This window comes from Oncorhynchus clarkii, chromosome 5, assembly GCF_045791955.1.
Source record: "Oncorhynchus clarkii lewisi isolate Uvic-CL-2024 chromosome 5, UVic_Ocla_1.0, whole genome shotgun sequence".
In the NCBI taxonomy this organism is placed as follows: domain Eukaryota; kingdom Metazoa; phylum Chordata; class Actinopteri; order Salmoniformes; family Salmonidae; genus Oncorhynchus; species Oncorhynchus clarkii.
In genome coordinates this window covers 52,422,570-52,566,748 of record NC_092151.1, presented here as the reverse complement: position 1 = coordinate 52,566,748, position 144,179 = coordinate 52,422,570, and positions in this window count along the sequence as shown.

Sequence of the window (144,179 nt, the reverse complement as noted above, 5' to 3'; positions counted from 1 at the left end):
ACACACACACTCTCTCACTGATATTGCCTATATCTTCCATCCATCATCGTCTCCCCGGCAAAGAGGATGCACTCTCCTTGCCAGTAGTTATTAAGATCCAGCGATAGGGCCAGGGTGATGGATGGGTCTCTGGCATAACGCTACTGGGCCCCGGGATTCCAGATGCCATTTTCTGCCCACGTTTTCAGCACTTTTCATGGATGACGAGATAAATGATAAATAAGCGGGGCCACTCCACCCTCCTATTACTGCTGATCCAGAACCAGCGGAGAGGAAGGACAAGGGGGGAGGACTGGAGATAACCTTGAATAACAGCTGACCCGGGACAGCCCTCTGAAGCCTAACATCCAGCCAGCCAACGATGCTCTTCTTTGGTTTGCAATGTCTACTGTTAGACAGTTTCACGTATGAATGAGATTTTGAAATGAGTCTGGCCCATAACATCTAGGGTGGTATGTTCTTGCGGTGAATTGGGATAGATCCCCATTCTGTGTTCAATGTGTGGCCCAGTACGGATAGCAGTGTGAAAAATCTGCCTGTGCGCCCTTGAGCAAGGCACTTGACCCTAATTGCTCCTGTAAGAGAGTCTACTGAACTAGGGTTTCTTCCCAAACTTGGTCCAACCATGACCTTGAAAAGGTAGAGCTGGCCAACATGTCCCTCTCTTCCTCCCCGTCCCACACGTCTATTGCAGTGAGAGGATAAAAACAAAATGGTAGCTTAATAGAATAAAAACAAGATGGCAGCTTAAATATAGCCCACAAGAAAGCTATACCACAAAAAAAACACATTGTAGCGCTTTCCCATTCCCCTCACTCTATTTGAACAGACCCACTGGGCACAAACTGGTTGAACCTATGTTGTTTCCACGTCACGTCAATGAAATTACGTTGAACCAACGTGGAATAGAGGTTGAATCGACGTCTGTGCCCAGTGGGGAGGTTCATTTGGCTTCTGCTAATGATGATGAGGGTGAGAGCAGTGTTGAAATGGCAAGTTTGTCGCCATGCGTGCCCCTTAGTTTTGATCAAATACCCCCTTCACAGCACTTTTCCCCCCACCGGCTGCTCCGCAGTCAACGACTAATCACTCATGTTGCAGAAATGGGAAAATAATACGAGAAGGGGGCTTTACTTTAGGTTTTCTACCAACCTGTCGTCTGTACAGCCTCCGAGCATGTATTACTGCTCTACAGCAGGCCCCCCTGCTGATCCCAAATCAGCTCTGCGCCATCGACGCCACGTCCACGCCAATGTCTAATCACAAGCCCCCCGGTGACAAATGCTGTTTGCCTGACTAGATTTGATACTACAGAATTTGACTGTCGGGGCCCCCAAAACATCTGCTGCTCCTTAATCTGCTGGTTAGCTGGGCTTGCTGCTAAAGCTCCCAGTGAAGGATTGAGGCTATGTCCCAATTACCTCTCCTTCCTCCCAGAAGTGTACACTCATTCACTACTCCCCACAAATGTTAAAGAATTGGATTGGTGTAGGGATGAGCTAGAGGAAGTTTCTAATGCAAGTCATTTTCTTTGAAGTCCATGAAGGGAGGTGAATAAGTGCACACTTCGGGGGAAAGAAGATCTTTTTGGGACGCACCCTTCCAGCCTTCCTCCTTTGCACATTCAAGAGACATCCAGTCTGCCGCTCTGCACAGACTGACAGGTAAGAGGAACACAAATTAAATGGTGTTCCGCATGAAAGTATCAGACAAGTGACATTTATTGCATTTGTTACAGACGCCTGACTTTGAAAACGTCCCTTCGCTATCTCGCGTCTCAGAAGCGCTTACACAAGAGCTCGCGCTCAATTTCTTCAAACAACATGCTCTCTCACTTCTACCCCACCAAAAGCATCCATTTTTCTCTCCCTCTCTGTTATGTACACACCCTCTCACACACGCACACACACTAAAGCTGGGACGATAAACCGAAAATGATCGACACCAACCAAACTGACAGTTTATCGTGGACATTTTGTTGTTATTGTTCATTACAATAAATAACCTATAGTGCCCTGCGAGAGAAATGTGAAGTTTGAAATGATATGTTTGCTAATATGGGTGATTAGTAATGGGCCAATTGATAGCTACAGCATTCAAAGTAATAGTGGTAGGGATTTTAAGGTTAATTATAAAAAGAACATTAATGTTATGAGTGACCATTCAATTGATCGTTATTGTGATAATTCAGTCAATGTATCGTGATATGGATTTATGTCCATATTGCCCAGCTCTAACACACACACACACACACACACATATATTTTTTATCTTGCAGTCTTGTTTGATAGAGATACCCACACAGTTTCCATGGAAACTCAACAAGAATATTCTTTCTTCTTTTTTCTCCCCCCCTATCTCTCCTCTGTGTCTTTGATGATGGGCATAGCCAGTCTGAGAGGCAGAGTAAGCGAGGTGTGCACTTCTGATCACTAAAGCAATGTTTTACTTTGCAAGTATAAAACGCAGTATAAGCAACATGCACGGCCAACATGAGCATGCCAAGTGGTCTGACAAGGCATACTGAAATAAATTCAGCATCCACAGCTGAACATCCCATCCACTGGTGTTCTAAAATACACTTGATGGCTTGGCTCATGTCTCACCACTGTCATGACTTTGACTACAATTTAGACTAATCACCAGTGGAATTACTCTGAGTGTGTTACATGCGTTTGCCAATATAGCACTATGTGCGCTATTGGTATGAGCAGCGTGACTTGTTGCGTGTGTCTGTATGTGTGTATGTGTCAAATAAAATAAAATTGTATTTGTCACATGCGCTGGAAACAACAGTGTAGACCTTACCGTGAAATGCTTACTCACAAGCCTAGGTAGGCTATTTTCACGTCCGGATGAAACGTGTGCCCAAAGTAAACTTCCTGCTACTCAGGCCCAGAAGCTAGGATATGCATATTATTAGTAGATTTGGATAGAAAACACTCAGAAGTTTCTAAAACTGTTTGAATGATGTCTGTGAGTATAACAGAACTTATTTGGCAGGCGAAACCCCGAGGACAAACCAACCAGGAATTCGTTTTTTGAGGTCACTTTCTTTTCAATGAGTTTTCTATGGGGATCTAGATTTCTAAGGCACTTGCTTGCAGTTTCTATCGCTTCCACTAGATGTCAACAGTCTTTAGAAATTGGTTGTTGTTTTTCCTTTGAGAAATGAAGAAGTAGGGCTGTTCAGAATGAGGGTGGAGTGTAGTGTACTGTTGTGGTTGGGGCGCACGACCTGAAAGCTCGCTCCACTTTGTTTTTATCCGCTATTGAACGCAGTTTATCCCGTCTTAAATTTTATCGATTATTTACGTTAAAAAATACCTAAAGTTGTTTGAAATGTTTGGACAAAGATTACAGGTAACTTATTAGATATTTTGTAGTCATGTTGCGCGAGTTGGAACCGGTGTTTTTCTGGATCAAACGCTCCAAATAAATGGACATTTTGGAGATATAACGATGGAATTAATCGAACAAAAGGACCATTTGTGATATTTATGGGACATATTGGAGTGCCAACAAAAGATGTTCTTCAAAGGCAAGGCATGAATTATATAGTTATTTCTGCGTTTTGATTGTCTGTGTTTGTTCGATGGGGTGCTGTCCTCAGATAATAGCATGGTTTGCTTTCGCCATAAAGTATTTTTGAAATCTGACATGGTGGCTGGATTAACAAGAAGTAAAGCTTTAATTTCACCGAAGCCATTTCACCGAATGTTGTCAAATCGATCCCGTTAATGGGATTTCATCCCTAAGATTAAGAAAATATTGACTAAATAAAAGAAAGTTTAAAAAAATTATTAAATAAAAAAGGAACACAAGAAAATTGCATAACAATAACGAGGCTATATACCGGTACCGAGTCAATGTGCGGGGGTACAGGTTAGTTGAGGTCATTTGTAAAGTTACTATGCATAGTTAATAAACAGCGAGTAGCAGCAGTGTAAAAACAACAGGGGTGTCAATGTAAATAGTCCCGGTGGCCATTTGATTTACTGTTCAGCGGTTTTATGGTTCGGGGTTAGAAGCTGTTAAGTAGAGGGAGTAGAGGAAACAATCTATGACTTGGGTGACTGCAGTCTGACAATTTTTTGGGCTTTCCTCTGAGACTGCCTAGTATATAGGTGGTGGTAGGTAGCCTAGTGGTTAGAGCGTTGGGCCAGTAACCAAAAGGTTGCTAGTGCTGACAAGGTAAAAATCTGTCGTTCTACCCCTGAACAAGGCAATTAATCCACAGTTCCTAGGCCGTCATTGTAAATAAGAATCTGTTCTTAACTGACTTGCCTAGTTAAATAAAGGTTAAATAAAAAATGTGTCCTGCATCTCAAGAAGTTTGGCCCCAGTGATGTACTGGACTGTTCGCACTACACTCTGTAGTGCCTTACAGTCAGATGCCGAGCAGTTGCCATACCAGGCGGTGATGCAACCAGTCAGATGCTCTCTATGGTGCAGGTGTAGAACTTTTTGAGGATCTGGGGACCCATCTTTTCAGTCTCCCGAGGGGGAAAAGGTGTTGTCGTGCCCTCTTCACAACTGTCTTAGTGTGTTTGGATCATGATAGTTTGTTGGTGATGTGGACATCATGGAACTTGAAACTCTCGACCCGCTCCACTTCAGCCCCGTTGATGTTAATGGTGGCCTGTTCGGCCCTCCTTTTCCTATAGTTCACGATCAGCTCCTTTGTCTTGCTCACATTGATCAGGCCTACCACTGTGTCATCAGCAAATTTAATGATGGTGTTGGAGTCGTGCTTGGCCAAGCAGTCATCAAATCAAATGTATTTTATCAAGTAAAATTAAATCAGTCATGGGTGAACAGGGAGTACAGGAGGGGACTAAGCATGCAACTCTGAGGGGCACCAGTATTGAGGATCAGCATGGCAGATGTGTTGTTGCCTACCCTTACCACCTGGGGGGTGGTCGTCAGGAAATCCAGGATCCAGTTGCAGAGGGAGGTTTTTAGTCCCAGGGTTCTTAGCTTGGTGATGAGCTTTGTGGGTACGATGGTGTTGAACACTGAGCTGTAGTCAATGAACAGCATTCTCACATTGGTGTTCCTTTTTGTCTCCTCCAGCCTTAGCTGCCAGTCTCCACAGCGTTATATCAACCCATAGCATATCGGACTGCTACTCTCTACCACCTCACCGGATTACTGCCTCTCTGGATCATTACACCGGATCATCACAGCTAGCTAGTGGAAAACGAGTGGCTACTGTTAGCTAACACCTCTGTCCCGAATCAAGCACCAGTCAGCCTTGAGCTAGCCTCGAGCTAGGCCCATATACCAGCTAATTCTAGGGCTACAATACCTACAATACCTCTTTTTTACAATTAGCCCGAACCCTTTATTGTCGACACGGAGCCCCGCTGATCCATCACGACTGGTCTAACGACGTAATCGCCTGATGTGGTCTCAACAGGCTATTCCGTTACGATGTCGCGGAAGAACAATCTGCTAGCCCCGGCCCGCTAGCTTTCTGAACAGCGTGTCTCCCGCTCGCCTAGCGTAGTAGTGACTACCGAACGGCTCCCTGACTCACCTATTGCTGCTCAGTGGACCCTATGATCACTCGGCAACACAGCTGATGCCTTCTGGACTCTTTCAATAACACGGTACCTCATTTTGTTTATCTGTCGGTCCCAGCCTCAAACTCAGATCCTGTACGTACCTAACTGAACCATTCATTGCCATTTACCCGTTGTTGTCTTAGCACTCCCGATCAACACCTGTGATTGCTTTACGCCTCTCTCTAATGTCAATATGCATTTGTCTACTGCTGTCTTGGCTAGTTATTATTGTTTTCTTTCACTGTAGAGCCCTCAGTCCCACTCAACATGCCTTAGATAGCTATTTTGTCCCTCCCCCCACACATGCGGAGACCTCAACTGGCTTAACTGGTGCCTCCAGAATCGAAACCTCTCTCATTGTCACTCAACGCCTAGGTTTACCTCCACTGTACTCACATCCAACCATCTATTCTACCACACCCAGAAATCTGCTCCTTTTATTCTCTGTTCCCAACGCACTAGACGACCAGTTCTTATAGCCTTTAGCCGTACTCTTATCCTACTCCTCCTCTGTTCCTCTGGTGATGTAGAGATTAATCCAGGACCTGTAGCCCCCAGTTCCACACCTATTCCCCAGGCACTTTCATTTGTTGACTTCTGTAACCGTAAAAGCCTTGGTTTCATGCATGTTAACATCAGAAGCCTCCTCACAAGTTTGTTTTATTCACTGCTTTAGCACACTCCGCCAACCTTGGTGTCTGAATCCCGGCTTAAGAAGGCCACCAAAAATTCGGACATTTCCATCCCCAACTACAACATTTTCCAACAAGATAGAATTGCCAAAGGGGGCAGAGTTGCAATCTACTGCAGAGATAGCCTGCAGAGGTCTGTCATGCTATCCAGGTCTGTGCCCAAACAGTTCGTGCTTCTACTTTTAAAAATCCACCTTTCCAGAAATAAGTCTCTCACTGTTGCCGCTTGTAATAGACCCCCCTCATTTCCCAGCTGTGCCCCTGACACCATATGTGATTTGATTGCCCCCCATTCATCTTCAGAGTTCATACTGTTAGGTGACCTAAACTGGGACATGGTAAACACCCTGGCCGTCCTACAGTCTAAGCTAGATGCCCTCAATCTCACACAAATTATCAAGGAACCTACCAGGTACAACCCTAAAACCGTAAACACGGGCAACCTCATACATATCATCCTGACCAACCTGTCCTCTAAATACACCTCTGCTGTATTCAACCAGGATCTCAGCGATCACTGCCTCATTGCCTGTTTCCGTAATGGGTCCGCGGTCAAACGACCACCCCTCATCACTGTCAAACACTCCCTAAAAAAAATCAGCGAGCAGGCCTTTCTAATCAACCTGGCCCGGGTATCCTGAAAGGATATTGACCTCATCCAGTTAGTAGAAGATGCCTGGTTATTCTTTAAAAGTGCTTTCCTCACCATCTTAAATAAATATGCCCCATTAAAATTTTTTAAACTAAGAACAGATATAGCCCTTGGTTCCCGCAAGACTTGACTGCCCTTGACCAGCACAAAAACATCCTGTGGCGTACTGCGTTAACATTAAGTAGCCCTTACGATATGCAACTTTTCAGGGAAGTTAGGAACCAATATACAGTACACATTCATTTAGAAAAGCAAAGGCTAGCTTTTTCAAACAGAAATTTGCATCCTGTAGCACAAATTCCCAAAAGTTTTCCATGGAGAATAAGAGCACCTCCTCCCAGCTTCCCACTGCACTGAGGCTAGGGAACACTGTCGCCACCGATAAATCTACGATAATCGGGAATTTCAATAAGCATTTTCCTACGGCTGGCCATGCTTTCCACCTGGATACCCCGTCCAACAGGTCTGCACCCCCCCCAGCAACTTGCCCAAGCCCCCCAGCTTCTCCTTCACCCAAATCCATATGGTTGATGTTCTGAAAGAGCTGCAAAATCTGGACCCTACAAATCAGCTGGGCTAGACAAACTGGACCCTCTCTTTCTAAAATGATCTGCCGCAACCCATATTACCTATTGCCAGCCTGTTCAACCTCTCTTTCATATTGTCTGAGATCCCCAAAGATTGGAAAGCTGCCGCGATCATCCCCCTCTTCAAAGGGGGAGACACTCTAGACCCAAACTGTTACAGACCTACAGTATATCTATCCTGCCCCCGAAAGTCTTCGAAAGCCAAGTTAACAAACAGATCACTGACCATTTCGAATCCCACCGTACCTTCTCCGCTATGCAATGTGGTTTCCGAGCTGGTCATGGGTGCACCTCGGCCACGCTCAAGGTCCTAAACGATATCATAACCGCCATCGATAAAAGACAGTACTGTGCAGCCATCTTCATTGACCTGTCCAAGTCTTTCAACTGTCAATCACCTCATTCTTAATGGCAGACTCAAAAGCCTTGGTTTCTCAAATGACTGCCTCGGCTGGTTCACCAACTACTTCTCAGATAAAGTTTAGTGTGTCAAATCAGAGGGCCTGTTGTCCGGATCTCTGGCAGTCTCTATGGGGGTGCCACAGGGTTCAATTCTCAGGCCGACTCTTTTCTCTGTATATATCAATGACGTCGCTCTTGCTGCTGCTGATTTTCCGATCCACCTCTACGCAGACGACACCATTCTGTATACATCTGGCCCATCTTTGGGCCAGATGTATACAAGTAAAACTAAATGCATGCTCTTCAACCGATCGCTGCCCGCACCCGCCCGACTATCATCACTACTCTGAACTGTTCTGACTTAGAATATGTGGACAACTACAAATACCTAGGTGTCTGGTTAGACTGTAAACTCTCCTTCCAGACTCACATTAAGCATCTCCAATCTGAAATGAATCTGAAATCAGTGGTATACCTTGTCTGTGTGAGGGAGAGAGAGTGTGAGGGAGAGAGAGACTGAGGCTTAAAGGTAACATTATCATGGTGTGTGATGGTCGTGGTATTGTTATGTTACAAGGTCACTTGCAGCAGTGCCAGTGACCTCCTTGTCCTTGCTGAATCTGTTGCCTGCAGCCTGTGGATGGCTATGAATAAAGGGGGGCTGGTACATGTGTCATTAAAAGATTGCATCTGACCTCGTATCTGAGAAATAACTTCTCACATGCACAGACAAACGGTTACACAGACACACAGTTACACAGACACACAGTTACACAGGCACACACACAGACACAAAGTTACACAGACACATGCACAGACACACAGTTACACAGAAATATACACAGACATACAGTTACACAAACACACGCACACAGTTACACAGGCACACGCACAGACACACGGTTACACAGACACACAGATACACAGACAAACAATAAGACACACAGGTACACAGACACACAGTTACACAGACACAAGCACAGACACAACATTACACAGACACATGCACAGACACACAGTTACACAAACACACGCATACAGTTACACAGACACACGCAGACACACAGTTACACAGACACATGCAGAGACACACCGTTACACAAACACACAGTTAAACATAAATATGCATAGACACACAGTTACACAGACACACGCACAGACACACAAACACACGCTCAGACACACAGTTACACATAGACACGCACAGACACACAGTTACACAGACACACGCTCAGACACAGTTACACAGACACACGCACAGACACACAGTTACACAGACACACAGTTACACAGACACACAGTTACATAGCCACCAACACAGACACCCGCACAGACACATAGTTACACAGACGCACTCACAGACACACAGTTACACGGACACACGCTCAGACACACAGTTACACATAGACACGCACTGACACACAGTTACACAGACACATGCACAGACACACAGTTACACAGACACACACTCAGACACAGTTGCTCAGACACAGTTACACAGACATATGTACAGACACACAGTTACACAGGCGCACGCACAGACACACATTCACACATACACACAGTTACCCAGACACACGGTTACACAAACACACGCATAGACACACAGTTACACTCACAGACACATGCACAGACACACAATGACACAGATACATGGTTACACAGACACACGGACGGTTAAACAGGCACAGGCACAACCCATGTTTACACAGACACACCACAGACAAATAGTTACACAGACAGACACAGACACAAAGTTACAGACACACAAACAGGCACACAGTTACACAAACACATCGTCAGACACACAGTTACACATAGACATGCACAGACACAAAGTTACACAGACACATGCACAGGCACACAGTTACACAGACACACGCACAGGCACACAGTTACACAGACACACGCACAGGCACACAGACACACGCACAGGCACTCAGTTACACAGGCACAGACACACAGTTACACAGACACATGCACAGACACACAGTTACACAGACACACGCTCAGACACACAGTTACACAGACACAAACACACAGTTACACAGACACCTGCATAGACACACAGTCACACAAACACCCACACAGACACACATTTACACAGACACACAGTTACACAGACACTCAGTTACACAGACACACGCAGAGACACAGTTCCACAGACGCACGCACAGACACACAGTTAGACGCACGCACAGACACACAGTTACACAGACACATTGTTACACAGAGACACAGTTACACAGACACAGAGTTACACAGACATACAGTTACACAGAAATTCACACAGACACATAGTTACAGACACAGTTACACAGACACCCACACAAACGCACGCACAGACACACAGTTACACAGACACACGTACAGACACATGGTTACACAGACACAAGCACAGACAAAGAGTTACACAGACATATGCACAGACAAATAGTTACACAGACACACACACACAGACACACAGTTACACAGACACATTGTTACACAAAGACACAGTTAGACAGACACACAGTTACACAGAAATACACACAGACACACAGTTACACAGACACACACACAGACACCGACACACAGGCACACGCACAGACACATGGTTACACAGACACACGCACAGTCACACAGTTACACGGAGACACAGTTACACAGAAACACACACAGACACACAGTTACACAGAAACACGTTCAGACACACAGTTACACAGGCACACGCACAGACACATGGTTACACAGACACAAGCACAGACACACAGTTACACAGACACACACTCAGACACACATTTACACAGACACACGCAGACACAGAGTTACACAGACACACACTCAGACACACAGTTACACAGAAACACGTACAGACACACAGTTACACAGAAATACGCACAGTTACATGGTTACACAGACACAAGCACATACACACAGTTACACAGACACACAGTTACACAGAAATACGCACAGTTACACAAACACTTGCACAGACACACAGTTACACAGACACACACCAGACACACAGTTACACAGACACATTGTTACACAGAGACACCGACACACAGTTACACAGAAATACGCACAGACACAAAGTTACACAGACACACACACAGACACACAGTCACACAGACACACACAGTTACACAGAGACACAGTCACACAGAAACACGTTCAGACACACAGTTACACAGGCACACACACACAGACACATGGTTACACAGACACAAGCACATACACACAGTTTCACACACACACAGTTACACAGAGACACAGTTACACAGGCACACAGTTACACAGAAATACTCACAGACACAGTTACACAGACATTAGGTTACATAGACACACGCACAGACACACAGTTACACAGACACACGTACAGACACACATTCACACTCACAGACATCCGGTTAGACTGACGCACGCTCAGACACAGTTACACAGACACACGCACAGTGACACAGACACATGCACAGACACACGGTTACACAGCCACACACACGTACGTTTAAACAGGCACACGCACAGACAAATATTTACACAGACACACTCAGACACAACGTTACAGACACACGCATAGACACACAGTGACACAGACACATGCTCAGACACACAGTTACACATAGACACGCACAGACACACAGTTACACAGACACATGCACAGACACACAGTTACACAGACGCACAGTTACACAGACACACGCTCAGACACAGTTGCTCAGACACAGTTACACAGACACACGCACAGACACACCGTTACACAGACACGCGCACAGACACCCAGTTGCACGCACAGACACACAGTTACACAGCCACACAATCAGACACACAGATACATGGTGGCTATATGTTGCATAACGCTGTCCGTTACACCTCAGCATCCTTCAGCAGTATGCATTTACCATTCCCTTTGGGAATAGCAGATCCTTCACTCTGTTCTGGCCAGACCACCCCCTGCATCGTTAGTCTTTGGTACATCCCACCTTTAGTGAGCTTACCCTCCAGGAAGACCAGGGGTGAAGCTTCACAGCCCTCTGAAAAGCACAAAGGACTTTGAAGCGACGGGATTTCTGTCCATTAGCAATGCACTCCCACGTCACCTTGAAAGGCGACCTCAAGGTTGACCACCATAACGGTTGGCTGTTGTTTTTGTCCTTGGATCGGCTGGATGTCCGTTGAATACTATCGGCTGTATTGTCAGACATGTTTCTTTGCTCACTTAATCCTAACCTAATCCCCCATGACATGGATAGCTCCCAATCTTCCAGTCGAGGCAACCCCAATAGCGGAATCACAATCAGCCTCCCAAGGCTTTGATCATGTTTAATCGAAGCATGCAGTGTTTAGTCAGAGTGATGGCACCACGAAGATAGCCACCCAGCAGCAGTAATGCTTCAACCCTTGTCTCTATAGCCGACACTTCCTCCTCCTGATTCTCATGTCTCTATAGCCGACACTTCCTCCTCCTGATCCTCATGTCTCTATAGCCAACACTTCCTCCTCCTGATCGTCATGTCTCTATAGCCGACACTTCCTCCTCCTGATCGTCATGTCTCTATAGCCGACACTTCCTCCTCCTGATCCTCATGTCTCTATAGCCGACACTTCCTCCTCCTGATCCTCATGTCTCTATAGCCGACACTTCCTCCTCCTGATCCTCATGTCTCTATAGCCGACACTTCCTCCTCCTGATCCTCATGTCTCTATAGCCGACACTTCCTCCTCCTGATCCTCATGTCTCTATAGCCGACACTTCCTCCTCCTGATCGTCATGTCTCTATAGCCGACACTTCCTCCTCCTGATCGTCATGTCTCTATAGCCGACACTTCCTCCTCCTAATCCTCATGTCTCTATAGCCGACACTTCCTCCTCCTGATCCTCATGTCTCTATAGCCGACACTTCCTCCTCCTGATCCTCATGTCTCTATAGCCGACACTTCCTCCTCCTGATCGTCATGTCTCTATAGCCGACACTTCCTCCTCCTGATCGTCATGTCTCTATAGCCGACACTTCCTCCTCCTGATCGTCATGTCTCTATAGCCGACACTTCCTCCTCCTGATCGTCATGTCTCTATAGCCGACACTTCCTCCTCCTGATCCTCACGTCTCTATAGCCGACACTTCCTCCTCCTGATCCTCACGTCTCTATAGCTGACACTTCCTCCTCCTGATCATCATGCCTCTATAGCCGACACTTCCTCCTCCTAGTGGGCAGCTGATGTTTTTCTCTCTCCTTTTTTTTTTTTTTGCAAAGGGGAAACAGCTGCTATTTCATCTTACCTGTGGGTATAGACACACTAGGGATCTCATGGAGATATATGGATGTCATCCAGTATACAGTAGATCTGACTACTGAAACACAACAGAGCTTTTATTTTGAGCTGTTGATGAAAGTAGACATGGCCTACGTGAAGGCCAATTCGCGCTAATTTTGATATAGACGGTAGTCGACTTTCTCACCTGGGTCCTTTTCACATGTTCTCAACGTGCTTCACTTTGGGTGCTCAGAGAAAGGTGTGGCCTTTTCACGTGTCCTCAACGTGCTTCACTTTGGGTGCTTAGAGAAAGATGTGGCCTTTTCACGTGTCCTCAACGTGCTTCACTTTGGGTGCTCAGAGAAAGGTGTGGCCTTTTCACGTGTCCTCAACGTTCTTCACTTTGGGTGCTTAGAGAAAGGTGTGGCCTTTTCACGTGTCCTCAACGTGCTTCACTTTGGGTGCTCAGAGAAAGGTGTGGCCTTTTCACGTGTCCTCAACGTTCTTCACTTTGGGTGCTTAGAGAAAGGTGTGGCCTTTTCACGTGTCCTCAACGTGCTTCACTTTGGGTGCTCAGAGAAAGGTGTGGCCTTTTCAGTCGCCGTGACTGAGCTCCTTATTTTATTGGAGAAAATAAAATAGTTGAACTGTTTTTTTCTTCTTCTTCTTCCTATTGATTTCCAGTAACCAGCTAGGAAACAGTCACCACGGTGCTGTCTCGGGGAGCTTGGCATGGTTTCGCTATAGTCGTGGCGCCAAAAAGGTTATCCTCCTTATTGTGCCAAACAAGTCATTTGACTTTTGTAGAAGCAGGTGTTACGGTTTTCTTCTGGTGAAAGAGAGGAGGACCAAAATGCAGCGTGGTTATCTTTATACATCTTTAATGAAAGAACAATATACAAAAAACAAGAACCGTGAAAAACCGAAACAGCCCTATCTGGTGCAACAAACACAGAGACAGGAACAATCACCCACCAAATACCCAAAGAACATGGCTGCCTAAATATGGTTCCCAATCAGAGACAACGATAAACACCTGCCTCTGATTGAGAACCACTCTAGGCAACCATAGACTTTCCTAGACAACTCTACTAAACACAACCCCATAAATCTAATAAACCCCTAGACAAGACAAGACACATAAATCACCCATGTCACACCCTGGCCTGACCAAAATAATAAAGAAAACACAAAATACTAAGGCCTGGGTGTGACACCAGATAAATGATGCTTTTCCTTGCTGATGTTTATGAAACTTGCATTCAACTCAACCTTGCTTTTAAAACACAAGTTTTATCTCACAACCTCGTTTGTTTATAAAACATTTATCTGCATTCATAAACATCTCATCCATATTTTCACTTAGTCATGACAAACCATTTATTTGGTCTCCTAATGGGATGTGTTTCCGTCTGGAAACGATCCAGAACACTCGGGCTTGTTTAGAATGGCTATAAAACAAAACACAGGGCCTCACCGCTGATTCAATCGTCATTCATTTGGTTTCAGACTAAATTGCTTTGAGAGTATTAATTTGTTGCCCAACGGGACCAGGTCCAGATCAGGTATTATCTCCGCTGTGCGTGGATGTATTTTGGGAATGGTTTTCTCTCAGTTCAGTGGCCTGCAAATGCATTGCATTCAAACAGACTGGGGAAACTTGAGTTTAACCCGGGTATTTTCAAGGCATGCCGATTCTCCGGTAAAACCATTTCCTGTCATTCCTGTTGCCTCCGTTTATTATTTGCTCGCAGAACATTGCGTTGAGTAGACGAGTGTAATTTTCACTGTTGGCCCTTCCGCTACTCGTTACTGTATTTGGATCTACATTCAATTCCATGTGTGGATACAATGTGAAGACAAGAGGTTACACTCGCACACGCACACACACACACCACCTTGTAGGCTGTGAGAAAGCAACTGAGGTACATAGAGAGACAGATGGGGGGGGGAAAGAAAACACCAAAACAATACACACCCGAGGGGGGGGGGGGGGGTGAGCAGAAGGCGCCTATGCATGTTGTGATCTGTCACGCACTCTCTAAACTGTACAAGTCGGGTGTGCTTAGTGAGTGATGTGCATGCGTTTTAGCAAGGTTAGCAACACAGGGCGGGGAGGATGAATGGCCTCTGCTTTCAGGCGGTCAGCACTGGGACTCAACAGACCGGTAGGCGAGAGAGCGAGAGGGAGAGAGGGCCTGTACTACCGTCAGACTCAGTAACCATAGCACGAATCAAGAAAACAGCACGTGTCCTATATTTACTGAAAATAGCATGACCCTCCACCACCTCCAAATCAGGATTTACCACAACTCTCTCTGTGTGGAGAGGATAAAAAAAAAATATATATATTGTTCACCATTTATCTAAAAGGCATGCGATGCAGTGATTTTGGTAACTGAATGGGTAAATACTGAATTTGAATCGTCTCGAAGTAGTGAATACGTTTTTTTCTTTCATTTTGTCTAAAGTTACAGCCTTCAACATTGGAATAATGTGGAAACAAAAGTAATGGACTGTATTAATGTGCACAGTGTCCCACAGCTCTTCAAGAGCCACGGTATTACCTATGAAAACAATGGACCTTTAACTCTAATTAAAAGCATTTCCAAGTCCTTGCACCTTGGTTAATTGGTAAAAAGTTCTCTATGAGTTTGGAATGAACTCTAAATTAACCTCTGATTCTGATGGGAGAACACCACAGCACCAGTGCCAGTGTGCCAGCTAAAGAAGAATCCACCCTCACCAAAGAGCCCTTTGTCCTCTCATGGTTAGAATTTCAAACTGAGAAAATGAGCATGATGGCAGATTATCTTGCTTCATTGAAATAAGTTGAGGAAGAACCATCAAACTGTGTTATGGAATTACCCTGACAGGGTTTTGCTTGTGTGGTAAACGTTTTCAACGGGATGCCATGTAGGCGAAACATAAACCGACAATGGCGTTGGTTGAACAGAAAGACAAAAGCGGGAGAAAGCCACAGAATCCACACCCACACGACCAATCCTTCTCACTCCGGAGGAAGTCAAGAATCAATCTGAGGAACAAATGAGGCGTTTACGGACACCTGCCGCGGGAGACCCGGGAAAGTCTTTCAAACCTCTAGCGAGTGTTGCAGCGGCAGACTAGGTGTTTTTGTCACACTTCTCACCCATCTCATTTCCCCCCTCCAATTAGACTTCCTCAGCAAGGTTTCTGTTGCACATTAGGTTGAAAGAGGGTATGTCAAGTTCAAAGGACCTCGTTGTGTCAGCCGAGTTATAGGCTTTATCTCCGACAGCCCTGCTAGAGCGAGGCATTGTGGTGCCGTGACGAGTTGCCTCGCCATTGAACTAGTGGTGCAGATTCATATTATTCCCCTCAACCTACTTTGGAGCTTTTGACGAGTGTGTGTCTGTCTTCTTCCCTTTGCAAGAGACTCCCAAGCTTCACTCTTGCTCTCTTTCTCTCACCAAGTCTACAAACGAACAAACATACAGGCGGGTTTGTGAAGTAGCTCTATCTTTTGACTCGGATGGGTTGTCACAATGTTCTTGATGGATTAGTGACCTGCTAAACATGGTCACCTCTGCTTGAGTGGATAATCTGTGATAGATAAGTCGTGTCAGAGCGCTTGCCCATTTCAAAAGCTTGGGATATGCAATATATAGAGATCTATTTTCACATTGTGTTCCCCTTTGATCTTTGATGTCAAGTGGGACGACGATCCACTTTGGGATGTCTGGCTGTGATCTGATTTCAGTGGGACATCACAGCTCCACCGTTTAAGAGTACCCATCACCGTGACAACGGATGAGATGGGTTTTAGGCCTCTGGTCCGATCTGTTCTTGATGATTGAAAATAAGAGAGGACAGTTATCCCCCAACGCAAGTAAGAGGAGGTGGTGATCTCAGAGAATGGCATAGCGGAGCTACTGTAACTCTTGCTTCCATCCCTACGTCTGGGGTGAATTAACAAACATGAACTGATTCAGTCAAAGCTTTAAATATTCCCCATGTCAACCTTGAAAAAAGGCTGTGATCATAAGTGTAGGGTTCGGTTGTCATAGATAGACAATTACCTGATGTTACATTTGACATCAATTATGGAGATCTTTTATGACCACTCCATTAACAAGACAAGAGACAATGAATGAACCAGTGTTTGATCTACATGCCATATCTTGAGTGACATTCCAAGTCCTCAGACAAATGAAGCAAAGCACCAAGCGATCATCCATCCTTCTCGAACAAACAAGTTCTCTGCCTGCGCCTAATCAAAGGCTGCCACTCTCACGCGTGCCAACGTGGGTAGAGGGTGGGTGCTTCAGGGGGAGAACAAAAGCAGATGCCTAGCGTGAGAGAGGGCGTAGGTGTCTCTGTGTAAGTGGGTTCATCGCCTGTGGTGTGAAATATTGTTTTCATTAAAGAGCAGGCAGCAGTTCCCGATGAAAACCCCAAACATGCACAGCAGTGTGTCTCTGGAGAGGAGCCTCAGCCTCCTGATTCACAGAAAGCCTCCCTTTAATTTCTTGCACAAGCTCTCCGGTTGTAGTGAACAATCTATCTGAGGAACAAATGAGGCGTTTACGGACACCTGCCGCAGACACCGGGGAAAGTCTTTCAAACCTCAAGCAAGTGTTATAGTGGCAGACTAGGTCTTGTTGTCACAGTTCTCACCCAGTCTCATTTCCCCCCTACAATTAGACTTTCTCAGCAAGGTTTCTGTTGCATATTAGGTTGAATGAAGACATGCCAAGTTCAAAGGACCTCGTTGTGTCAGTCGAGTTATAGGCTTTATCTCCGAGTTATAGGCTTTATCTCCGACAGCCCTGCTAGAGCGAGGCATTGTGGTGCCGTGACGAGTTGCCTCGCCATTGAACTAGTGGTGCAGATTCATATTATTCCCCTCAACCTAATTTGGAGCTTTTGACGAGTGTGTGTCTGTCTTCTTCCCTTTGCAAGATACTCCCAAGCTTCTCTGTCTCGCTCTCTCTCGCTCTCACTTTCTCTCTCTCCCTCTCTCTCTCATTCTCTCTCTCTAAGTCTGAAAAATAACAAACATACAGGCGGGTTTGTGAAGTAGCTCTGTTTTGGCTTCGGATGGGTTGTCACAATGTTCTTGATGGATTAGTGACCTGCTAAACATGCTCACCTCTGCTTGAGTGGATAATCTGTGCTAGATAAGTCGTGTCAGAGCGCTTGCACATTGCAATAGCTTGGGATATGCAATATATAGAGAGATACTTTCACATTGTGTTCCCCTTTGATCTTTGATGTCATCTACACAAGTGGGACGACGATCCACTTTGGGATGTCTGGCTGTGATCTGATTTCAGTGGGACATCACAGCTCCACCGTTTAAGAGTACCCATCACCGTGACAACAGATGAGATGGGTTTTAGGCCTCTGGTCCGATCTGTTCTTGATGATTGAAAATAAGAGAGGACAGTTATCCCCCAACGCAAGTAAGAGGAGGTGGTGATCTCAGAGAATGGCATAGCGGAGCTACTGTAACTCTTGCTTCCATCCCTACGTCTGGGGTGAATTAACAAACATGAACTGATTCAGTCAAAGCTTCAAATATTCCCCATGTCAACCTTGAAAAAAGGCTGTGATCATAAGTGTACGGTTCGGTTGTCATAGATAGACAATTACCTGATGTTACATTTGACATCAATTATGGAGATATTTTATGACCACTCCATTAACAAGACAAGAGACAATGAATGAACCAGTGTTTGATCTACATGCCATATCTTGAGTGACATTCCAAGTCCTCAGACAAATGAAGCAAAGCACCAAGCGATCATCCATCCTTCTCGAACAAACAAGTTCTCTGCCTGCGCCTAATCAAAGGCTGCCACTCTCACGCGTGCCAACGTGGGTGGAGGATGGGTGCTTCGGGAGACAAAAAAAAAAGCAGACGCCTAGCATGTGAGAAGGAGTATGAGTGTCTGTGTGAGCGGTTTCATCGCTTTTGGTGTGAAATATAGTTTTCATTAAAGAGCAGGCAGTGGTTCTCGATGAAAACCCCAAACAGCACAGCAGTGTGTCTCTGGAGAGGAGCCTCAGCCTCCCTGCTTCACAGAAAGCCTCCCTTTCAATTCCTGCACACGCTCAGACCTACTGCCACTTTTTCATGTCCAATCCCGCTGAATGGATTTCTGCTCCTTTATTCTTCCTTTTCTGCCTCGATTCGGGTGAAGGTTGGCGGTTCTTGTTGTCTATTTTTAGGGCCGACTCCCATTGCCTTTTTGCTGCAACTCTTTCGCTGTCTCCGGATTTGACTCAGTGCTTTTTTTCGTTAGCTGGCAATCCTCGGGGAGTGGAATGACGGTGGTTTAAGAGTTTGGCAAAGTTTTGGGAACCGTTCGAGAACTACAGATGAGCATGTTTTAGTGAAGTTAAAAATGAACAGCAACCCTGTGCTGGGAAAATATCCCACCAGGGTGTCTGTCTCAGACACCGGCAATGGTGTCATACATGCTGAGTATAATAATGTTACAGTGCACCATGTGGTTTGAAAAACATGAATAGTTTCCAACACACACCCAAGTGGTACCTCCCTGTAAGAAATGAATACAGAATGATATAGGGTAGGCTATTCTTTACCCAGCGTCCCATGCTGCATCCCACTGCTGGCTTGCTTCTGAATCTAAGCAGGGTTGGTTCTGGATGGGAGACCAGATTCTGCTGGAAGTGGTGTTGGAGGGCCAGTAGGAGACACCCTTTCCTCTGGTAAAAAATAAAAATAAAAATGTCCCCAGGGCAGGCATTGGGGACATTGCCAGGTGTAGGGTGCTGTCTTTTGGATGGGATGTTAAACGGGTGTCCTGACTCTCTGTGGTCAATAAAGATCCCATGGCAGTTATTGTAAGAGAGTGGTGTTAACCCCGGTATCCTGGCTAAATTCCCAGCTGTCCCTCATACCATCACGGTCACCTAATCATCCCCAGCTTACAATTGGCTCATTCATCCCTCATCCTCTCCCCTGTAACTATTCCCCAGGTCGTTGCTGTACATGAGAATGTGTTCTCAGTCAACTTACCTGGTAAAATAAGGGTTAAATAAACATTTAACAAATGATCCTTTAAGGTCAGAGAAAAACATGCTTTGTTCATCACTGATTATGAACAAATAAAAAAACGTAATAATACAAACACAATAAAAACACATCATTTTTTGTCAAACACTTGCATTGGTAAAAACCCACCAGAAGACACGCCCAATTACTCATTATTTAGCTTTCCAGTCTAGCTGTACAATGGTCGTCTATGAAGTGCAGTGAGCTTACAACCGGGGGTCTACAGCTAGCCGAACTTGCGCCTCTTCGAAGTCCTTTGTCGCTCTACTGGGAAGACCACCCCAGTTCCTCCTCACTATGAACGTTTCAGTTCCTCTGTGTGTCAGGGGGTCTTCCGTTGGGGAACAGATGCAGTGTGCTCACTGAGAGCCTGCCTGATAAGAGAAGAGAGAGAGAGAGCAACTCTTTCCTCTCTGCGACAACTTCATTAATCACTACACCGATCGATCGCCACACAGGAAACACGTTGGGGCCAAACAACTTTGCCAGCCTGCTAGTCTCATCCTCATTTATGGATTTATGGATTTTCCTTGCTCCGTCTCTCACTGTTATTGGTGTTTTTTTTTTTTTTTTTATCCCGTGCCATCTGGAAATGTGTTTTTCCTCTCTGGATGTGGAAATAAAGTTGTCCACCTCTGTACTTACTTCACTGGTGTCTTTTAAACAGTAGTACATCTATGTAGCTAGGGGTTGTAGATCTGGAAACACATAGTTAAAGCTCATAAGTGCATTTTAAAAGGGATTTTATCCCATCCGTTTGAATGGGTTAACGTAAACCATTTGACATATTTTTCACAAATGTAGCATCATGTCACAGGTGGGACTTGAATCTCACCTACCAAGTGTTACGATGTAGCTGATTGGTTGAATGAAAGACGTGTGGTATTTTAACCAAATGTGTTTGTTCCGTCGTGACGGCTGGCCGGCCACCCACTTACTGCAAAAACCAACAACCGGGGAGAACTTCCTTCTTTTAGCTTTGTTTCATGTGGGGTGAAATGTGGACTTTGCCTCTAAAAATTTCAAGGCCAACCTCTCAACAAAACCTGATGATGTACACAACGACAATGGGATTAACGAAATGTCTGGCGTTGTCCACACGTTGCCAAATGTTCTTTCCTGCATCTTTCCTGCATATTCCACACGTCAGGAAATCTCATTGTTAGCAACGTTCCGTGTGGTAGCAACCTTTTATTATGGCCTTGTAGGATGTTTTCACAGTGCACAATGTTATTCCTGTGAATTTTAGTACATCATCTAACTGTGTGTTGTAAGGACAAAATATGTACTATACTCAGTCTACTCACCAAAACACTGTCACTCTGCCTCATTCCTTTGCTTACATCTTCCTCCTCCCTTGTGGGTTGTGCTGGGATGTCTCTGTTCAGACAAATGCTTATGGTCCTGGAGCAGCTCAATGAGGCATGGAAAAGCCCTGATTAATTGAAGAGTAAGAAAAGACGGGTGGAGATGATGACATCGACGTCAAGCCAAGAGGTAAAATAATGGGGCAATGCACTGGGTGAATTATGTATCAATCCAATATTAAAACTGACAGCTATGGGATGATTTGTGATTCACACTATACATGTGCAATATTGTTTACGCGGTTAATCTATTCTCATATAGTGGAGATCAACCTTGTGTATCGTGGGTATTTGTTTGAGCTCAGCTGAAGGGTCCAGGCCGGATATTTGACCTGCTTCTAAACGACTTGAGCTGCAGCAGAGCAATGCGGTGTACAATGCAGTGGACGTTTTCAGAACACGTTCACGCAATTTGATCAAGAGAGGTCTGCGTGTGGTTTAGACGACCAATTTCATGTTTTATTTCATTGGCGGCCATTCTGCCTCTTTATGCCCCTCCTTAATGACACTTAATCCAACCCCCTCTCCCTCTGTGTTATTAAAAATAATCATTGAAGTCATCTTAACAAGTTGTTAGGTATTACTTCCCAAAGCCACTGGGATGTATCAAAAGAAGATTGGAAATCTTCCCTCTTCAAAGTGACAAACTCTTGACTAGATGCGTTCCCTGATCACACGCCTGGAGATGACCCAAGCTCATGTTTGCTCCCTGAGTGGATGCCTGGCACTGTGGCTGACATCAGAGGGTCGCTCCCCCGCTTCCCCTAAAGGATGAGCGATTGGACTTTGATTAGTATCCTCCAATCTCAGGCTTTTTAAATGCACGCCATCTCATGAGGTGTATATCTGCTTTCAGTATTTTAACTTGTCCACCCACCCGCTGCTCCTCTGCATCTCTGACGCACTTGAGACCTGGTAACCTGCAGAGGCTCTGGCTGCATTCCCTTTACCTGTGTCTACTTTGTTCTTTCCTCATTAGCCGCTCATCTAGAGGATTCCGAGGCTTTGTTGTATCTACTGCCGTCACTGGCAACCTTTTCCCTTCCCTTCTGTGTACCTGTACTTCAGCACGGCCTTACACAACGTTTCTGGGCATTGTTATGAGCCGAAGCTGATCCGAATTCCTCGCAGCTTGTTTGACAAACGTAACAGAGATGACCCCTGTGACTCTACCGGCCTCGCTTGAGACCATCAGGTGGAGGAGCCAAGCGAGAGGAGAGAGTGGCCAAAGAGAGAGAGGGAAGACCGAACACGCAGGACGGAGAGGAGGGGAGAGCAAAGAGCAGGAGCTTGACAGCAGGAGCATTTCAGATGGTTTCTTTATCGTTTTACATGGCTCCTGAAGGACTCACAGGAGCATCTGTTCCCGCACTCGGGCCCACTGCGGTCACCCAGAATGCACCCAGCGCACTTCTGACTCCCTATGATGAGGCAAGGCCACAAATGAGGAACGATGTGGGTCAGGCAGATGCTTTTCTTTGTTAAAAAAAACCCCCATCACACACTAAATGTCCCAGTTCTACAAATCCTCTGACTCACTCATTGTGTAGATTGAATCCGAATTCAATTCACGCGTCAAATTACCATTATCCATCACACAATTTGGATGCATGTCCTTTCAGTGTATGTAGCGTTACATAACTACTCATTCACAAGTGTCTGATTTGTTGAAAATAAAAAGCACTAAAGCCTTGGGAAATAGACAGTACTATACATGGATTGTATTATGTCTCGGCCTTGAAGATCCCTGTACGTACGATCAGCATCTAAAAGATGGTAGTATACCAAGTCTTTAGAACTTCCTTCAAAATATTGTTTTTAGGGAGGACTGACAGCCAGGCAGATATCTGATATACTTGGATTATTGGATGTAGATTTTCTTTTAATTTGATACTTGCGTTAGATATTGTGCATTCGGGATGTATTCAGACCCCTCGACTTTTTCCATGTTTTGTTACCTTACAGCCTTATTCTAAAATGTGTTCAATTGTTTTATTTTCCCTAAACAATCTACACACAATACCCCATAATGATGAATCAAAAACAGGTTTTGGGATTTTTTTGCAAATGTATTAAAAAAAACAACAACTGACATATCACATTTAAATATGTATTTATACCCTTTACTCTACTTTGTTGAATCACCTTTGGCAGCGATTACAGCCTCGAGTCTTCTTGGGTATGACACTACAAGCTTGGCACATCTGTATGTGGGTAGTTTCTCCCATTCTTCTCTGCAGATCCTCTCAAGCTCTGTCAGGTTGGATGTAGAGCGTTGCTGCACAACTGTTTTCAGGTCTCTCCAGAGATGTTCGATTGGGTTCAAGTCTGGGCTCTGGCTGGGCCACTCAAAGACATTCAGAGACTTGTCCCGAAGCCACTACTGCATGGTCTTGGGTGTGTGCTTAGGGTCGTTGTCCTTTTGGAGGGTGAACTTTCGCCCCAGTCTGAGGTCCTGAGCGCTCTGGAACAGGTTTTCATCAAGGATCTCTCTGTACATTGCTCCGATCATAATTCCATTGATCCTGACTAGTCTCCCAGTCCCTGCCGCTGAAAAACATCCCCACAGCATGATGCTGCCACCACCATGCTTCACCGTAGGGAACTTTTTTCAAATCATGTCCAATCAATTGAATTTACGATAGGTGGACTCCAATCAAGTTATAGAAACAGTTTGCACTTGAGCTACATTTTGAGTCTCATAGCAAAGGGTCTGAATACTTATGCAAATAACGTATTTCTGTTTTCTGTAATACATTTGCAAAAATGTCTAAAAACCTGTTTTCACTTTGTCATTATGGGGTATTGTGTGTAGATTAATGAGGTAAAAAAAGGGGTCTGAATACTTTCCAAATGTGCTGTATGTCAATCTTGAGACATTGTTTTTATTTACTATTGACTAGCTGACTATATCTTATGAAAGGTCACGTAATTAGCATAGCCAAGGTTTGGGGGATGCTGTCAGGGGGTTGGGGGATGCTGTCAGGGGGGGGGGGTTTACCCACATCTCTTTTAAGGCATATGATTAAGTGCAATCAATCAGTTATTTTTTAATCCTTATGAAATTGTAGGAGATATATAGGTCCCCAACTTATGTTTCACACTGAGCAAAGGATACAGCAAACATGCACTCTGTGTTCAAGTGCACTTCCAGCTGGGTGAGTTTTCCCAGCGGTAGAGTCTGGTACGGAGGAAAGGGAGCCACAGGGCCCCGGTAGGGGTCTACATCTGGAATCGCAGGCTGGATGCAGAGACCTGGTGTTGGGCTGCTGGGGTGTAATTTAACAGCCGGGGCACAGGGGTGGCTGAGGCAAGATGATTGAGGTACCCGCCTGCTGTGAACCGCTTAGAAATAAACCTCACCTCACCCAAACACACACACACACATGCATATGGCCGACACACTATGATGCAGAAACACACAGTAAGTTTCAGGTTTTATTTATCACATTCACAAGTACGGTGAAGCCCTTCCCAACGGTGCAGTATTCAATATCAAAAATAAGAAGTCACAGTTTCCATTTTACGGTGATGCTCCTGTCCTTTTCCCCCTACCAATTCAAAGTAACGAGATTACTTCCATGATTTGCTGACTATTGTTGCTGCCATCTCACTAGCTCGCTAGCTAGCTACCAGCTACCCGCCACAACGTTTGTGGAGAAACAGGAAGAACGCGAACCAGATTTTTTTGTGTCTTTATGATTTGTACCAACGAAGAAAAAGGCAAATAATACCGTCAAAGTACAGACTCTCTTATTTGAAAAGTAACTAAGTATCTGGTTACTTAAATTGAAAAACTAACGCGTCAAGTTACTCATTACAACAAAAATGTAACCTGCGGAGGGAGGCCTACGACTTTGAAACGCGTTACACCCAACACTGGTTGCAATTAATGTTCTGCACATCAGGATGGGAAAGATAACCGGGTGTCGTATGTAGAGTAACATATTAGGTTTGTCATGCCCAATATTTGGATGCCATCGTCTGATCTTGCGCCAACTTGTGTTCAGTCCTGGTTAAAATGGTTGCTTAGCCCGAGTTCACGCTGTGGGTAATAGGGATAGAGGGATGACATGCACGTGGAGAGGTGAAAGGGGTAAAAGTGATGCACTCACAGAGCTGTGCATGTAAAGGGGCTCATTTCACCGCTCATGATAAAGTCCCATAGATTCCACCCGCCTTCTCTTAATCAGGAGCTCATGAGAATGGAAATGTATGCTATAGCTGAGGCACTCGGTGGTTCATCTTCAGACCACCGTAATGCCAGTACCAATCTGTCAGCTGCTATATGTACCCCTTTGATGTTATAGCAGCCCACATGGTTTAATCAAGATTTTTTTCCCGGGTCAGAATTCAGTAGTAACATCGGTCTATAGTTAATATCTTGAAACATGTACATTACTCATTTCATCTCCTTTCCTTTCCAAAACGTAGGCATGGTGAAAGCAGAAAAGATGGAGTAGCGGAGGGGGATAACTAAGAGGCGGTGGTGGAGCATGTGATGGAGAAGCCGGGCTGGCGGGGATAGAGAGCTTCACAGCTTGAGTGTTCCCGTGGTGTAATCGCGTCAGTGTTCTGAGCACACCTGCCAGTGTGATCCATGTCTACCGGCCCTGTGGAGGCATGTAGAGCCGAGCGCTAATCTAGTAGGCTTGCTGCGCCTAACACACATCCTCCACACCTCTCCCTCGCTTTCTACTCATGCAATTACAGCTGCTTTGCTTTGTGTGCTAAGAGGATGCCTGCGAAGTCTGGAAGTAGGCCCCATGCATACTGCGCACACAACAGATGTCTTGCCCAAAGTAGTGTCTGTGTAACGATCTTCGTCTTCATCGGATGAGGAGGAGGAAGGATCGGACCAAAACGCCGCGTGGTAAGTGTCCATGATTATTTATTTTCTTAGAACACGAAAATACAAAAAGTGAATCTAAGAACTGAAAATCGAGACAGTCCTGAAAGGTGAAAACGCAAAACAGGAAACAATTACCCACAAACACCAGGTGGGGAAAAGGCTACCTAAGTATGGTTCTCAATCAGAGACAAGATAGACAGCTGCCTCTGATTGGGAACCATACCAGGCCAAACGCATAGAAAAGAAAACATAGAAAAACAACATAGAATGCACACCCCAACTCACGCCCCGACCAAAGCCAAATAGAGACATAAAAAAGGAACTAAGGTCAGGGCGTGACAGTCTGATGTATGGTATTGCATACATAATGGTAAATTATCAAAAAATATGCAGAAATTATATAGCATTTGAACATTCCCAATTCATGTACAATTGTTTCAAAGCATTGGGAGCCTTCAGAAGTTGCACAATTTAGCGAGCTATTTTCCAACAAATGTCAGTTAAATCTCCCACCTTTCCAACTGCGCTAACATTTCAAACCACAGCACTGACTTTGTAGTTGTTATGCCATTAATAGTTTGCATGTCCTGCTAGCAGAGTGGTCAAATTAAGACAGCACATCTGTATGGCTCACATTAAAAAAAAAAATGGTACACTTGCAGTGTATTTGAGTCTTAAAAAAGGCTATTAAAGTTGGTCATATCCCCTTTAAAATCTCAGACTTGATTTGTCCTAGCAAATAATTGATCAACCCCAACCAAAAATGTCCATGAATTATAATCCACCTAATAATTCACATTTCCTGTTGCTGTTGTTTTCCAAAAGGTGCAGTTTTATATCTTAAAATCGGTGCAAATTATTACCATCTCCAACACATTACCTATGAATATGGTTCTGGAGATGATCTGTGACTGTTGCTTGTTGTCGATACCGCCCTCCTGAGAGCTCTATTGATTTGCCTTGCCTGTGTATATCCCTAGCAACCAACTGTTGTTCAAGGCGCCTGTTACCAAGCCCCTGCTCGCTCAAGCTTTGCTGCATCGTCCTTCTCTGTTTATGGGTTTACCTCCAAATAGGGGTCAGCTGTTGCCACATTTACCTTGTATTTAGGTAGCCAAACGGCCATTTGTTTACCATTTGCTTGTCCGTCTTTGATTTGTGGTTTGGTTGAAGACATTCCACTAGAAAAGCTGTTTTATATCATGCAGTACATACAATTATGTGCTGCACCAGGGAATCTTAGTCATCATTGGCTGTTGCTTTAATCCAACAGCCATCTGGTGGCTTTCATATGGGCTTGATGGTTATTGCTTTGGATTGTGCACACATCCAGATCAACTAGTGCCTGATATGCACACACACACACACACACACACACACACACAAATTGATACAAATTGATATGAGCAACGTTGCATAAAGCGATAGACGCCTATACTCTTCCTCTCATTTCCATTTTCTTCATCAACGCATAATCTGGCGGCCATAATGAATCATTTCCCGGTTCTACTTTGCCAGAGTGCTCTCTGTGTTGTACAACCGGTGATTACATAATATGGCTTTGTAAGCATAATGAACCTTCTGAGATTCAGTTCACATCATGCGGAACCCTCCTCCATATTGTGGATGCAAATAAAATAGAATTCTCTCAACAAAACAAAACCCGACATTGTTGTACATATTTCAAACATTTGATTACAGGAAGGTAGTTCATTGGAAGCGTACCCATATCAATCTGGACGGCTGCCAGAGGATGCCCACTTTGAAGGTACCATGCTTTGATGTAGATGTGGCCCGTCTGACTCATGGACTGCTGGATGCAAGCTGTCACAGAGAGCTCCTGACTGAGAGAGACTCATGCAGCCTCCCTCCCTCAACCCTCTTTTCTCTCTTTCACCAGGCCTGACATACAGACATGAGTGAGGACTTGCGCCGAGCCACAGAACACAGAGAAGGGCCATTGACTCTAAAATGACGTCACTTGTTATTGATGAAATGAGGTTGATGGGAGAGATGAGGCCCGCTACGAGTGAGAGTGGGATTAGTAGCTGATGCATAGTAAGCCTATTCAAATATATATCCTATATGGCAAATAACGTCCTTTGTGCACCATTTGATCGAGCTCAGACTCTATTACGATGAAAACCTAATTTGTCAAATTGTCAGTACAGTACTACCAAAAAACATAGCGATTTAGTACAAGGTATAGACTCGGATTCACTTCATACTCTGTCGCCGTGGGTGACGCATGACTGAGATTATTGACGGGTGACATATTATTTAATCAACGATGAATTAATTAGCTTCCAATTGGCTCATTCATTCCCCATCCTCTCCCCTGTAAATATTTCCCAGGTCGTTTCTGTAAATGAGAATGTGTTCTCAGTGAATTTACCTGGTAAAAAAAAGATTTCAAAAAAAGCTAATTGAGCAGTGACTACTACAATGTCACCCCATGGGGCCTGTCCCCAGTCGTCACTACACTAGCCCTCCACAAAGGCAGAAATAGCCTCTTGTAGCATCCCTGACTAGGGAAGACACATAGGTGGAGCCCCCAGAAGTAATAACCTCGGTAGCCTTTTGTGCATTCAGCAGGGCGAGTTCATTTGCCGTGAAATGTATATCCCTTTTCTCCTGGGTCCCAAAGCTTTCCCCATGGCCCTCTGGGTATTCTTCTCGCCATTGGCGGCAGCCACCATCCCTGACGGCCACATGTTTTATTGCCCACTAAAGCATTTGATATTGATTGATTTATTTATTTGATACGGTAAGCCCTTATGAACGATGGTGCACTCCAGGCCACCACAACACAATCTGGGGCATTAAATGTATTACAGGCATTTGTTATCCACCTTCTTAAGTGGATCCGACAGAACACACTGACAAAATACTCATCCCTCTGAGTAGAGCTCCCACAAGACAAAACACGCATGTCCCGTCCTCCATTACTGTCTAAAAGGGCAGAATAACATACATTTAGCTTAGTTACAGTTTTAACCATATTTTGCCACTACAACTATCACCACCTCTTACATTATCTTTGGGACTGTCAATCCACTAATGAATGTTTTGGGTGGTTACCCAATACAGTTTGGGATACTTCATTTCAGTCTATAGATGATTGTGATCAACCGAACAAACATCATTGGGGTAGGTACCCGTGATAAAAAAATATGTATGTTTGCCTGTGGTTCTCCTCTCATGTCACGACCTCCGGTTAAAAGTGGCAGGTTCTACTGTTGCTCTCGTGTGCTAAATGAATTTCAGGTCTAGTGAAAGAAGAAAGGGGTTTGTCAGACACAAACTCTATTAAAGGTTTAGAAGGCGTGTTTCCTTTGGAAACTTGCCAATTGAACACAGTTCCTCGCTCTCTTGCACTCCCTTTCTCACTCACACACACACACACTGCTGCAACAAAAGAGAAAAATGGGAAGCTCCTAGCGATTTTCTGTGTAACCAGCCCACACCAGTCACAGTCTATTTAAAAATCACGTTTATTCATTTTGCCCTAGAGTAGAGGGGGAAAAACAGCTGATTAAATTCTCATTTCACCTTATCATAATTTAGCTGAGCCTATTACGATGTCAATCATTTCAACTCAACATTGCATAGTGGGGAGAGAGTACTGTAAGTGTGAGGGAGAAGGGATTAGATCCAACTGAGGGACCACACAGCTCTCAAATGGGCCATAGGCATATTCATCCACTTGTCATTTTTCTGTAGAGAAAGGTTTGCCAATTATTATCCAAGTGAACATGAGTCCTTATAGGTACTGGAGAAAAAAACCCACATGTTCATAATCTATTTTAGCATCTGATTCCGTCAGAACTATTTGAATTGGACCTTTCGTTGGATCAAAGCAAGGCCTAGTTATTACAGATGATGAAATTGAGTCATTAGTTTGGTGAATATCTTTATAAGCTAGGACATTGTATCATCCTGATTAAACTCTTTAATTATTCAAGTTTGAATAAGTCTTAAAGGCCCACTGCATTAGATAGATTTCCTGTGTTCTATACATATTTCCACACCATGAGGTTGGAGTAATACTGTGAAATTATGAAAAGAATGATAATGCCCTTTTAGTGCAAGAACTGTTTGAAAAGACTGTCTGAAATTTCAGCCTGTTTTGGTGGGATGGAGATTTGGCCTGCCTGGTAAACAAAACCAAATCAAATCACATTTTATTGGTCACATACACATGGGTAGCAGATGCTAATGCGAGTGTAGCGAAATGCTTGTGCTTCTAGTTCAGACGATGCAGTAATATCTAACAAGTAATCTAGCAAATTCACAACCTACCTTATACACACAAATACACACAAATGTAAAAGGATGAATAGAACATGTACATATAAATATAGGGATGAGCGATGGCGTGCGGCACAGGCAAGATGCAGTAGATGGTATAGAGTACAACATATTTGATGAGCAATGTAGGATATGTAAACATTATTAAAGTGGCATTATTTAAAGTGACTAGTGATACCTTTATTAAGTCCAGTTATTTAAGTGGCCAGAGATTTGGGTCTGTATGTTGGCAGCAGCCTCTCTATGTTAGTGATGGCTGTTTAACAGTCTGATGGCCTTGAGATAGAAGCTGTTTTTCAGTCTCTCGGTCTCAGCTTTGATGCAAGTGTACTAACCTCGCCTTCTGGATGATAGCGGGTTGAACAGGCAGTGGCTCGGGTGGCTGATGTCCTTGATGATCTTTTTGACCTTCCTGTGACATCGGGTGGTGTCGGTGTCCTGGAGGGCAGGTAGTTTGCCCCCGGTGATGCGTTGTGCAGACCGCACTACCATCTGGAGAGCCTTGCGAGTTGAGGGCGGTGCAATTGCCGTACCAGGTGATCATACAGTCCGACAGGATGCTCTCGATTGTGCACCTGTAAAAGTTTGTGAGTGCTTTAGATTTTTACATTGTTTTACATTTCTTCAGCCTCCTGAGGTTGAAGAGGCGCTGTCGCGCCTTCTTCACCATGCTGTCTATGTGGGTGTACGATTTCAGTTTGTCCGCGATGTGTACGCCGAGGAACTTACAACTTTCCACCTTCTCCACTACTTTCCCGTCGATGTGGATGGGGGGGGGGGGCAGACTGGGATAGGGATTGGTTGAATATGTCCGTAAACACACCAGCCAGCTGGTCTGTGCATGCTCTGAGGACGCGGCTAGGGATGCCGTCTGGGCCCACAGCCTTGCGAGGGTTTACACGTTTAAACGTTTTACTCACGTTGGCCATGGAGAAGGAGAGCCCACAGGCTTTGGAAGTGGGCCGTGTCAGTGACTCTGTATTGTCCTAAAAGCGAGCAAAGAAGTTGTTAAATTTTTCTGTGAGCAAGATGTTGATGCCTGAGACGGGGTTGGTTTTCTTTTTGTAATCTGTGATTGACTGTAGACCCTGCGAGATACGTCTCGTGTTTGAGCCGTTGAATTGTGACTCTACTTTGTCTCTATACTGACGCTTTGCTTGTTTGATTGCCTTGTGGAGGGAATAACTGCACTGTTTGTATTCGGTCATGTTTCCAGTCGCCTTGCGGTGGTTCGCACTTTCAGTTTTGCACGAATGCTCCCATTAATCCGTTTCTGGTTAGAGAAGGTTTTAATAGTCACCACGGGTACGAATTCTCCGATACACCGCTCACCGAGTCAGCGTATACATCAATGTTGTTGTCTGAGACTATTCTGAACATATCCCAGTCCACGTGATCAAAGCAATCTTAAAGCATGGAATCCGATTGGTCAGACCAGCGTTGTACTGACCTGAGCATGGGCATTTCCTGTTTTGGTGTCTGTCTATAGGCTGGGAGCAGCAAAATGGATTCATGGTCAGATTTGTAGAAGGCAGAGCGCGGGAGGGCTTTGTATGCGTTGTGAAAGTTTGAGTAGCAATGATCCAGTATTCTGCCAGCTCGCATTCGATATGCTGATATATTTTTAGGGAGTATTGATCTTAGGTTAGCTTTGTTAAACAAAGGTTTTGCCACCAAGTACTAAGTCATGTTTTGCAGAGGGGTCAAATACTTATTTACCTCATTAAAATGCAAATCAATTTATAACATTTTTGACATGCGTTTTTCTGGATTTTTATTGTTATTCTGTCTCTCACTGTTCAAATAAACCTACCATTAAAATTATAGACCGATCATGTCTTTGTCAGTGGGCAAACGTATGAAATCAGCAGGGGATCAAATACTTTTTTCCCCTCACTGTACACTCCCGCCCTTCTTCTTACCAGAGAGATGTTTGTTTCTGCCAACTCTGACAACGTATCCCGAGTGAGCCATGTATCCATGAAACAGAGAATGTTACAATCTCTGATGTCTCTCTGGAAGGCAAATCGTGCCCTAATTACGTCCACCTTGTTATCTAGAGATTGGACATTGGAGAGTAATATGCTCGGAAGCGGTGGATGGTGTGCTCTGAATCTGACCAGTAGGCCGATCCGTCTGCCTCTCCTGCTGTGACCGCGTTGTTTTGTGTCGGCCTCTGGGTTAAGATCCCATGTGCAGGGCGGAGGTCCGAACAAAGGATCTGCTTCGGGAAAGACGTATTCCTGGTCGTAATGATGGTACGTTGTCATCGCTTTTGTACCCAATAGTTCTTCCCGGCTGTATGTAAAAACATTTGAGATTTTATGGGCTAACAATGTAAGGAATCGTACATAAAACAAATAACTGCATAGTTTTCTAAGGACCTGAAGAGAGGCGACCATCTTTGTCGGCACTATCATCTCATCGCCATGAGATAAGTTGGTTAATGGACCAATAAGAAAGAGAGTTCCAAACCGCTCTGCCAATATCAGCTAGTTTTCCGTTATACCTACCCCACACAGACCACTCCCAAACTGTCCTAGCAAACGTCTTGCCTGAGAAATTGCTCTTTGCTAAGATTCCATTGGTTTCTTTTTGACCATTTTAATTGAAAACAATCACAGTAAGGTGCTTCATTGTTTCCCAGAAATAATTTGATATTAAGTTAAAAACGACTGCATTGGACCTTTAATGTATTTTTTTCAGTCTGACTGAAAAGCAGCACTGCCATTTCCTTATTTTCAACAAACTGGGAATATTGTTAGGCCTATCCCACTGGGCACAAACTGGTAAAAGCAACGTCATTTGTCAATGTATTGTGACGTGGAATCTACTTGGAAAATAAAATGGATTTGGAAAAAAAAGAACAAACTGTCATTTTGAGAGGGAAATTTCAACCATGGTGATAAAGCAATTTTCAACATTGACAAAACTTGTATAAATGTTAAATGTGAACCTTTGAAGCAACGTCAGATCTTCAAAGTAATATCCACTGTAGGATTAAACAATAGACTGGGCTGCACCACCTACTGGAAAGTTTATCTATCTACAGCTACCCTTTGGTTAGGGTTTTAACCAAGCCCAGTCCTGCTTAGCTTTGATATTTGTCAGTGACTGTTATCAGAGTGCTATCGTGAGTATGATTGCTCAGAAATGTTCACTTAATAAGGATCAGAGCCTTTTTTGCCATTTTTGCCTAAAATGACATACACAAATCTAACTGCCTGTAGCTCAGAACAAATTCTTATTTACATTGACGGCCTAGGAACAGTGGGTCAACTGCCTTGTTCAGGGGCAGAATGACAGATGTTTATCTTGTCAGCTCAGGGATTTGATCTAGCAACCTTTCAGTTACTGGCCCAAAACTCCAACCACAAGGCTACCTGCTGTCCCAATTCATATGCTTGATACCATTTGAAAGGAAACACTTTGACATTTGTGAAAATGTAAAAGGAATGTAGGAGAATATAACACATTAGATCTGGTAAAAGATAATACAAAGAAAAAAACCATACGCTTTTTTGTATTGTTTTGTACCATCATCTTTGAAATGCTAGAGAAAGGCCATAATGTATTATTCCAGCCGGGGCGCAATTTAGATTTTGGCCACTAGATGGCAGGTAGTATATGTGCAAAGTTTAAGACTGATTGTCACGTCCTGACCTTAGTTCCTTTTTTATGTCTCTGTTTTAGTTTGGCCAGGGCGTGAGTTGGGGTGGGCATTTGATGTTTTTGTTCTATGTTTTGTATTTCTTCTTTTGGCCTGGTATGGTTCCCAATCAGAGGCAGCTGTCAATCGTTGTCTCTGATTGAGAACCATACTTAGGTAGCCTGTGTTCCCACTATGAGGTGTGGGTAGTTGTTTTCTGTTTTCTGTATGTCACCTTACAGAACTGTTTTGTTTCTTCCTTTCACTTTGTTATTTTGTTTTTGTGTGTTCAGTCTAATAACTTACCACGCTGCATATTGGTCCGATCCTTCCTACTCCTCCTCAGACGATGAAGAGATTTGTTATACTGATCAAATTAACCATTGCATTTCTGTTCAAAATGTTGTATCAAGACTGCCCAAATGTGCCTAATTGGTTAATTAATAACTTTTCAAGTTCAAAACTGTGCACTCTCCTCAAACAACAGCAAAGTATTCTTTCACTGTAATAGCTACTCTAAATTGGACAGTGCAGTTAGATTAACAAGAAAGTCCTGGGAAATGTTCTTCCTCATGCTAATCACATTAGCCTACAGTACCCACCAATCCTGTAGAGGTTAATAGATTCACTGTTACTGTGAAAGTTATTCTAAAGGATAGACCAAATGTAACCAAAACTTTGTCAATCATCAATGATGCTATTTAGATGACCAACAGAGTTAAATAATAATCACAGTGGTTGTAGAGGGAACAACAGCACCTCAGGAGTAAATGTCAGTTGGCTTTTCATAGCGGAGCATTAGGAGGTCAATATAGCAGGTGTGGTAGAGAAAAGAGGGAGGGAGAGAGAGAGAAGGTGGACAGGTCAGGGTTCCATTGCCACAAGCAGAACAGTTCAACTGGATCAGCAGCACAACCAGGTGGACTACGGACAGCCGGGAGTCATCAGGCCAGATAGTCCCGAGGCATGGTGTCCTATGCCTCAGGGCCGAGAGAGAGAGAGTGAGAAAGATGGGAGAATTAGAGGGAGCATACTTACGTTCACACAGGACACCAGATAAGACAGGAGAATTTCACCAGATAGGACAGCCCCCTGGCACTTAGCCTCCAGTATCTATTCTGCAATAGTCTGAGACGGGGGGGGGGGGGGGGACACGAGGCCCTCCAGTGCCTTGCTGTTCACCTTCGCACCCCTGGGCCAGACTACACTCAATCATAGGACCTACTGAAGAGATGAGTCTTCAGTAAAGACTCAGTGTTCAAAACTGAGTCTGTGTATCTCACGTAGATAGACAGACCATTCCATAAAAAATAAGCTCCATAGGAGAAAGACCTGCCTCCAGCTGTTTGCTTAGAAATTCGAGGGACATTAAGGAGGCCTGCATCTTGTGACCGTAGCATATGTGTAGGTACATATGGCAGGACCAAATTGGAGAGATAGGTAGGAAATCCATGTAATGCTTTGTAGGTAAACCTTGAAATCAGCCCTAGCCTTAAGAGGAAGCCAGCACTGGAGTAATATGATCACATTTTTGGGTTCTAGTCAAGATTCTAGCAGCCGTATTTAGCACTAATTGAAGTTTATTCAGTGGTTTATCCTGGTAGCCGGTGAGTAGAGCATTGCAGTAGTCTAATCTAAACAAAAGCATGGATTAGCTTTTCTGCATCATTTTTGGACAAACAGTTTCTGATTTCTGCAATGCTACGAAGATGGAAAAAAGCTAGGTAGTTGTTTGCGCTAAATTATAGGTGGGCTACGTACAGGTGCAGTAATCTGTGAGCTGCTCTGACAGCTGGTGCTTAAAGCTAGTGAGGGAGATAAGTGTTTCCAGTTTCAGAGATTTTTGTAGTTTGTTCCAATCATTGGCAGCAGAGAACTGGAAGGAGAGGCGGCCAAAGAAATAATTGGTTTTGGGATTGACCAGAGAATTATACCTGCTGGAGCGCGTGCTAAAGGTGGGTGATGCTATGGTGACCAGGGAGATGAGATAAGGGGGGACTTTACCTAGCAGGGTCTTGTAGATGACATGGAGCCAGTGGGTTTGGCGACGAGTATGAAGCGAGGGCCAGCCAACGAGAGCGTACAGGTCGCAATGGTGGGTAGTATATAGGGGTTTGGTGACAAAACAGATGGCACTGTGATAGACTGCATCCAATTTGTTGAGTAGGGTATTGGAGGCTATTTTGAAAATTACATCGCCGAAGTCGAGGATTGGTAGGATGGTCAGTTTTACAAGGGTATGTTTGGCAGCATGAGTGAAGGATGCTTTGTTGCGAAATAGGAAGCCAATTCTAGATTTAACTTTGGATTGGAGATGTTTGATGTGGGTCTGGAAGGAGAGTTTACAGTCTAACCAGACACCTAGGTACTTGTAGTTATCCACGTATTCTAAGTCAGTGCCGTCCAGAGTAGTGATGTTGGACAGGCGGGCAGGTGCAAGCAGCGATCGGTTGATAAGCATGCATTTAGTTTTACTTGTATTTAAGAGCAATTGGAGGCCACGGAAGGAGAGTTGTATGGCATTGAAGCTTGCCTGGAGGGTTGTTAACGCAGTGTCCAAAGAAGGGCAAGAAGTTTACAGAATGGTGTCATCTGCGTAGAGGTGGATCAGAGACTCACCAGCAGCAAGAGCGACATCATTTATGTATACAGAGAAGAGAGTCGGTCCAAGAATTGAACCCTGTGGCACCCCCATAGAGACTGCCAGAGGTCCGGACAACAGACCCTCCAATTTGACACACTGAATTCTATCAGAGAAGGAGTTGGTGAACCAGGCAAGGCAATAATTTGAGAAACCAAGGCTGTCGAGTCTGCCGATGAGGATGTGGTGATTGACAGAGTTGAAAGCCTTGGCCAGATCAATGAATACGGCTGCACAGTAATGTTTCTTATCGATGGCGGTTAAGATATCGTTTAGGACCTTGAGCGTGGCTGAGGTGCACCCATGACCAGCTCTGAAACCAGATTGCATAGCAGAGAGGGTATGGTGAGATTCTAAATGGTCGGTAATCTGTTTGTTGACTTGGCTTTCGAAGACCTTAGAAAGGCAGGGTAGGATAGATATAGGTCTGTAGCAGTTTGGGTCAAGAGTGTCCCCCCCTTTGAAGAGGGGGATGACCGCAGCTGCTTTCCAATCTTTGGGAATCTCAGATGACACGAAAGAGAGGTTGAACAGGCTAGTAATAGGGGTGGCAACAATTTTGGCAGATCATTTTAGGAAGAAAGGGTCCAGATTGTCTAGCCCTGCTGATTTGCTCTTTCAGAACATTAGCTGACTGGATATGGGAGAAGGAGAAATGGGGAAGGCTTGGGCGAGTTGCTATGGGGTGTGCAGTGCTGTTGACCGGGGTAGGGGTAGCCAGGTGGAAAGCATGGCCAGCCGTAGAAAAATGCTTATTGAAATTCTCAATGATGGTGAAATTTCAGAATTATTGGTGGTCTTCCTAAGCCAGGATTCAGACACAGCTAGAACATCCGGGTTGGCAAAGTGTGGGAGGAGGCTTCTAATGTTAACATGCATGAAACCATGGCTATTACGGTTACAGAAGTCATCAAAAGAGAGTGCGTGTGTCACGGCCGTCCTCCTCTTCATCTGAAGAGGAGAGGCGAAAAGGATCTGAGGACCAATACGCGGCGTGGTAAGTGTCCATGGTCAATCTTTAATAAAGAAAGTAGTGAACACTGAAAACTATACAAAACCAGTAAACAAAATAACAACCGTGAAGCTAATAATATGGACTGTGCTGAAACAAGCCATCAACATAGACAATCACCCACAAACAAACAGTGCAACCCAGGCTACCTAAGTATGATTCTCAATCAGAGACAACTAATGACACCTGCCTCTGATTGAGAACCATACTAGGCCGCGGACTCCACTTCATCATTGTCTTAGTCCGCCTTATTGTCCGCCTCCGTGGCTTCCTCACCATGGCCACCCTACTCAATGACCCCACTGGACAGAGGGGCAGCTCGGGACAGAGGTGGGGCAGCTGCTCGGGGCAGAGGGACAGCTCGGGACAGAGGTGGGGCAGCTGCTCGGGACAGAGGGACAGCTGCTCGGGACAGAGGGGCAGCTGCTCGGGACAGAGGGGCGGCAGCAGCTCTGGGCAGAGGGGCTCCGGCAGCGGCGCCGGACAGGCGGGGGGCTCCGGCAGCGGCGCCGGACAGGCGGGAGACTCCGGCAGCGGCGCCGGACAGGCGGGAGACTCCGGCAGCGGCGCCGGACAGGCGGGAGACTCCGGCAGCGGCGCCGGACAGACAGGCACACCTGCAGGGAGGAGACAGAGAGACAGCCTGGTGCGTGGGGCTGCCACAGGAACCACGAGGCTGGGGAGACCTTCAGGAGGCTTGGGGTTAGGAGGAGGCACCTGAAGGACCGGGCTGTGGGGGAGCACTGGAGCTCTGGTGCGCAACCTTGGCACCACTTCCCCAGGCTGGATTACCACTCTAGCCCGGACCCTCCAGAGTGCAGGCACAGGTTGAACCGGGCTGTGGGTAAGCACGGGAGATCTAGTGCTTACTACACGCACCTCTCCCTTCGGCTCCATTCCCACATTTGCCCGGCACAAGCGGAGCGCAGGCAGAGGACGCATTGCACCCTCCCAGCGCCCCGGAGACACAGCACGCAGAGCCGGCGCAGGATACCCTGGACCAAAACTGCGTACCGGCGACCAGACCCGCTGAGCAGGCACCATACGCCCTGGCTCGATGCCCGCACTCGCATGACACTCTCGGGGGGCTGTCCTATAGCGCACCGGGCTATGGACACGTACTGGCGACACCGTGCGCTTAACCGCTTAACACGGTGCCTGCCCAGTATCGCGCTGCTTATAATAAGCACGAGGAGTGAGCGCAGGTCTGCTACCTGGCTTAGCTCCACCCCTTGTGTGCCCCCCTCCCCAAAAAATTTGGGGGCTGTCTCTCGTACCTGTCGCACTGCCGTGCTGCCTTCGCCAACCTCATTCTCCTGTAACCTTCCTTGCACTGCTCCATCGAATCCCAGGCGGGCTCCGGCACTCTCCCTGGGTCGATGGCCCATCTGTCTATCTCCTCCCAAGTTGTGTAGTCCTGTGAAGCCGGCCGCTGTTGTTGTTGCTGCTGCTGCTGCTGCCGTCGCTGTTTTTTACCACGCCGCTTGGTCCTTGGTTGGTGGGTGATTCTGTCACGGCCATCCTCCTCTTCATCTGAAGAGGAGAGGCGAAAAGGATCTGAGGACCAATACGCGGCGTGGTAAGTGTCCATGGTCAATCTTTAACCTCTTGGAACTCCCCATACCGGATCCGGTATCAGGAATACAGACTCAAGCTCATTACCATAACGCAACGTTAACTATTCATGAAAATCGCAAATGAAATGAAATAAATATGCCATCTCGCAAGCTTAGCCTTTTGTAAACAAAACTGTCATCTCAGATTTTCAAAATATGCTTCTCAACCATAGGAAAACAATAATTTGTGTAACAGTAGCTAGCAAACAAAGGATTTAGCGTTAGCATTAGCGTTAGCATCCAGCACGCAACATTTCAACAAAAACATAAAAGCCTTCAAATAAAATCATTTACCTTTGAAGAACTTCTGATGTTTTCAATGAGGATACTCTCAGTTGGATAGCAGATGCTCAGTTTTTCCAAAAAGATTCTTTGTGTATTAGAAATAGCTCCGTTTTATACATCACATTTGGCTACCAAAAAAAACCCGAAAATTCAGTCCTCAAAACGCGAACTTTTTTCCAAATTAACTCCATAATATCGACTGAAAACATGGCAAACGCTGTTTAGAATCAATCATCAAGGTGTTTTTCACATATCTCTTCATTGATACATCGTTCTTGGACACATGCTTTCTCCCCTGAATCAAATGGTAAAGTGGAAGCAGCTGGCAATTGCGCACCGAATTCGACGCAGGACACCAGGCGGACACTTGGAAAATGTAGTCTCTTATGGTCAATCTTCCAATGATATGCCTACAAATACGTCACAATGCTGCTAAGACCTTGGGCGAACGACAGAAAGTGTAGGCTCATTCCTTGCGCAATCACAGCCATATAAGGAGACAATGGAAAACAGAGCTTCAGAAATTCTGCTAATTCCTGGGTGATGCATCATCTTGGTTTCGCCTGTAGAATGAGTTCTGGGGTACTTACAGACAAAATCTTTGCAGATTCTGAAACTTCAGAGTGTTTTCTTTCCAAAACGGTCAAGAATATGCATAGTCGAGCATCTTTTCGTGACAAAATATCGCGCTTAAAACGGGAACGTTTTTTATCCAAAAATGAAATAGCGCCCCCAGAGATCCAACAGGTTAATAAAGAAAGTAGTGAACACTGAAAACTATACAAAACCAGTAAACAAAATAACAACCGTGAAGCTAATAATATGGACTGTGCTGAAACAAGCCATCAACATAGACAATCACCCACAAACAAACAGTGCAACCCAGGCTACCTAAGTATGATTCTCAATCAGAGACAACTAATGACACCTGCCTCTGATTGAGAACCATACTAGGCCGAAAACATAGAAATGCCCCAAAACATAGAAAAACAAACAGACTGCCCACTCAACTCACGCCCTGACCATACTAAATAATTACAAAACAACGGAAATAAAGGTCAGAACGTGACAGCGTGGGGAATAGGAGTGGAGCTAGGCACTGCAGGGCCTGGATTCACCTCTACATCACCAGAGGAAAAGAAGAGGAGTAGGATAAGGGTACGGCTAAAAGCAATGAGAATTGGTCATCTAGAACGTCTGGAACAGAGAATAAATAAAAGGAGGTTTCTGGGGGCGATAAAATAGCTTCAATGCAAAATGTACAGACAAAGGTATGGTAGGATGTGAATACAGTGGAGGTAAACCTAGGTATTGAGTGATGATGAGAGAGATATTGTCTCTAGAAACATCATTGAAACCAGGAGATGTCATCGCATGTGTGGGTGGTGGAACTAAAAGGTTGGATAAGGTATTGTGAGCAGGACTAGAGGCTCTACAGTGAAATAAGCCAATAAACACTAACCAGAACAGCAATGGACAAGGCATATTGACATTAAGGAAAGGCATGCCTAGTCGAGTGATCAAAAGGGTCCAGTGAGTAGTGAGGTTGGTTGGGGTCACGGCGATTCAGACAGCTAGCCGGGCCATCGGTAGCAAGCTAGCATAGGATGGAGGTCTGTTTTTAGCCACCTCGTGCGTTTCCGTCGGTAGGATTAGTGGGGTTCCGTGTGGTAGAGGGGATCAATCCAATTCGCAAAAAAAAGAAGATATAGTTATAGAGGCCCAAGAAAAAAGAAAAAATTGTCCGATAGATATATTCAGATAGCAGCCGATAAGACAGTTAACGATTAGCGGACCGCAGATGGGCGTTCAGGTAACGTCGCGACGGAGGAGCCAGCTGGATAACTCCCTCGGGCAGATAACGTCGGTAGTCCAGTTGTGAAGGCCCGGTGGGGCTCCGCGTTGGCAGTAAAACGGTCTGGATAGGTGATTGTAGCCCAGGAGTGGCTGATGGAACTCTTCAGCTGGCTAGCTCCGGAATAATTGATGTTTGCTCCGGGATCGACGTAAGCCGATAGTCACATGGATAGCAGCTAGCTAGCTGCGAGATCCAGAGCTTGCGGTTGAAATCCGGGGACATGGAGAGAAAAATAGGTCCGGTATGTTCCGGTCCGAGCCGCGCCGTACAAAACTGATGATAGATTTTCGAGCTAAAGGATAGCTGATGACCACAAACCGTGGTTAGCTGAATACTAACTATTAGCCAGTAAAGAAGCTAACTAGCTTCTGGCTATTTTCTGATTAGCTTCTGGTTAGCTTCAGGCTAGCTTCTGGCTAGCTTCTGGTTAGCTTCTATGGAGGATTACAGATTTCAGGTAAATAATACTTTTTAAAATTGTTATAAATTGGTGAGGCAGGTTGCAGGAGAGTGTTTTGAAGTTGAGTTTATGGAAAAGAAAAAAATATATATAAAAAGGTATGCGTTGTAAGTTGTAAATATATATATATATATATATATATATATGGGACAAGACGACAAGTTGAGGACAAAAGACTGACTGCTATGCCATCTTGGTGACAAATGATGTTATAAACCTGGTTACCAAAATAAGCAGACCTACTATACACACAACACAATCATTTCATCACAGCAAGCTTCCCCCTCTTCTTTGCTTTTAATGGGGATATTGTTAGGTCTCTCTGACGCTTAATGATCTTAATGGTCTGTTCTGGCTGCTATTGAATGTGTTGTTCATCTGACTGTGTGCTATTGACTATCTTTTCTCTCTCTCGTTATCAACCCTGTTCGATTTGTCAACTGAGGTAGATAGGTCCCTCATTTGTTGTAATCAACTGTTTGGGGTCTCTCTGGTTGTTGATGTTTGGATGCAACCCCTCTAGGTACATTTGGACTGATAGATCCTCTGATCTAGATGAAGTCTCGCTGATGTTGCTTTGTTTCTGCGCTGTATCGATGACATGTTGTTGGCCATATTTCGTCCTCTGTCTGTCTGTGTTGTTGACTGTGTTTGGTCTCTTGTGTATGCTGGTGTTTGGGTTTGTGTCAGCCTAGCTGCACTCTGCCTTTCATCAGGAGCTCAAAGACTAGGAGACCATGGGGGTGGCACTCAGCGGGACAAATCACTTCAGAGAAGGAGGGAAGCCTGGCCAGGGTTATCTTCCCCAGCAACCCGAGCTGGCCATGTGGATAATGCCACAATGAATGTGATTTAGTCCCCCCCTCCACCCAAAAAAAGAGAGAGATTTTTTTTTTTGTTATTTCAAGAGCTGGCAAAAATCTAGCTTTTCAAAAAGCTTGGCTTTGAGGGAAAAAGTGACATAAGACCTTAAGCACTTCAACTAGTTTTTTTCTATTAATGGTATTTTGTATATTATTTCTACTACTATTATCGTTTGCTCATGCAAAGCTGTTTGGACACGTGAAATATGTTTGCCTCTTTAGAGATGACTCTTTCTTCTTTTCTACTAGCAGGCGTTAAATGTTATTTCGAGGAAATGAGGTCTCTTGGATAGTGGGAAATATTTTTGAGTCTCTCTCACTCACACACAATTCTCTCTCTCTCTCTCTCTCTCTCTCTCTCACACACACACACAAAAGCAGAGATTCTCTCTCCCCTTGCTTGATCTGCATCTGCTCAGTTCCTGTCTGCTGGCTCGACAGCACGGAGAGGGAGAATGCCTAATCAAATTTGCATAGGTAGGCAAGCCCTCAGCGCTTCTGGGATCCCTCATTACGGAACAAATAATGATTTTATGAAAATGAAATTCAACAGCTGGGCTAATTTGGGCTTGGTGGTACATGTACATGGTACTTCTTCTATCTGACTCGAGGGCGGTGTAAGGTATATTCCCTTCAATCAGTCCTCCTGAAAGACAACACGCCCTAAAATGACATTGTAGGGTGGGTTGCACATTCTCTATGTACACCCAAACGCACCGAGCACCTGCGTAAGCAGGCATCTGATTCTATAATAACACGTCGCACCCATTTCCTTTTTCAGCACAGAGATGACTTTGTCATTTTTCACAGCCGTCATCAGTCCGTCAACCTGGGGAAGGACGAAAATAGAACAGTAAGATAGATCCTTTTAGCCTCCCCTTGACTCGCAGTAATGGTAAAAACCCTTCCCGTCCACACGGCCAGACCCAATGCCCTCTGCAAAACTCTTCCTTTGTCGCTGCCGTAGGAGGTCACTTTCGTTGATGTGGACTTCCTGTGTAGCTTTATTTCTCTTTCTCACATTCGCTTTGACCATCAACCTTAATCCATATCTCTGTGTCCATGTCCATTGATTTGACGCTCAAACAGTTTGTTTAACCAGCAACAATCCTCACTTTTTCCAGCCCTCCCCTCCATCGTTTCACACTCCCCTCATCAACCCATCTTCCAGCCACCACCAACCTCTACATCTGACTGGGAGGCATCTGTGAAAATGGCTAACCTCCTCCTAGTCTAAGGTTTGGGAAACCTAATTGGCTGATGATCAGTCATCGATCCTGAGCTCTCCCGTCTCTCTCTAGTGCCTGTGTCCCAAAGGCTTGCCGATGACCCTCCCTCCCACATCCGGGACGATCTGATTGACCGGCATCCTTTGAAGGAGGCGGTTGTGTGTGTGGTGTGTGTCGAAAGGGGTGCTACTTTTCTTTGTTTGTTGTGGTCAGATGATTTTTCAGGGAGGAGTGAGAGAGGTTCTCGTCGGCCCTCAAACTGCAGCGGGTCACCACCTACACAATGAGAGGGACTATCCTTGATCGAGGCTCTGAGATAGGGAGCTTACGGATATCTCCAGCTCATTATTCCTATTTGCCAACACAGTCCCAGCGCCACACCGCTGTCCAGCATTATATTACATGGACTTCATCTCTATGAAAAAGTGGAGGGGGGTTTGGGGGTGGGGGGTGAAAAAAGCAATTTCCCATCATTGGAATTAGTAATCCGTCTCTGATACCCCGGCTGCACTGGTCACCCGGCGATTTTCATAAAACCAATCTCTTTGTAACAGATCTGTACGTCTACATTGGCCACCTACATAATTGATAATACTGGCTTGTTGTGAATCATACCTGGAGGCTCCGCGTGATTAGAACTTGCCTCATCTAATCTGGGCTTGGTTTCCCAAAATAAATGTAATGCTAAATTCATCGTTAGAACCTCTGTAGGAGCATCATGAAATCCGAGCCGTTTCCCAAAACCATTGTCACTAAAGTTGCACTTGAAAAACACACGTTATTTACCTGACTGCCGCAGAACCACTCGTTGAATAGCTGAGTGTGTTGCTAGAGCCTTTTCTTTTGCCTCCTCCGCATCACTTTATTCGCGGAAGATCTCCGCTAAACATAGAATCAAGATGTTTGGCTGCTGATAACTTCAGAACAAAGTTGACTACAAAGTCTGTGCAATTGTTAAAAAACAAGACAAGGATAAAAATATGCTTCAAATGAAAACTAAAATGACTGTACATCACAGGCTCTACATGGGCCTATATATTTAAATCATATTGAAATCAATTTCATGTTCAGGCATTTGAGTTCTATTTTGCCAATACGCTACTGTAATTGTTGCCTCAATATATTTAATGAGGTGTAACAACAGCGCAATGATGTGCCCAATCTGTGATTCAGTGCATTATTATTGGGTAACCGCCTCAATATATGCAGCCACAGATGGTAATATCTCTCTATTGAGCTGATCTATCATCAGTACTGTGGAGTAATTAGAATGCTAAGGTAAGATTTGAATGGAGAAAGCTGATCTGAGCGCAGCGCTGCTTTTCTTTCGATCCTATCAGTATCGACATATGGTCTAATGACGCACTCAGCGAACATTCTCTTTGCGCTGTGTTTTGGGAAACACACGTTACATCTTCAGCACGTTACATCTTCAGCTGTTGTAGAAATTATGAATTAAAAAAAAATTCTAACCCTAAATTCAATCGCTATCGGGAAAACAGGACTGGTCATTGAAATCGGTGCAGCGCTCAAAGGATACACTGCAATCCACATGCGTGTTGCTGGCATGGCAACTGTGTACCTTGGTCATGTCCACTGGGGAGAAAGCATATTGAAGTAAACTTGTCCAATAAGAAAAGCAAATTTTGTTTTTTGTTGGTTGAAAACATTTTGTTACAGTGTGCCTTACTGAACAAGCCACAGGTGTGGGTGATTTATTCTACTATCTGACCTATCCAGACTTATATGGATCTGCCCCTGCCCACCCATCAGCATTGATCAAACATTCCAGGCATAACCATCCACTCCCCTTTTAAATAACACAGTCCTATCATGTCTGTGTGCTCTGCCTTTTTTGTATATAAAGAAAACACAGTACTCTGGGATCAATAAGTACTTTATTGGCTTCTCTGAGCGATGGACCCTCTGATTACTAATACCATTGTTGGTTGCAGATTACAAGCCTTCCATTCTTCTCTTTCTCTCGCTACCTCCCTCTCACTCCCTCTTTTATTACACCCCCCCATTTGCTCTCTCATCACTCTATCCCCCCCTCACGACATCTTCATCACATGTTCTCCACCCTCCTTCTCTCCCTCCCTTTTCTTGACCTCTCTTCTCCCATCCTCCCTCACTAAATCTCTCTCTCTCTCTCTCTCTCTCTGTTCTTATTGTAATCATTCTGGCTTTTTGAGCCGCCTTCGGGGATCTGGGGCATGTAACTCTTTGATTAGATTATATACCTTGTCTATTTAGAAAGGGAGATTTATCCCTTTCATTATTGGGAGAAAGCATTTAATCAATAATTGTTGGGGGGAAATTTATGGCATGCGGCAGTCTGTTAAAAATCTTTGAGCGAGGTGATTTACAGCGACAGGCCCAGGGGTCAAGTAAATGCTGAATTCTGCATTTTTTTTTTTTACACACAGAAAATATATATAAAATGCTTAAGAAATGCTTCTTATTGTCATTTCTGCTCAGCTTCAGACTAATTATTTTTCAGTTTCACATCTCGACACGAATGAGAAATCTTTGCTCTCATCGTCAGACCAATCAAATTCCCCGTTCACAAACAGGCATTCTATCAGCAGACAACACTCTGACTGATATGTGCTATAGTTGCATGCCCGTGATCACTCTATTGAAGCAAAATAACACTGTTTACTTTCCAGCCAGGTCACCCGTGACACAAGTCAGTACTCAACGTCCATCCATGTCTGAGGACGCCGGGAGATGACATTGAAATCCGCCACTAGGGGCAATAGTGAGCGCTGATACCTTCAAGTAGGTTTCAGTTTTGCTTGGGCATTTTGGACAGAGATGGCGAATAGGCGTAAGCATCTGCATCTACAAGTTTGAGGATTTTTTTCAAGTCTATCCCAAACCTTAACCATTCGGAGTTAATGCCTAACCCTAAGAATTTAGAGTTTTTAAAAATTTAATTAGGCAGGTCAGTTAAGAACAAATTCTTATTTACAATGAACGGCCTACCCCGGCCAAACCTGGACAATGCTAGGCCAATTGTTCGCTGCCCTATGAGACTGCCAAATGTGACACAGCCTGAATTCAAACCATGGACTGTAGTGATGCCTTTTGCACTGAGATGCAGTGCTTTAGACCGCTGTGCCACTTGGGAGTGGTTAATGCCAGAACTTAACCTTAAACACTTTGAAATTTGTCATTTGGAACAACTTCAAAATGATACTTTAAGAGATATGGATTAACGTCTAATTCTCACGTGAGACTGTGAGAGCTGGACTTTCAATATAAAATGCAGCTTTTTGGATGGCCTGCATTTTGAACATGCAGATTTCTGAAAGCTTGGCCAGAGCTTTGGACGAGAGGTGGCACAGCCATCGCTCAGCCCACCTGGACACATGCTGTCACTCAACTGCCAACAGCAACTTTCACACTATCCAACTTATACCCCTTTTCTCCAAAACTGATACCATCGAAATAAAGGCAGCCACCCAAACCTCCTTCCCAAAAATGTATGTTTTTTCTCCATTAGATGGTCGCCTTACTAGAGGGATTGCCAGACCAGACATGAGCTGTGTACTTGTCCCTGAAATGATCAGGTGGCGCAAGGCAGCCAGGGAATCCCGCCGGGAGCTCAATGCATCATGGGAAGATTTAAGGAAAAGATCCCATTCCTTCATCACTGCTGTTTTCAATCTGATGCCCCTGCTGTATTATTGTGTTGTGTGCCTAATGTCTGCCAGGCTGGTGTGAACCACTATCTCCACCATGCCTTGCTTACTGCACTGACGTTCCCCCTCTCTGCCCACCACCCGTCTCATCCTAGTAAGAGGCTTAGAGGAGCTCCTGGAAGCTGTCATTTGGCTTGGGACCGTGTGCTATTGTGGAATTGAGTTGCCGCTTTATCTCTCCTCGCCCGTGTGATTCCAGGCACCAAGTCCGCACTGTGGCCAGGCCACCACTGCTCTGCTTGGCTGGCTCCGGCAGCAGGTGTGTACGCACACACACACACACACACACACACACACACACACACACACACACACACACACACACACACACACACACACACACACACACACACACACACACACACACACACACACACACACACACACACACACACACAGGCTTAGCTGGACACTCTCACACACGACTGAGTCAATCTCTAATTTCTATGTTTGTACATTTTTGTGGGTTTGGAGCAAATAAATAGTGATTGAAGAGACTGCAGTGGTTTCTCAGGGGTTGGGAAAAACGTGTCAAACAGGCTACTCTTATCTGTGGTGTTGTACACGGACAATGTCTGTTGCGACAAGATACCAGCACAAGAACTAGGTAAAAAACATAAACTCAGCAAAAAAAGAAACGCCCTCTCACTGTCAACTGCGTTTATTTTCAGCAAACGTAACATGTGTAAATATTTGTATGAACATACCAACATTCAACAACTGAGACATGAACTGAACATGTTCCACAGACATGTGACTAACAGAAAAGGAATAATGTGTCCCTGAACAAATCTCCTCCTCATGGACTGCACCAGATTTGCCAGTTCTTGCTGTGAGATGTTACCCCACTCTTGCACCAAGGCACCTGCAAGTTCCCGGACATTTCTTGGGGGAATGGCCCTAGCCATCACCCTCTGATCCAGCAGGTCCCAGACGTGCTCAATGGGATTGAGATCCGGGCTCTTCGCTGGCCATGGCAGAACACTGACATTCCTGTCTTGCAGGAAATCATGCACAGAACGAGCAGTACGGTTGGTGGCATTGTCATGCTGGAGGGTCATGTCAGGATGAGCCTGCAGGAAGGGTACCACATGAGGGAGGAGGATGTCTTCCCTGTAACGCACAGCGTTGAGATTGCCTGCAATGACAAGCTCAGTCCAATGACACTGTGACACACCACCCCAGACCATGACGGACCCTCCACTTCCAAATCGATGCTGCGCCAGAGTACAGGCCTCGGTGTAACGCTCATTCCTTCGACGATAAACGCGAATCCGACCATCACCCCTGGTGAGACAAAACCGCGACTCGTCAGTGATGCAGCATGCCTAAGGCACGTTCACGCAGATGAGCTGGGCACCTGGGCATCTTTCTTTTGGTGTTTTTCAGAGTCAGTTGAAAGGCCTCTTTTAGTGTCCTAAGTTTTCATAACTGTGACCTTAATCGCCTATCGCCTTTAAGCTGTTAGTGTCTTAACGATCGTTCCACAGGTGCATGTTCATTAATTGATTATTTTTCATTGAACAAGCATGGGAAACAGTGTTTTTAAACACTTTACAATGAAGATCTGTGAAGTTATTTGGATTTTTACGAATTATCTTTGAAAGACAGGGTCCTGAAAAAGGGACGTTTCTTTTTTTGCTGGCTTTACAGACTTTTCTTAATTGGTTTCACACCTTGCTTCTCCTCCTCATCCTGGACGCTAGCGGCACAGGCCCTGCTACTGTAACTCAATGCTTTCCCCCTAGACTGTTAATGTGGCCCCGCTGGAGCCCTAGACTAGAGGGATTTCCTGGGGGGATTGTTTTTCTACCTCTCTCTGTCTCTCAGTCTGTACTCAAAGGCCACTCCATAAATGAAATGGGCCCCATGGGGGAGGTACCCAGCAGCGCTCGTCCATTCAATCATGTGTTATACCCCCCCCCCCCCCACACACTTAAACAGAGGAAATATGATTGACTGATGATGCCCACTGTTGGCTCACATATGGAGTGACATTGACTTAAGGGTCTGACCTTGCCTGTAAAATACCCAGGCCAAAGGGATTAATAGGCTTGGATTGACCATAAATTGAGCGGAAACTTGGGGTTTTGCCCGGTCTTGGCCTAGTCTTGATTCGTTCCTTTACCCGTCTGCGACCCAGAATTGGGTACAACATTTTGGGAAGAGATTCGTACATTTTACTCTTACAGGAAAAGTAAGAGCCCAACTGGTATACCGGTATGTCAGATGATCATTTGAAAATAAAACAGAGTGAAAAACTGCAGAGCGGTTGGTAACAGCAGAATCTTGTCCTTTGAAAGTCATGGGAAACACCATGTACTTACTCAGCCAGGTACAAAGACTTGTTTCACCCCCATAGCTGCACTGATAAAGCCACGTCCACCCAGTATGGCCTCATACATAGTTTAAATGGTTTTCTGAGTAAAATGTCAAACCATGACCTTTCTGAAGTAAATTACTCTGCATCGAAGAACCGATGCAGCTTTATGCCTTGATATACAATAGTTTTCACTGGTGTAGTGTATCTATCGCTGACATACCCACACACCCAAACCCATCTCTCTGCTATTCTAATTCAAAATAGCCTCTTACAAAATAAAACCTATAACGAAACGTGGGAAAGTGGGGGGTTCCTGGAGATATTTTTTTTTTACCATCAACTGTTTATTCAATTCACTGCAGTCAACCTCTATCAACCTGATGCAGAGAGATATTCTCTGGTCAAATTTCCCTGGCTTCTGTGGTATCACTCTAAATTATGCTGCACCTTTGCCACCCTGCATGTGCCAGAGGTCAAACTGTGTCCAGTTGTGATGTGTTAGGTTCTAAATAGAAGAGTAAGAAATTGACGGACACTATGAAAGTTCCAACCAGGTCTATTCGCCCAATGGGTCGAACAGCTGAACAGACAAGAGACATATTCACACAAGCACTGATATTTAACCCTTTCTCCTATGCTGAGTCTCGTCCTACACATCTGAACAGCCAGTGCTTTATTGATATCGGTTCATCCTCACTTCCTCTGACCCGACGATGCCCCCAAAAGTGCGCACTCCTCCCCAACTCACAGCTGTCATGTTGACTCGTACCAGACGGTGTCTTTTTTTTCAGCCCATAGGATCCCCGATTGATAACAGTAACATATCCGGACAGAATGAAAATGTTATACATTCCCATCTCTCCCTCAGTGACATGAATAAGTATATTTCGTATTTTCAGGACCCCGACAGATGCAAATGATTTGCGTGTGTGTCTGTCCGCCTGTATAGCTTTAGATGTTGCCTTTTCCACTAATGACAGACAGTTTGTTTGCACTTGAAAGTTATTCTAATTAGCTGGAAGAGAGGAAGGCAAAAGCCCGAGTTTTATAGCCACGCTGCATGCCAGCTCAGTAGCAGTTAGTGTTCAGCTGGGTCCCGGCTATATTGGGGAAAAGCCTTTAGTCTCTCAGCCTCCTTCCCTCTCTCCATTTCCTGATTTCTGACAGTGAGTGATGGAGAGGCTGATGTATGACCCCTCTGGCCTTCACAAGGTTAACAATTATAGCCCGACTGCCAAAAACCATAAAGGAACTGCAGAACCACCCCGTTAGCTTCATCTAAAAAAGGCCAGAGATCCGACCATCAATCCGGCTGTCGTTTGGTTTGGGACTTTGGTGATAGATAAACCAGGCCTTGGCCTTGTAGGATTGATCTGGCAAGTATAAAATACCCGATACGTGTTTTTAAGTGCTGTTGTTGCATCCACAGAGCACAGCTGCCGCACTTGTTCAAAGCGTCCGGTGGTTGTATGATTGTGTTGACGGGGGAAGTGTGTCGTACAACACAGTGCAATTCACAGAAATGCATTCACTGTTCTATACTTCTACTATAGGCAGTACCCATACTCTTATTTTGTTATACCAGTACTCTATGTAGGCATACACTGCCATAGTCAGTATCACAACATGTGTACATTTGAGAAGAGTCACTTGCACAAGGGTTGGGGTGGGAGTGTGTGAGTGTACGTGAGCTGGGGGTCGTTCACGCAGTGTGCGGCAACCAGCCCAGTGGGAAGGCTAGGTGATTCTATTGAATTGTGGGTAGACCCCGGAGAGGGGTCACATGCTGAGCCTGGCTCTCACCGTTGCCCTCACTGTTGCCACCTGTTCAAGCAGCTCAGTGCACTGTCAAATGAGCCCCTTATCACACGGAGTACTGGGAAATGAAAGGTCTAGCTGTAGATGTTTTGCTCTTGTACTACCTCCCCTTGACTTTGGGTGTTTATTAGAGGAGGTCGGGTGAACCTGAACATGGATATATTGCAATGTACAATACAACCAACAGCTGCATAACCTAATGTATACACAGTAACAGTGCCTAGTTTCTATCCTCCCAAGGTTGGCTTGGAGCCTATGGCTGAGACATGTGATTGAATGAGCCCCCGACATTGAGCGTGCACTTATCCCCCCCCCCCCCCCCCCCCCCCCCTGTCCTTGTGGGACTCTCTCATCGACCGGTGGCAAACTCAGAGCTTTTCTACAGAAGCCAATCACAGTTACACGCCCCCCCCCCCCCTGCCTTGCATATCAGCTTTGAAGTGACCCCATTAAATCAACAAGGGTCAGAGGTCGAAAGGTAATCAGATTTACTGCAGGAATCGGGATTTGTCTACATCAGTGGGGCACGAATCTTCAGACTGCATTGCCACCCTGTTCCCTTTCACTGATTAGAAGTGACAGCTTTCTTTTCTTCAAGTGAAACAATTTTTCCATCTGTACTATTTCTTTCTCTTAACCTGACTCAACAGGTTAAGAGAGGCGATTGACTAACTTGGAGCTGAACCCACCACCAATATCTTAGAGGAAGACAAAGCAGAAGATAAACTAATAAGGAGAGAATAAAAAATAAAAAAAGATGCAGGTGCAGCAGTGAGAGAGATGTCAGTTCTCGTAGCGTACAGTGGAGGGCACTGTGTGCTTTTCCTTACTTCCTTCAGTCCCCGTCTTCCTCTCGGTCAGTGATCCGCCCGCCTGGCATCCCATCGTTCTATTGGCCCGGAAGATTGAAGCAAAGAGGGCTAATATCAATCAGTGGGTGCATAAACACACTCTTAAGTCACTTCTGTAATTAAGAGCTGCATTGAGTCAGCCCTTCTAGTATGGTGAAAGTGGCAGGGGTGGATAGCACCTGAGAAGCTGGTGGGTGCACTAGAGCGTGAACAGCAAAGGGAGGAAGTAGTGGATTGAGAAATGGTCTCAGATACGGGCAGGGAGGAAGACAGAGGAAGGAAAGAGCAGGAGGGAGCAGGGAGAAGGGGAGCTTAATCTCATAATTAACGAAAGAGCCTTCATTTGAGGTTGCAAGGATGTCCATGGCATGTTTGAAAGATCTGATTTTTAAAATGGGTTAAATGTTATTTTATGTTATGTTACCATGCAACCTGATTCCCATTCATGCTATACAGTAAAGGAACACTTGACTTGAGAATAGAGGCCTTCACAGATCCAATATATATATATATATAAAATGCAACTGTTTGCGCATATATATATAAAATGCAACTGTTTGGATCCGTGAAGGCCTCTATTCTCAAGTCAAGTGTTCCTACTGTATCTCATGAATGGGAATCAGGTTGCATGGTAACATAACATAAAATAACATTTATATATATATATATATATATAAATATATAAAATGCAACTGTTTGGATCCGTGAATATATATATATATATATATATATATATATATATATATATATATATATATATATATATATATATATATATATTTTTATAGAGACCCATTCCGAACGGACCTGAGGACAACTAAACCAGTTCAGTATACATTATACATTTTTAAGCTACTTTATTAATCGGTGCTTATAAAGCGTGAGGGAGAGGAGTTAGCTCTGTGTGTAGGCTACTGTGAGTGTGAGTGAGTGACACAGGAACAAGGAGGCGAGGAGGGAGAGAAGAGAGAGACAGCAACCAACCAGACTCGTGCTATAGTAGACTAATATCAAAATAAAATAAAATGTTATTTGTCACATGCGCCGAATACAACAGAGCTTACAGTGAAATGCTTACTTACGAGCCCTTAACCAACAATGCATTTTTAGGAAAAATAAGTGTTAAGTAAAAAAAAAATAAGTAAAAAAAAATAACAACTAATAACAACTAAAAGTAACAAATAATTAAAAGAGCAGCAGTAAAATAACAATAGTGAGGCTATATAAAGGGGGTACCAGTGCAGAGCCAATGTGCGGGGCAGGTAATATGTACATCTAGGTAGAGTTAATTAACAGAGAGTAGCAGCAGCGTAAAAGAGAGAGGGGGGAGGGGGCAATGCAAATAGTCTGGGTAGCCATTTGATTAGCTGCTCAGCAGTCTTATGGCTTGGGGGTAGAAGCTGTTAAGAAGTATTTTGGACCTAAACTTGGCTCTCCGGTGCCGCTTGCCGTGCGGTAGCAGAGAGAACAGTTTATGACTAGGGTAGCTGGAGTCTTTGACAATTTTTAGGGCCTTCCTCTGACACCGCCTGGTATAGAGGTCCTGGATGGCAGGAAGCTTGACCCAGTGATGTCCTGGGCTGTACGCACTACCCTCTGTAGTGCCTTGCGTTCGGAGGCCGTGCAGTTGCCATACCAGGCAGTGATGCAACCAGTCAGGATGCTCTCCTTGGTGCAGCTGTATAACTCTTTGAGGAATAGCTGCCATAGCTAGGTTATTTTTCATCCAATATGATTACTTAGTACCTGTCTTGACTGCATCAAACAGGAAGAAGCTAGTTAAGCTAGCTAGCTAGGCTATTCGAGGCTGCATGTGTGGTCTCTCCCTTAACAGTTACAAACAACAATTCATAATATAAAGTAGCAGTCTACCTGTTTGCTCTTGGTCATTGTAGCCTATCCTTCTGCTTTAACTTTTAAATTCCATCATTTTAAATCCATCTTCCATTGATTAGATATCTCCTAACTTTTGCCCAAAAACAGAGGCTTCATGACTGTAGCTCATTGCCGCTTTGATGACTTATGATTGGCCAACAACAACAACAAGCTACATGCACCTCTGTGGTGAAAAGAGACATTTCTCTCTCTCGCTATCTCTACTGTAGCAGACACATTCAGATCTGTCAGTTAAAAATTACACATACACGAGACCCATGACAATCAGATCCAACCCAGACCCTTGATATTATTTCGAATTCTGGATCCGGACCCGGTCTTGGGTATTCGGGTACAGGTGCATCCGTGAAGACCTCTACTTGAGAAGGCTAAAGGGAAGGGAGAAGTGAAATGGGGTTTGGAACAGGGGAAGGCTACTAGGCTATAGTTTAAAGCCAGGCTAAAGAGGAGAACTGTTGGATGGAAACTGAGGAATCGTCAACAACTTTTCTCTGATGCAGCAAGCAGTTAATTCTGTCGACGCACACTCACGCACTGCCATCATCAACTGACTTCGTGCCTCCGCTGTGTGGGCAAGTGTATTCACCCACTTTCCCGTTAGTGTCACTGTACATAAAATTACCATCACCCACAAATTACTTCCAGACCTCCTGCAACTTGAGCATGAGCAGCAGCCCCCGCAAACAGTAACTCCTACTGTACTGGACTCTATTCCTCTCGTCATCTCCCTACTCGCTCTGCAGCTCTGCAGCTCTGTATTCTACGTCCACAGTCCGTCTTCAAGACACATAAAACGGTGGCCTTCTACTCCCTTCAAGTCTGCGCTGAGATTATAGATCTCTTTGAAACGGCCTCTCTGAAAGACAACAGAAAATGCTCCCAGACAGTGGGGAATCGTGGCTATTTCGTGGCTAATTGTTATGCCAGACTCAGAAAATCCAGAACAACACAGGGAAATCACACGCACTAATGTTACCAGCAACAACAACCCACACTGCTTACTCAACCTACGGTAGAGTAACGCCAACAGTGACACATCCAAGGGTGCTGAAAGGTCAGCAGCCGTAATACCTGCACACACTCCAGAGCGCACGTTTTGTGAAACACACGGGGCCGATAGAAAGACCACCGTCAAACACAGCATGATGTTGAAGAATAAGCAGTCCATTCACTCTGACATAATAAGCCAGTCGGTCCCAGTCTTAAGAATACGAAAATAGAACCATTAGTCTAAACATTTCCAAATCGCACTGTTACTTCCCATTACAAACGTCGTTATCACGTTCAGCACACAAAACAACCAATGATCTAAAGTTTAGCGAACAGCAAGCAAGCTGCAACGAAAAATACTTTTCCACTCAGCAGACGGTGATCATTTGTAACTTAACTTCTTGTTGAAAGTTCATCTTGAAAAGGGCGAAGCTAACAAACTCGCTCCAACATCCGCTTTGAAAAAATCACGCAATCTCCAAATATAACGATACTCGGCGACGAAACTGCAGCAACAGAATTCCTCAACAGAATTCGTCGAGGCTTGATGTTTTAATTTCACCATGTGGTGCCATATCTTAGCTGTCAGTAAAACTCTGCAAAGTGAAACTAAAACAACATTTTAGGCATTCATTATGAATGTTTAGGGTTAAGGTTAAGGATAGCGTTAAAATTATGTTTAGGCATTCATTATGAATGGTTAGGGTTAAGGTTAAGGATAGCGTTAAAGTTATGTTTGGGCGTTCATTCTGAGTAGTTCAATTATTATACTTTTTAATTTTTTATGTCAAATAGTCAGTTAAGAACACATTTTTGTTTACAATGACGGCCTACCGGGGTAACTGCCTTGTTCAGAACGACAGATTTTTACCTTGTCAGCTTGGGGATTCAATCCAGGAACCTTTCGGTTACTGGCCCAGCGTTCTAACCACTAGGCTACCTGCCGCCCCATTAAGGGTTAAAGGTTTGGGAAAGGCTCAAAACAAAAAAAGAAAGAAAAAGAGTGTCTAACACTGGGATTGAAGACGTGACTCTCGGAGCAGAAGTTGATGCTTTAAACACCCATCCGCCATCCCCAACACTGTAGCAAGCCGTAAGCCTACTACAAGGTAATAGGCACTCACATTGCCCCTAGTAGACGGTATCGCTTACACATTTCACCAGGTCCCAATGTAATCTGGTACCAGCAGAATCGTCACCTCCACTCGTATTCAGTTAGATAATGGGCTGCAATAAACCTTGCTGCTCCAGGCGGCACACACTAGCCTACAACAAAAGTTAGCTAGCTTAGACCGTGGGAAAACTACTGCTTGCTATTGCGTAGTATAGAAGTTGTCATGCGTTGTTGTATTAAAAATGGTCCCACCCATTACAAAATATATTAAATCAGAATGTCATTGAAAATAATATAATCAGAATATAATTTCAATATTATTATTATTGAAAAGATTAAATATAAATGTAAAAATGTATTTAAAAAATACAACAATTATTTTATAAATCCTTGGGCCTTCTCTGAAGGTGTAGAAGGCCTTGATGGTTCCCCACTGTGAGCACCTAGCTTATTGAAGCATCACCAAACCACTAGCATATACAGTTGGAGTCGGAAGTTTACATACCCTTAGGTTGAAGTCATTAAAACTCATTTTTCAACCACTCCACACATTTCTTGATAACAAACTATAGTTTTGGAAAGTCGGTTAGGACATCTACTTCCTGCATGACACAAGTAATGTTTCCAACAATTGTTTACAGACAGATTATTTCACTTATAATTCACTGCATCACAATTCCAGTGGATCAGAAGTTTACATACACTAAGTTGACTGTGCCTTTAAACAGCTTGGAAAATTCCATAAAATTATGTCATGGCTTTGGGAGCTTCTGATAGGCTAATTGACATCATTTGAGTCAATTGGAGGTGAACCTGTGGATGTATTTCATGGCCTACCTTCAAACTTCAAACTTTGCTTGACATCATGGGAAAATCAAAAATCTGCCAAAAAAAAAAAAAAAAAGCAATTCCAAACGCCTGAAGGTGCCACGTTCATCTGTACAAACAATAGTACACAAGTATAAACAGCATGGGACCACACAGCCGTCATACCGCTCAAGAAGGAGACGCATTCTGTCTCCTAGAGATGAACGTACTTTGGTGCGAAAAGTCAATCCCGGAACAACAGCAAAGGACCTTGTGAAGATGCTGGAGGAAACAGGTACAAAAATCTCTGTATCCACAGTAAAACTATTCGTATATCGACATAACCTGAAAGGCCGCTCAGCAAGGAAGAAGCCACTGCTCCAAATCCGCCATAAAAAAGCCAGACTATGGTTCAATCAAATCAAATCAAATGTATTTATATAGCCCTTCTTACATCAGCTGATATCTCAAAGTGCTGTACAGAAACCCAGCCTTAAACCCCAAACAGCAAGCAATGCAGGTGTAGAAGCACGGTGGCTAGGAAAAACTCCCTAGAAAGGCCAAAACCTAGGAAGAAACCTAGAGAGGAACCAGGCTATGAGGGGTGGCCAGTCCTCTTCTGGCTGTGCCGGGTGGAGATTATAACAGAACATGGCCAAGATGTTCAAATGTTCATAAATGACCAGCATGGTCAAATAATAATAATCACAGTAGTTGTCGAGGGTGCAGCAAGTCAGCACCTCAGGAGTAAATGTCAGTTGGCTTTTCATAGCCGATCATTAAGAGTATGTATCTCTACCGCTCCTGCTGTCTCTAGAGAGTTGAAAACGGCAGGTCTGGGACAGGTAGCATGCCCGGTGAACAGGTCAGGTTTCCATAGCCGCAGGCAGAACAGTTGAAACTGGAGCAGCAGCACTGCCAGGTGGACTGGGGACAGCAAGGTTTACAACTGCACATTGGGACAAAGATCATACTTTTTGGAGAAATGTCCTCTGGTCTGATGAAACAAAAATAGAACTGTTTGGCCATAATGACCATCGTTATGTTTGGAGGAAAAAGGGAATGGCTTGCGAGCCGAAGAACACCATCCCAACCGTGAAGCACGGTGGTGGCAGCATCATGTTGTGGGGGTGCTTTGCTGCAGGAGGGACTGGTGCACTTCACAAAATAGATGGCAAATTATGGCAAATTATGTGGATATATTGAAGCAACATCTCAAGACATCAGTCAGGAAGTTAAAGCTTGGTCGCAAATGGGTCTTCCTAATGGACAAAGACCCCAAGCATACTTCCAAAGATGTGGAAAAATGGCTTAAGGACAACAAAGTCAAGGTTTTGGAGTGACCTCAATCCTATAGACGACTCATTTACACCAGCTCTGTCAGGAGGAATGGGCCAACATTCACCCAACTTATTGTGGGAAGCTGGTGGAAGGCTACTCGAAATGTTTGACCCAAGTTAAACAATTTAAAGGCCATGCTACCAAATACTAATTGAGTGTATGTAAACTTCTGACCCACTGGGAATGTGATGAAAGAAATAAAAGCTGAAATAAATCATTCTCTCTACTATTATTCTGACATTTTACATTCTTAAAATAAAGTGGTGATCCTAACTGACCAACGACAGGGAATATTTACTAGGATTTATGTCAGCAATTGTGAAAAACTGAGTTTAAACGTATTTGGCTAAGGTGTATGTAAACTTCCGACTTCAACTGTAGGTATTCAACACACCCCATGTTTGCTGGTCCTCACATTGGTGTCTCCCATTGTGTGTGCTCTCCTTCATCCTCCCTTTCTTTCTCCATCCCTCTTCCTCACTGGGGTATGCGTGATAGCAGCTAATGCTAACAAACTTTTATGGCGCTGAAGGAGTATGTAAAATACAGACGGAATTCTGCAAGAGTGGATGAGGAAGAGGGAGGGGTAGGCTATGCACCGGGAGCTGAATATATGCTGGTGTCATTCGCATAGCATCTCTAGAGACGAGTCTACCGAACTTTGAGGTCCTTCAAAATAAAGTGCTAGGCTGGGGCTAACCCAGTGCTTGTACTGTAGCTGTGCATTGTTTAGGCTATGGCTAACCCTCTATAGTGGCTTTATGCTAGGCTACAGCAAACCCAGTGGCTATACTGAAACTGTGTTTTATATTAGGCTAAAGCTAACCCAGTGGTTGTTGCTGTGTTTTGCAGTTGGCTAAAGCTCACACAGTGGCTGTACTGTAGCTGTATTTCACAGTAGGCTAAAGCTAACCCAGTGGTTGTTGCTGTGTTTTGCAGTTGGCTACAATTCACCCAGTGGCTGTACTGTAGCTGTATTCCACAGTAGGCTGAAGCTAACCCAGTGGAGGTGCTATAGCTGTGTTTTACAGTTAGCAAGATTTAGCCCAGTGGCTGCACTGTAGCTATGTTTTACAGCAGACTACAGTTAACCCAGTGGCTGTACTGTAGCTGCTCCTTCTGTCGCAGCTGTCTAAGGCCCTACATCGCAGTGCTTGAGGCATCACTACAGACACGGGTTCGATCCCAGGCTGTGGTACAGCTGGCCTGCGACTGGAAAACCCGTGAGGTTGGTGCACAATTGGCCCAGCGTTGTCCTGGTTAGTGGAGGGTTTGGTTGGCTGGGGTGTCCTTGTCCCATCGCTCTCTAGCGACTCCTGTGGCGGGCCGGGCACATGTACACTGACACGGTCGCTAGTGTCACAGTGTGTCCACCAAAACATTGGTGCAACTGGCCTCCAGGTTAATCGAGCAGTGTGTCAAGAAGCGGTGCGGCTTGGCAGGGTCGTGTTTCGGAGGACGCATCCAAACTTGTTCCTTGGCTGTCCCCATAGGATAACCCTTTTTGGTTTCACGTAGAACCCTCTTTGTGTAGAGTGTGTCCTTTTGTGTCATTTTGGTTTCAGGTAGATACCTTTTGGGTTCCATGTAGAACCCTCGGTACAAAGGGCTCTAGATGGAACCCAAAAGGGTACTACCTGAAACCAAAAGGATTCTTCAAAGAGTTCTCCTTTGGGGACAACCGAAGAACCCTTTGAGGTTTCTGAATGTAAGGCTGTTCAATCTGAAACCATGTGGACACTTTTTACTCTTGCCATTATTATTCTGCATTGTCTAATAGGTGTCAGTAGCAGTGGTGGACTGCTTTGAATGCTGATTATAGGAACATATTCCAAATTGGAGGGATGTCTGCTTTAGAATGTATTATAAAATGGAGTGTATGGGAGAAACTGCAAGTAAAGTGCACAGCACAGTAACTTGACAGAGTTTCCCCATATATTTAGTTTAAATAGAAGAAAAGTCTGTTTTAGACATGGCCGTAGACTGGTAGGGAAAACACTACTGTATGTTGTCTTTGGTGTGAGTGTGGGGATTTGGTAAATAGTGATCAATGTAGAATCGATTGCTGGAGAAGCACCATACAGTAGTGTCACGTAGAAGGCCTGTTGTAGGTCTAGGAATACTAGTCACCAGACTGCACTATCTCTGACTCTGTACAGGGATAGAACACACAGGGGAAAAGTGCTGTAGTGCGCTCTTCATTATAATCTACTAGAACAAAGCCATTCCATTATTTACAATCAATACACAATTATCCACAGAGCGGACGAATATCTTGTTTATGTCAAATAATTTTCCCGTAATGGTTCCACTTGACCTGTGGCTGGATTGAGTAGGAGGGGAGTGGGGGTACACGTCAGGAGATGATGAACACTGTTTTGGGTCCACCACAATGGGCTAGGGTAGGCACGAAATGCAAAACCTATAGGAGCCTGGAGCTTAGACCAGAGCAGCTTGAGAGACAGACACCTCTGAAACCAAGGGACATGGACCCCTCACCCAGTCACTGTAAACGGCACACGTGCTACAGGCTTGTCCCATCAAAGGCAAGGTCAAGCAAACGGTTACCGTGCCCATAAGTCATTAAGGGGGGAATGGTTCAGTTTCAAGGCAATGAGGATCAGTGTCTCTACCTCCCTCTGGTTAGGGCAGTGGTCAGGTATCCGATATTCCCATTAGCCTCTATCGCTCAAATTGGCTGCTGACACTGTGGAAAAAAGCCCCTATGCCTTTAAGGTTCTCCTCTCTCTCCTCTCTGATTGGAAGGCACTCTAAGAAAAGGAGATCTCCCATTGCCTTATTGATTGGGGTGCCCTGGGGAGTGTCTACCTTTAACGGAGGAGACCGAGGGATCTGTTTCCAGTGGCTCACATCTTCTGCCTGTCAACACTTTAAATTGCCACTGGAGCCAAACAAGTAACATATGAGGCATTCAATATGTCAGTTGCAGTTAGTCAGCGGGTAGGATGATCAATGGAGGTCTGCTGAAGGGGATGGTAAAACAAAGATCCGCCATTTTGGAGACAAAGAGGAAAATAGTCACTTGATTTCCATTTGACTGCAGGTGAAATGAGAAACGGAATGTAATTTGACAGTTCAGATTCATATCCCCAGTGAGCAGAAATTATACAGCTGAAAATTGACCTGGGTTTTATTGTCCTTCATTGATGTGCTGGCTAACTTCCATAGTTGCCTCAGGTTCCCCCCCCCCAGTGTTCTTAACTCACCACACACACCTGAATGGAGCACTCACACCCGGATGGAGATTTGATTGACTAACATCCGCACAGGAGGGTGCCACATTAAAGTCAACCCCCTATCACGTCGTTTGACACCGAAATAACGACACTTTAAGTGGAGGAGCCTTTACATTTCATGCTCTGTTAATTGACTATGTCCTGCAGTGGAAGACAAAGGGAAAAGAAGAGTCCGACTAATTTCACCGAGAACCAAAGTGACGTTCGGACTGGTGAATTATTTAATGAAATGACATTGTTTTAATGTGAGCAGACAAAAGGGTAAGGGACAAGAATAATGTAATATCCGCTGACTCAGTGAAAAACCAGAGGAATGCCAATGAGCTAATGCAGACAGATGCTGACATGGAATGAGCTGTAGGAATGGAGTCGGAGTGAGAGATCAGTGTGAGTAAAGGACAAGTCGTACGAGTACAGCTCTCGCTCGTTTAAACATTACCTTAACCAAATGTTTTGTCTTTTGTTATCAGACACATAACCTGTCAAAGGACACCTGGAAAAGTCCTAGACGTTTTGTCTGTACATTACTAGAAAATACAAAAAACAATTCTTCAGATGTGAAGATAAAGGGGAAAAAACTATTTCATTTCTAAATGCAGTTCAACTCTAGTACAGTACTGTTTTCCTGGGTTTCACTCACCCCATTCCGTACAAATGTGCGCAACCGCAACCGCAACAAAACTAATGGGACTGTAGCGACTGTGTTGACTTCAAAATCCTGAGTGTGAACTAGGTTTCTATTCAAGCGTTGATCGACATGGTAATGGCTCTATAGTATTGGAGAAAAGTTGAAAAAAACGGACCCTCCGGTACATCGTGACATGTCATGCCGTAACATACAGCACGCATAAAGCAACTATTTCTGTCTTACAATCTCTCTCCGCCAGGTGTAGCACTACTCTCATCCTTTAAAAACAAGAAATGGACAGTGACGGGGGTAAGGGGAGGATACCTAGTAATTTTTTTGCGTCATCATTGCATGCGATCATCATTCTCAAAGCCGCTGTTTACTTCTAAGATCACTTTAGCACCGCCCTAAAAAGCCGATTCAAATTTGGCACAAACCTTCAAATAGGTATGTTATGACACATTATATAAACTCTTTATAGTGTGTTATTTACATTTTAGAGGCAATAAGGTGACAGATCAAGTGAAAAAAAGCTAAAAAAAGCACATCTCTTTCTCACTATCGCGCATTTGTTTCACTTCCCCACCCGCCATTTTTAAAAAGACCCAACGAGGCTCATTGCCTTCTTGAATCATGCAGAAACGGGCAGTGTTTAGGTCATGTAATTGATTCTGTTGGAAAGGGGAGAAATTGTGCTTTACAATGGTATTGACATTACAGTTGATCTGGAAGTATTACGTTTTTGGGGTGCTAAAATAAGGTCAATTGTACGGACCAAGGCGATGTACAAAAGTGAGTGAGTTTACGTTAGTATTTTAGCGGTAGCTCATGAGATGCCTACGAGTAACTGCTTATTAATCAGTGGCTTGCGAAACTATTCACCCCCTTTGGCATTTTTCCTATTTTGTTGCCTTACAACCTGGAATTAAAATAGATTTTTGGGGGGTTTGTATCATTTGATTTAAACAACATGCCTACCACTTTGAAGATGCAACTTATTTTTTATTGTGAAACTAAAAAGAAATAAGACAAAAAAAACAGAAAACTTGAGCGTGCATTACTATTCATCCCCCCCTAATTTTTTATTTCACCTTTATTTAACCAGGTAGGCTAGTTGAGAAAAAGTTCTCATTTGCAACTGCGACCTGGCCAAGGTAAAGCAAATCAGTTTGACAAATACAACAACACAGAGTTACACATGGAATAAACAAACATACAGTCAATAATACAGTTTGCAGCAATTACAGCTGCAAGTCTCTTGGGGTATGTCTCTTTAAGCTTGGCACATCTAGCAACTGGGATTTTTGCCCAAACTTCAAGGCAAAACTGCTCCAGCTCCTTTAAGTTGGATGGGTTCCGCTGGTGTACAGCTATCTTTAAGTCATACCACATATTCACAATTGGATTGAGGTCTGGGCTTTGACTAGGCCATTCCAAGAAATGTACAATTTTTCCCCTTAAACCACTCGAGTGTTGCTTTAGCAGTATGCTTAGGGTCATTGTCCTGCTGGAAGGTGACCCACTTTCCCAGTCTCAAATCTCTGGAAGACTGAAACAGGTTTCCCACAAGAATTTCCCTGTATCTTGCACCATCCATCATTCCTTCAATTCTGTCCAGTTTCCCAGTCCATGCCGATGAAAAACATCCTCACGGCATGATGCTGCCACCACCATGCTTCACTGTGGGGATGGTATTCTTGGGGTGATGAGAGGTGTTGTGTTTGCGCCAGACTTAGTGTTTTCCTTGATGGCCAAAAGGCTCAATTTTAGTCTCATCTGACCAGAGTACTTTCTTCCACATGTTTGGGGAGTCTCCCACATGCCTTTTGGCGACCATCAAACATGTTTACTTATTTTTTTCTGGACACTCTTCTGTAAAGCCCAGCTCTGTGGAGGGTACGGCTTAAACTGGTCCTATGAACAGATACTCCAATCTCCGCTTTTTCTTTGGTCTCTTTGTTGCCTCTCTGATTAATGCCCTCTTTGCCTGGTCTGTAGTTTTGGTGGGCAGCCCTCTCTTGGCAGGTTTGTTGTGGTCCCATATTCTTTCCATTTTTGAATAATGGATTTAATGGTGCTCCATGGGATGTTCAAAGTTTCTGATATATTAGAACACAACTCTGATCTGTACTTCTCCACAACTTTGTCCCTGAACTGTTTGGAGAGCTCCTTGGTTTTCATAGTGCCGCTTGCTTGGTGGTGCCCTTTGTTTAGCAGTGTTGCAGACACTGGGGCCTTTCAGAACAGGTGTATTACAGTTGAAGTTGGAAGTCTACATGCACCTTAGCCAAATACATTTAAACTCCTGGTAAGAATTCCCTGTATTAGGTCAGTTAGTATCACCACTTTATTTTAAGAATGTGAAATGTCAGAATAATAGTAGAGAGAATGATTTATTTCAGCTTTTATTTCTTTCATCACATTCCCAGTGGGTCAGAAGTTTACAAACACTCAATTAGTATTTGGTAGCATTGCCTTTAAATTGGGTAGCCTTCCACCAGCTTCCCACAATAAATTGGGTGAATTATGGCTCATTCCTCCTGACAGAGCTGGTGCAACAGAGTCAGGTTTGTAGGATCCTTGCTCACACACACTTTTTCAGTTCTGCCCACCAATTTTCTATAAGATTGAGATCAGGGCTATGTGATGGCCACTCCAAAACCTTGACGTTGTTGTCCTTAAGCCATTTTGCCACAACTTTGGAAGTATGCTTGGGGTCATTGTCCATTTGGAAGACCCATTTGCGACCAAGCTTTAACTTCCTGAAGTGATGTCTTGAGATGTTGCTTCAATATATACACATCATTTTCCACCCTCATGATGCCATCTATTTTGTGAAGTGCACCAGTCCCTCCTGCAGCAAAGCACCCCCACAAAATGATCTTGCCTCCCCCGTGCTTCACGGTTGGGATGGTATTCCTCGACTTGGTTCATCTCTAGGGGACAGAACTCTCTCGGTTCATGTCTAGGGGACAGTACACGTCTCCTTCCTGAGCAGTATGATGGCTGCGTGGTCCCATGGTGTTTATACTTGCGTACTATTGTTTGTACAGATGAACATGGTACCTTCAGGCATTTTGAAATTGCTCCCAAGGATGAAGCAGACTTGTGGAGGTTTACCATTTTTTTCTGAGGTCTTGGCTGATTTCTTTTGATTTTCCCATGATGTCAAGCAAAGGCCTTGAAAAACATCCACAGGCACATCTCCAATTGACTCAAATTATGTAAATTAGCCTATCAGAAGCTTCTAAAGCCATGACATCATTTTCTGGAATTTTCCAAGCTGTTTAAAGGCACAGTCAAGTTAAATAATCTGTCTAACTTGTGTCATGCACAAAGTAGATGTCCTGACCGTCTTGCCAAAACTATAGTTTGTTAACAAGACATTTGTGTGGGGGGGGGGGGGGGGGTGAAAAACAAGTTTTAATGACTCCAACCTAAGTGTATGTAAACTTCCGACTTCAGCTGTATATACTGAGATGATGTGACAGAGCATGTAACACTTAGATTGCACACAGGTGGACTTTATTTAACTAATTATGTTACTTCTGAAGGTAATTGGTTGCACCAGAAATCGTATTTAGGGCTTGTTAGCGAAGGGGGTGAATGCATACACACATACAATTTTTTTTAAACAAGTGATTTTTAAAAAATTCACTTCACCAATTTGGACTTTTGTGTGTATGTCCATTACATGAAATCCATGCAACAAAATAGTAAAAACGCCAAAGGGGGTGAATACTTTTGCAAGGCACTGTACACCAGGAATATACAGGCAGTAATCTGTTTGCTCTGACACATACACTGTACACTCCATAGGGCTCCCCTTCCCGTTAATACACACACTGTCACGCACAAGCTCATACTGTGCATGGACCTCTCAAGCTTGCTTGACCTGTCATACAGACACAATCAAATAATCCATACCCTCCCTTCTCTATCCCTCATCTCCTTCCCCTCGAACAATGTCACAGACACAGGCTCCTGCTCAGAGATGGTGGGGGGGGGGGGGGGGTAGGTCTATCCCTGTTGTGAGCTGTATTGTCACACAGAGCCAGGGTAATTTATGTCCGCTTGTAGCTCTGGCTTGCTGCGACAGGGGTTGCTCCCTGGGCACTTCTGAGGCCGACCCTCACAAGTCAATGTTTGGGCTCTTATCTGGAATTATTCATGATCTGCCGGGCACGGCTGAAGCTTTAATCATACGCCTGTTACCCTTCACGTCAGTGACCCTCTCACAAAGACACACACACGCACACATACTGTACACACACACACACGTCACTGCAGGAGGAGAGGTCAATTACTGATGTGATCAGCCCTTCCTTGAAGGAGCTTTTTCTTTTCCTCCACAGGTTGCCCATGAAAGCTGTCTGACTCGGCCCTGTAGAATGGACATGGTGCCATGGTGGTGGGACAGTTTGTCCCATTAAACCTCCCACCGGTGATTATGTAATTTCAACGTTCACACCTGTAAACCTGTAGCTCTAAGGACAGACGTCATCATTTCCTGTTTGTTAAATCTCTCTTGGCTCAGATGATACCATTGTTTTTTTATTAACTCCATCTGTCATGGCAAATTACTTGTCAGGGAGTAATGAGCTGGTTTCTAATATAATTTTTCTCTGTTCTACCTCTTGCCAAGACCCATTTGGACCAAAGTGAGGAGCGGAGCACCCATTTTGGTGCGCTCATAAAAGAAAACAACCTGCAGTCACAGTAATGGCTTAAGTTTTTAAATCAAATCATTATCCACCCTCTGTCTACGGACATGGTCCTCCTCAGCATGCAAGCCTCTGTGTGTCTCGAAAACATCATGAAAATGCTTTCATTCAGTTTTCCAGTTGAAATGAGGACAGTGATGAAACAGAAGTGCAAGTCAGTGAGCTTTTTGTACCGCGAACACTGGCTTGTAAATCAACTCAAATGTGTCATATGTTTCGTAAACAACAGGTGTAGACTAATATTGAAATGCACTGAAGGAGATCACAACTATCTCCTCCAAAAATCCTGACCTATTGAGATATACATGGAGGAGGCTTAATCAAGCTAGCTGTCTTGACTACTTCCTGGTCTCATTCTTGCTGGCATCAAAAGTTTAAAAAGTATTAATAGGAGACCGAGTGAAATCGGTCCACCATCTAATTGGCCTCCACATAACTCCATGTGGATGGGGAATATTGGAAGTGTAATCCAAGCCTACTGGATGATAATTTGTTCTTAAAGTATCAACCTTTCTTTAACAAGCCATACAATGCTGGTTACAATTTCAATTTTATTCTCCAGAAAAGATAGAACAAATATTACAACAAATATTATGGTTAAACTCAAATATATTGATACAAAAAATAGAACATGTAATTTAAATGACATTTTTAATTGTATTATATCAAGGCACAAGGTGAGACCCAAATGCAGACACAGGAGGCAGATGATTGGAGTCTTACAATGTTTATTAATCCAAAGGGGTAGGCAAGAGAATGTCGTGGACAGGCAAAAAGGTCAAAACCAGATGAGAGTCCAGGAGGTATAAAGTGGCAGACAGGTTCCTGGTCAAAGTTCAATTAACAGACACATCTCAAAATAAACTGTTCAGAGGAGACGGCTTGAATCAGGCCTTCGTGGTCGAATCGCTGCAAAGAAACCACTACTGAATTCACGTTCTGACCATAGTTCTGTTATTTTATTATTTGTTTTAGTATGGTCGGGGCATGAGTTGGGGTGGGCAGTTTGTTTTTCTATGTTGTTTTTTGTGTTCGGCCTAGTATGGTTCTCAATCAGAGGCAGGTGTCGTTAGTTGTCTCTGATTGAGAATCATACTTAGGTAGCCTGGGTTTCACTTTTGGTTTGTGGGTGTTTGTTTCCGTGTGAGTGTTTGGGCCACACGGTACTGACGAAGAGGAGGAAATCCGTTACAACTGAAGGACACCAATAAGAAGAAGAGACTGGCGTGTCTTTGTGAGACACAGAGTAGGTGAACAGATGATCTCCGCATGTGTGGTTCCCACCGTAAGGCATGGAGGAGGAGGTGTGATGGTTTTGGGGTACTTTGCTGTTGACACTGTCAGTGATTTATTTAGAAGTCAAGGCACACTTAACCAGCATGGCTACCACAGCATTCTGCAGTGATATGCCATCCCATCTGGTTTGTGACAAGTGGAACTATCTTTTGTTTTTCAACAGGACAATTACCCAACACACCTCCAGGCTGCGTAAGGGCTATTTGACCAGGAAGGAGAGTGATGGAGTGCTGCATCAGATGACCTGGCCTCCACAATTACCCAACCTCAACCCAATTGGGATGGTTTGGGATGAGATGGAGAGTGAAGGAAAAGCCACTAACAAGTTCTCAGCATATGTGGGAACTCCATCAAGACTGCTGGAAAAGCATTCCAGGTGAAGCTGGTTGATGGAATGTCATCAAGGCAAAGGGTGGCTACTTTGAAGAATCTCAATATAAAATATATTTTGATTTTAGCTACTACTTGATTCCATATGTGTTATTTCATAGTTTTGATGTCTTCACTGTTATTCTACAGTGTAGAAAATAGTCAAATAAAGAAAAACCCTGGAATGAGTAGGTGTGTGCAAACGTTTGACTTATATGCCCCATATATATATGAGATATATATATATATATATATATGAGAGAGATTTTGCTGCAAAGAGACAGAAACACTAGATCATTTATTCTGGTATAGCCTCTGTAGCTTGTTTCTGGTCACTGGTTCAGGAATGGTAAAAAAAAAATCACAAAATTCACTTAAAATTAACCTTACAAATAGCAGGGTTGGGCGATTTGGAAAGCCACAGTCAATCAATCAGTAATATAATACTACTCGTAGGAAAGGTTTTCATGTTTTGCTCACAATTTGTGGATAGTATGTGATTAGAAAGGTTCAAAATGTATGTAAAACATCACATCACAATTGGAAAATATAATGCACATGGAAACCAAACGATGGTGGTCTATGGAGATAGGGGGGATGGGCTGAGAGTGGCTGAGGGATGGGATTAAAGAGGTTATGTTCGGTAATTGTATTATTTTTATGTGATTGCTGTATATTAAAGTAACATGTATGTAAAATGTATATGTAAAATGTAGGTGTATGTAGCAGAAAAGCTGTAAAAACAAAAAAGTGTCCTTCGAGAGTGGGGTGGTGGATGGGTTAATAAAAAATAAAAAAAGAACAAAAATCATTGAAATGCTTACTTATGGGCCCTTCCCAACCATGCCGAGAGAAAGAAAAAATAATAATAGAAAAATAATAATGAGGAATACATACACAGTGAGTAACGAAAACTTGGCTATATGCATGGGGTACCATTACCAAGTCAATGTGCAGGGTTACGAGGTAATTGCGGTAGATATGCACACATAGGTAGGGGTAAAGTGACTCGGCAACAGGATACATAATAAACAGTAGCAGCAACGTATGTTTTGACGTAAGTCAAAAGAGTTATTGCAACAAGAGTCAATACAGATAGTCCGGGTAGATATTTGGTTAACGGTTTAATATTTTCCCGGTATTTTACAAAGGTTCCATCCTGAGAATAAATCACTTTTCTTCCGGGTAACCTGGTATTTCACGGCAAAAACAGAAGTGTCCTTCAAAAGCATTATAAAGCATATAAATAGGCCTATGTTGGGGCGGCAGGTAGCCTAGTGGTTAGAGTGTTGGGCCAGTAACCAAAAAGTTGCTAGATCAAATCCCCAAGCTGACAAGGTAAAAATCTGTTGTTCTACCCCTGAACAAGGCAGTTAACCCACAGTTCCTAGGCCCTCATTGAAAATAATGTGTTCTTTAACTGACTTGCCCGGTTAAATAAATAAACTCTAGAGTTGATAGAAAATAAAAGCCTGATTAGCAATATATTTTTATGAGCACTACATTAAAGACATTTAATGAGCCCAAGCCCAAATAAATCCCAAATGATTGTGCTGGTATCCAATATCTATATAATATAGGCTATTACACTTACGCAAAACAGAAAAGCCCATAGCTAGCTATATGCTCTCTAGGCTAAATCAATTAAAGTAGCACCAGTAGGCTAATCTTTTTAAATGTGAACTGCATTACTGTACTTTGTTGTATTATACTGTATTATATGGACCGGAATTACGCACATCGTTCAAAACATGATAAAGCAGGGAGAGAACATGTGATTCTGGTGCAGCACATGCGACCTACAAAGTTACAAGTACAGTGGGGAGAACAAGTAATTGATACACTGCCAATTTTACAGGTTTTCCTACTTACAAAGCATCTAGAGGTCTGTAATTTGTATCATAGGTACACTTCAACTGTGAGAGACGGAATCTAAAACAAAAATCCAGAAAATCACATTGTATGATTTTTAAGTAATTCATTTGCATTTTATTGCATGACATAAGTATTATTTGGCAGTTTTGGAGCAGTGGCTTCTTCCTTGCTTAGTCCTTTGCTGTGAAATAAATAAAAGCTGACATAAATCACTCTCTACTTTTATTCTGTCACGTTCTGACGTTAGTTCCTTTGTTATGTCTTTGTTTTAGTTTGGTCAGGGCGTGAGTTGGGGTGGGTAGTCTGTTTTTTTCTATGTTGTGGTTTTGTGTTTGGCCTGGTATGGTGCTCAATCAGAGGCAGGTGTCGTTCGTTGTCTCTGATTGAGAATCGTACTTAGGTAGCCTTTTCCCACCTGTGTTTTGTGGGAGATTATTTCCTGTTTAGTGTTTTTTCCATTCACCTTACGGGACTGTTCGTTTGTCGTTTATTGTTTTGTTTAGTGTTCAGTTATTTTATAAAAAATATGAACACTTACCACGCTGCGCATTGGTCCTCACCTTCTTCCACCACAGACGATCGTTACAATTTCACATTCTTAAAATAAAGTGGTGATCCTAACTGACCTAAGACAGGGAATTTTTACTGGGGTTAAATGTCAGGAATTGTGAAAAACTGAGTTTAAATGTATTTGGCTCAGGTGTATGTAAACTTCCGACTTCAACTGTATATTCTTCATAATATTCCTCCTAATGTTTGTAGCCTACCTCCTCTTTCTCTCTCTATTGTTGCTTCATTCCTTCCTCTGTTTTCAACTGTTAAATGAAATAAGTTTCATTGTCCTCATCTTCATCATTCTAATGACATCCTTGAATATTATAGGACTAGAATAAGATGCAAACGGCTTTCACTTCTCTTCATGAAGATTAAATGGTTACGGGTCTGGAGAGAGAACTGCTGTAGCTTACCGCCATTGCGTGTTCGCTCTTCTTTCAAACTACCCGTGAGTGCTATTGGCTGCTGCATTTAACATCCAGGGAACAAGTGCTTGCGTCCCTCTTCGAAAAGTTTATTGGTATAAGAAATGGTCAAACAAATGACGTCTAGCAAGCTATTCTTGTCGAGCAAAAAAGGTTACCATAATGATATGATAGGTCTACGTGAATTGTGAACTGCGCTCCATACTGAGATGTGGTAGTCGTGGTATTAGCAGCAGCTGCAAACACAAGGCCTTAGGCTTTTTTCCATAGAAACAATATTTATACACACAGTATAATGAAGACCTTGAAGGTTCTTTCCTTTGTTTGTATTGCATTGGGTGAGCAGAATTATGAAGAAACTGCTCTTTCTAAGAATAGTTTGTTACCAGATGAACTCATACAGCCAGAACGTGTGAGGTCTTCAGCCCAGCATTTCTATCATGGGCGGAGAATGGATAGAGCACAGGGTGGCAGGGCCTAGTGGCTAGAGCGTTGGACTAGTAACCAGAAGGTTGCAAGTTCAAATCCCGAGCTGACAAGGTACAAATCTGTTGTTCTGCCCCTGATCAGGCAGTTAACCCTCCTAGGCCGTCATTGAAAATAAGATTTTCTTCTTAACTGACTAGTTAAATAAAGGAAAAATAAATAAAACACACTGGATGGATGATCTAATAGACTCTGTTGGTCACTCTAGGATATACAAGCACAATGCCATTGATTGTGTTTGAGTCGACCGGGAAGAGTTGGATCAATGTGGGAAAAAGAGTCCTGTTGATTCTGTGGCTATGTTCTTATTGGTCACAGATGGGATTGCTGGGTTGTTGCTCTCTCCAGCTCTTGTTTAGTGAAGTTACTTTTAAAATCAAACCTCATAGTGTGTTTTTTTTTTACACCGTTAGTAAACAGTGCTGCTGTATGCCCATTTGTAGAAGTGTTTAGTCACATATGGCCATTTCTTATCATACACTGTAGATGTTATAATTGTTTGATTTTGCCACGACTCACCAGAAAAGTGGTTTCTACAGTGAACAGACAAATGACAGAGTTATTTTATAATCTCAAGTGTTTTCACTCACTGCATGTCAGCGAGGGCCACTACCTTTCCAAGACCACGAGACGGTGTTTAGTGGGAAGTTGTCTGAGGCATGAAAAGCCGTCAGTGTCTGAGGTGAGCAAGTTGGGTCAAAAGACACATTTCAGTTGAATGCATTCCGTTGAACAACTGACGAGGTATGCCCCTTTCCCTTTCATCCATGACAACGTTTCTATTTCTTTATTTTCTTCTAGCTCTTAGTCTGTTCCCTGCCCTGGACCAACCATCCATTTTTAACACATTCATGTAACTAAACACACACACACGCACGCATGCACACACACACATGCACACACGCGCACACACGCACGCACGCGCACACACACACGCTTGTGCACACACACACACACACGCTTGTGCACACACACACACACACACACACACACACAGGAACCCAGTGATGATCTTTTAAACCAGCAGTTGTAATAGGTTGGAATAGTATGTTTAGATTCCACAGCAGCAGATTGTTGTTAAAACCCCTTTTGCAGACCGATAATAGGATGTTGAACCACACCGTCCCTTCTACTCAAATTTAATTTGACAGCCTTAATAGACATAAAAAGTTGGCCAACAGGGGTTGACCCAGAGTTCAGGACACTGTCTGTCACCACCCCTGTCGTGATCAGATCCGAGCCCTTGGTCACCGCTTCGTCTCGGCCCGGTGGAATGAGGTGAATAAAGAAAAAAACTAGGAGCCGTTTCGAGACAATCACATTCACCAAATGGAAGCCCTGTGATACAGACGTCACTGTGCCACCGATTAAAGAACCCTTGACAGTGTGGGAATCACCGGCCAACAACACGGTCACGCTGTGGCATTTGACATAGTTTAACTTAATTTGGGCCTGGTAATAACATGAGCCAGACTGGGAGACTCTGGACCTCTGGTAGACCATAAGAACTAGCCTATTAGGAACAATTTGATAATACAGCTAGCATGACTTCTATTTCAGGAAGCTCTTATTGTTTGGATCTACAGTTCACCTTATCTGGTTAAGGGGTACCGCTGGAGTTTGTTTGTAGAAAGTACTGCTCAGCAAGATGGCCATGCATAGATTCTTGTCATGCGTGCTTTATTAAGCTTATACACGTTTAATACGTTGGATAGACAGTTAAGGTGATGAAGACTTGCGCCACAGTCACCTTGATGACTTTGAATGGAAGCGGCATGTCTGACAGGGAAGGAATCAGACATGACAATCCTCCATCTTGGAGATCAGGGTTAAGGTATCATCTAAAAAAATGTCACGTGAGCACGCACCTCTCAATATCGAGTGCGCTCGTCAGTGACCTTTAAAACCCAATCATTCGGCATGTCAAATGTTTTTCTTATGGCGAACGCATTTTAGAGTACCTACACGCAGCTACACCGGAACAGTGTCTCCCTTAGATCATAGGCTCCACACCCTTGTTGAAACAAAACCTCAAGGTAGACGATAGCGCCTTTCACATTACTGAGCCAGCGGTGATTGTCCCTACTACCCATTCCGCAGACAACTGAGAGGCACTATCTCCATACTGGCAGCCATCTTGGGGGGAGTGATAGCACTCTTTGTGACACCTCAAAGAGAGCCTTTTAATCCCCCTCTATTCCTCCACACTAAGACGCTCTAGGAAATTAAGCTCTCCGCCGTTCGATTGTGATGGAATAACGGAATAATAACAGTGCCGCCTCGCTAATCTACCCACAGGGCAAGGAGGCTATCAGGTTGTGGTTGTGCAACATAGAGCCCTGTAGGTGCAGCTGAATAGAGAGGAGGGCTAGAGTGGACGTATGCAGATGAGGGAGAGAGACACGGGAGAGCGACAGGCACCTCTACCACAAAGACAAGCTTTCTGTCAAACTCATTGTGTCAATGCTGTCATAGACCTCAGCCACGCTCAAGGTACTAAATTATATCATAACCGCCATCGATAAAAGACAGTACTGTGCAGCCGTCTTCATCGACCTGGCCAAGGCTTTCAACTCTGTCAATCACTATATTCTTATTGGCAGACTCAGTAGCCTCGGTTTTTATAATGACTGCCTTGCCTGGTTCACCAACTACTTTGCAGACAGAGTTCAGTGTGTCAAATCGGAGGGCATGTTGTCCGGTCCTCTGGCAGTCTCTATGGGGGTGCCACAGGGTTCAATTCTCGGGCCGACTCTTTTCTCTGTATATATCAATGATGTTGCTCTTGCTGCGGGTGATTCACTGATCCACCTCTATGCAGACGACACCATTCTGTATACTTCTGGCCCTTCCTTGGACAACCTCCAAACGAGCTTCAATGCCATACAACACTCCTTCCGTGGCCTCCAACTGCTCTTAAACGCTAGTAAAACCAAATGCATGCTTTTCAACCGTTCGCTGCCTGCACCCGCACGCCCGACTAGCATCACCACCCTGGATGGTTCTGACCTAGAATATGTGGACATCTATAAGTACCTAGGTGTCTGGCTAGACTGTAAACTCTCCTTCCAGACTCATATCAAACATCTCCAATCTAAAATCAAATCTAGAGTCGGCTTTCTATTCCGCAACAAAGCCTCCTTCATTCACGCCGCCAAACTTACCCTAGTAAAACTGACTATCCTACCGGTCCTCGACTTTGGCGATGTCATCTACAAAATAGATTCCAATACTCTACTCAGCAAACTGGATGCAGTTTATCACAGTGCCATCCGTTTTGTTACTAAAGCACCTTATACCACCCAACACTGCGACCTGTATGCTCTAGTCGGCTGGCCCTCACTACATATTCGTCGCTAGACCCACTGGCTCCAGGTCATCTACAAGTCCATGCTAGGTAAAGCTCCGCCTTATCTCAGTTCACTGGTCACGATGGCAACACCCAACCGTAGCCCTCGCTCCAGCAGGTGTATCTCACTGATCATCCCTAAAGCCAACACCTCGTTTGGCCGCCTTTCCTTCCAGTTCTCTGCTGCCTGTGACTGGAACGAATTGCAAAAATCGCTGAAGTTGGAGACTTTTATCTCCCTTTAAACATCTTTAAACATCTGCCATCTGAGCTAACCGATCGCTGCAGTAGTACATGGTCCACCGGTAAATTCGCCTACCTCCTCATGCCTTTTGCACACAATGTAACTCTTTTTTTCTTTTTTTCTACTGTGTTATTGACTTGTTTATTGTTTACTCCTTGTGTAACTCTGTGTTGTTGTCTGTTCACACTGCTATGCTTTATCTTGGCCAGGTTGCAGTTGTAAATGAGAACTTGTTCAACTGGTTAAATAAAGGTGAAATAAAAATAAAAATAGACACCCATACAAATCCCCACATTCTCCTCCAGATTAGATCGCTAAAGCATATCAGGGTTTGGAGGACAATTGGAAACATTCCTGAGTGGCGGAAATAAATAACCCTGAAGAAGTGTCCACGCGTGTTATTTATGGTTGAGTTTAATAGCGTTGCCATGCAACAGCTAAAACCTCTAGGTTAAAACCTCTCCTCCCTCAGGAGGCTGAAGAGACTTGGCATGGGCCCCAGATCCTCAAAAAGTTATACAGCTGCACCATTGAGAGCATCTTGACAGGCTGCATTACCACTTGGTACGGCAACTGCAAGGCACCAGACTGCATGGGCTACAGAGGGTAGTGAGTACGGCCCAGTACATCACTGGGGCCGAGCTCTCTGCCATCCAGGACCTCTACATCAGGCGGTGTAAGGGGAAGGCCCTCAAAAAAATCAAAGACTCCAGCCACAGGCTGTTCTCTCTGTGACCGCACGGCAAGGAGGACCAGTGCACCAAGTCTGTTAACAACAGGTCCCTGAACAGCTTCTGTCCCAAGCCATAAGACTGCTAAATAGCTAACCAAATAGCTACTCGGGACTACCTGCATTGACCCTTTCTTGGCTCTACGCATACACACTGGACTCTACCCACACACTCACACATACCTACACTGACAACACACACATAGCACGCACACAAATTCATACTGAAGCCACACACGCACACACACACACACACACACACACACACACACACACACACACACACACACACACACACACACACACACACACACTGTACACTGCTGCTACTGGCTATTACTATTATCTATCCTATTGCCTAGTCACTTTACCCCTACCTATATGTACATATCTACCTCAATTACCTCGTACCCCTGCTCATCGACTTAGTACTGGTACTCCCTGTATCAACTAGGACCGTAATTTATTTACAGATGACATACAAGTTTGTTATCAAGGCACATGAAAGTTCACATGTTCAAGAAGGCATTTTTGCAAAGAAATAACATTTTGATGAAAAATAGTGACACCTGTTAAAAGTCGCCAGACTTCTGTTAAATACCCAGCTTTCTGAAACGGGTCACATATAGCCATGTTTTTTTCACTCGCTATTGATATTTGTTTTTCACTGTGTATTTATTCCTCATGTCACCATTTCATGTATATATATATATATATATATATATATATATATATATATGATATTAATTGTTAACTATGCATTGTTGGAAAAGGATCCGTAAGTAAGTATTCCACTGTTAGTCTACACCTGTCGTTTACAAAGCATGTCACAAATAACATTTCATTTGATGTTATTTGATTGAAAAATCAAATCAACTGAATATGCCTAATGTTTCTCTTTAGTGCACTTCCTCTGTAATAACAGAGAAAATGTGTTGACACACAGCTGCCATTGGGTAACTTAGCTTGCTCAAGAAGGTAGAGATACGGTACATTTTGCCTCGTGTGAGTTTAAAAAGAGGTGTTACAATAAGCACAGGCGCTAATCCCATCAGTCATCACACCTTGATTCCCCCCCCTACAAATCCAAGGCTCTAAACCTTATTAACGTCCTTTCACACTCAATTAACTCTGTGAGCAAAATATGCTCTGTTGACGACAATGCACGGCTTCATCACATTTACAGACACACGACGAGAATAGAACCGCTAACTGCAGTTACCCTGGCAATGTGTTCAACCACACACAAAAAAACTACTTCTCCTCCTCAGCTTTCCCCCCTCCCTCATAATGCATGCTTGTCCCTTTTCTCTCCTATTCCCCCTGCCATGTTATTAGATTTCTTAGTGAGATGACAGACAGATAGGAGGAGGTTTTTGAAATCCGGGCGGCTGATCCCTTCTTAATACAGCACAGCTGAGAGGATATCTCCCCTTCCACCGCTCCTCTACCTGCAGTATTGGGTCGTGAAATAGAGTGATGCCAGGCGCATACTTGTTTACCAGGCACAACTACTCCCTGTAGCCAGTGTGCCTCACATGTTCTGAACTATACTGAGAAATATATATATAAAGACAACATATAAAGTGATGGTCCCATGTTTCATTGAGCTGAAATAAAATTTCCCAGAAATGTTCCATATGCTCAAAAAGCTTGTTCCTCTCAAATGTTTGTGCATACATTTGTTTACATCCCTATTAGTTAGTATTTCTCCTTTGTCAATATAATCCATCCACCTGATAGGTCTGGCATATTAAGAAGATGATTAAACAGCATGATCATCACACAGGTGCACCTTGTGCTCGGGACAATAAAAGGCCACTAAAATGTGCAGTTTTGAGGGAGCGTGAAACTGGCATGATGACTGCAGGAATGTCCACCAGAGCTGTTAGCAGAGAATTTAATGTTATTTTCTCTACGTTGTTTTAGAGAATTTGGCAGCAACAACAGACCATGTGTAACTATGTCAATCTGTGTTATCTGCGGGATCATCTGAGACTAGCCACCCAGACAGCTGATTAAATTGTGGGTTTGCACAACCGAAGAATTTCTGCACAAACGGTCAGAAATCGTATCAGGGAAGCTCATCTGCGTGCTCATTGTCCTCACCAGTGTCTTGACCTGACTGCAGTTCGGCTTCGTATTCGACTTCAGTGGGCAAATGCTCACCTTCGATGACCACAGCCACGCTGGAGAAGTGTGCTCTTTACCGTTTAAGCCCGGTTTCAACTGTACCGGTCAGACAGCTTTTATGGTGTAGTTTGGGAGAGCTGTTTGCTGATGTCAACGTTGTGAACAATGTGGCCCATGGTGGTGGTGGGGTTATGGTATGGGCAGGCATAAGCTACAGCTAACGAACATAATTGCATTTCATTAATGGCAATTTGAACGCACAGCGATACGTGACGAGATCCTGAGGCCCATTGTCGTGCTATTCATCCGCTGCCTTCACCCCATGTTTCAGAATGATAATGCACAGCCCCATGTTGCAAGGATCTGTAAATATATCCTGGAAGCTGAACATTTTCCTGCATAATTGGCCTGCATAGTCACTAGACATGTCACCCATTGAGCATGTTTGGGATGCTCTGGATCGACATGTGTGACAGTGTGTTCCAGTTCCAGCCAATGTCCAGCAACTTCGCACAGCCATTGAAGAGGAGTGGGACATCATTCCCCAGGCCACAATCAACAGCCTGATCAATGCGAAGGAGATGTGTCGCCCTGCATGAGGCAAATTGTGGTCACACCAGATACCGTCTGGTCATCAAGGCAAAGGTTGGCTACTTTGAAGAATCTCAAATCTAAAATAGATTTAGATTTGTTTAACACTTTTTTTGTTTGTTGGGGTAACGACATGATTCCATATGTGCTATGTTATAGTTTTGATGTCTTTACTAATTTTCTACAATGTAGAAGATAGTCAAAATAAAGAAAAACCCTGGAATGAGTAGGTGTGTCCAAACTTTTGACTGGTACTGTGTATTTGTGTTATGTGTACTACACAGGAGGAGTGAGTAATGCTCATTTCAGCACTTGGCTAGGTCAGCAGTTTTCATGTGTGGACAATCGCGTCCACTGCTTTGATTTGATGCACAGAGGAGGAGGTTTTGCCCATGCTGCACTTTAAAACCATCCAATGATCAGTGGAGATATTGGACTTTCGGTGTTTGCCTGCATCGATGTGTTCCTACATGGGTATTAGCAAATTTAATTACTTGTAGACGTAGGTGATAATGGACATCCAGAGGGTTGTGATTTGTAACCGCATTCAGGCCTTGTTAGGATAATGCACTTCGTTGTAATTCCGCAAGTGTGTAAAGATTGCTGTTTTTAGTTCTCACTCTTTGCAATTATGTGAAGAAATTCTACCTGGTTCTTAAATTCAGAGACTTTAAGTAATTATATAAACGGAACGATTTGTAAAAGGATTGCCTACTTCTTAAACCGCTTACTCTATTGATGTTACAAGATAGTTAAACAGTTACATGATACCATTTATGTCCTTAGTGTTTGATTCTATACTTGAGCTGAAACACCAGTGTTAACAGCCATTTCCGGAGCTCATCGAGGCGATGTCTGGGAGGGGTAAATAAGGAAGCAGCCCAGCTTTTCCTTATTCTCTTTATTGTCAAGGATGAATTGCCACAACAAAAAAAGTCTGCTGATTTGAAACAATACCTCCCTACCTCCCTAAACACCCTTCCTCCTTCCAGAGGCCTGTGTTCCTGAGACTATACTCATCTTCCAGTTCACTAAACCCATGTCTGGAAGCAGTCAATTTGTTCCTCAGTCTCTAGGACTCTGATGCAGGTACAGGGAGGTGTTCAGACCCAGAGTCCTAAGCTTTGTGACGAGCTTGGAGGGGACAATGGTGTTGAACGCTGTACTGTAGTCATTGAACAGCATTCTCACATAGGTATTCCTATTATCTTGGTGGGTTAGGGCAGTGTCGAGAACAATTGAGATTGCGTCATCTCAGGATGTCTGGGATGGTAGGTTAATGTATGCTATAACCAGCCTCACAAAGCACTTCATCATTGTGGCATGAAGCCTCAGAGTTCTTGGGGATGGGAAGGATGGTGGTCACCTTAAAACATGCGGGTATTACAGACTGGGACAAGGAGAGGTTGAACATGACCGGGAATATGCCTGCCAGCTGTTCTCCGCATGCTCTGAGAACGCGCCCTGGAATACGCGCTCTCTGCCTTATTAAAGACCTTCCTAACGTGTGCCTTCTTCACCACACTGTCTGTGTGGGTGGACCATTTGAGATCATCAGCGATGTGTACGCCGAGGAACTTGAAGCTTTCCACCTTCTCCACTGTGGTCCCGTCGATGTGGATAGAGGCGTGCTCCCTCTGCTGTTTCCTGAAGTTAATGAGAAGAAAAGTCACACACCCATTAATACCCCTGCCTGCTCCATTTGTTGTGGGCGCTGGATGCGATGGGAGCAGACTGGGTCGTCAGCAACGATCCCTCACAGTACAGACCCAATGTGGTGGGAGTGTTGATCTGTAACCAGGTTTCCATCCAACCTTTTATCTGAGTAAAGTACATAAAACATGTAATGACAGGCCTGATAGAAACAATTTTTTTTGTTCAACTTTCCAAACGTCAACAAAACAAAATACTCTAGACAAGGTGGGATCTTTTTGTGTCGGTAAAATGAGTTATGTTAGAAATATAGGTGGAAACGCTTTTATGCACACATATTGATATAAAACCATCATATCAAAGTAAAGTCATGCGATGGCATGTTCTGTTAGGAAAGCATGCAGTTTATTAGACTATGGATGAAATACATTATGATTAACTTCACAGTGTGGTGAAAGTGCAAGGTGATGAGCTTGATGCTCATTTCCAATAAATATGGAGGGTCTTATTCTGTTGACATGATCATCTGGAACTTTTTTTGTGTGTGTTTGTCGGTCAGTGACAACCAATCTCAATTGAATCCATTTCAAATTCAGGCTGTTAACTCAACAAAATATTGTAAAAGTCAAGATGCGTGAATACCTTCCGAGGGTATTGTAGGTATCTGTTAGTGCGGAGAGTGTACTCGTTCCCCCTTAGATGTTGCGAGCTATGGGTCTTTTTTTTTTTTTTTCCGTTTGCTAAATGCGAACTACTTTCTACATGCTAACTACATGCCTCCTTGCTTTGGTAGGATTTGTTTTAGCTTAAAGCCAACCACTTTTGCTCTGCTTGTGTAGCCAGTGCTTCCTTGAGTAAGATGGCCAGTGATAAGAGTAGGTTCAAAAAGGCTAACCAGCCAGGTTTGAACCTCCGACCGTGCCCTAGGGCATGTGGTTTCACAACAAAAATTAAAGATATTCTCAAGTGCTGTCTTGTTTGCCTGGGGTGGAAACAAGCACGTTTGTGTGACGGGTGTCACTGGCTGAGTTCAGACTCTGTTGGACATTGACATCTTAGGAGATTGGGGTTATTGGAGAAGGCACCTGTCTTTAAAATAAAAAAAAACTTTATATGACGGCCTCAGGGCTCCGGGAAACTGGGAGAGAGGGGCTGTTTGTGGTCAGAGTTGTTCACCGACTATCATGAGCCATGCGGGGGACTGTGGTTCAATTCCCCGATGGGCATCCCAGCCAAGCAATTACTTTTTACGGTTTTTGACCTGAAACAACTCACATTCAGCCAAGTTGCATGAATATGGAACTGTTTTAGAGGGGACGCAGCTAGTTTGCATTCTGGTATGGAAAGCTAGTTAGCCAACTGCTCGGTTTATCTTAGTCCTTAGAGAGGTTTATCTTAGTCCTTAGCTCCTGAATAGAGCACGCCTGGTTCCGGTGGACCAGTGTCATCTCTGGTTGAATTTGTCACAAATAGCCTACCGGAGTGAAGGGACTGTGTTTTGGCGAGCCAATTTGGCTCAACTATGCAGTCCCGTACCAAAGAGAAGCAAAAGCAAAAAGTAGCAGTACTTTCTTGTTGCATTCATGGCATGTTGGGAACTCGTGCAATACGACCTTCTTGCTGACAAAAATGCACGTGTATGCCAGTACAACTCTTGAATATGACAAGACTCGGGTATGATATCTGGACCCCAAACCCTTTTAAATGTGGGGCTTCAAAATCATACACCACTGAGAAGGACAAAGGGGCCTTTTTTGGCTGTCAATGGTAACATTGTGCATTTGCAGTTTGGTAACTTGGTGGACACTCTTATCCAGAGTGAGTTGCAGTAGTGAGTGCAGTGCTTCTACCCCAGGGCCTATGGTGTCCAAGTGTAACGAAAGTATGCTATCACCCAAATGTGAGCATAAATCGGCCTCTTCTCCACAGTCGGACACAAGGTTGTCAGGAGTGGTGGGTGGGTGTGAGAGGACATGACAAAATAATCACATAATCCCAGTCCTCAAGGTGATGCTCCACCCTTTCAGATAACAATGCATTGGAGGCTGGCCATGTGCTCTGCCTAGTGGCGGGCATGCGAGGTGTCTCCTTGGTTGTGTCCTAGAGCCTGTTTTAAGAGAGTAGATTTCCTCTCTTTATTGGAAGCGGGCTATTCGGGTGGTTCCCATGTCAGAAGTAGAGGAGCGGTTGGTGCAGCTGGTATTTCCTGGTATTTCCCAATTGCGTCCCAGCAATTGGTTCACCTCCACCAATCTGAAGAGGCGTAATTTTCATGTGGTTACACATCCTCCCCAAAGAAGGTTTCTGAGGTGTCATTTTGAGGGTGTGGCTTCCTGTACATGTTTCGGGTCCTGCCTTCGACCTCCCTGTCGCGCCTCACCTTTTCTATACTGGTGGAGGCAGCTTTCGCACCGGTAGAGTGCCAGGGGATCAGAGTATTGGCCCATCTGGACAATTGGCTGGTCTTGCAGAATCAATGAAACAGGTGGAGCTCCACACTGCCACACTGGTTTCCCCTATTCGGTCTCTGTGGTTCATAGTGAATAATGGTAAAAGTTCTTTGACTTCCACTCAGCGCAGTTTCTGGTCCTCGTTCTGAACTCGGTTTCTGAATCATACGTTTTTTTGTTCCAACTGAGGAGGGCCCGCAATCCGACTGTCTGGCACTGTTTCAGCTGTGGCACTCGTTGCCTTTGTCCTCGTGCCTGCGGTTATTGGGTCTCTATGATAGCTGTGGTGCTTTTTGGACTTCTGTTGAAGTGTCTGTTGCAGCTGATGCCTTGGTTGCATTGCCTGTGTCCGGTGCGCACTTTACACACATGCTGTATATGGATAGGAACAAGGATATATTTGTTTGTGACCAGATTTGTATCTGTTTTGCTAATTTAGCTCAGGGTAGGGCTCTTTCTAAGGAATGTCTTTCTCATTGGATTATGGAGGTTATTTCCCTGGCGTACGAGAGCAAAGGACAAGGGTTGCCTAGCGGTGTCTACTAATGCCCACGGAGCGTGTGTGCTGCAGTGAGTTGGGTTCGCCACATACCCTTGTGAGTTTTTAACTCTTGGATGTAACTTCTCCCAGCGTGGCTCATAGTGTTCTTTTGGCTGCGTCATGGAGGGGGTGTTAGGCAGCGTGTAGGCTGCGCATTTATCCGGGTTACTGCCGTTTCCCTGTGGGGTTGAGCCTTTGGCTGCCGTGAGTCTGTGAACGCGCATTATCAAGTCACAGCAGGTCCTGTTGTTTTGGACTTTTTGTTCCTTGTGTGAGTTCTGGCATTTCAGACTCCTAAGGTCTCTGTGCGAGCCTTTATGGAACTGGTAGGGTCTATGGACTTGGGGTATTATAGCCAGGAAGGTGGAGCTTCCGACGGCGTGCTCTGCGTTTATTGGTCCGTTGGCCGTGTTTTTAGTTTTCTTCAGGTTAATATGATTGGTCGTTAACTCCCCATGGTGTAGTTAAGCAATAAGGCACGAGGGGGTGTGGTATATGGCCAATATACCACGGCTAAGGGCTGTTCTTAAGCACGACGCAAAGCGGAGTGCCTGGATACAGCCCTAAGCTGTGCTATATTAGCCATATACCACAAATCCCAAAGGTGCCTTACTGCTTTATAAACTTGTTACCAATGTAATTAGAGCACTAAAAATAAATGTTTTGGCACACCCGTGGTATGAAAAATAGTCTGATATACCAAGGCTGTCAGCCAATCATCATTCAGGGCTCGAACCACCCAGTTTATAATATACTTTCATTCCTCCTTCAGGGAACAGTAATTGTATTTATAACTGTACGTTTTCCAATGGATTTGTAAGTTACAACTTCCAGCATGCACTACCACTCAATACTTAGATATATCCATTATTTAACGCTTACCTTATTTAGCACGTACCTGTGCTTGTCCTGATTGTTATAGAGTTGTCAGTTGGCTTTGGAATCCATAGTTTTTTATTTAAAAAATTGCATTCTATGCGTCCCTTGCCAAAACTAAATTATCTGTTGTACAATGACGAGCTGTACAATGACAACGACGACAAACACGACTTCCTCGTTAACAAACAACGACTCCCTAGGAAGAGGTTGCATGAAACGCTACTTTTATTTAAAAATAATAATAATGATTTCAGCACCCAAAGACATCTTCACATTTACACAGGACAAGCATATATACATGTAAAGCATTAAAGAATGGACATCTTTACAGGTATCGACTGACAGCAACTAGATGTAGTCGGAGGTGCTGTCCGCCCACACTCATCGCCCAGTCCGCCGAGACTCATTGCGGCTTCACCCTATCGTGTGTCTTGGTGTTGAGTCTGTAATCTAAGACGCAGGGGCCTCATTTATAACTGTTCTGTTAATATCACACTTATTATCTGCGAGCGCCATTCGTGATTAGACTGCCCACGTCCAAAAATATTGAGATTTATATAATTTCCTGCACACTATACATATGCATGTTTCCCATTCTAAATCAGATCCGTACTGAAACTGTGCGCCCGTGAACGAGAATTATAACTCTACCTGAAAATGGCCTATCATTCACCGTTTATGGTGACAATAACGCCCTTATTTCCTGTATACTTTGAAAGTATTGGAATTAGGCCGAGGCAGTTTCTTAAGGAAATAGCTACGGAGAACTCGATCAAATGTCTTTGGAGGTAATGTCAAAATGTAACATTTCCAGTGACATTTGCTTTAGGCCTAGGCTGTCTGACAGACAAAATGTTCCCGGAAGACAAAAACAATTGCAAATAGGTGTGGAGCTGTAAAACAGACGGTTTGATCATTTGTTAGAGCCTTGTTGTTTTGCATTGACTTTTTCTCAAACCTATATGCTGCACTGCCCGCGAATTCTGAAACATTGTCTACTTGCAGTGGTAGCCATACACACTTCAATACAGAAGGCAAACTGTCTGTTCACCTGTTAAATTCTACTGTGTGTTATAAACCAGGCTCCCTATCTTATTCATAGAGCAAAATACTTTAAATAATACCATCAAATAGAACAAATTAAATGAGAAATGGCCATTTGTTGTAAGTTACTTTGGGAATATCATGGCCAGAAAAAGTGAGGAATCTAAAATGTATTTGTTATGAAAATAAGTATTATGTTTACAAATGAAATATTGTTTACTCGAGAAATGTGAAATTACTGTATTCAGATGTGCACCCCTTTACTTTTTCTACATTTTGTTGTGTTACACAGACAGAATTTAAAATGGATTCAATTTAGATTTTTGTGTCACTGGTCTAACCACATTTTTTTTATTCATTAAAAATGAAAAGCTGAAATGTCTTTTGTCAATAAGTAGTGCAAGCCTAAATAACATTTCTCGAGTTCCGTTTCCTAGTTTTGGGCGTTTTGACCATTCTGCCTGCCCTGACCCCAAGCCTGCCTGATTCTGACCTGATTACAAACCTCTGCCTGCCCTGACCCTGCCTGCCTGCAGTCCTGTACCTGCCTGATTCTGACCTGATTACAAACCCCTGCCTGCCGTGCTGTACCTGCCTGATTCTGACCTGATTACAAACTTCTGCCTACCTTGACCCCGAGCCTGCCTGCCGCCCTGTACCTGCCTGACTCTGATCTGATCACACACCTCTACCTACCTTGACCCCGAGCCTGCCTGCCGCCCTGTACCTGCCTGACTCTGATCTGATCACACACCTCTACCTACCTTGACCCCGAGCCTGCCTGCCGCCCTGTACCTGCCTGACTCTGATCTGATCACACACCTCTGCCTACCTTGACCCCAAGCCTGCCTGCCGCCCTGTACCTGCCTGACTCTGATCTGATCACACACCTCTGCCCGCCATCGACCTGCCCTTTGCCTGCCCACGTGTTTCTAATAAATCATCTGAGAACTGTACTATCCGCCTCCAGTGTCTGCATCTGGGTCACATCCCGAGTCGTGATAGAGCCTTACTGTATGGTAATTGACTGCGTGTCGGCATCACTACAGCCTGCAGTGTATTTCTTTCATTCTCAACCTTTTTGTTGCTTTTCTCAGTAAGCATGTAAAAAAACAGCATTGGATTCAGTCACATGAAGGAAAAGAAAAGGATTACACTCGACATGTACAGCAGTTCACATCAGTTACTGGGTAAACAATATGCCAAACAATACGTCAAACAGTCAAATGCACTGGGCATTGACCTGACTGGTGTCTGGGGTACTTGTTCCTTAAGGGCCAGTTTCCCGGACACATATTAATTAACCCTCTAAAATTGCCAGTGTAGAAATCCCCTACAATAACCTATGTGTTGCCTACAATATGTATTTGATTTTATTCACACTTAATAGACAATCAACATGAACCGGTTTTCGTTGGCGGAAGGAGAGGAGGACCAAAGTGCAGCGTGGTAGGTATCCATAATACTTTTACTCCAGAATGAGTACACGAACAAAAACAACAAAACGATACACGAACAGTTCTGACAGGTGCCACAAACACTAACCAGAAAATAATCACCCACAACTCAAAATGGGAAAACAGGCTACCTAAGTATGGCTCTCAATCAAAGACAACGATAGACTCTGATTGAGAACCATACCAGGCCAAACACATAGAAAAAGAAAACCTAGACCTACAGCGTAGAATACCCACCCACATCGCACCCTGACCAAACTAAAAATAGAAACCGGGAATAATATTACAGACGAGACAAATTGTATGGGACACAACGTTGCAGTAACATCTCGATAAAAACATTCGCTATATTGTCGCAAGTACGACATTTCATTTATTTATGTTAGAAATTTGAATGATATGTAGGTTGATGTAAAGGATGAAGATGTATTTAAGCTCTAAATAGTCACCTACCCAAAACAGTAAACATGTATTGATAATAACCAATGATAGGTGTTGACTTCAACTTTTTATGACCATTTGCTTCCAAAAAAACCCCCAAAACGATTGTCTCCCATAATGCTTTGGTTCCGACTTCAAATCGCAGTTGGTGAGGAGTAACTGCAGACATTTCCAGGCGACTGCAGTCGGAAGTTCATGACTTTTGTCGTTGTGAAGGTAATGCAGTCTACAAGTAGTCGCATGACGGACCATTTTTATACCCATAATGCAATAGACTTTGAAAAGTCTTGACAAAAGTGACCTGCTCGAACGCGTCCAATTAGTTGGCAATATTTACTCATAATTTATTTAAAAAATTATGCTGGGGTGGTGCTGGAGATGACGAATATGAAGTTTACATGTTGTTTAAATGTCCCTTTAATATCAGATGATTGTCCAGCTTCTGTGAAACATTTGGATGTGGGTAAATATTATTTACCCATGGGGTGCAATTATCGTGCCTTTAGACATAGCCTATTTAAAAGAAGTTGTTGTTTCGAATTTGATTCGAATTATTCAAATTATTATTCTCCTTTTAGGCCTTTTCAATGGTGAATTTAATCTATCTTATTTACAATATTTGGAATGTCCATGGCTCAGCCATACTGAAATTTTCAGTAGGCTTAGCCCTATATCAGTGTGAATTCTATGTTTAACAATATATTTCCATCTTGAAGCCATGCAATTACTTAGGACAAAATGTACTGCAAACTTGTTCAACGTATTTAGCAAAGATGGGCTAGGCCTACATTGAAATTATTGATAATATCGAAAGGTTTTGTTATAAATGACCTATCAACTTCAATGAACAATGGAGATGAATTGGGTTTTGATATCACTTAAGGTACTCCAAAGTCTTTTTCCATTGTGTTTTTTTGTGGTTTATCTTGGTTTGGTAGTATAATTTCTTCTAGTTTTTGTTAAATTTAGTCACTAAATGGTTCAATTGACAGTATGTCAACCAATCAGCTGAGCAGCATGACTTGTTTGCCACCTCTTTAACATAATTTATTTGAACCATACATTTTTCAATTCATCATCAATCCAGAGGGCTCTAGCAGTCCTCACATGAATACTTTTACAAATACTTCCAATGCTGCATCTGAATTCACTTCCTCATACACTTCCTACTCATACCAACAGATTTTTTTTTTTTTACATCTTAATCAAAAGAGTCCTGAGAAACCATTTTGTTTGATCTCTTATAAATGACTTGAGGCCCAACCTTTGGCACTTTGTCTTTCCTTGTTATTTCCACAATGTTATGGTCACTACAACCAATGGGAACTGATTTTGCATTGGAGCAAAGCTGTGCAGCATTAGTGAAGATATTATCTATACAAGTGTATGTCACAGATACAACACTATTGGTATGCACTCTAGTTGGTTGATTGAGAACCTGGGTCACAGCACAGGTATTAGTCACAGTTAGAAGCTTCCTCTTGAGAGGACAGCTAGATGCTAACCAGTCAATGTTCAGGTCACCCAGACAATAGACCCCTCTGTTAACATCACACACACTATCAACGATTGCACACTTATTATCCAAATAATTACCGTTAGCACTTGGTGGTCTATACCAGCACCTCAAAAGAAGAGGCTTTAGATGAGGCAAGGGAACTTGCAACCACAACACTTCAACAGCATTTGACATGAGATCCTCTCTAAGCTTTACAGGAACATGTCCCTGAACATATACTGCAACACCTCCCATAAAGGCAGGCCTGTATTTTCTGTTGATGTTATATCCTTGCATTGCTACTGCCGTAACATTAACTTAACAAGTGAGGTCAGGATAACTAAGAGGTCAGGTTATCCTAACCTACAGTGGCAAGAAAACCCTTTGGAATTACTCGGACTTCTGTATAAATAAAACTAATAACACACAAATGATTGTTTTTTTCTTGTCTATATTGAAAACATAATTAAGAACTTCACAGTGTAGGTTGGGAAAAGTATGTGAACCCCCTAGGCTAATGACTTCTCCAAAATCTAATTGGAGTTAGGAGTCAGCTAACCGGGAGTCCAATCAATGAGATGAGATTGGAGATGTTTGCTATTCACAAGAAGCATTGCCTGATGTGAACCATGTCTCGAACAAAAGAGATCTCAGAAGACCTAAGATTAATAATTTTTTGACTTGCATGAAGCTGGAAAGGGTTAGAAATGGTATCTCTAAAATCCTTGATGTTCATCAGTCCATGGTAAGACAAATTGTCCATAGACGGAGAAAGTTCAGCGCTGTTGCTACTCTCCCTAGGACTGGTTGTCCTGCAAAGATGACTGCAATGAGGTTAAGAAGATTCCGAGAGTGTCAGCTAAAGACTTACAGAAATCACTGGAACATGCTAACATCCCCGTTGACGAGTCTCCAATACGTAAAACACTAAACAAGAATGGTGTGCATGGGAAGGCACCACAGAAGAAGCCACTGCTGTCCAAATAAAACATTGCTGCACTTCTGAAGTTCGCAAAAAAGCACCTGGATGTTCCACAGCGCTACTGGCAGAATATTCTCTGGACAGATTCAAATAAAGTTGAGTTGTTTGGAAGGAACACACAACACTATGTGTGTAGAAAAAAAAGGCACAGCACACCAACATCAACCTCATCCCAACTGTAATGTATGATGGAGGGAGCATCATGCTTTGGGTCTGCTTTGCTGCCTCAGGGCCTGGACAGCTTGCTATCATCGACGGAAACATGAATTCCCAAGAGAATGTAAGGCTATCTGTCCGCCAATTGAAGCTCAACAGACGTTGGGTGATGCAACAGGACAATGACCCAAAACACTGAAGTAAATCAACAACAGAATGGTTTCAACAGAAAATGTTTGGTTGAGGTTATTGCTTCCAGAGGGTCAACAAGTTATTACAACCAGGGTCCACATACTTTTCCCACCCTGCACTGTGAATGTTTACACGGTGTGTTCAATAAAGACATGACAAATTATAATTGTTTGCGTGTTATTAGTTTAAGCAGACTGTGTGACTTAGATGAAGATCATGTCAAATTGTATGACCAATAAGCAGAAATCCAGGATATTCCAAAGGGTTCACATACTTTTTATTGCCAATGTACATAGAAGGTTAGGATAATTAATGTGTCAGGTTAGGTGAACTAGTGTGGTAGGTTAGGAGAATGAGGTTAAGGTTAGGAAAAGGGTTAGGGTTAGGCTTAGCTACAATGCTACGGTTGTCAACAACTGTTGATTCCAACATGAAAGAAATTGCCACGGACCGATGGCGAGCATCAATGGGTGTACCTTGACATCAAGAAATGCCGTTATCAGAAAACGCCCCCTAATTGCGGTCTGCAATTACACCCTTCTCGAAGTAATGGGACATTTAAATAAACAAGGCTGGAGTGGCCTTTAAGACACAGAGAGCCGCACAATGATCAGGTCCATTAAGCTTCATTAGGAGATATCGACACACTTGTCCAAATCTTCATCTCCTAGCAACATTGCCGGCGCCATGGCTTTTTAGACAGAGTCGATGGATTCCACACCCCGCTGCCCTCAGCAACAACATTGCACGGAGATTGCCAAGAAACTCAGTGCCCCACACATTTTATTTAATTTTAATTTTATTTCACCTTTATTTAACCAGGTAGGCTAGTTGAGAACAAGTTCTCATTTGCAACTGCGACCTGGCCAAGATAAAGCATAGCAGTGTGAACGGACAACACAGAGTTACACATGGAGGAAACAATTAACAAGTCAATAACACAGTAGAAAAACAAGAGAGTCTATATACATTGTGTGCAAAAGGCATGAGGAGGTAGGCGAATAATTACAATTTTGCAGGTTAACACTGGAGTGATAAATGATCAGATGGTCATGTACAGGTAGAGATATTGGTGTGCAAAAGAGCAGAAAAGTAAATAAATATAAACAGTATGGGGATGAGGTAGGTAAAATTGGGTGGGCTATTTACTGATAGACTATGTATAGCAGGGTACTCAAAAATTATGCGCAGGGTACTCAGACTCGGTTTCAGGGATGGCTGACCCTGGAGATCCCTTCGATCTCCACTGAGTTCGGTAAAACTGCTTTTAGTTTTTTTGTACCTTACTTGTGGAATAATCTCCAAGGCCCTCAAAAATGTTTTTTAAATTGATGCCACATGGGGAGTTCAAAAGGCTGAATGAGGACCTTTTCACTGAAGAAAGTGCTCGTTTTCTCTGATTGTGTGTTTAGCTTTGTGTGTGTTGATGTGAACATATTTATGTGTATATTGATGTGTACAGTGTACATTAATGTCTATTCATGTGTATACAGGACTCATCTGTAAAAGAGACTTTGGTCTCTTAACCTCTTAACAAAGGTTAAAACAGATAGATAAAACATTCCAGAATGGCATGATTTTATCAGTATCAGACATGGTAGAGGGATGAGCGAGAGAGGCCGATATTGGCAAGATAAAAATCTGAGACAGTATTCCTTTGATGTGAACTGACACGTTTGGTGCCACGAGGTGCCACGAAATACGAACACCTGGAAATGCCAGTGTAGCCGGGAAATGAGGGGGACATGATTGCCACAGTCATTCCCACCAACTCCCCCCATCTTTCATTATTTGTTTGCCCAGAAATGATCAACTGCAAACTGAGGGACTCCTAGTTGTTTCTCTAAACTCGTAAGATTTCGTGGCTGGCTGATCAAAGTGGTCGCTCTCATTGATGTTCCCTCCTGCATCGAGCCATTCCAAAGAGACTTGTTTGTGAACTTTCACCTTTTAATTCACATTTTTCCTTTCTCGCTGTGTTTGCAATGGCACCTCTCTGCTATCTCGACTTTTCCTTTCAAATCATTATTGAAAAAGCATAATCATCGTTCACCAGACCAATGTTCACTGTGTAAATAATGATGTCACGGCTGTAATAACTGATATTGCGGGCACCTTAGATCTCAGGAGCATCTTGGTTAGCTAACGTGACTGTAATAATGGAATATGATTCATGCTTAAGCTGGTGGAGCTCGACATAACTGAGTATGAATCTACTAATCTAGTGGAGAACATGCAGCTGTATTTTTCATCTAAATGTCCTCTCCATCATGTTGCCGGGCATCCATCATTTAGTAGTGTTGCACTGCTCACGCACTATATCGTTATTCATGTGACAAACACTGAATATACAAAACATGAATTACACCTGCTCTTTCCATGACATAGACTGACCAGGTGAATCCAGGCGAAAGCTGTGCTCTTGTATTGATGTAATTTGTTAAATCCACTTCAATCAGTTTAGATTAACGGGAGGAGACCGGTTAAATAAGGATTTTTAAGCCTTGACGACAATTGAGACACGGATTGTGTATGAGTGCCATCGAGAGGGTGAATGGGCAAGGCAAAATATTTAAGCGCCTTTGAATGGGAGATACCTAGTCAGTTGTACAACTGAAAGCATTCAACTGAAATGTGTCTTCCACATTTAACCCAACCCCGGGAGCTGCCTTAAACAATATCCATGTCTTCAGCACCCAGGGAACAGGGGTTTAACTGTCTTGCTCAGGGGTAAAAGGACATGTTTTTACCTTGTCAGCTCAGGGATTTTGATCCAGTAACCTTTCTGTTACTGACCCAATGCTCTAACCACTAGGCTACCTGTGGTATGGTAGTAGGTGCCAGGCACACTGGTTTGTGTCAAGAAATGCAACACCGCTGGGTTTTTAATGCTCAACAGTTTCCTGTGTGTATCAAGAATGGTCCACCACCCAAAGGACATCCAGCCAACTTGACACAACTGTGGGAAGCATTAGAGTTAACATCCCTTTTGGATGCTTTCGACACCTTGTGGAGTCCATGCACCGTCGAATTGAGGATGTTTTGAGGGCAAACTGGGAGGGGGGAAGGTGTTCCTAATCTTGGGTACACCCAGTGAAATCCTAATGGCCAGCTCTAATCCAATTTCAACACAATTGATTGAGAGAGCGTTCTGTTTCAGCGGGCCTCCTGTGTAAGTTCACTTGCTTTATGTAGGGGCTCACACACTTGAGGCTCTGCAGATGAGGAGTAAAAGCCAGGTCCTTCGCTTTCTGCTCTGCCTCCTTCCTCAATCTAATGGTTCTCGCTCCCTTCCTCTCATTCCCTGCTTTGACATCTGTCTCAGCTCCAGACGGAGTGCACCACCAAGCCAGGCGGAAAGCCATTATCATCAGCCCTTCTTCATCTTAACTACAGCACTTAGGCAAGCATCAGCATTAATCAGAGGTGGAGGGAGGAGTCGGGCACAGGGAGAGAGGAGACCTGAAGCATTGAGAAAACACACCAAATGGACCACAAAGTGGACTACAAATCACCTCCTTTATCTGCAGGAGACGGATAACTTGTTTTCTTCGAGCCGGTGAACACAATATTCATCAAAGGGCACTCCCGGAATATGATTCAATACTAGATATTTCTACCATTTCTAATTATCTCAGAGATGAAGGGGACATGATGGGGAACAAATCTCACTCTCACTGCATGCCTGTTCCAGTTAGGGAATACATTTGCCATTGTAGGAGCATGGTTCCTAAACATTCTTGACAAACTGACTAAGAGAGGTCCACACTTGGGTTGGATCACAAGTTTTTGCCTGTCAAGCGGTTACACAGTACAGTTCAGGCTATATAATTCACGGAAAGAAGAAATGGAACTGTGTGTCCCTTCAGTGAGTTCTGCCATGTGACTTCAGTAGCAGCCTGTTGTTCTCGCCTGTCCTCTTCGATGTGATCTGAGTGCTATGCTTCCATCTTAGCCTGCTATACCATCGCAGTCCCTGTTACCCTGTTTACTCCCTCCCTCATCTGCCAGATGCTCCAACAGACCGAGTTTGGTTAGAGCAAACAGTCTGAGCTCAACGTGAACAGTAGAAGAAAAAAAACTGTGCTCCACCACACAGAGGCGTCTATTTAATCTTCTCTGCAATGTAACATTGATGGAAGTAACCGTCTGGGGAGGGTGGACGGCTCTCGTTTCATGTCTGTGAGAGCAAGCCAAGCACCCACAATCCTCCACCAGGCAGCGCGCAGTCTGAAGCGTGGGAGGGCCACTTGGCTCGCAGCGAGAGCGGCCATTTGACAAGAGCGCAGCCCAACGCGCGCAGTCAATAAACCTGCTTGAGAAAATGCCTGACAACCACAGGTGCCCATCTAAAGCAGTGAATCCCTCCTCAAATGGCACATTACATACTGTAAATCAAATCTTCAGTAAATCTTCACACGCCGAGGAATCTTGCCAAGGCACTAACATTTCTCTAAGTGGTGCTCCATCCACTTCTGGCGTTTGGGGGGGGGGGGGGATCTGTCATGTACAGCACTCCATCTACACGTGGTCATTTTTTCCCCAGTCTGTATTGCAGTGTAGTGGGTCAATTATTATTATTTTTTTTACCAAGAAGTTGTTATTTCTCTGATTGAAACCCAGGTGAAATGGTTCCCCATTGACATTAATACATGTATCGAGTTCAGCAGTGGGGCAGAGCGGTGGTTATGGATTTCAATGTAATGGATGTGAACCCCAGGTCACTGTTGAGGAACTTGTGATTGATCCATTCGTTTTCCCACATCTCCAATCACTCTTTGTATGCAATTGGAAACATGTGAGAAAGGAGTGTGATCTAATAGTGCAATGTGTTGGAAACAAATCCGTTGACTGTGTATTACTATCTAGACATCGGAATGCTTCGGAATGTTCTATTTGCCTTGTCTACTGTTTCATGCACTACTGCCTCTTGAACCTCGTGATGCCAAGGACTAGCATGTGCATGGATTCATCTGTAATTGTAGTGAATGACAGTGCACCCAACACGTCTCTTCTAATTGCAGGGTTTCACGTATAATGGTGCTCTCGAACTTTGCTCCAATCTTTTCTTCCCCATTTTGGTTCCATTTCCTTGCTTTGATGCTGGGTGTGAGACGGGGGTTTGATCTTATAAAATCTGTCCACCATTCAGTTTTCTGTCGAATAGTCTGCCGCTGGGGGTCGATGATTCAGCTTTACCTCCAACATTGCGATTTAATGTGTTCCATACCTTTATTGATCCCCCTCCCTCCGCCCCACATGCGCACACACAAGAACACACAGATCATTGTTCCCGCACCAACCCTGTTGCATTTGTTCTACCACTGAGAGTAGAACTTCCTGTCTCCTTGACCAATCAGAGGTTAAAGTGAAAACCGATCTGTTGAATCAATAAAACAACCCATCACTTCAATATCTCTGCAGACGGTGTTCTTCTATGAATGGGAGTGGGGGTGAAGAATCACTCCCTCTTTGAGAATCACTTCTCCCACTGCACACCTAGCTCCATTACTCACCATGTCACCCGCTTGCCTCACACCCTCTATAGGTTTTGACAAATCTATGTGGTGGTTTCTGTGACAGCTGGCCACCTCCAACTGGTGTTTTACCATCACCTGCCAATTATAGCCATATTTACCACAGCCATCAGGAGAGAAGGTGCAAGACAGGCTGATGAGTAATGTTAAGTATGATATGCCGTTGCTAAGTGCATTCTTGGCGTAAGTGTGCAAGCACAGACGGAGGGCGATTCTCAGGCAGACATTTTCTCCACCAAGTGAGAACCCTTGAGTGGGGTTCATCCAGGTGATGCTGCTCTAAGACAGCAGCAGGGCCGCCGCGATACATCATTCTACACTTGTACCGAACATGGACCGGACCCCTCCTTTCCCCGTGGGCCTGCTATGCTGATGCAGCCAGTGTCAGCACAGTTTCAACCTTTTCACCAGGGGCCCGGGGAGGCTCCTTCAGCTCTTCTATTTCCATGAATCCCCCATTCTCCTGAAAGAGTGGAACAGGTGAATATTTCAGGGCCGGCTGCCCACAGAGAGGGATGAGCAGCGCCGCTGATGCCAGACTTTATTTATAATGGATGGATGGAGAAGGCTGAGCCTGTCTCATAGAGTGTAAAGAATGTCCTCTTGGGGATCCCTTTTCCCCCCCACTGCTTTACGGACACTCGTTATTTACAGAGTTGAGATGGTGCCACCAGGGGAACCGGGCCTTCTCCTCTGCCAATCCGCTCTGCTCTCAACTGTTCAGTGACTCATGGAAACCTGTCAATGTTCAAGTTCTGGAACCGTGGTTAGTTTAACATTCAGGGCTGACAATTATTTGACTTATGTGTCATTGTAGAGCTGGGCGATATGGACAAAAATCCATATTGCGATAAATTGCCTGAATTGATGCGATAACAATATATATAATGATGCGTTTATATGATTAATGTGAACCACAGTTTTTTAAATGTATTATCCTTTAAACTACTACTACTACTGGTTGTAGCCATCCATTTTCCCATTAACAATCACTCATATTAGCAAACTTCACATTTCTCTAGTATAGGCTATTTATCGTAATGCGAACGCGATAAGTGATCGGTATGGTTGGCGTAGATAATTTCAGTTTATTGTCACAGCTCTAAGTTGTAGGGTCAAATATTTCTGTTATTGTGTCTCTTATTATTATCCCTGGTGTATATATTCCTGTTTCCTGTCTCTGTGCCAGTTTGTCTTGTTTGCCAAGTCAACCAGCGGTATTCCTTGCTCCTATTTTTCCAAGTCTCTGTTTGTTTTTAGTCCTCCTGGTTTTGACCCTTGTCTGTCTTAACACTGAACCCGCCTGCCTGACCACTCTGCCTGTTCTGACTACCAGCCTAGCTATCCCCTTGTACTGTTTTGGACTCGGATCTGGTTTCTGACTTCTGCCTGACCTGACCTCAAGACTGCCTATCGTCTGGTACTGTTTGGACTCTGACCTGGTTTATGAACTCTTGCTTGTCCCCGACCTGCCTTTGCCTACTCCCTTTGTTATAATAAATATTGGAGCTCTACCATCTGCCTCCTGTGTCTGGATCTCGCCAGGTGCCCTTATAGTATGAACTGCCCATGACAGACCCAGCAGACTTGGACCAGCTCTGTCACGTTGTCTCCCTGCAGGGATCCACCATTGGGAGGCATGAGGAGCTACTTCGGGACCATTTTGAAGGGCTTTGTTCCAAGAAGGAACACAACCAAGGGTTCAAGGCGATAATGGAGCAAATCAGTGAATTAGCTCATAGGCAGCATGCCACATCTGAGACCTCCCAACCACCCAGTAACCTTCCTACTAGTGGTGGATTGGTTCAACCTACCCCGGCTCCCCGAGAGCCCCGCTTACCTCCTCCAGAACGTTATGCAGGCAATTCTGGTACCTGCCGGGCATTCGTCTCCCAGTGCTCTCTCATCTTCGAATTCCAGCCCTCTTCATTCCTGTCGTACCAATCAAGGATAGCATATTTAATCACGTTAATGTCTGGAAGGGCGCTCTCCTGGGCAACAGCTGTGTGGGAGTAGCAATCCACTGTGTGCCAGAGCTTGGAGGAATTCGCACATTGGCCGCCGAGAGTTCATGGAATCCGGAGGCTCTGTTTGACACCTTCCTCCATGGACTGTTGGAGGGGATAAAGGACGAGCTCAGGAAATACCACTGGACCTCGATTCACTTATCGCCCTTTCGATTAGGATTTATAGCCGCCTACGAGAACGCGGTGTGAGAGGAGGTCAGGCCTCTGGAACACTCGTTCGTCTGATGGCACTCGTCCTAAGGAATCCGGAAATCCCAGAAGTGTGTATTTCCGGGGAGAGCTGAAAACACCCGAGGTTCCACGAGAATCATGATCGATGGGTGAGTCGGATACTCCTGAGCCTATGTAACTGGGAAGAGCTAGGTTATCTGTTGGGGGAACGCTCACGTAGGCTGAGTTCAAACTGTTGTCTGTACTGTGGAGGGGCAGGACATTATATGGCTACCTGCCCTGTTAGGAAACCCTTGTCTCTGGTGGGTACAAGTACTCTGGGGAGCCAGACTTTCCTAATTCCCATCCCCCACAGTCATTTTTTTGTGCTTTTGCTGTGGGGAGACCAATCTAAGTATCTCCGAGTGCTCATTGACTCTGGGGCTGATGAAGGTTTTATGGATGCCACTATTTGTTTCTGATCTTGGTATTCCCACTCAACCCCTCTCTGTCCCCATGGATGCAAGGGCACTGGGCGGCCGCTCAATTGGAAGAGTCACCCATAGTACAGTGCCCGTTCATATACGGGTTTCAGGAAACCACAGTGAGACCATACAGTTCCTCCTCATTGCATCTCCCCATGTTCCTGTTTTCTTGGGATTTTCCTGGCTCCAAAAAAACAATCCTATTATTGATTGGACCATGAGCTCCATCCTGGGTTGGAGCCCATTTTGCCATTCCCACTGTGTTAACGCAGCACAGCCATTCCCGAGACGTCCTCCTCAGGGCGTTAAGCAAGGCTTTGGATGTCTCTGCCATTCCCACTGAATACCATGACCTTCTGGAAGTTTTCAGAAAGGCACGTGCTACTTTTCTTCCCCCACACCGTCCTTATGATTGTGCCATTGATCTCCTCCCAGGCACCCCACCACCTCGTGGTCGGCTTTATTCTCTATCTAGGCCAGAGACCAAGGCCATGGAGGAATACATTGAGGAGTCTCTGGCTACTGGAGGCGTCCGTCAGTCTGTATCTCCTGCCAGCACAGGATTTTTCTTTGTGGAGAAGAAGGACATTGACTACTGGGGTCTGAATGACATTACGATTAAGAATCGTTACCCCCTGTGTCCTCGGATGGGGCCACAGTGTCTCCTGACCCCTCCTGTCTCAGCCTCCAGTATTTATGCTGCAGTAGTTTATGTGTCGGGGGCTAGGGTCAGTTTGTTATATCTGGAGTACTTCTCCTGTCCTATTCGGTGTCCTGTGTGAATCTAAGTGTGCGTTCTCTAATTCTCTCCTTCTCTCTTTCTCTCTCTCGGAGGACCTGAGCCCTAGGACCATGCCCCAGGACTACCTGACATGATGACTCCTTGCTGTCCCCAGTCCACCTGGCTGTGCTGCTGCTCCAGTTTCAACTGTTCTGCCTTATTATTATTCGACCATGCTGGTCATTTATGAACATTTGAACATCTTGGCCATGTTCTGTTATAATCTCCACCCGGCACAGGCAGAAGAGGACTGGCCATCCCACATATGCTCTCTCTAATTCTCTCTTTCTTTCTCTCTCTCGGAGGACCTGAGCCATAGGACCATGCCCCAGGAATACCTGACATGATGACTCCTTGCTGTCCCCAGTCCACCTGACTGTGCTGCTGCTCCAGTTTCAACTATTCTGCCTTATTATTATTCGACCATGCTGGTCATTTATGAACATTTGAACATCTTGACCATGTTTTGTTATAATCTCCACCCGGCACAGCCAGAAGAGGACTGGCCACCCCACATAGCCTGGTTCCTCTCTAGGTTTCTTCCTAGGTTTTGGCCTTTCTAGGGAGTTTTTCCTAGCCACCGTGCTTCTACACCTGCATTGCTTGCTGTTTGGGGTTTTAGGCTGGGTTTCTGTACAGCACTTTGAGATATCAGCTGATGTACGAAGGGCTACATAAATAAATTTGATTTGATTTTGATTTGATTTGATTTGATTTACCACTCCTCTCCTCGGCTTTTGAACCACTCCAGGGGTCCACCATTTTTTCCAAGCTGGACCTTCGGAATGCCTACCACCTGGTTCGGATACGTGAAGGAGATGAGTGGAAAACAGCATTCAACACAACCAGCGGACATTGTGAGTACCAGGTCATGCCGTTTGGACTCACCAACGCCCCCGCTGTCTTCCAGGCTCTGGTAAACGATGTGCTCTGGGACATGCTAAACCGTTTTGTGTTCGTTTACCTTGACGACAGCCTGTTTTTTCCCGGTCTGCCCAAGAACATGTTCTTCATGTTAGACAGGTCCTTCAGCTCCTCCTGGAGAACCAATTGTTCGTGAAAGCCGAGAAGTGTGAGTTACACCGCTCGACAATCTCCTTTCTGGGATATGTCATCGCTGTGCGAAATATCCAAACGGATCCTGGAAAAGTGAAATCAGTGGTAGATTGGCCTCAACCTACGTCCAGTGTGCAGTTACCACATTTCCTGGGTTTCGCTAACTTCTACCGCTTTTCATTTTGGGTTACATCACCCTGGCGGCCCCTCGCTCTGCACTCACCTCTCCCAAGGTACTGTTCACATGGTCTCCAGCTGTCGACAGAGCCTTTTTGGACCTGAAGCATCGGTTCACCACAGCACCCATCCTCGTCCATCCGGACCCGTCCCGTCAATTTGTGGTAGAGGTTGATGCTTCTGATGTTGGAGTGGGGGCCAGCGATCTTCCCAGAAACAAAAGCGTCATCCCTGTGCCTTCCTGTCCCATTGTCTCAATCCTGCAGAGAGGAACTACATCGTAGGCAACCAAGAACTCCTGCCGGTCAAGATGGCATTGGAAGAGTGGAGGCACTGGCTGGAAAGAGCGGAACAGCCATTCTTGGTCTGGACCGACCATAAAAATGTGGAATATCTCCGTTCAGCCAAGTGCCTTAACTCCAGGCAGGCCCGGTGGGCTCTCTTGTGTACAAGATTCAACTTCACCATTTCCTACCACCATGTTCCAGAATTGTGAAGCCTGATGCCCTCTCCCCCCTCTACAGCTCCTCTTCCACACCCATGGTCTCCGAAACCGGTCTCCGAAACCATTCTCCCTACCTCATGCCTTGCAGCCTCAGGGGGTTGGGGGATTGAGACCCTGGTTCGCAAGGCACAACGTTCCCAGCCTGGACCTGAAGGGGGCCTGGCTAACCGGCTGTTTGTCCCTAACTCAGTCCGGTCCCGGGTCCTGGAATGGGCTTATTCCTCCAGGCTGACCGGTCATCCAGGTTCCCGCCATACCCTAGCATTCCTTCCGATCCACCACCGTCGCTTATTATTCCCCGATGTATGTCCTGTGTGTCCTGTCTCTCTGTGCCAGTTCGTCTTGTTTGCCAAGTTAACCAGCGGTTTTCCTTGCTCCTATTTTTCCCAGTCTTTGTTTGTTTCTAGTCCCCCTGGTTTCGACTCTTGCCTGTCCTGACTCTGTACCCACCTGCTTGACCACTCTGCCTGTTCTGACTACCAGCCTGCCTATCCCCTTGTTTTGTTTTGGACTCGGTTTCTGACCCCTGCCTGGCCTGACCTCGAGACTGCCTATCGTCTGGTACTGTTTGGGGACTCTGCCTTTTCCTACTCCATTTTTATAATAAATATCGGAGCTCTCCATCTGCCTCCTGTGTCTACATTTGGGTCTCGCCTTGTGCCCTTATAACTGGGCGTTTCAGCAAATGTGAAAGTCCTTGCTGACTGAGGACCAATGGTGAACCGTGGCTATTGGACCTAGGCCTTCAATAGGAAAATACAATCTTCCTAAATGTTGTATCAAACAAAAAAATGTAGAAAAATTATTGGTAATAAATACAACAATTATATTTTAACAATACAACAATTGTCTGAAGTCCTAGAAGGCCCTTATGGTTCCCCCTGCTGAGGATGGACAGTGTAATGGACCATGGCTGAGGAGAGAGTGGGAGGGCAGAGGATGCTCCGAGTATACACACAGCAATGAAAGACAAGAAGAAAGGAAAATGGGGGTATTTCCAGTCAATTATTTTGCCCACATCCAAGACATCCATTGAGTCAGCATAGACAAAACAAGCTTTCAAGCTTGCCAACACACTTCCCTCCATCTTTCCTTCTCTGTCTTGGCAGCTCCTGTGGTTTCTTTTCCTTTTTTGCGCTGTGCTTTGTTGTCGAGACACGGGGAGAGGAGCCTCATGAATAGAATACATCCCCAACAGTATCTGCTCTCACTGACAAACACGGGAAGTGCTTGAAATCGTACATAAGCTTCACAGTTGACTGTCATGAGCTGACAGCATGTTTTGGCTAATATTGTTGTCTCGGTATGTCGCCAGTCAGCGTAGCTTTATTAAAGTTTTGCAGAAAAGTATGGCATTTAAATTCATGGGAACCCTCAAGGTGAATGGTAAATGTCCTGAAAATGCTTTACCCACAGTAATATCAACAGATTAACACAGCCTGTATTAAATATACTTTGCTCATCCATTTACACACAATACCCCATTATAACAAAGTGAAAACATGTTTTTAGAAACCTTTGCTAATTTATTGAAAATGAAATCCAGAAATATCTAATTTACATAAGTATTCACCCTCCCGAGTCAATACTTGTTAGAAGCACCTTTGGCAGCGATTACAGCTGTAAGTCTTTCTGGGTAAGTCTCTAAGAGCTTTCTACACCTGGATTGTGTAACATTTTCACATTGTTCTCTTCAACATTCTTTAAGTTCTATCAAATTGGTTTGGATTTGTGAATTGCTTTGACACATATTTTGCCGTATTACTTTAGTTCCTTGTTTGCAAATAGGATGATGTTTTGGAATATGTTTTATTCTGTACAGGCTTCCTTCTTTTCTTTTCACTCACTAATTCGTAAAATGTTTTGAAAGACATAATTCCAATTCGACATTGTGGGGTATTTTGTGTTGGCCAGTGACAAAACAATCTCAATTGAATCCATTTTAAATTCAGGCTGTTACACACAATTTTGGGGGAAAAGCCAAGGGGTGTGAATACTTTCAGAAGGCACTGTATCATCGATATGAAGCATAGGACATAGACAATGCAAGAGGCCACACGTAAACCCTTCATTACAGCTTGTCAGTTCAAGAACGAAGTGCGACTGAAAATGGAGAGAATGTTTACTCAACATCCAATTACCTCAGCCCATTTCATCTGTAATTATATCTTCACTCGCCAAAAAGGTTTAGCAGCAATAAACTGCTCCCATCTGTTTATATGAAAAGGAGACGCATGAAGAACTCCATTCCACCTGGCCCCTCTCACAATGCTGTCTACGTGCTGCACTCGCCGTCTCAATTTCAACATGCATTGCGTCTGCAGGCCGCTTTTTTTTCCTACTCCCATTAAATGTGATGTCTGTTCTGTACGGGGGCTCGGTAAAATAACTTCGCTGACAGTGTCTATCTTATCAAATGGGTTTGTGTTTATCCAATAGAAACTTGCAGGCAGGACAGGAACCTTCAGCTGGTGGGCAACTTCACAACTGATGTCGATCTGCGGTTCTCACTGGCTGAGTATTAGGAAGACCCAGTGGTCGAGTTGTGTGTATGACAGTAGCAACGTTGGGTTTCTCTTCCTACTTTTGTCTGTCGTATGTGCAGACAGAGCTACAAAGTATTTGCCAATGTCTCTCTTTTTTTTTTTACGGTTGTACACTTTTTAGTTTACCTTACAAATGTTGTTTAGACTGCTTAGAAGGCATCAATTGAACATTTCATGAGAAACTCTTGTTTGTCTTGATAACTTGTCCCAATTCTATCCGGTTTGTTTAAAACCAATGTCTGCCTCTGCCCATAGACCCCCCGGCAATACTCCCTCAGGTATAGCCCCACTTCTTAATAGAGGACACAAGTGCACACTGTCACACCTTTCTCGTGGACGCTTTCCTCGGCCTCAGCCGTGACCTGTTCCATAATTCTACGCTACAAGACTCATTGTCTGTGACACCACTCTGCACTACCCAAACTCTTATGAACTAATCAGAGAAGCCAGCGTGCTGAGCCATTACTGGAGGATTTGTCAGGGTCAGACATTTGGTAGATAAGGGCCTCTGTCCCACTGATACAACGTGATGACTTTGTCTGCTCTGATTGCTCTGCAGGGCTGCGGCTTTGATGGCCCAGGCAGGGGGATAAGAAAGGATGGAACTCTGGGCTCTGTTTTTGCTACCACGGTCTCTGTTGGTTGATGTAATCTGAGAGCCTTTATAGTGGGATGTGTTTGCGTCTAAAGCAAGGGGAGCCAGGGAGGGAGGGAGAAGAGACTGTTGGGATGGGTCCTTCTGGAGTATGCCCAATGCAGGTGTAGCCTCTGCCTCTTGCCACAATGCCATTTGGAGAGAGGGCACTGTGCCAGTGCCTCTTGGGATGGCTGGCAAATGTATTGACTGGGCTCACTTCAGAATGGGTTGCCAGACTGTGCACGGGCCACTTGCTGTGAGCACCTGCATTAGAATGATCCTGATGAAGAGGTAGAAACAACATAGTCAGTCACCACCATATAAATGATCTGTCTTAGGCTTCCGAAAATAATTACTGGTATGACTGATATGTTTTTAATGATGCTGTTGTAAGAGATGGGCCTATGGCAACCTCCACAAGTCTGTTCTCCACAATGACTGAATATTAGCAAGTGAGTGCCATCTGAGTTTGGCACTGCCATTGGACAAAATGTATCTGTCATCCATTCTGAATATCAGCCCAACATAACCTAGCGTGCAATGAATAGATACCGTATGTGACATCAGTGGTTGTGCTTCCACTGAAAGCCACCTACTACAAAAAGATACAAGTTTTCACCATTGATCACGCTCCTGGGTGTTTTTTGTCTTCACGCCTACAGGAAATATATCCTGGGACATTTCAGCACGTCTACAGGAAATGCATCTTGCGACAATCCAGCGCATTGTCTTGAGTCATTACCATGAGAGGAGGAGACATGATTAATCATAGCCTCCGTCCCTTCACCCTGGTGTCACAAACAACAACTTGTGAATACTCCGGGCTGTTAGGAAAATGCAGCCTAAAGCAACACAGAGAAGCCAGCCGGCCCTTCCACTCTATACATACACACACTAACTCACCCACCCACCCTCATGCACACACACACACACGCACACGCACATGCACAAATTCTTGTAGTCTCTACAATAGAAAAATAACCTTACAACCTCACAATGAGGTAGAACCTAACAGTCATGGTTGTTCAACACACAAGCTTTCTCCTGAGGTTCTCATCTGAACAGAGAACCACAGACTTTCTAACCCAGAGAGGTTGTCACTCCACCAAAGTTAACTAAATACTCTTTCATAAGTGACCTAGATAACTCAACCCATTCCACCACACTTCAGCATCCTCATCTTCTTATCCCTCCAGACGAAGAGCAAACATGGCTACCCTGAGGTAGTTAGCATATTAGTTAGCATATTTACCTGTGCTCAGTCAACGTATAGCTAGCTATGCATTGTATGTGTGTGTGTGTGTGTGTGTGTGTGTGTGTGTGTGTGTGTGTGTGTGTGTGAGTGGCTGAGAGAGAAATACTTTTCTGGCTCATGCGTGCAGTAGGTACATGTGGAGATATTGTATGAATTTCACCCCCTCAATGTTGTTTTCCCTTCTCTCCCCTTGGCTGCCCTTCTTCCACAGTGTGTGGTAGAGTGATGAGTGGGGCCAACGTGCCGGGTAAAAACTGTGGAGGTAATGAAAACAAATGGCTGTCATTACAAGCACTACATGTCATAACGCAGGGGGCTCCATAACAGCACCAGACAAGGGGCTTCAATCACCGCAGACACAGCAGAGTGGGGGGGGGGGGGGGGGGGGGGGGGTCATTCCATCTTTACCTGGAGGACTAGAATTATCCCTTTGAAATGTTTCTCTAACGGTGTGGCCCATGGTATGGACATTCTCTAAAGGAAATGCGTCCCTAGTAGTGGCTCTCAGTGCCAGCCATCGACCAATCCCTTGATCAGTTTCAATTGATCAGGTTATTGGCGGATGATCTACGTCTTGCATCGGCCGCCGTTACTTTTTAGGATTCGGTAATACAGATGAACGGCGTTAAAATGGTCTCCCATCTACATCGTTAGTCATTGATCCAATTACTCTTCATCAATATAGCTTTGACAAGCCACTGCTCAGGCATGGTCTGTTTATGACTTTGTTTGAACTCTCCGGTTTAGGTTCGGTAAGGCTTTTCCCCATGCCCCGAGGTGGATTGTATGGAAGGCAACTAGCATCATCCACCAATCTGTTGCGCCCGCCGGGGTAAGGCTTGGCACAACAACAAAAAAAGGCCCTCGTTGGCTGAAGCAATTTAAAGGTTAGCAGGTTTGTTCTGAAACGCTGATCTGAAACGTTGAAATTGACATTTTGCAGCAGGATGCTGTTTCTATTTTGACCTGGTCTGCACACCCACAAGTAACTCCTTGTCGCATCATCATTCATTAAAATCCATCACTCGCACGCTTTACCCCTCGAACGTGGAGATGAAGAGCGGCTAAAAGTTAATTAGGGCGGTTTAGCGAACGGCGTGCGGTGCCAGAGTCCCCTCAGAACTGCCGAGAAGGAAGTGAGCGCATTATCTCTCTGTCAACTTCACTTAATGACAACAACATTCAAATCCTAACCTCCTTCTGGAGTTCTTCGTGAGCGGAGATATCGCAGAGAAGCACCACAGAAGGAAGGAGGATTGTAAACGGGAACGAGGTACCAGACTGCATCCTAATTAGCAGGTGATGAGCAGGATGGCGGCGCGTTACCTCTTCCTTTCTCTCACTCTACCTCTCATATTATCAAAAGGGGGGAATCAAATAGCTTCGCTCGCTTTTCACATTTTTAGTACCTTTTCTCCCTGCTGCAGCTGGAAACAACGGGCTGCCGGGCGAAACTTCGACACCCAGCGGCTTTATTTCAGAGTTGTGCGCATGCGGGAGCGAGGGTGATACATTTAACACACACTTCCCACAGCAGTCGCATTACCCATGACGTCCTCCTCATTTTCTTCTTCGTGTCATTGTTTATATTTACACACTCCCGGCTCCCCCGCCTCCACCCGAAATAGAAGCCGGAGCTGTATTCATACCAGCAGCCTTGTTATTTCTCTTTTTTCCCCCCCACTAGCTAGCTTTTGGGCCCCCCCCCCCAAAAAAATCATATTTTCCTGTATTGTTGAGCTCTGACTGTGTGGGATGTCTAAGGATGGAAATGTATGATAAGAAGAAGAAATGCTCCGCCAAGGACTTGGCAGAGTTTTCACAGGAAATAGCACTTTCGGATTTCCTCCAGCATCTTAGAATGTTTGTTTTGGAGAAAGCGACTCTGCCAAAGCAGTTTGATGTTTCTTAACTCTGATTTGGAAGATTGACTCACTGAATACATGGCACGCTTTAGGAAGTATATGGGCATAGAGGATTTACTGCACAAGTGGACTCTTAATGAACCGATCTTGATGTCACTACACAACATTCAAACAAGCAATATAATAATGAACAGGGCCTGGTAGAGACATTATACTTTGTTATGTTAACGATAATAATAATATATACAACTTTTATAACGCTTTTCATTACATGAAGAATCTCAAAGCACTTCAAAGCAATTTTGAAAATCCATAATAACTAGTTCAACAGATGGGCGATCATGGCAGGCAGGGCAACTCATTCATGGCTTGAAAAGTCAGCGCCAGAAGGAAGGCTAGAGTAGAGGCAGTTTGGAGATGAAACGGAAGGGAGTCACATCCAGGGGGTTTCATCAGGGCAGCCTGGCCCTTGCCGTCTCTGAAGCAGTGCTTCTCAGTAGTAATTATGTAGAGGCGTTCGTTTCCCCTGTCATTTGTTGAAACTGAAATACTGGCTAAAATGCACAGTTGTCTTTGCCCCACCAAATCCTCACACAATGTCATGCACAAAGTCATGCCTAATGGGGCGGACCCATCATGTACAATATTCCTAGGCATCTCTGCGGTGAAGTGCTGCTTTTCATCACGGGGACAGTGAGTCATGAAAGCTACAGTACTTCCTATTTTCTTCTCTTTCCCCTGCGGTGCGGTATCATAGCCCACAGCTCTCCCTTCTTAGATGTGTCTACACTGAACAAAAATATAAACGCAACATGCACCAATTTGTTACAGTTCACTTAAGGAAATCAGTCGAATGAAATGGATTCACTAGGCCATAGTCTATGGATTTCGCATGATTTAGAATACAGATATGCATCTTGTGGTCACAGACTCCTTTTTTAAAAAAGGTAGGGGAGTGGATCGAAAAATTTGAAATTCTGTCCCCAAAAACTGGGATCCCCAGAAATATGTTTGAGTACCACTGAGGTAGACGTGAGTTTATTGCAGATATCTTACCGCACACTTAAAATACCTTGTACACGAAGAAGCGCTGAAAGAACTTTTAGAGTGCTACACCATTTAACATTTCAGAGCACAGCTTCATCAACTTGTAAAGGTGCAAATGAGCTATCTCTATCTCTTTTATGACTCCCACTAGTTGTTGCTACAGCTTACGCGCATCGTTTTTTCCCTTCTCTTCAATGTGTTTTTTTATTTTTTTAACTGAAGCCTTTCTCCAAATAGATAAACAGTTCCTAATGAGGGTGGATAGCATGGAAAAGGTATTTTTGATTTCTCCAAAACTTAAGAGCCTTTAAATTTTGCTGCTGCTGCCCCGCTGACCTCTCGGTTTCTGCAGGTTAATCGAACCCTTAATCAAAGCACTCTCCCTCTCAGATCCCCGTAGAGTGGTAGATTGATCTGCCTCTCTAAATGCGGCACTGGAAAGAGAAGCTAGAGAAAAGTTCCCGACTGGAGACACAGAGAGCTATGGCTAGAATCATAAATCAGGAAGCCGAGCTGATTGATTTCTCCCTAAACTGGCCTGCTTGTAAACAGCTGAGTGAGACCCTACGTGCCCAGAAAGCTGCCGCTGGGGACCATTGGGGAAACTACAGATCGGAGAGCCAGCTGAAAGTTAGTGAGCGGTCAGTCAGTTAACTGTCACAGAGGTCACGTGAAAAGGAGTTGTCTGGTCTGAGAGTTAGTGAGACATGGTTTACTCGTTGTCTTCTCAGGCTTTAAGCTACATTTTGATATCCACCCCGTCTTATAATAACACTGGGGCTGTCACGCGGACAGTGCCCTTGTCTCCATGGCAGCATAGTGTGCTTTGCTTGGCCAAGGCTGGGTTGAGTCAGTGCAGGCTGCCTGTGTCTTCTGCTGTTGGCACTGAGTCAGGGCAGGGGGGGGGGGGGGGGCTGCTGTCGCCTCACATAGTCAGGAGTGGCACCTCAGCAGATGTGACGGGGGGGTGACGGTGAGAGTCTGGACGGGCACCAGCCTGACAGAGAGCACAGCTGCCCCTCAGTTGGACAGCAAATTCCGTTTGGGGTGTGTGAGTGTTCTTTGGCGCTGCTGTCCCCTTGTCGGGCGCCAACATCCCTTCTGACCTACGATCGCTTACAGGATTCATGCGTCCCTGTCACACTGAGAAAGAACGGTGCACTTTAACACAACATCAAATCGGATAAATATTTTTTTTCGCCACTTGAAACACAAAATAATGTGCCGTGGTAAAAAAAAGGAGATGAATCGTACAAATTGTGTCACAAACAAACCCCTTAGAAGTATAATGATGTTATGGTCTTTCTAACAGAATCCTGTACAATCACATCATCACTCCCTGAGAATGATTGACATGATCATTTCATTTTAGTATCTTAACCTTGTTGTATATTGTATATTACTGTCTTAGGGAGTGAACCTGTTCCTGACCCACCTGGGCTGTATGGACTCTGTTTAGAACCACCTTGAGCTCTGGGTGGTATTCACTAGATACCAAATGGAAGCAACGGGCCTAATCGGCCAAGGACTCTCTGAAGCAGTAAAATGTGCTCGTTTTCTGTTTCCAAATATTTTGCTACATGTGCATTGAGGAATACGACCCAGGAAGGCCGCTTCCCGACTCTCCATCTCCAAGTATGGCTCTGACAGGCTCATGTCAGCGTTAAGGATCCGAGCCCATTGTGAATTCCATGTGATGATTAAGGGTGTATTCAAGAGAGTGTTCATGCTGTCTTATCTCAGCCCTGAGCCAAATTGCTCTCTTTTTCTAGGCCCGGGGATGCTCGAGTGCCAGCGTATTATATGAGAAAATCCTATACGGGTGTGAGAGTGCTTTATTATTTATTCATGCACTTACCTTTTATTTTATGTTTCTCTCTTTCTCCTACAGCATTGCAATCCACACCGAAACCGAACAATTGCAAATATCAGTGACTGTCAAGGGTGTTCGAATTCTGTCCTTGAGGCATACATCTTTAATTATGGGATGGATTTGAGTTGAGGCAACAGAGGTCCTACTGGTGTCTTCCCAAGGGCTCTGTCTGTCTATAGAGCTAACTGTCCCCTTTTTGCAAAACCAGAGTTTTGGTTCTCTCTCTCTCTCTCTCTCTCTCTCTCTCTCTCTCTCTCGTCGGAGTGCATGCTGAGAGTGAGTCGTCAAGCAGGAGTGATTGTGAGAGCGAATGGAATTTCTTTTCACTCTATTGGGTTTTGGTATGTATATATATATATTGATTAGTTTAGTTGTTGTTTTAAGGGTATATTGTTTAACTATCACTAAGCACGTATAGGGGTGGTGGGATCTTTGAGGTTGGTTTTTCGTGAGGGCACAACCAGCGGGTGGGGCTGGTTGCAATGGCCACTCGCGGAAGTGTAGAGTTTGAAAAACTTAGTCGGAGGCATGGAGTAAAGATTCCTGCTGCGGCTGGGTGTTCAGTGGAAGAATGTAGCTTGGCGGTGGGTGCTATCACTAGGTATGATAGCATCAAATCAGCCTCAAGGATGAATAGCGCTGTAGTGATATTCTTAGATTCAATTGAAAAGGTGAATAAGATAGTTGAGAGGGGTGTTGTGTTGCGGGAGACACAGACGCCGGTATTTCCGCTTATGAATCCGGCGAAGAAAGTTATACTTTCTAACGTGCCACCATTTGTTAGAGATGAAGTGTTGGAGCGAGAGTTATCTCGCCATGGTCAAATCGTATCTACAATAAAGAAGGTTCTTTTTGGATGCAAATCTCCGTTGTTGAAACATGTCGTGTCTCATAAAAAAGGACGGAGATGAACTGAATTTAGCGTTCAGTTTTAAGATTGATGGATTTGATTATGTCTTCTATGCATCTACTGAATCAATGAAATGCTTTGGCTGTGGAAGAGAGGGGCATTTGGTGCGTAGTTGTCCCGAGAATGAGCGCGCTGAGCCTGGTAGTAGCTCTAGTGCTGGTGCAACTAACGCACCACCGCAAAGGGATGAACAGAGGGTGCAGGGTGCTAAGGGTGCAGGGGAAGAGAGAAGGTGGGCAGATGTGGTTGGAAAAGTAGGAGAGGAAGGCATTGTGGATACGGGGGCAATTGTGGTAGATCAGAACAAAGAGGAAGGGGAAACAGTAGGTGAGATTGCGACTGCCGTCGCTGAGGCGGTGCTGGAAAATTAAATTGGAGGTCAAGAGGAGATTGAAATAACGGAAAAGGAAGCGGATGTTTTCAAAATACCGAGGAGTAAAAGGAAGAATTTAAGGGGTGGTGAAGGGTCTAATTCTAAGAGAAAGGTAGAGATTGATAAATCAGTTGAAGATGAACAAGTTGTAGAGATGGTGGAGTTTTCTTCTGGGGAGGATAGCTAGAGTGAGTCATCTGATGCGTCACAACAATATAGTGAGATAAATGGGGTGGAAGGGAGGTATGGGATCGAGAAGATACGTCAATTTCTGAAGTTGACAAAAGGGAAGAAATATATGCAGGATTACAATGTAACTGATTTTTTCCCTGAACGTGAATTGTTTATTGAATCAGCAAAGTTTCTGATGTCAAAAATTACAGGGGGAAGTTTGAAAAGCCCTGAAATTGCTAGACTCAAGAAAGTGGTCACGAGAGTGATAAGTGATGTAAATTCTAAAGAAAATGAAAGAGTTCAGTTGCAGTTTTAACTCTGTAAAGAGATGTGGTGGCTGTATCTTCCTCTGTATTTATATTTTTTTCATCCATGAGCAGTTTTAAGATTTCTTCTTTAAACGTAAATGGGGCAAGAGATGGTAAAAAAAGAGCCATGGTGTATGAGTTAATTAGGGGAAAGGGAAGTGACATACATTTTCTACAAGAAACGCATAGTAATTTGGAAAATGAAGTTATGTGGCAACAGGAGTGGGGGGGGGGGGGGGGGGGCAGTGGTGTGGAGTCATAAAAACTCAAAAAAGTGGGGGTGTGGTTATCTTGTTCTCAAAGGGGTTTTTGCCTTTGTCATATGAGGTTGAAGAGGTAGTTGAGGGGAGGTTATTAAAAGTTAGAGCAAGGTATGAAAACATCAATCACTATGTGTCTGATAAATGTATATGCCCCAGTGGTGACAGTTGAGAGGGTATGTTTTTTAGAGACATTATCAAATACCATTGAGAAATGTAACAAAGAAGATTATTTATTTAATGCTGGGGATTTTAACTGCACAGTTAGCGATTTAGATAGAAATCACCAAGAACCTCATATAGCCTCAAGGACTTTTTTAAAACGCCTCATTGTAACACATGAACTATGTGATATTTGGCGGAGTCAACATGGAGGAACAAGGCAGTACACCTGGGCGCATGTGAGGGAGAACATCATCTCTATGGCCAGGTTAGATAGGTTTTATGTTTTTGAGCATCAATCTCAGGTCTGTAAATCAGGTGTGATAACCCCAGTGGGATTTTCTGATCATTGTTTAATAACAGATGTTAGTGTTCAAATACTGGAGAGTAGAGACCAAATCACGGACGCTGGACAGAGTGGATTTCAGTTGTAACAAAAGACAGTTTTAATGAGTCAGAGATATCTTGTCCCGCAGTTTTACGTGCACGGACCTAGTTCACATGACTCGGCAAGGAGCCAGGTGAAAAAGAGGCCTATACAATGGTTACATTCATTTTTATACATAGAATAAAGTAGCTGGAGTCTTGTCGTTTCGGTCTTCTTGACTGGTCGGAGGGTTGGAGGCGGGCCTTGCTCTAGCCAGAGCGGGCCCCATTGGTGCACAGCAAAAGTTCTTTGCTCTTGGGACCGGCCAGTTAGAGGGAGATGAGATGTGTGTTTATATAAGGAAGAGGGGGTCAGTCTTATGGCTGGGTGTATGTGTTCTTACGACGGAATGTCTTTGTTTATATGAGCTATGTGTATGAATATTTATATAACAAATCCCCCTCTTCACATCTATTAGACGTGAAAACTATAGCAGAAAGGTGGCGGTTGCAATCGTGGGTATACATAAGGTGGTGCTCCTAACCTTGTCTGGTTTGCATGGTGGGTCTGTAGGTGTAGTGCTACGTTTGGGACGGGAGTGATTGGAGGGAGTGATATCAGGAAAAGAGTTAGGGACATGTGTAGGGGTTGGTGTACGTGATGTGGCAGGGTGAAATAGTTGTTCAATTAACCATGTGAAAGTCCTAGGGTTACTCCAAATATCAGTAGGAATATCACAAATAAGGGACCAGATATCCCCAGCCTCACCCAGAGAGGGAGAAATTTCCCTCTAACTGGGCGAGGTTCCCTTCTCAGGGGAGGCGGAGTTTGATGCCGCATCACCTGAGGAAGGAGTGTCTTCATTTGGAATCGAATTTAGGCCGCTCAAATCAGCTCTGACTTCAGTCAGTGTTCTAGAAGGAATTGGGGCTGGGGTGCAATGTGTAAGGCGGTGCCAAGGTGTGCCTGATTTACCTTTGACCTGGACTGAGTGTGAAGTAACCTCCTTCACTTCGTACGGTCCAGTCCACCTGGGTTCCAGCCACTTTCTCTTGTGGACTGTAACCCTCACCCCGTCACCAACCTTTACCTTCAGTAGTGGCGTGTCCCCTGGCAGCTCCCCCTCCTGGACCTTGTGAACCTGGGTAGAGAGTGCTGCAGAGAGAACCGTCAGTTTTTTCACATAATTAGACATTACAATTTGTTGTACATCAAGGGCGGGCATATGACCTCCCTCCCTTGGTGGACCATGCATGACTCTACCAGTCATTATCCCATGAGGCACATACTTTAGCTATCTTAGGTTTGCTTTTGGTTTGACGTTCCACCAGATTTTGGGATTGGGGCCTGTACACAGATCCAAATCTGTGGGTTATGCCAAATCTTTCTTCCACCTGTCTCAGGTGTTTGTTAAATGTGAGCCATTTGTCAAATTTGATTTGTCTTGGGATGCCATACCTGGGTATTAGTTTGGTTTGTAGCCACTCAAAGACTGACCTAATACCCTCCCCTTTTGTTAGTATTGCCTCTACCCATTTGGAGAACCTATCTACTATGACTAGGAGATAGAGTTTGCCTTTAGATAAATTTTCGGGGCCCATGTCGGTGTAGTCTATACTAATATCCTGAAAACATGCATTAGGTATTACGTATGAGCCCATTGGTGTTTGATATGGTTTCTTTGGGTTGTGTCTGTCACAACCATTGCATTCGTCACGAAATAAATCATCGTCATAAAGTAAGTCAGTCATATTTTTTATGTGAGGGTGCCACCAGATGTGCGAGGCCTTTTTGGAGGGTCTTTAGTTTGCCTTCGTGTGTGGGGCCATGTGTTTCTCATAAAAGTTCTGTGTCCATCAGTGTGGCCTGCTTCATGGGCATGGGCTGAGTCTGTATAGATATTCAGTCTTTCCTTTTCCTCTGATGAGGACCTGCGTCAATCCGATGATTTCAGCTAATTTGGCCGATGCTGGTTGAGGGATGATGGCTGATTGAAGGGTGACATCACGAGGTGAGCTGTTTTTTCAATAGCTTTTGCTACTGCAGCAACGTATCTGGAGCATGTTGACTGTCCTACCTCAATGTGGTCAAGTTTGAAGAGTAGTACATCAAGACCCTTCTCTCCCCCTCTTGTTTCTGGAATAGGACGGATGAGGTGAATCCTTCCCTTCCAGAAACATCCAAATGGAACTTGTTCTTGTAGTCAGGTGCAGTCAGAGCTGCTGCCGCTGATAGATCTGTTTTCAGGAGTGCTATGGCTGTTGATGCTTCAGCCGTCCAGGCCAGGGGTGCATGGAGGTTCCTTGATCGTAGGATGACCGGTGCTGCCACCCCCTCTGGGCCACACCCAATGGTACAACACCTGATAGGTGGGGTCAGGTGCATCATGTCTTCGTCCCAGTCTGCAGTGTAGAGGCAGTCATCAGTTTCTGTTGCATTGAGTGTGCAATGGATCTCAGCTTGGGGAGTCTTATATGGGTGCAGAGTGTAGATTTGAGCTTTCAGTTGGTTGAACTTAAACTGGATGTGAGGGGTGGCAGGCCCTGTGGGTAGGCATTTTAGCCAGTACACTTCTTGGGCTTCAGACAGTGTGGTCATCGGCAGGAGTGGCATCCTCATCATTCTTACTTGGTGATCAGGTGTTGAAGTGGGAGGGTTGGTTGTAATCTTGCTGCTCCTGCTGCATGTGTCTAGGAGAGGGTCCTCTTCCTCTTCCTGGTGCCCCTCCACGTCCTCTTCCTCTTTCTCTCCATTGCTGTTGCTGCGGGGAGAGTGGTTTCGTGCAATATCTGGCATAGTGACCGGGAATTCCGCAGTTATACCACTGGTAGTTTCCCCCTCTGTATGGTCCAGTGTAGGGGCCTCGTTGAGCCCGTTGCCGTTGCAGGATATACCGCTGTGGGGGAGGGTAATGGGGTGGTGGGGCTGCCTGCTGTTGGATCATCTGAGAGACAGTTTGTGCCACGAGCTGAGTGTTATCTGGCTGCTCCCCTTGGTCTTGAGTTTCTACTGCAATCATTTGTTTGGGCGTGATGGCTGCAGACATTTTATCTAAGTCGTCTGATAATGTGTATAATGCGTTATTTAGGTATATTCAATCCTTACTATGTGGTGTTTATTTCTATCGTTGTATGCTTAGCCTGTCCCTGGTCGAGACAAAGGGGGTTATCAGTATGTGACGCCCGCCACGTGTGTATTTCACCGGTATTTTATTTGAATTTGTTCAGCGATTCGTTTAGGTATTTTCTATAAATGATTCTGCGATTTCCTTTTGGAACAATATATCAGTGAATATATGCGGTTCTATAACAATTTTCAGAGTAATTCTAGCTCTTTAGGAAATATAGATAGAATTTCTAGACAACTAAGAGTTGTTCAGTGAATTATTTAAATACTTTCTGTAAACAATTCAGTAAATTCCTTTATGAACTTATATCAGTAAATTCGAGCGATTCTATAGCAATTGTCAGAATAATTCTATATATTTAGGAAATATGGATAGAATAGAAAAACCCCAAAATCAGTGTGTAGCTTTTAGCGTCTGTAAAACAAAGTCTGTACTAAGCTCGGCGGCTTATTTAAATACTTTCTAGAAACAGTTCAGTAAGTTCCTTTATGAACTTATATCAGTAAATTCCAGCGATTCTATAGCAATTGTCAGAATAATTTTAAACTTTAGGCAATATCAACAGGAATGAAAAAAACGAAAATCAGTATTCCAGCCCGGCTGCTGTCAAAGTTGCACGGCCATTCGATACTAAGGTGGCTTTGTCTTTCAGCACGTGTGCCTAATAGCCCAGTTACGTATCCCAACCTACTCCGCGACAAACGTTTCTTTCAATTTAATTTCCCCCATCTCCAAATCATGGAATGTCAACTCTGGTCCATATTATGTTTATTGTTTGATGTGCAATAGCCACATCATTCCCGATCTCTGTCTTGTGGAACGCCAAACTTACATATCCTGTATCTACTCGACTACACCTCTTACAAAACCTATTAAATAATACACAGCTTTTTTAATAGGGCATTTTTCATGCAGATTCATTCAATCCAACCACACCTCCACAAGACCTATTCGATGTTATATGTATCAACAGGAGATTTTACTTGCAGATCCGGTTCATCTATCATTCAACTATAACCACACCTCCACAAGACCTTATTCGATAGTACAGAACGTATCAAAATAGGACATTTTTACTTGCAGATTCGGTTCATCTATCATTAAACTATAACCACACCTCCACAAGACCTTATTCGATAGTACAGAACGTATCAAAATAGGACATTTTTACTTGCAGATTCGGTTCATCTATCATTAAACTATAACCACACCTCCACAAGACCTTATTCGATAGTATAGAACGTATCAAAAATAGGACATTTTTACTTGCAGATTCGGTTCATCTATAACCACACCTCCACAAGACCTTATTCGATAGTATAGAACATTTTTACTTGCAGATTCGGTTCATCTATAACCACACCTCCACAAGACCTTATTCGATAGTATAGAACATTTTTACTTGCAGATTCGGTTCATCTATAACCACACCTCCACAAGACCTTATTCGATAGTATAGAACATTTTTACTTGCAGATTCGGTTCATCTATCATTCATTCATTCGTATGAAATTCTCATTGAATTTCCAACATCCATAATTGTGTCCTTTACGTGTTAAAACACAGCCACTATTTAACGTCACCTCTATACACAACCCAATACATATATAATTAGGACAGTTTTCTATGCAGATTTCAGAACAAATAGGGTCCCTGGAGGAATTTAACACATTGGTCAATCACAATTCACACATTCCTATTAAAATAACTGAGTATAGGCCCATTAATAAGAATATATATATATTTTTTACAAAACAAGATATCTTTAATCAATGTCTTAGGTTCTTATGTAAAAAATTTGGGCACCGATTCATACTCACGCCCAGTACTTTCTGATCAAAATTTGGTTTAGGCTATAATACAATATGCAGATTTCGATATAGCGGGCTCTGCTCACCTTTATATAGAGCGCTCCGATCAGATTTCCTGAGGCAAGATGAATGGCTGGGGAAGTCACTCTTCCGTCTGATTTTTTTAGCCGTGATCAGTCTCGCCCTCTCACACTAACTTATCATAGATCGAATTCAAGAATAACCAAACTCTGCTACCAAGTTCTGTTAGTGTTCAAATACTGGAGAGTAGAGACCAAATCACGGACGCTGGACAGAGTGGATTTCAGTTGTAACAAAAGACAGTTTTAATGAGTCAGAGATATCTTGTCCCGCAGTTTTACGTGCACGGACCTAGTTCACATGACTCGGCAAGGAGCCAGGTGAAAAAGAGGCCTATACAATGGTTACATTCATTTTTATACATAGAATAAAGTAGGTGGAGTCTTGTCGTTTCGGTCTTCTTGACTGGTCGGAGGGTTGGAGGCGGGCCTTGCTCTAGCCAGAGCGGGCCCCATTGGTGCAAAGCAAAAGTTCTTTGCTCTTGGGACCGGCCAGTTAGAGGGAGATGAGATGTGTGTTTATATAAGGAAGAGGGGGTCAGTCTTATGGCTGGGTGTATGTGTTCTTACGACGGAATGTCTTTGTTTATATGAGCTATGTGTATGAATATTTATATAACACAGAGGTGGTGTTCATTAACGATGTAAAACCCAAAAGCGCATACTGGCATTTTAATATAACTTTATTGAGTGATGCTCATTTCAGGAACTGTTTCAGTTTTTTCTGGGAGAGGTGGAGGTCTCAAAAGGCCAGTTTTGTATCCCTTCAACAGTGGTGGGATATAGGGAAAATCCAGATTCAACAATTTTGTAATCAATACACGAGGAATGTCACCAAGGATATCACCAGATCAATGAAAGCCCTAGAGTTTGAAATAGTGGAACTCATGACATTGGTTGAGACCACAGGAGATCGAGGCCATACTCAGGCCCTCAAGAGGAGAAAAGCTGCATTGGCAGACCTGCTGGGTATCAGAGCACAGGGGGCATTGGTGAGAAGTAAGTTTCAGGGAATATCTGAAATGGATGCCTCATCCAAATTTTTCTTTGGTTTAGAGAAAAAGAATGGACGAAGAAAAATTATTAATTGTCTCAAATCAGCTGTTGGACAAGAGCTCACTAGTCCTAGTGAAATTAGAAAGAGGGCAGTAGAGTTCTATGCTGAGCTCTACAAGTGTGAGTACAAAGAGGATAAAACAGTGACACAGCAGTTCTTTGATGGGCTCCCAAAGGTGGCTGCAGAAGCTCAGGTTGAGCTTGAGCAACCATTGTCTTTGCAGGATTTATACACTGCATTAAAAGGCATGGAAAATGGAAGGGCACCAGGCATTGATGGGCTTCCCGTTGACTTTTTTAAGTCTTTTTGGGCTATGTTGGGAGAGGATTGGTTAGAAGTAGTTAATGATAGTTTAACCGGAGGGTTACTACCAATAAGCTGCAGAAGGGCTGTCCTCACCCTACTGCCCAAAAAGGGTGACCAGAGGGAGGTGAAGAACTGGAGGCCGGTGGCTTTATTGTGCACTGATTATAAGATATTGTCAAAGGCTTTGTCCAACAGGCTGAGGGAGGTGATGGGGCAAATCATACATACGGATCAGTCCTACTGTGTTCCTGGCAAGCAGATAGGGGATAACATTTCTCTGATTCGTGATTTTTTTGACGTCTCTAGGGCTATTGGGTTGGATGCTGGTCTAATTTCAATTGATCAGGAAAAGGCATTTGGCCGAGTTGAACATCAATATTTATGGCACACGTTTGAGGCGTTTGGGTTCAGCTCTGGTTTTATTGCCATGATAAAGGTGATATATGGTGACATTGAAAGTGTATTGAAAGTTAACGGTGGTTTGAGTGCTCCTTTTAAAGTGTGTAGAGGTATTAGGCAGGGATGTTCTTTGTCAGGAATGTTATATGCCATTGCTATAGAGCCACTACTAAATAGCATTAGAAGTCGCATTGCAGGGGTGTACTTTTCAGAGGATATTCCTCCTATTCGTCTCTCAGCCTATGCTGATGATGTAGTTGTGTTAGTGAAAAATCAAGCGGAGGTGGATAGCTTGAGTCTAATGGTTGATCGTTTTGCAAAGGTAAATTGGGAAAAGAGTTGTGCTTTACAGATTGGAGAATGGTCTGGAGGGATCATGGCTTTGCCAGGGGGGCTAGAATGGTGTAAGGGAGGTTTTAAGTATCTTGGAGTGTACCTAGGAGATGAGGGGACTATGGAAAAAAATTGGAGTGGGGTGGTGGAAGGGAGGATGAGGAGATGGCGTTGGTTACTATCTCGTATGTCATATAGGGGGCGCACTATTATAGTTAACAATGTGATTGCCTCTGCACTGTGGCATCGGTTGTCAGTTTTAGAACCACCATCTGGCCTTCTGGCTAAGATACAGGCAACTATTGTGGATTTCTTTTGGGATAAATATCACTGGGTTCCACAAAGTGTTTTGTATTTGTCAAAAGAGGAGGGGGGACAAGGTTTTGTACATCTTGCTAGTAGGGCTGCTGCTTTCCGGTTTCAGTTTATTCAAAGGTTGCTTTATGGACCGGAAAATGTGGTGTGGAGAGGGGTGGCAGGTCTTGTATTACAGCGGGTTGGAGGATTAGGTTTAAAGAAGGCTTTATTTCTGGTTGATAGTAGCCAGATTTCTAGGGAGGGAGTACCTCCGTTTTACAGAGGCCTTCTCAGAGTGTGGAGCATAATGAAGGTGTCCAGACGAACCTCAGCGGAGTCAGTGCATTGGCTGTTGGAGGAACCTCCTGTGTATGGGGCAAGACTGGATTGTACAACTGCAGCTGTTCCACATTTCTCCAAGATTCTGGTGAAGGGGAAAATCATAACCTTAAAACAGTTAATGGCCATGGCTGGGCCCGCCTTAATGGATGGAAGACGGGTGGCAGAACATTTGGGGATGAGGTCGGAAAGGATTGTCGGACAAATGCTGGGGAGCTGCAGGAAGGCTCTGTCAGCGGAAGAATGGGGTATGCTTAGTAGCCACAAGAAGAAGGTACAAGATGAAGACGTCTCATTTCCAAGACTAGGGATTACACCAAATATCCCAGAGTCAGAAAGAAAGGCGTTATTGCTGGATTTGAAAGGGTTGGAGGAGGTGGGTTTGGATGAGGTGAATGGGAAGGACTTGTATAGGGGGTGTGTCAAGGTGTTGAATAAAGATAAATTGAAAAATAGAAAAGACACTCCATGGAGGGTAAAATTGGGCATTGATGACAAGGTAAAGCCAGCATGGAGAGCACTGTACAAGCCACTTCTGTACAAGGCTTCAAACATAAAGATATAAAACTGTATTTTTTTGTGAAGAATCAACAACAAGTGGGACACAATCATGAAGTGGAACGACATTTATTGGATATTTCAAACTTTTTTAACAAATCAAAAACTGAAAAATTGGGCGTGCAAAATTATTCAGCCCCTTTACTTTCAGTGCAGCAAACTCTCTCCAGAAGTTCAGTGAGGATCTCTGAATGATCCAATGTTGACCTAAATGACTAATGATGATAAATACAATCCACCTGTGTGTAATCAAGTCTCCGTATAAATGCACAGAGATGATCAGAGATGCAGCCAAGAGGCCCATGATCACTCTGGATGAACTGCAGAGATCTACAGCTGAGGTGGGAGACTCTGTCCATAGGACAACAATCAGTCGTATATTGCACAAATCTGGCCTTTATGGAAGAGTGGCAAGAAGAAAGCCATTTCTTAAAGATATCCATAAAAAGTGTCGTTTAAAGTTTGCCACAAGCCACCTGGGAGACAGGTGTCATTATTTATGTTAACACTTGAGTAAAAAATAAAGGTTTTATAAAAACTTTTAAAAAAAACTCTCTCTCCCTCTCTCTCTCTCTCTCTCTCTCCCTCAAACAAACACTGGGTGCTTCTGTTGTCTCGCATGGTCTGTATATGCCTGCTTGTCTACCACTCTTTCTTTCTTTGTGGAGGTAAATTTGGCATTGATGACAAGGTAAAGCCAGCATGGAGAGCACTGTACAAGCCACCGTTACAAAAGGGTACTGGTGATATGCAATGGATGGTTTTACATGGCATCATTGCAGTTAATGCTTTTGTATCTGTTATTAACTCAGATGTTAGAGATGGATGTCCTTTTTGTACTATAAGAGAAACCATTTTTCACTGTTTTATGGAGTGTGAGAGGATAAAACCTCTATTGGAAATGCTGGAGTCTTTGTATAAAGCTGTAGGGGAGTTTTTCAATAACACTGTTTTTATTTTGGGGTTTCAATATAGTAAACAACAGAAAAGAAAATGTCAAATGTTAAATTTTATTTTGGGACAAGCTAAGATGTAAATTTTTCTGAGTAGGAAACATAAGATAGAAACGGGATATGGGCAGGATGTAAGATGTGTTTTTAAAGGATTAGTGAAAGCAAGAATAAAAGTAGATTGAGTTCTTTTCAGCTGTAAAAGATCTCCTATTATTTGAAGAGAAGAGGGCCTACGAAGGAGCGCTTTGTTTTGTAGAGGAGGGGAAATTATTTTTTGCTGATGAAATAAGTTGAATGTACAGTGCCTTGCGAAAGTATTCGGCCCCCTTGAACTTTGCGACCTTTTGCCACATTTCAGGCTTCAAACATAAAGATATAAAACTGTATTTTTTTGTGAAGAATCAACAACAAGTGGGACACAATCATGAAGTGGAACGACATTTATTGGATATTTCAAACTTTTTTAACAAATCAAAAACTGAAAAATTGGGCGTGCAAAATTATTCAGCCCCTTTACTTTCAGTGCAGCAAACTCTCTCCAGAAGTTCAGTGAGGATCTCTGAATGATCCAATGTTGACCTAAATGACTAATGATGATAAATACAATCCACCTGTGTGTAATCAAGTCTCCGTATAAATGCACAGAGATGATCAGAGATGCAGCCAAGAGGCCCATGATCACTCTGGATGAACTGCAGAGATCTACAGCTGAGGTGGGAGACTCTGTCCATAGGACAACAATCAGTCGTATATTGCACAAATCTGGCCTTTATGGAAGAGTGGCAAGAAGAAAGCCATTTCTTAAAGATATCCATAAAAAGTGTCGTTTAAAGTTTGCCACAAGCCACCTGGGAGACACACCAAACATGTGGAAGAAGGTGCTCTGGTCAGATGAAACCAAAATTGAACTTTTTGGCAACAATGCAAAACGTTATGTTTGGCGTAAAAGCAACACAGCTCATCACCCTGAACACACCATCCCCACTGTCAAACATGGTGGTGGCAGCATCATGGTTTGGGCCTGCTTTTCTTCAGCAGGGACAGGGAAGATGGTTAAAATTGATGGGAAGATGGATGGAGCCAAATACAGGACCATTCTGGAAGAAAACCTGATGGAGTCTGCAAAAGACCTGAGACTAGGACGGAGATTTGTCTTCCAACAAGACAATGATCCAAAACATAAAGCAAAATCTACAATGGAATGGTTCAATAATAAACATATCCAGGTGTTAGAATGGCCAAGTCAAAGTCCAGACCTGAATCCAATCGAGAATCTGTGGAAAGAACTGAAAACTGCTGTTCACAAATGCTCTCCATCCAACCTCACTGAGCTCGAGCTGTTTTGCAAGGAGGAATGGGAAAAAATGTCAGTCTCTCGATGTGCAAAACTGATAGAGACATACCCCAAGCGACTTACAGCTGTAATCGCAGCAAAAGGTGGCGCTACAAAGTATTAACTTAAGGGGGCTGCCCAATTTTTCAGTTTTTGATTTGTTAAAAAAGTTTGAAATATCCAATAAATGTCGTTCCACTTCATGATTGTGTCCCACTTGTTGTTGATTCTTCACAAAAAAATACAGTTTTATATCTTTATGTTTGAAGCCTGAAATGTGGCAAAAGGTCGCAAAGTTCAAGGGGGCCGAATACTTTCGCAAGGCACTGTATATGTTATGTATTTATTTTTGTTTAGGAATTACATTTGTTGTTTCATTTCTGAAAAGGCAGTGTGTCATTATTTATGTTAACACTTGAGTAAAAAATAAAGGTTTTATAAAAACTTTAAAAAAAAACTCTCTCTCCCTCTCTCTCTCTCTCTCTCTCTCTCTCCTCAAACAAACACTGGGTGCTTCTGTTGTCTCACATGGTCTGTATATGCCTGCTTGTCTACCACTCTTTCTTTCTTTGTGGAGGTAAATTTGGCTTCTCTTGGAGTCTGAGGGGGGTAACATATGTTCTGACAGCTCTGTGGCCCTGGAATGGGTTCTGACAGGCCGATGACAGAGAGACACAGGCTAAAGGAGGCCAAGTCTTCAGAGCAGGGGATTGATAAATGAAGCTGGCGTGAAGCACGTAGCTGGGCTTAAGTTCCTATACGCACACGCACACGCGCACACACACACACACACACACACTGTAGTAGACTTCACTCCCCTTGAGTGCTACTGCTCAGGGAACCTCAAACATAGACTCCTCCTCTCACTCCCACTGACACTGGCTCTCCAGACACCAGAGTGCCGTACCACTGTGAGCCACACAGGGAGTTCAGTGGTTCTCGCAGGAGAGGGTCATTTGGAAAGGTAAATGGCCTGTAGACTCAGCCTTCGTTAGAGACTGCATGCAGCATTTTAGACTCCTCCTGTCTTGACTGTGAATCATAAGCTCTCAAAGTCGCACGGTCGTGACATTGTTATGCCATTCTCCCGAGTGGCACAGCGGTCTAAGGCACTGCATCTCAGTGCAATAGGCGTCAGTACAGTATCACATCCGGCCATGATTGGGAGTCCCGGTGCACAATTGGCCCAGCGTCGTCCGGGTTTGACCGGGGAGAGCAGTCATTGTTAATAAGAATTAGTTCTTAACTGACCTGCCTAGTTAAATACAAATACATTCTGACAACAAGAGAGTACATGGACAGTAGAGGAGCAGGAGAAGCTGTGGGTTAGTACTTGTGTCACTACACGTTGCCGTCACCGCAATCATTTTGGATATTGCACAATGCATAATGCACCTCTCCATCCTATGGATAAGCTTATATCAGGGGTCATGTCCTTGACCACGGTCCCACACCTCAATTCAGTCAGTGAAAAACTCTTTAAAAGCCCTCATAAACACAGAGCACTTGTTGGAGGAATGCCTCTTCAGCATCTAAAAAGAAACGCAAATGTGGTAATAAAATTAAAATTAAAACCGTGTCGTAAAACCACACATTAAGCCTCTGAAATGATTCTAAACACAGTTGTTGACAAATGGTAATTAAAAGATTTGTTAATGCCTTGCATGATTAAAACCACTGCAGGCAGTTATCATGAAAATTCAGCAAATTGCTTTCTGCTACTGCTATTCCTCCAGTTTGGCCAGTGCTATTCCTCCATGCTGTTAACATAATATTAAAGAGCTGTCACTTCCCCTGTAATGAAATGCACAATGTGAAGCAATCGTATTTTTCACAGACGATCTTGTTTATGCCAGAAATAGCTGTTTCTTAAGTCTGGGAATTGCCAGGGACCTCAAGATATGATATTATCATGATACTTAGGTGCCCGATACGATATGTATTGCAATTCTCACAATTCTGTATGTATTGAGATTTGATACTGTGATTGTATTACAATAAACCAGTATCCTTCATCAAGAATTTGAATGAAGTCATTACATAATGATACATGAGGTTTCATATCATGTACTCTGTTTTATGCATCAACAACAGAGTTATATTGTGTAGTGACATCATTAAGTCCACATGAGAAGGATTTGCATAAAAGCTCTGAATAATTCCTAAAACGATAAATATTTAGAATAGTCCCTAAACCCTACCTGCATTTATTGTAGTGCCTCAATAGATTCACTAGTATTATAAGGGCACAAGGCGAGACCCAAATGCAGACACAGGAGGCATACGGTAGAGTGCCAATATTTATTTTAAGGCCGGTCGGGGACAGGCGAGAGTTCATAAACCAGTTCACAGTCCCCAAACAGTACTAGACGATAGGCAGTCTTGAGGTCAGGCAGGCAGGGGTCAGAACCCAAAATCCGAGTCCAAAAGAGGACAAGGGGAAAGGCAGGCTGGCAGTCAGAACAGGCAGAGTGGTCTGGCAGGCGGTTTCGGAGTCAGGACAGGCAAGGGTCGAAACCAGGAGGACTAGAAACAAACAGAGACTGGGAAAAATAGGAGCAAGGGAAAAACCGCTGGTTGACAAACTGGTACCGAGAGACAGGAAACACAGGGATATATACACCGGGGAATAATAAGCAACACCTGGAGGGGGTGGAGACAATCACAAGGACAGGTGAACCAGATCAGGGTGTGACAAGTATTTGAAAAGTACTTGTTAATTGATACCTTACACTAAGTTGACATTCATGGTTTGCAGAGTAGACCAATAAGTTCACTTTATATGGGTTCGCTTGTTGTCTTTGTTTGTGAGCCATCAGCTGCATAGAGTTAGAGCATGCAAACAGACTTCAAAGGAAGCCTGTGAAAACATGTATCAATTAACTGCTCTATAAAACATAATGAAAGTGTGTGTACATGCCATGTCGCTAGCCGTTGGTATTGGTTCGATGTTGCGAGTTCTGCCACATCTCTGTTTGTTAATCTGCCATGAGTGGAGGGAGTGGGGGAAGCTGTGATGTGGCTCTTCCTTCTCCCAGCACTCAAAGTAAGGTGTGTCTGTTGAAGCAGGGTGTTCTGACTGGAATGATACATCCCATATGGTGGGTGGGTATTTAAAGCACACGGATCAGAGGAAAATAAAAGGTGTCAGCATGCCGGTAGAGCCTTTTTTGTACTGCGTGCAGATTGCAGCGCTCACTGGCTTTTCAACGGACAGCTGCCATCTTGACGGCAGTGTGTGCACTCGTCTAGTGAAAAGTATTTTTTTTAATGCAAGGTGCACAGAATTAGGCTGCCTACCTGGAGACAGAGCGGCGGATGGATGCACTTTTTGGGCGGAAAGTGACAAGGACTTTTCCCTCCTACATTCCTCCACTTGTCGGAGGCTGAGAGCTGACCTCAATTAATAAAACAATGCATCCGAAGCTGGCAAAGTCAGAAGTAGGTCAGGGGACTTCACCTCACACTGGGATTTCTGGAGAGGAGACACTGAATACACTGAGTGAGATGGTGTTACCGTTCACATTTAGAACTCAAGCTCCAGGCTATGCTTACCTGGAGAACAGAAATAGATGTACAGTTTGTAAGAACATAGAATTCGAGCTGGAAATACTTTGAGTACTTTTACATTGAGTACTTGAGTACATTGAGTACTTTTCTGCTTTGTCGCATGTCTTCTAATCAGTCGACTATTTTGTTACCAGCTTGCATAGCCTATATGTTCTGATGTTTTGGAAATGTTCTTGATATGGTGTTCAGTAACCACTGGTGCCCAAGACATTAGCAACACTGTACCCATGGGCTTGAGCCAAGTGACATCTCTGTCCCACTTTCAATAAGGCATTGATGGAGAAGTAAATCAAAACAAAAACGCCATACGACATGACAGCTGTCTTGGGAGATGCTCTTGTCTCTATGTCTTTGGTGCTTTTCGAGTTCAGCGGGAGGCCTTTTGAGGTAGGCATCAGAGTCTTGAGAGCTACCAAGAAATTAAATAGTTGGCTAAAAAAAAGTCAATGAAATCCATTCACTTGCAAATAATAATGACAACAAAGCAGACAATAAGACAAAATGGAATTGAGCCGCAACACAAAATGGATGAATGTCTCACACTGTTGGCTAAGTGTTATGCCATGAATAGCACTTTGTGTTTGCGTGCCAATCAACTCCTAGGGCCTAGCACTCAACCCAGCACAGTGGCCAGTGTCCAGAATCTTGTACAGTGACCACTACAATGCACTCCAAACCAATTCTTCAGCAAGCTCGCTCAAATATCAGAGTCTGCTAGCTTGCAGCTCATTACAATTATAACTCTTGCATGCAACTCTGATTTCATACGCATGTAGCTTAACACCACTTACATGCATGCTATTCATCTTTCTCCCCAAAATCAATAATATCCTTGATTGTGGTCTAGAGATAAAAGGGCAAAGTCATGTAATTTTTTCTTTTGAAAAGTCGTGAGAAACCGAATTGGCCAGTCAGCTTTTTAATTGTTGCCATTGGGTAATTCTCTTCCCGGTTTAAAACAATTAAAGGCGAGTCGGCCGGTCTGAGAAGTGTGTCTGAAGCGACGCTCTGGGGCCATGTTAGCCTGAGCCATCTCTGATTATAAGATTAATAGTCTCATTAATTCCTCAGAGCAGAGGCAGCAGGAGAAGAATGTGATCTGTAGTCAACAGTCCATAACAAGAGGGGCACTGGGATAAGGGTGGAAGGGGGGCACGGATATTCAGAAGCATGCAGATGGTAGTTGGGGCCTTTGGGCAATTGTGAAACAGGCCGAACTCCGAGATGTCAAACCCATGCGCTTGATAGGGAACCATATGTCTTTGACAAGTGATGATGTACATAATGTCAATACAGAATTGGGAAAATAGCTTCAGGCTTGCACACATCGCAACAGATGTGGATCTAGCCTTTGTCTGCCGATTGTTCAGTACAATGTGTTTTAGGGACTGCTGACATTTTCACGTGACTCTACACGTGACTCTACTCTCTAAATCAATCTACACCCGGCACTCTGTTCAGAGATGCTAAGTACTCTTGGTCAGCAATTATTAGACAAGCTATCATATGAGTTGCTATGGCTAATGCTAATTGTGCTGATATAGAGCCGGGGATGTTTAAAGACATGCAGAGATCCTTGACAAGGTTATGCCAACACCGGGATTCATAAACGCACACAGAGCTCCAGCATACATTTGTCCAACTGTCACTCCGCGGACCAGCGGAGCCTTCCTTGTCAATGATGACAGCAGGATTGCCACAACACAGGGGTGGTGGGTAATGTTCAACAGATATCACCCACAGGCAGGGCTCTAACGTGTGACCAATTTGGTCACATATGCAACAAAATATTTTGCTATGGGACCAGGAGTTTTATTTTGAGAGCACTTAGTGACTATGAAAGGAATCTCCAAGATAATAGTTGTTGTAATGATAAGGCTTCAATGTACTGTTGCTTCCGAGTGCCCTAGTAACAAGCTAGTGTCGGTTCGTTAGCGTCATGGTTGCACCATGACTACAGTGAAACGTCTTCCTCCAACCAGGTCAGACCCATATGACATTTTATCTTCCTATAGCTGGGGCAGCATTTCACATTCATGAACTGTGTCGTAGGCCGTTGTGAAACTGCTCGCTTTTTTGATGTCGTTAACCACTTCTTTACACTTTGTTCAGTCATGTTAGCTCCTTGGCTAGACAGCTAACAACCCTGGGAAGTTTACCAGTATATCCAAACATTTGGGGGCACAGAAAAAAAGAAAAAGGGACAGCTTCTTCAAGAGATCAAGATCATTGCAATGAATGAATGACAGATCTCTTACATGTGGTCAACACAAACCTGACATTTTTAAAGAGACAGTGTAACATTTTCAATGTAATGCATCTCAATAGGAAAAGTGCTTTTGCACAATGTATGTGTACATACTAATTTCCCTCGTTTTTATCACATATTTTGTGTATATTTTAATCTCACTTTCCATCTACGGACTGAATATACTGTCCTGCAACCTGCCTCACTCAATGTGGTACGGATCTGTTAGTTTTATGCTTTAGAATAGGAACCCCCATCAGAAGCCAGCCAGCTAACTAGCTTCTAGCTAGTAGTCAGTTAGCCACTGCTAGCGGTCTTCACCGCTAACTCAGACATCAGCCATCCTCAGCTCGGTCAATACCTGCCAGTCTGCACAGTGTAATATCAACCCAGATCATATCGGACTGCTTTTTCTCTACCACATCTCCGGATTCCTACCACAAGCTCTGAACCTTTACACCTGATCATCGCAGCTAGCTAGCTGCAATCCGAGGGGCTACCCCTGGCTAACGTCTCTGTCCCAAAGCAAGCACCAGTTAGCCTGGAGCTAGCCTGGAGCTAGGATCATCTCCCGGCTAGCCAAAGACGTCCACCAGCCAATTCTTGGGATACAATACCTCTTTTACCTGATGGCCTGGATCCTTCACGACTGGTCTGCCGCCGTAACCTTCCGAGGTGGTTTCCGTTGCGACATTGTCGGAGGCCATCTGCCATCCCCGGCCCGCTAGCTGTCTGAATCGCCGTGTCTCCAGCTCACCTAGTGTATTAGCGACTTTTGAATTGGGTCTATTGCTACTCATTGGACCCTATGATCACTTGGCTACACATACATCTCCCTAATGTAAATATGCCTTGTCTATTGCTGATCTGGTTAGTGGTTTTTGACTTATTTCACTGTAGAGCCCCCAGCCCTGCCCAATATGCCTTAGATAGCCCTTTTGTTCCACCCTTCACACATGCGGTGACCTCACCTGGCTTAACTGGTGCCTCTAGAAACAAAACCTCTCTCATCGTCACTCAATGCCTAGATTTACCTCACTGTACTCACATCCTACCATACCCTTGTCTGTACATTATGCCTTGAATATATTCTTCCACACCCAGAAATCTGCTCCACTTACTCTGTTCCGAACGCACAAGATCACCAGTTCTTATAGCCTTAGCCGTACCCTTATCCTACTCCTCCTCTGTTCCTCTGGTGATGGCCCTGCAGCCCCCAGCACCACTCCCGTTCTCAAGGTGCTCTCATTTTTTACTTCTGTAACTGTAAAAGCCTTGGTTTCATGCATGTTAACATTAGAAGCCTCCTCCCAAGTATGTTTTATTCACTGCTTTTGCACACTACACCAACCGTGATGTCCTAGCCGTGTCTGAATCCTGGCTTAGGAAGGCCACCAAAAATCCAGAAATTTCCATCCCCAACTACAACATTTTCCGCCAAGATAGAACTGCCAAAGGGAGCAGAGTTGCAATCTACCGCAGAGATAGCCTGCAGAATTCTGTCATACTATCCAGGTCTGTGCCCAAACATTTCGAGCTTCTACTTTTAAAAATCCACCTTTCCAAAAACAAAAGTCTCTCACCATTGCCACTCGTTATAGACCCTCATCAGCCCCCAGCTATGCCCTGAACACCATATGTGAATTGATTGCCCCCATCTATCTTCAGAGTTTGTACTGTTAGGTGACCTAAACTGGAATATGCTTAACACCCCGGCCGTCCTACAATCTAAGCTAGATGCCCTCAATCTCATACAAATTATCAAGGAACCTACCAGGTACAACCCTAAATCCGTAACCATGGGCACCCTCTTAGATATCATCCTGATCAACTTCCCCTCTACATACACCTCTGCTGTCTTCAACCAGGATCTCAGCGATCACTTCCTCATTGCCTGCGTCCGTAATGGGTCCGCGGTCAAACGACCATCCCTCATGACTGTCAAACACTCCCTAAAACACTTCAGCAAGCAGGCCTTTCAAATTGACCTGGCCTGGCAATCCTGAAAGGATATTGACCTCATCCCGTCAGCAGAGGATGCCTGGTTGCTCTTTAAAAGTGCTTTCCTCGCCATCTTAAATATGCATGTAGAACTAAGAACAGCCCTTGGTTCAATCCAGACTTGACTGCCCTTGACCAGCTTCCGGCGCCGACAGAGATGGCCGCCTCGCTTCGCGTTCCTAGGAAACTATGCAGTTTTCTGTTTTTTTACGTGTTATTTCTTACATTAGTACCCCAGGTCATCTTAGGTTTCATTACAAACAGTCGAGAAGAACTACTGAATATAAGATCAGCATCAACTCACCATCAGTACGACCAAGAATATGTTTTTCGCGACGCGGATCCTGTGTTCTGCCTTACAAACAGGACAACGGAGTGGATTCCATGCAGCGACCCAAAAAAACAACTCCGAAAAAGAGGGAAACGAGGCGGTCTTCTGGTCAGACTCCGGAGACGGGCACACCGTGCACCACTCCCTAGCATTCTTCTTGCCAATGTCCAGTCTCTTGACAACAAGGTTGATGAAATCCGAGCAAGGGTAGCATTCCAGAGGGACATCAGAGACTGTAACGTTCTTTGCTTCACAGAAACGTGGCTCACTGGAGAGACGCTATCCGAGGCAGTGCAGCCAACGGGTTTCTCCACGCATCGCGCAGACAGAAACAAACATCTTTCTGGTAAGAAGAGGGGCGGGGGCGTATGCCTTATGACTAACGTGACATGGTGTGATGAAAGAAACATACAGGAACTCAAATCCTTCTGTTCACCTGATTTAGAATTCCTCACAATCAAATGTAGACCGCATTATCTACCAAGAGAATTCTCTTCGATTATAATCCCAGCCGTATATATCCCCCCCCCCAAGCATTTACATCGATGGCTCTGAACGAACTTTATTTGACTCTTTGCAAACTGGAAACCATTTATCCGGAGGCTGCATTCATTGTAGCTGGGGATTTTAACAAGGCTAATCTGAAAACAAGACTCCCTAAATTTTATCAGCATATCGATTGCGCAACCAGGGGTGGAAAGACCTTGGATCATTGTTACTCTATACTTCCGCGACGCATATAAGGCCCTGCCCCGCCCCCCTTTCGGAAAAGCTGACCACGACTCCATTTTGTTGATCCCTGCCTACAGACAGAAACTAAAACAAGAGGCTCCCACGCTGAGGTCTGTCTAACGCTGGTCCGAACAAGCTGACTCCACACTCCAAGACTGCTTCCACCACGTGGACTGGGACATGTTTCGTATTGCGTCAGTCAACAACATTGACGAATACGCTGATTCGGTGTGCGAGTTCATTAGAACGTGCATTGAAGATGTCGTTCCCATAGCAACGATTAAAACATTCCCTAACCAGAAACCGTGGATTGATGGCAGCATTCGCATGAAACTGAAAGCGCGAACCACTGCTTTTAATCAGGGCAAGGTGTCTGGTAACATGACCGAATACAAACAGTGCAGCTATTCCCTCCGCAAGGCTATCAAACAAGCTAAGCGTCAGTACAGAGACAAAGTAGAATCTCAATTCAACGGCTCAGACACAAGAGGCATGTGGCAGGGTCTACAGTCAATCACGGACTACAGGAAGAAATCCAGCCCAGTCACGGACCAGGATGTCCTGCTCCCAGGCAGACTAAATAACTTTTTTGCCCGCTTTGAGGACAATACAGTGCCACTGACACGGCCTGCAACGAAAACATGCAGTCTCTCCTTCACTGCAGCCGAGGTGAGTAAGACATTTAAACGTGTTAACCCTCGCAAGGCTGCAGGCCCAGACGGCATCCCCAGCCGCGCCCTCAGAGCATGCGCAGACCAGCTGGCCGGTGTGTTTACGAACATATTCAATCAATCCTTATACCAGTCTGCTGTTCCCACATGCTTCAAGAGGGCCACCATTGTTCCTGTTCCCAAGAAAGCTAAGGTAACTGAGCTAAACGACTACCGCCCCGTAGCACTCACTTCCGTCATCATGAAGTGCTTTGAGAGACTAGTCAAGGACCATATCACCTCCACCCTACCTGACACCCTAGACCCACTCCAATTTGCTTACCGCCCAAATAGGTCCACAGACGATGCAATCTCAACCACACTGCACACCGCCCTAACCCATCTGGACAAGAGGAATACCTATGTGAGAATGCTGTTCATTGACTACAGCTCGGCATTCAACACCATACTACCCTCCAAGCTCGTCATCAAGCTCGAGACCCTGGGTCTCGACCCCGCCCTGTGCAACTGGGTACTGGACTTCCTGACGGGCCGCACCCAGGTGGTGTGGGTAGGCAACAACATCTCCTCCCCGCTGATCCTCAACACTGGGGCCCCACAAGGGTGCGTTCTGAGCCCTCTCCTGTACTCCCTGTTCACCCACGACTGCGTGGCCACGCACGCCTCCAACTCAATCATCAAGTTTGCGGACGACACAACAGTGGTAGGCTTGATTACCAACAACGACGAGACGGCCTACAGGGAGGAGGTGAGGGCCCTCGGAGTGTGGTGTCAGGAAAATAACCTCACACTCAACGTCAACAAAACTAAGGAGATGATTGTGGACTTCAGGAAACAGCAGAGGGAACACCCCCCTATCCACATCGATGGAACAGTAGTGGAGAGGGTAGCAAGTTTTAAGTTCCTCGGCATACACATCACAGACAAACTGAATTGGTCCACTCACACAGACAGCATTGTGAAGAAGGCGCAGCAGCGCCTCTTCAACCTCAGGAGGCTGAAGAAATTCGGCTTGTCACCAAAAGCACTCACAAACTTCTACAGATGCACAATCGAGAGCATCCTGGCGGGCTGTATCACAGCCTGGTACGGCAACTGCTCCGCCCTCAACCGTAAGGCTCTCCAGAGGGTAGTGAGGTCTGCACAACGCATCACCGGGGGCAAACTACCTGCCCTCCAGGACACCTACACCACCCGATGTCACAGGAAGGCCATAAAGATCATCAAGGACATCAACCACCCGAGCCACTGCCTGTTCACCCCGCTATCATCCAGAAGGCGAGGTCAGTACAGGTGCATCAAAGCTGGGACCGAGAGACTGAAAAACAGCTTCTATCTCAAGGCCATCAGACTGTTAAACAGCCACCACTAACATTGAGTGGCTGCTGCCAACACACTGACACTGACTCAACTCCAGCCACTTTAATAATGGGAATTGATGGGAAATGATGTAAATATATCACTAGCCACTTTAAACAATGCTACCTTATATAATGTTACTTACCCTACATTATTCATCTCATATGCATACGTATATACTGTACTCTATTTCATCGACTGTATCCTTATGTAATACATGTATCACTAGCCACTTTAACTATGCCACTTTGTTTACATACTCATCTCATATGTATATACTGTACTCGATACCATCTACTGTATCTTGCCTATGCTGCTCTGTACCATCACTCATTCATATATCCTTATGTACATATTCTTTATCCCCTTACACTGTGTACAAGACAGTAGTTTTGGAATTGTTAGTTAGATTACTTGTTGGTTATTACTGCATTGTCGGAACTAGAAGCACAAGCATTTCGCTACACTCGCATTAACATCTGCTAACCATGTGTATGTGACAAATAAAATTTGATTTGATTTGATTTGATTTGAAACATCCTGTGTCGTTCTGCACCAGCATCAAATAGCCCCCGCGATATGCAACTTTTCAAGGAAGTCAGGAACCAATATACACAGTCAGTTAGGAAATTTAAGGCTAGCTTTTTCAAACAGAAATTTGCATCCTGTAGCACTAATTCCCCAAAGTTTTGGGACACTGTAAAGCCCATGGAGAAAGAGCACCTCCTCCCAGCTGCCCACTGCACTGAGGCTAGGAAACACTGTCACCACTGATAAATCTACGATAATCAATCATTTCAATAAGCATTTTCCTACGGCTGGCCATGCTTCCCACCTGGATACCCCTACCCCGGCCAACAGCTCTGCACCCCCTGCAGCAACTTGCCCAAGTCCCCCCCCCCCTTGTCGTTCACCCAAATCCAGACAGCTAATGTTCTGAAAGAGCTGCAAAATCTTGATCTCTACAAATCAGCTGGGCTAGACAATCTGGACCCTCTCTTTCTAAAATTATCAGCCGAAATTGTTGCAACCCCTATTACTAGCCTGTTCAACCTCTCTTTCGTATCGTCTGAGATCCCCAAAGATTGGAAAGCTGCCGCGGTCTTCCCACTCTTCAAAGGGGGAGACACTCTAGACCCAAACTGTTACCGACCATTTCGTATCCCATCATACCTTCTCCACTATGCAGTCTGGTTTCCGAGCTGGTCATGGGTGCACCTCGGCCACGCTCAAGGTCCTAAATGATATCATAACTGCCATCGATAAAAGACAGTACTGTGCAGCCGTCTTCATCAACCTGGCCAAGGCTATCGACTCTGTCAATCACCACATTCTTATCGGCAGACTCAATAGCCTTGGTTTCTCAAATGACTGCCTCGCCTGGTTCACCAACTACTTGTCAGATAGTGTTCAGTGTGTCAAATCGGAGGGCCTGTTTTCTGGACCTCTGGCAGTCTCTATGGGGGTGCCACAGGGTTCAATTCTCTGGCTGACTCTTTTCTCTGTATATATCAATAATGTCGCTCTTGCAGCTGGTGATTCTCAGATCCACATCTACGCAGACAACACCATTCTGTATACATCCGGCCCATCTTTGGACACTGTGTTAACAAACCTCCAAACAAGCTTCAATGCCATATAACACGCCTTCCTTGGCCTCCAACTGCTTTTAAATGCTAGTAAAACTAAATGCATGCTCTTCAACCGATTGTTGCCCGCAGCCACCCGCCCGACTAGCATCACTAATCTGGACGGTTCTGACTTAGAATATGTGGACAACTACACATACCTAGGTGTCTGGTTAGACTGTAAACTCTCCTTCCAGACTCACATTACACATCTCCAATCCAAAATTAAATCTAGAATCGGCTTCCTATTTCGCAACAATGCCTCCTTCACTCATGCTGCCAAACATACCCTTCTAAAACTGACTCCTACCAATCTTTGACTTCGGCGATGTCATTTACAAAATAGCCTCCAACACTCTACACAGCAAACTGGATGTAGTCTATCCATTTTGACACCAAAGCCCCATATACTACCCATCACTGCGACATGTATGCTCTCGTTGACTGGCCCTCGCTACATATTCGTCTCCAAACCCACTGGCTCCAGGTCATCTATAAACCTTTGCTAGGTAAAGCCCCGCCTTATCTCAGTTTACTGGTCACCATTACAACACCTACCCGTAGCAAGCGCTACTAATTACTCAAGCTGGAGTCTTATATCTCCCTCTAAGCATCAGCTGTCAGAGCAGCTTACAGATCATTGCACCTGTACACAACCAACCTGTAAATAGAACACCCAACTACCTCATCCCCATATTGTTATTTTTCTTCTTGCTCTTTTGCACCCCAGTATCTCTACTTGCACATCATCATCTGCGCATCTTTCACTCCAGTGTTAATGCTAAATTGTAATTATTTCGCATCTATGGCCTATTTTTTTGCCTTACCTCCCTACTCTTCTACATTTTTGCCACACTGAACATAGATTTTTCTAATATGTTATTGACTGTACGCTTGTTTATGTGTAACTCTGTCGTTGTTGTTTTTGTCGCACTGCTTTGCTTTATCTTGGCCAGGTTGCAGTTGTAAATGAGAACTTGTTCTCAACTGGCCTACCTGGTTAAATAAAGGTGAAATAAAAAAATATACATATTTTTTTGAAAGTAGCTAGAATTCATTTAATAAAATAAAAAAACGTATTTTCTGGTGCTGCTAAATTCCATGTTGTGTTCCCCCAGTGCATACCTATGAACATTTTTTATTTAGAGTCCTGCCCACAGGTGGGACTCACGACGGCAAAGCACTCTCTTTACACACCAAAGATCATACAGTTAACTAAGATTATTGTGGCTCCGTTGATGAGATGATCAACTGCAATATCAACCACAGTTGTTGGGGAAATGTACGGTTAGCTCGTTCTGTCACAGAATTGTGCCATGTGGTTGTGTGTTTGATCAATGTACCTTACTATGTACTGACGACTGTAATGTAAGTGAATTTTTTTTTTCTTTTTTAGGTTGAGTACTGTAAAATGTCATATTTTTCATAACATAGCAAGCATTGGAGCGACCACAAAGGGAAATGTTGATTCAAATACCCAGTCTGATCTATATTATCCAAATCTAATGCATTTTCCCTTGGTTTTGAGCGCTTGTGGAAGCAATTCATGGTCTCAAATGTTTAGCAACACCTGTAAGCCTCCAATAATTCATTGATTGAGGTTCTGTTCTCCCATGTTTCCTTTCCTCGCTCACCTTTCCCTCTCTCTCTCTCTCTGGACACGTTTTCGAGCTCCTCCACAGGAGACTGTGACTCAGGCTATGATTACTCACTCTTCTAGCCAGCCCTGTAATTGTCGGTCGGTTTTGTTTTGTCGTCTTGTTTATTGCTGCACTAATGTTATTCCCCCTGCTCTCATGGTTTCAGAACTAGTCACCCCTTCACCCCTCAAAGCGAAATGGCAAGACTCAAACAGAGACTAAAAGACGATGTAAGTGCGAAAAGCTTGGGTGTTGGATATTCATCTAACCTGAGTGTAAGTGAGAGAGTTTGAGGATGTATCCTTTTTCCACCTAATTTTCTCTAAGATATAAAAGACAGAAACCAAACAACCCCTGTAAGCAGCCCTGGGGCTAGGCTGGGAGTGACAGCCCCATGCCAGCCCGTCATGTTATCCAGACGGGTAGAGCAGCTCAGGCGAGGCCTTTGCTGTTAGGCCTGCCCTGCTAACCCACACTGCCTCCCACCTGAGGACAGACTGGGCCAAAGTAGAAGCAGCCAGGAGAAAAATAGAAGGAGAGACAGAGAGTAACACACCTTTGCCAAGTCAAACAACTTGAATCAGCTGAATTGTTTGACTTTCTCGAAAGCAGCTCAGTATAGTGCTTTAACTAAGGTCGACGTCCTGAACCCGCTCTGAATTATAATTCGCATAATAAAATAATCCCCATAAAGATCTGTAATTTTAAGCTAAAGACATATTATTTTTTAATTGGATGCGTCTCAATCCATCACGTGCCTATGTCGCACTTCCGCGTTAACGGTGAAAGGTAAAGACTCTATGTAAAGGTGAGACTCTCACGAACATGTACATGTCTGAATGTTCCCCGGTACCGGTTGAAAACATTACTGGAAGTACACTTTACAACGTAAACGGTTAAAAGTTTTAGAACACCTACTGTACCCATGCAAGGGTTTTTCTTTATTTGTACAATTTTCGACATTGCAGAATAACAGTGAAGACATCAAAACTATGAAATAATACACATGGAATCATGTAGTAACCCAAAAATCGTTAAACAAATCAAAATATATTTCAGATTTGAGATTCTTCAAAGTCGCCACCATTTGCCTTGATGACAGCTTTGCAAACTCTTGGCATTCTCTCAACACAGGGAGGGGGGTGAGATAACAAGTACCACAAGGTCTATGATGAAACTGGCTAAGGATAAGTTCATTAGAGTTACCAGCCTCAGAAATTGCAGCCCAAATAAATGCTTCACAGTGTTCATGTAACAGACACATCTCAACATCACCTGTTCAGAGGATACTTTGTGAATGAGGCCTTTATGGTTGAATTGCTGCAAAGAAACAATTACTAAAGGACACCAATAATAAGAAAATACTTGATCAAGAAACACAAACAATGGTTACAACCGGCATTTTCGGTTACAACCGGCGTGTCTTTGTGAGGCGCAGTGTGGGTGAACGGATGATCTCCGCATGTGTATTTCCCACCGTAAAGCTTGGAGGAGGAGGTGTTATGGTGTGGGGTGCTTTGTTGATGACACTGTCTGTGATTTATTTACAATTCAAGGCACACTTAACCAGCATGGGTACCACAGCATTCTGCAGCAATACGCCATCCCATCTGGTTTGGGCATAGCAGCCAACAAGTGCTCAGCATATGTGGGAACTCATTCAAGACTGTTGGAAAAGCATTCCAGGTGAAACTGGTTGAGAGAATGGCAAGAGTGTTGAAAGCTGTCATCAAGGCAAAGAGTGGCTATTTGAAGAATCTATAATCTCAAATATATTAATATCACTTTTTATATCACTTTCTGGTTACTACATTACTCCATTTGTGTTATTTCATAGTTTCGATGACTTCACTATTTTTCTATAATGTAGAAAATAGTAGAAATAAAGAAAAAACCTTGAATGAGTAGGTGTTCTAAAACCTTTGACCGTTAGTGTATAATGCCAAATAATATACATGTAAAAAAAACAACAACAAATGTTTCCTGATCTTTCTTATATCTCTCAGACATATGAGAGATACTTCAGTATAAACGTACTTTTAATATTTTTTGGGACTCTCTGTTGTTCAATGTACTGAATATGTTACGCAGTGCGTTTGAATGGGCTAATATCAGTAAGTCCAATTTTTTGGAATATATAGTAGAGTAGTAGAACCTCCCCCCAGCTTAGACAGGGTTTAGACTCTGATGGGTTAAAACATTCACCCTTCATTTCTGATAGCTCTCACTTTGCTATCTCCAAATGCTCTTTGGAACTGTAGTTTTTAATGTGCCTTCACCTCAAAAGCTGTATAAACTTTTTCCCACTGTGAGCCAAATCCCAAAATAACACCTGAAATCACAAACTCTTAACCCTTTGGAAATATTTGGAGAGAACCTCATTGCTAACATATAGTCCAATAGAAAACTAACTAGTTCAAGATGGAAAGAGAGACAGACTGAGTAATAATTGTCAACATTAGTCAGTGAAGGAAAGTGTGGGAGAGAAAAAGGGAGCGAAAGTGAGTGAGATATCCGGCATGTGTCTGCAGGTGTTGTTTGGCAAGATCACTCAGGAGGGGAAGAATGATGGGGTGCCAAACTTCACACTGCTCATAATGCCTGCAAGGGGTGGAAAAAACATAGTTTTTCATTTTTGAATGGGAACCTTGGAATTTCCAAAAGGTGAGAACAGCGAGATGCCAATGCACTTTTGCGGAAAATGAAATCCGAAGACAACAATTCATTCTCCCTCTCTCTCCTCTACTCACTCATATACAGTAGTTATACAGTACTGTATATGGACTGACATCCTCACCAAGCAGATGTGAATGATCGTTATCCTCCATTTTGCCTGGCTCTTTTTCGGGAGAGTATCGTCTGTCTCTGAACCCTGGAAATGGAGGACTGATTGTGGAGAGAGTTGATCAGCTGTGTTTATGAGTTGATTCATTTGAGTGGCCTTCATCAGAGAAAGCACTTCTCATGGCTGGGCTTCACAGCCAAGCACTCACTGTTATTAAAGGCCCTTTCAGTTGATTCAAAGGTTCCCTTTTCTCACCAGACAGTTTAATTTCGGCCTTTTATCAATGCCGTTATTTACAGCCGTAGTTGAACAGCATTGGGTCTTTGAGTTCAATTGCAGTCAAGGGGGCCTCAAGCCTGTTGGTATGAAAAATGAGCCTGTTTTAAATGCTAATGAGTATGGTTAGTGTTGATTTGTCCTGCTTGCTTGGCAAAAAAAAAGAGTATATGAAATGCCACGCTCCTTATGTCGAATATTTTGTATGCTTCTGCAGTGTATTTCCCTGTGTAAAGGCACGGGGGCGAAGACCAAACAAACATGTACACAAAACACATGGTTGAAACCCAAACAAAAGAGAGAGAAATACCTCGAATAAATACACACGCACAGAATGATTAACACATGGGACGAGACCTGTAATCATCTGCGCAATACACAAGGGCACGAAAGCCCAAAACACATAGCACAGTTACTCACACGCACCAATGGACATTGTAACAATAACCGACCAGACCTTGGAAACCAAATGGCACAGACAGTTGAAGTCGAAAGTTTACATACACTTAGGTTGGAGTCATTAAAACAAATTTTTCAACCATTCCACAAATTTGTTAACAAACTATAGTTTTAGCAAGTCGGTTAGCACATCTACTTTGTGCACGACACAAGTATTTTTTTCAACAATTGTTTACAGAAAGATTATTTCACTCATAATTCACTGTATCACAATTCCAGCGCGTCAGAAGTTTACATACAATAAGTTGACTGTGCCTTTAAACAGCTTGGACATTTCCAGAAAATGATGTAATGGCTTTAGAAGCTTCTGATAGGCTAATTGACATCATTTGAGTCAATTGGAGGTGTACCTGTGGATGTATTTCAAGGTCTACCTTCAAACTCAGTGCTTCTTTGCTTGACATCATGGGAAAATCAAAAGAAATCAGGCAAGACCTCAGAAACAAATTGTAGACCCCCTCAAGTCTGGTTCATCCTTGGGAGCAATTTCCAAACGCCTGAAGGTACCACATTCATCTGTACAAACGATAGTACACAAGTATAAAAACCATGGGATCATGCAGCCGTTATACCGCTCAGGAAGGAGACGCATTCTGTCTCCTAGAGATGAACGTAAATCAATCCCAGAACAGCAGCAAAGGACCTTGTAAAGATGCCGGAGGAAATAGGTCCAAAAATATCTATATCCACAGTAAAACGAGTCCTATATCAACATAGCCTGAAAGGTCGCTCAGCAAGGAAGAAGCCACTGCTCCAAATCTGCCATAAAAAAGCCAGACTACTGTTTGCAAATGCACATGCGAACAAAGATCGTACTTTTTGGAGAAACGTCCTCTGGTCTGATGAAACAAAAATAGAACTGTTTGGACATACTGATCATCGTTATGTTTGGAGGGAAAAAGGGGTATGCTTGCAAGCCGAAGAACACCATCCCAACCGTGAAGCACGGGGGTGGCAGCATCATGTTGTGGGGGTACTTTGCTGCAGGAGGGACTGGTGCACTTTACAAAATAGATGGCATCATGTGGATGGAAAATTATGTGAATATATTGAAGCAACATCTCAAGACATCAGTTAAAGCTTGGTCGCAAATGGGTCTTCCAAATGGACAATGACCCCAAGCATACTTCTAAAGTTGTGGCAAAATGGCTTAAGGACAACAAAGTCAAGGTATTGGAGTGGCCATCACAAAGCCCTGACCTCAATCCCATAACAAATGTGTGGGCGGAACTGAAAAAGTGTGTGTGAGCAAGGAGGTCTACAAACCTGACTCAGTTACACCAGGTCTGTCAGGAGGAATGGGCCTAAATTCACCCAACTTATTTTGGGGACCAGGATGTCTTGCTCCCAGACAGACTAAAAAACTTCTTTGCTCGCTTTGAGGACAATACAGTACCACTGCCACGGCCCGCTACCAAAACCTGTGGACTCTCCTTCACTGCAGCCAAAGTGAGTAAAACATTTAAACGTGTTAACCCTCGCAAGGCTGCAGGCCCAGACGGCATCCCCAGCCGCGTCCTCAGAGTATGCGCATACCAGCTGTCTGGTGTGTTTACGGACATATTCAATCAACCCTTATCCCAGTCTGCTGTTCCCACATGCTTCAAGAGGGCCACGATTGTTCCTGTTCCCAAGAAAGCTAAGGTAACTGAGCTAAATGACTAACGCTCAGTAGCACTCACTTCCGTCATCATGAAGTGCTTTGAGAGACTAGTCAAGGACCATATCACCTCCACCCTACCTGACACCCTAGACCCACTCCAATTTGCTTACCGCCTCAATAGGTCCACAGATGACGCAACCGCAACCACACTGCACGCTGCCCTAACCAATCTGGACAAGTGGAATACCTATGTGAGAATGCTGTTCATCGACTACAGCTCAGCATTTAACACCATAGTACCCTCCAAACTCATCATCAAGCTCGAGACCCTGGGTCTCGACCCCGCCCTGTGCAACTGGGTACTGGACGTCCTGACGGGCCGCCCCCAGGTGGTGAGGGTAGGTAACAACATCTCCACCCTGCTGATCCTCAACACTCGGGCCCCACAAGGGTGCGTTCTGAGCCCTCTCCTGTACTCCCTATTCACCCACGACTGCATGGCCATGCACGCCTCCAACTCAATCATCAAGTTTGCAGACGACACTACAGTGGTAGGCTTGATTACCAACAATGACGAGACAGCCTACAGGAAGGAGGTGAGGGCCCTCGGAGTGTGGTGTTAGGAAAATAAC